Source organism: Thalassophryne amazonica, chromosome 10 (genome assembly GCF_902500255.1).
Source record: "Thalassophryne amazonica chromosome 10, fThaAma1.1, whole genome shotgun sequence".
NCBI classification, from domain to species: domain Eukaryota; kingdom Metazoa; phylum Chordata; class Actinopteri; order Batrachoidiformes; family Batrachoididae; genus Thalassophryne; species Thalassophryne amazonica.
In genome coordinates this window covers 78,692-222,081 of record NC_047112.1, presented here as the reverse complement: position 1 = coordinate 222,081, position 143,390 = coordinate 78,692, and the positions used below count along the sequence as shown (strand labels likewise).

Sequence of the window (143,390 nt, the reverse complement as noted above, 5' to 3'; positions counted from 1 at the left end):
AACAGTCTATTCTGTGGAGCAGCCTGTCCAGTTCTAACTCCTTCTTCAGCTTCTGTATGCTGATCAGGTTCAGTCGTCCGTCAAAGTCATGTTTATTTATCCAGGTCTCCAATTTCTTTGTTGCTTTTGGATTTTTTGCTTCCATAAATTTCCAGTCGTCAGTTGATAAATTTCCCTTATTTATAGACGTCTTACCCCCCATTTTTATTATCCCTTGTTATAATTTGGACTTCAGACGGGGGCACACCTAGGGTGTTCTAAATCTGAAGTTTTCACACTTTCTTTGGACGTGACAATTAATTTGCCGTCGTGTGGTTGATTCCTTTCACCTCCCCGTAGGAAGCGGAATCACTTGCCTGCTGCTTCCACACACACGGTTGTCGCTAACGTTGTCCAAAGTATTACACTTTCACACAGTTATTTACACTTACACAAAACACTATTTACACATAGAAACACTTTTTAATAATCGTACGCGTATTCTTATGCCAGGGGAGCTCGCCCTTCCGTGAAATTTAACTAATGTCCTGCATTAGGGGACTCCGCCGTCCCTGCCAAATTTAACTGCTTTTTTACAGTGCACGTATTTCTACCCGGGATTTCCTTTACGTATTAAAACAGAGGAGTCCGTATCCTCCTTCCGGAATTTAACTACGGGCGTCCCTCGCAACCGTAGAGGAGTCTGCCCTCCTTACAGAGTTTAACTGCTTTGCATTAACAGACGATTCTGTATCATCGCTTACGGAGTTTAACTGTTTTATGTGATCACTTTTATCCCCTACCGGTACGCGTATATAAACAGAGGAGTCCGCACCCTCCTTACAGAGTTTAACTGCTTTGCATTAACAGACGATTCTGTATCATCGCTTGCGGAATTTAACTGTTTATGTGATCTGATCACCACTTACTCAGTACTATTTACAAAGAAATTTTACTCACTGACTCGACTTCCTGTCTGTCTTCTTCGGGAAAATCTCGTCAACCAGACGATGCCAACGGTGGTCGACAATTGCAGACACGATCAATCGATCGGACCTTGGCCAAGGATTTACGTCTGGACTTGACGACCTCCGCTGGACACCTCCGGTATTGTTGAGATCCCGGACGAGCCCCCAGTCAATGTTGGGTATTTTCTCCTCCAAACATTTTTAAAACCTTTAACAAGACAAACAGAGTCAAGAAACACCAGTGAGACAGAAAGTCAAATTTTACGCGCGGAGTGCGGCCAGGCTGTACACCAAGGCTACACTAAAGTCTGGCCTGCTTTTCCGCTCTTTTTATTAAGAGACGCCCTCATCACATAAACAAGAAACTTGTCCTAAGGGTGGGGGTGATGACGCAAGACAAGTTTCTTCCCATAACATAAACGCATACGTCAATAAGTGCAGCTGTAAGGAAGAACACTTTCAGGTCAGCACATCTCGTTCGTCTGTTGCAGGTATCAGCTGTTCTGCATCTGCCTGAAGTGTCCTGTCTTTCACACTCCTTCACACTAAACACCACATCACAATAGTCAAAACGTTCTCTTACTCCCAGTCGTTAGAGGCTGCGAAAACAAAGTTATATTATAATAATAAGTACATCCAGCCCTTCATTCCCAGCTCAGATTGACCCCAGAGTGCTAAAACAAAATTGAATTCTCAGGATTGCATTAAGACAGGTGCAAAACAGCACATCTCCGTTCTCATGAGAAAGAAGACAAAGCTAAAACAAGGTTGAATAACACGTACATTCTCAGGGTGAAGTGCAAAACAGCACAACACCGTTCTCATGAGAAAGAAGACAAATGTACAAATGTTTAACAGTGATAACATATATACAAAATCCTTAACATTCTTACCCCTCCCCACAATCAAAAAGAAAGCCTTTTTTATGGTGTACACATAACCTCATACAAGATGGATTTTCTTTCTCCACGATGTTGGTTGACATGATTCCTGCCCTATTTATGAATGACCTGTGTTTTAGGTCCAGTTTATGCACTATATAGAGGCTGATCAGGACCAGCCAGTAGCTGGGAGTGATGAAAGATGAGAGGTGAGGACACTCCACCAAGTGAGTCCTGGGAATTGAACCCAGGACCTAGTGATTGACTGGCCAGCATCTTACCGCCGTACCACGAATGCTGACAGCATAGCATAAGTTTAATATCCTTTTTTCATGTAAAGTTCAGGTTAACAAATGAAATTCAGTCATCATCCTCTTCACTTGAGTCAATTCCTGTCAAACCTTCATGTTTCTCACAAGAGACACATCCGCATACATCTGTGCAAGAGCATCTGTTCCCTCTGCAGGAGTTCAATCAATCAATCAATTTTTTTATATAGCGCCAAATCACAACAAACAGTTGCCCCAAGGCGCTTTATATTGTAAGGCAAGGCCATACAATAATTATGTAAAACCCCAACGGTCAAAACGACCCCCTGTGAGCAAGCACTTGGCTACAGTGGGAAGGAAAAACTCCCTTTTAACAGGAAGAAACCTCCAGCAGAACCAGGCTCAGGGAGGGGCAGTCTTCTGCTGGGACTGGTTGGGGCTGAGGGAGAGAACCAAGAAAAAGACATGCTGTGGAGGGGAGCAGAGATCGATCACTAATGATTAAATGCAGAGTGGTGCATACAGAGCAAAAAGAGAAAGAAACAGTGCATCATGGGAACCCCCCAGCATTCTACGTCTATAGCAGCATAACTAAGGGATGGTTCAGGGTCACCTGATCCAGCCCTAACTATAAGCTTTAGCAAAAAGGAAAGTTTTAAGCCTAATCTTAAAAGTAGAGAGGGTGTCTGTCTCCCTGATCTGAATTGGGAGCTGGTTCCACAGGAGAGGAGCCTGAAAGCTGAAGGCTCTGCCTCCCATTCTACTCTTACAAACCCTAGGAACTACAAGTAAGCCTGCAGTCTGAGAGCGAAGCGCTCTATTGGGGTGATATGGTACTACGAGGTCCCTAAGATAAGATGGGACCTGATTATTCAAAACCTTATAAGTAAGAAGAAGAATTTTAAATTCTATTCTAGAATTAACAGGAAGCCAATGAAGAGAGGCCAATATGGGTGAGATATGCTCTCTCCTTCTAGTCCCCGTCAGTACTCTAGCTGCAGCATTTTGAATTAACTGAAGGCTTTTTAGGGAACTTTTAGGACAACCTGATAATAATGAATTACAATAGTCCAGCCTAGAGGAAATAAATGCATGAATTAGTTTTTCAGCATCACTCTGAGACAAGACCTTTCTGATTTTAGAGATATTGCGTAAATGCAAAAAAGCAGTCCTACATATTTGTTTAATATGCGCTTTGAATGACATATCCTGATCAAAAATGACTCCAAGATTTCTCACAGTATTACTAGAGGTCAGGGTAATGCCATCCAGAGTAAGGATCTGGTTAGACACCATGTTTCTAAGATTTGTGGGGCCAAGTACAATAACTTCAGTTTTATCTGAGTTTAAAAGCAGGAAATTAGAGGTCATCCATGTCTTTATGTCTGTAAGACAATCCTGCAGTTTAGCTAATTGGTGTGTGTCCTCTGGCTTCATGGATAGATAAAGCTGGGTATCATCTGCGTAACAATGAAAATTTAAGCAATACCGTCTAATAATACTGCCTAAGGGAAGCATGTATAAAGTAAATAAAATTGGTCCTAGCACAGAACCTTGTGGAACTCCATAATTAACTTTAGTCTGTGAAGAAGATTCCCCATTTACATGAACAAATTGTAATCTATTAGACAAATATGATTCAAACCACCGCAGCGCAGTGCCTTTAATACCTATGGCATGCTCTAATCTCTGTAATAAAATTTTATGGTCAACAGTATCAAAAGCAGCACTGAGGTCTAACAGAACAAGCACAGAGATGAGTCCACTGTCCGAGGCCATAAGAAGATCATTTGTAACCTTCACTAATGCTGTTTCTGTACTATGATGAATTCTAAAACCTGACTGAAACTCTTCAAATAGACCATTCCTCTGCAGGTGATCAGTTAGCTGTTTTACAACTACCCTTTCAAGAATTTTGAGAGAAAAGGAAGGTTGGAGATTGGCCTATAATTAGCTAAGATAGCTGGGTCAAGTGATGGCTTTTTAAGTAATGGTTTAATTACTGCCACCTTAAAAGCCTGTGGTACATAGCCAACTAACAAAGATAGATTGATCATATTTAAGATCGAAGCATTAAATAATGGTAGGGCTTCCTTGAGCAGCCTGGTAGGAATGGGGTCTAATAAACATGTTGATGGTTTGGATGAAGTAACTAATGAGAATAACTCAGACAGAACAATCGGAGAGAAAGAGTCTAACCAAATACCGGCATCACTGAAAGCAGCCAAAGATAACGATACGTCTTTGGGATGGTTATGAGTAATTTTTTCTCTAATAGTTAAAATTTTGTTAGCAAAGAAAGTCATGAAGTCATTACTAGTTAAAGTTAATGGAATACTCAGCTCAATAGAGCTCTGACTCTTTGTCAGCCTGGCTACAGTGCTGAAAAGAAACCTGGGGTTGTTCTTATTTTCTTCAATTAGTGATGAGTAGAAAGATGTCCTAGCTTTACGGAGGGCTTTTTTATAGAGCAACAGACTCTTTTTCCAGGCTAAGTGAAGATCTTCTAAATTAGTGAGACGCCATTTCCTCTCCAACTTACGGGTTATCTGCTTTAAGCTACGAGTTTGTGAGTTATACCACGGAGTCAGACACTTCTGATTTAAAGCTCTCTTTTTCAGAGGAGCTACAGCATCCAAAGTTGTCTTCAATGAGGATGTAAAACTATTGACGAGATACTCTATCTCCCTTACAGAGTTTAGGTAGCTACTCTGCACTGTGTTGGTATATGGCATTAGAGAACATAAAGAAGGAATCATATCCTTAAACCTAGTTACAGCGCTTTCTGAAAGACTTCTAGTGTAATGAAACTTATTCCCCACTGCTGGGTAGTCCATCAGAGTAAATGTAAATGTTATTAAGAAATGATCAGACAGAAGGGAGTTTTCAGGGAATACTGTTAAGTCTTCTATTTCCATACCATAAGTCAGAACAAGATCTAAGATATGATTAAAGTGGTGGGTGGACTCATTTACTTTTTGAGCAAAGCCAATAGAGTCTAATAATAGATTAAATGCAGTGTTGAGGCTGTCATTCTCAGCATCTGTGTGGATGTTAAAATCGCCCACTATAATTATCTTATCTGAGCTAAGCACTAAGTCAGACAAAAGGTCTGAAAATTCACAGAGAAACTCACAGTAACGACCAGGTGGACGATAGATAATAACAAATAAAACTGGTTTTTGGGACTTCCAATTTGGATGGACAAGAATAAGAGACAAGCTTTCAAATGAATTAAAGCTCTGTCTGGGTTTTGGATTAATTAATAAGCTGGAATGGAAGATTGCTGCTAATCCTCCACCCCGGCCCGTGCTACGAGCATTCTGACAGTTAGTGTGACTCGGGGGTGTTGACTCATTTAAACTAACATATTCATCCTGCTGTAACCAGGTTTCTGTTAGGCAGAATAAATCAATATGTTGATCAATTATTATATCATTTACCAACAGGGACTTAGAAGAAAGAGACCTAATGTTTAATAGACCACATTTAACTGTTTTAGTCTGTGGTGCAGTTGAAGGTGCTATATTATTTTTTCTTTTTGAATTTTTATGCTTAAATAGATTTTTGCTGGTTATTGGTAGTCTGGGAGCAGGCACCGTCTCTACGGGGATGGGGTAATGAGGGGATGGCAGGGGGAGAGAAGCTGCAGAGAGGTGTGCAAGACTACAACTCTGCTTCCTGGTCCCAACCCTGGATAGTCACGGTTTGGAGGATTTAAGAAAATTGGCCAGATTTCTAGAAATGAGAGCTGCTCCATCCAAAGTGGGATGGATGCCGTCTCTCCTAACAAGACCAGGTTTTCCCCAGAAACTTTGCCAATTATCTATGAAGCCCACCTCATTTTTTGGACACCACTCAGACAGCCAGCAATTCAAGGAGAACATGCGGCTAAACATGTCACTCCCGGTCCGATTGGGGAGGGGCCCAGAGAAAACTACAGAGTCCGACATTGTTTTTGCAAAGTTACACACCGATTTAATGTTAATTTTAGTGACCTCCGATTGGCGTAACCGGGTGTCATTACTGCCGACGTGAATTACAATCTTACCAAATTTACGCTTAGCCTTAGCCAGCAGTTTCAAATTTCCTTCAATGTCGCCTGCTCTGGCCCCCGGAAGACAATTGACTATGGTTGCTGGTGTCGCTAACTTCACATTTCTCAAAACAGAGTCGCCAATAACCAGAGTTTGATCCTCGGCGGGTGTGTCGTCGAGTGGGAAAAAACGGTTAGAGATGTGAACGGGTTGGCGGTGTACACGGGGCTTCTGTTTAGGGCTACGCTTCCTCCTCACAGTCACCCAGTCGGCCTGCTTTCCCGGCTGCTCGGGATCTGCCAGGGGGTAACTAACGGCGGCTAAGCTACCTTGGTCCGCACCGACTACAGGGGCCTTGCTAGCTGTAGAATTTTCCACGGTGCGGAGCCGAGTCTCCAATTCGCCCAGCCTGGCCTCCAAAGCTACGAATAAGCTACACTTATTACAAGTACCATTACTGCTAAAGGAGGCCGAGGAATAACTAAACATTTCACACCCAGAGCAGAAAAGTGCGGGAGAGACAGGAGAAGCCGCCATGCTAAATCGGCTAAGAGCTAGTAGCTACGCTAAGCTAGCGGATTCCTAAAAACACGCAAAGTGAATAATGTGTAAATAATTTAGAGGTGATTCAGCAGAAGGAGTGCTTTAGTTAAGGCACGTAAAGATTACACTGGGAAACAAATCGTAATCTAGATAACTAGATCAATCTAACTGCGCAGATTAAACAGCTAACAGATACAGAAAAACACCGCTGTGCTCCGGAACAGGAAGTGATACAATACCGCAGTGAGAGCCAACCACCAGTAGAGGCAAGCAAGAGTTCTTTGAACACGTACAACTGATCAGCTCCAGGATTGCTTTTGGGGCGGACTGCTGGTCCATCCAGTGGATTGAGATCTTGCCATCTGTCAGATCCCACCCATGCTCATTTGGATTTGGTGGCTGTGCCTCAGCCTCTAAGTAATGACGCCAAATCCAAGCCTGAGAATTTGATCATGCAATGTGATTGCGAAGGGCATTTGTGGTTGGAGGGAAATCACCTGACTGAGTGTCTATGCTGCAGAACATTCTGTACCTGGCATTGTCAGTGTCACTTTCATCATGACTATACAGTTTACAGACAAACCGAGTAAATGCTAAAGTGCATTCATCTGTGACATTCAGAGATTTTCCCATGAGCTGCATTGCAAAGCAAATGTCAACTTCTGATAGGACTAGCTGAAATGACTTCTTCTTGCCCTTACCCACAAAGGCACTTGTACTATCGTATCCTGTGAAGGCATGCATTCCAGGTAATGCTTGGCATACATTCTCACCTAAGCTTTGTTCAATCTTGGTAAGATCTAAACATCTGCGTCTCTCCTTTGTACCAGTACTGAATAAGACCCTTGCATGAATTCCATGACTCAAGGCAGCGTCAAGCACTGCAACATCTGTATCCGGGGATTGGATTATGATACACTCATGGCTATGAACTGAGGCATGCTTTGCATGTAAGAGTATCCTGGTGTCAGCCTCCTCTTGGTAAGTGCAAAGTGAGTCAACTCTAGTACAGGCTATGCAATTTTCTGCAGCAGCTAACATGTGACATTCTGGGCCATGTGTGACAAAGAGTGTGCCAAAGTTCTCAAACAAGGGAACATACTCTTCCTTCTGCCATTCCTCAACGAAGAAGGTTGCAAGGTTTGTCTTGTTACTGCCATCTCCAAAGAACTTCTTCCACTGGGTTGGGCATTTCTGTTTGCCATCCTTGACTTGGATCTGAATGGTACCCTGAGCACACCTTGCCTCTCTCTCAAGGTTCTTAATTTAGACTTCTGGGTACTGATCCAGAATGAAGTCAGTTTGTGTAGACTCTTGGGATACACAAATTGATTTCAACAACAGGAAGACATACCTGCAAACATACATGTACAACAAAATAGTTCTGATATAAAGAAATATATTGAACTGTTATATATTGTATTGTTTAATATTCAAATTACATTACATTATTAACACACTGAAACAAAGAATAAAACATTTAGAAAATTTTGATACCTGGCAAGATCATTGAACGTCTTTGGAACCATTTTCAGGGACTGCAACAATGCCATGCCATCTACAACAAAGGCTGCAGAAGCTGGCACTTCTTCAACAGGGTCAGCCTGTCCCTGAAGAAGGTGAAGTAGTGTGTCACACAAAGTGAATAATGTGTAAATAATTTAGAGGTGATTCAGCAGAGGGAGTGCTTTAGTTAAGGCACGTGAAGATTACACTGTGAAACAAATCGTTATCTAGTTAACTAGATCAATCTAACTGCGCAGATTAAACAGCTAACAGATACAGCAAAACACCGCTGTGCTCCGGAACAGGAAGGGATACAATACCGCAGTGAGAGCCAACCACCAGTAGAGGCAAGCAAGCAAGCCAATTGTTAAGAGCTTAACAATTGGCACAGGAACTTTTGTCTGCCATTACAGGGGTCAGACATTTCCTGTAGTTCTTGACCAAGTTTTCACACACTGCAACAGGGATTTTGGTCCACTCCTCCATACAGATCTTCTCCAAATCTTTCAGGTTTGGAGTTTCAGCTCCCTCCAAAGATTTTCTATTGAGTTTAGGTCTGGAGACTGGCCAGGCCACTCCAGGACCTTTAAATGCTTCTTACGGAGCCCCTCCTTAGTTGCCCTGGCTGTGTGTTTGGGGTCATTGTCTTGCTGGAAGACCCAGCCATGACCCATCTTCAATGCTCTTACTGAGGGAAGGAGGTTGTTTGCCAAAATCTCACAATACATGACCCCATCCATCCTCCCTTCAATGCGGTGCAGTCATCCTGTCCCCTTTGCAGAAGAGCACCCCCAGAGTATTATGTTTCCACCCCCATGCTTCACGGTTGGGATGGTTTTCTTGGGGTTGTTCTCATCCTCTAAACATGATAAGTGGAGCTGATTCCAAAAAGCTTTATTTTGGTCTCATCTGACCACATGACGTTCTCCCATGCCTCCTCTGGATCATCCAGATGGTCACTGGTGAACTTCAAACAGGCCTGGACATGTGCTGGCTTGAGCAGGGGGACCTTGCTGCCCTGCAGGATTTTAAACCACGACAGCATCATGTGTTACTAATGTAATCTTTGTGACTGTGGTCCCAGCTCTCTTCAGGTCATTGACCAGGTCCTCCTGTGTAGTTCTGAGCTTTCTCAGAATCATCCTTACCCTAAAAAGTGAGGTCTTGCATGGAATCCCAGACCGAGGGAGATTGACAGTCATCTTGTGTTTCTTCCACTTTGTAATAAATAATCATAACAGTTGTTGTCTTCTACCAAGCTGCTTGCCTGTTGTCCTGTAGTCCATCCCAGCCTTGTGCAGGTCTACAGTTTTGTCCCTGGTGTCCTCAGACAGCTCTTTGGGCTTGGCTATGGTGGACAGGTTGGAGTGTGATTGATTGAGAGTGTGAACAGGTGTCTTTTATAAAGGTAACAAGTTCAAACAGGTGCAATTAATACAGGTAAAGAGTGCAGAATAAGAGGGTTTCTTAAAGAAAAATTAACAGGTCTGTGAGAGCCAAAATTCTTGCTGGTTGGTAGGGGATCAAATACTTATTTCATGCAATAAAATGCAAATTAATTATTTAAAAATCATACAATGTGATTTTCTGGATTTTTTTTTTTTTTTAGATTCTCACAGTTGAAGTGTACCTATGATAAAAATTACAGACCTCAACATTCTTTGTAGGTGGGAAAACCTGCAAAACTGACAAGGGGTCAAATACTTATTTTCTCCACTGTATATGGCTTCAATCATGCAAAAACTGGGGAGAGTTGACAGTTACTGTTTGGCAGTGGTGGGTACAGTTCCGCTAATCCACTAATTATCAAAGATAATGTTTTCATTATTGGGTTAGCTTTTCAGATAACTTTGAAAACCATCATCGGACCAATTATCTTCCGGCATGTTTTGGTCCGATAATTTTTAGACTGCTAAGACTTTTGCAGATGTAGCTTTTTGTAGTAGATGCACAGTTCTATCCTCTACAAACAGAGGAGAGCTCGTTTTAGAAGAAACCACTCCTCTAGGCGAAGGAGAACTGGTCATATAAAAGAAAAAAAAAATTCTCTCGATCCCATACTAATATGCTGGCAATAGCACCCAAGTCAGCCAGACGCATACAGTTTTAACGTAAGGTTAAAATTTTAACCAAACTAATTTCGGACAAGTTATTTAAATTAAGGTCACATTTGAATTTTTATAAAGTGAAAATATCAGATATATGTTTTAGATTTAAAGTAATGCACTAATTTTGAAGGTTTTAGTGTGGACATGGTGTGTGTGCAGTGCATTATGGGTAAAAGTTCACGACAGGAGAAATGCATTTGAGAAGCTCTGATCAGGCTCCACAGACAACAGCATTAAACTCTTTGTATATTGTGCCTAAAACTCTCATGAATATATTCTCTGGGTTTAAAGATGTTGTTATTGTGTTTGTTTTATGTAAAAATACCAGAAGAAGCCCAGGTTGATTTTCCAAAAGTCAAAAATGACCGGTTATATCACAGTGTTGTCGACCGCAGGATTTTAAAATTATCTGTAGGTTTCCAAAACCTGAGACCACACATGTGGAGATAAAAACAAAAATCATAGATTTGACAGGTTTAGTTCTACAGTGTGTGGTGTCAGCCACATGGTAAAAACAACACACACAAACAGATTCCACATACGAACATTCCCAGGTCAAACACCTTGCTTTCTGATTGGCTGCATGTCACATTTAGCTCCTCACATCCTTCTTAACACGTCAAAATGTCTATTAGACCCCATTCCTACCAGGCTGCTCAAGGAAGCCCTACCATTAATTAATGCTTCGATCTTAAATATGATCAATCTATCTTTGTTAGTTGGTTATGTACCACAGGCTTTTAAGGTGGCAGTAATTAAACCATTACTTAAAAAGCCATCATTTGACCCAGCTATCTTAGCTAATTATAGGCCAATCTCCAACCTTCCTTTTCTCTCAAAAATTCTTGAAAGGGTAGTTGTAAAACAGCTAACTGATCATCTGCAGAGAAATGGTCTATTTGAAGAGTTTCAGTCAGGTTTTAGAATTCATCATAGTACAGAAACAGCATTAGTGAAGGTTACAAATGATCTTCTTATGGCCTCAGACAGGACTTATCTCTGTGCTTGTTCTGTTAGACCTCAGTGCTGCTTTTGATACTGTTGACCATAAAATTTTATTACAGAGATTAGAGCATGCCGTAGGTATTAAAGGCACTGCGCTGCGGTGGTTTGGATCATATTTATCTAATAGATTACAATTTGTTCATGTAAATGGGGAATCTTCTTCACAGACTAAGGTTAATTATGGCGTTCCACAAGGTTCTGTGCTAGGACCTATTTTATTCACTTATTCACTGCAGCTAGAGTACTGACGGGGACTAGAAGGAGAGAGCATATTTCACCCATATTGGCTTCTCATCATTGGCTTCCTGTTAATTCTAGAATAGAATTTAAAATTCTTCTTCTTACTTATAAGGTTTTGAATAATCAGGTCCCATCTTATCTTAGGGACCTGTTGAGGCTGTCATTCTCAGCATCTATGTGGATGTTAAAATCACCCACTATAATTATCTTATCTGAGCTAAGCACTAAGTCAGGTGGACAATAGATAATAACAAATAAAACTGGTTTTTGAGACTTCCAGTTTGGATGGACAAGACTAAGAGTCAAGCTTTCAAATGGATTAAAGCTCTGTCTGGGTCTTTGATTAATTAATAAGCTGGAGTGGAAGATTGCTGCTAATCCTCCACCTCGGCCCGTGCTACGAGCGTTCTGGCAGTTAGTGTGACTCGGCGGTGTTGACTCATTTAAACTAACATATTCATCCTGCTGTAACCAGGTTTCTGTAAGGCAGAATAAATCAATATGTTGATCAATTATTATATCATTTACTAACAGGGACTTAGAAGAGAGAGACCTAATGTTTAATAGACCACATTTAACTGTTTTAGTCTGTGGTGCAGTTGAAGGTGCTATATTATTTTTTCTTTTTGAATTTTTATGCTTAAATAGATTTTTACTGGTTCTTAGTGGTCTGGGAGCAGGCACCGTCTCTACGGGGATGGGGTAATGAGGGGATGGCAGGGGGAGAGAAGCTGCAGAGAGGTGTGTAAGACTACAACTCTGCTTCCTGGTTCCAAGCCTGGATAGTCACGGTTTGGAGGGTTTAATAAAATTGGCCAGATTTCTAGAGATCAATCAATCAATCAACTTTTTTCTTATATAGCGCCAAATCACAACAAACAGTTGCCCCAAGGCGCTCCATATTGCAAGGCAAGGCCATACAATAATTATGAAAAACCCCAACGGTCAAAACGACCCCCTATGAGCAAGCACTTGGCAACAGTGGGAAGGAAAAACTCCCTTTTAACAGGAAGAAACCTCCAGCAGAACCAGGCTCAGGGAGGGGCAGTCTTCTGCTGAGACTGGTTGGGGCTGAGGGAAAAAACCAGGAAAAAGACATGCCGTGAAGGGGGGCAGAGATCGATCACTAATGATTAAATGCAGAGTGATGCATACGGAGCAAAAAGAGAAAGAAACAGTGCATCATGGGAACCCCCCCACAATCTACGTCTATAGCAGCATAACCAAGGGATGGTCCAGGGTCACCCGATCCAGCCCTAACTATAAGCCTTAGCGAAAAGGAAAGTTTTAAGCCTAATCTTAAAAGTAGAGAGGGTATCTGTCTCCCTGATCTGAACTGGGAGCTGGTTCCACAGGAGAGGAGCCTGAAAGCTGAAGGCTCTGCCTCCCATTCTACTCTTACAAAGCCTAGGAACTACAAGTAAGCCCGCAGTCTGAGAACGAAGCGCTCTAATGGGGTAATATGGTACTACGAGGTCCCTAAGATAAGATGGGACCTGATTATTCAAAACCTTATAAGTAAGAAGAAGAATTTTAAATTCTATTCTAGAATTAACAGGAAGCCAATGAAGAGAGGCCAACACGGGTGAGATATGCTCTCTCCTGCTAGTCCCCGTCAGTACTCTAGCTGCAGCATTCTGAACCAACTGAAGGCTTTTTAGGGAACTTTTAGGACAACCTGATAATAATGAATTACAATAGTCCAGCCTAGAGGAAATAAATGCATGAATTAGTTTTTCAGCGTCACTCTGAGACAAGACCTTTCTGATTTTAGAGATATTGCGTAAATGCAAAAAGGCAGTCCTACATATTTGTTTAATATGCGCTTTGAATGACATATCCTGATCAAAAATGACTCCAAGATTTCTCACAGTATTACTAGAGATCAGGGAAATGCCATCCAGAGTAACGATCTGGTTAGACACCATGCTTCTAAGATTTGTGGGGCCAAGTACAATAACTTCAGTTTTATCTGAGTTTAAAAGCAGGAAATTAGAGGTCATCCATGTCTTTATGTCTGTAAGACAATCCTGCAGTTTAGCTAATTGGTGCGTATCCTCTGGCTTCATGGATAGATAAAGCTGGGTATCATCTGCGTAACAATGAAAATTTAAGCAATACCGTCTAATAATACTGCCTAAGGGAAGCATGTATAAAGTGAATAAAATTGGTCCTAGCACAGAACCTTGTGGAACTCCATAATTAACTTTAGTCTGTGAAGAAGATTCCCCATTTACATGAACAAACTGTAATCTATTAGACAAATATGATTCAAACCACCGCAGCGCAGTGCCTTTAATACCTATGGCATGCTCTAATCTCTGTAATAAAATTTTATGGTCAACAGTATCAAAAGCAGCACTGAGGTCCAACAGAACAAGCACAGAGATAAGTCCACTGTCCGAAGCCATAAGAAGATCATTTGTAACCTTCACTAATGCTGTTTCTGTACTATGATGAATTCTAAAACCTGACTGAAACTCTTCAAATAGACCATTCCTCTGCAGGTGATCAGTTAGCTGTTTTACAACTACCCTCTCAAGAATCTTTGAGAGAAAAGGAAGGTTGGAGATTGGCCTATAATTAGCTAAGATAGCTGGGTCAAGTGATGGCTTTTTAAGTAATGGTTTAATTACTGCCACCTTAAAGGCCTGTGGTACATAACCAACTAACAAAGATAGATTGATCATATTTAAGATTGAAGCATTAAATAATGGTAGGACTTCCTTGAGCAGCCTGGCAGGAATGGGGTCCAATAAACATGCCGATGGTTTGGACGAAGCAACCAATGAAAATAACTCAGACAGAACAACCGGAGAGAAAGAGTCTAACCAAATACCGGCATCACTGAAAGCAGCCAAAGATAACGATACATCTTTGGGATGGTTATGAGTAATTTTTTCTCTAATAGTCAAAATTTTGTTAGCAAAGAAAGTCATGAAGTCATTACTAGTTAAAGTTAATGGAATACTCAGCTCAATAGAGCTCTGACTCTTTGTCAGCCTAGCTACAGTGCTGAAAAGAAACCTGAGGTTATTCTTATTTTCTTCAATTAGTGATGAGTAGAAAGATGTCCTAGCTTTACGGAGGGCTTTTTTATAGAGCAACAAACTCTTTTTCCAGGCTAAGTGAAGATCTTCTAAATTAGTGAGACGCCATTTCCTCTCCAACTTACGGGTTATCTGCTTTAAGCTACGAGTTTGTGAGTTATACCACGGAGTCAGACACTTCTGATTTAAAGCTCTCTTTTTCAGAGGAGCTACAGCATCCAAAGTTGTCTTCAAAGAGGATGTAAAACTATTGACGAGATACTCTAACTCCCTTACAGAGTTTAGGTAGCTACTCTGCTCTGTGTTGGTATATGACATTAGAGAACATAACGAAGGAATCATATCCTTAAACCTAGTTACAGCGCTTTCTGAAAGACTTCTAGTGTAATGAAACTTATTCCCCACTGCAGGGTAGTCCATCAGGGTAAATGTAAATGTTATTAAAAAATGATCAGACAGAAGGGAGTTTTCAGGGAATACTGTTAAGTCTTCTATTTCCATACCATAAGTCAGAACAAGATCTAAGATATGATTAAAGTGGTGGGTGGACTCATTTACTTTTTGAGCAAAGCCGATAGAGTCTAATAATAGATTAAATGCAGTGTTGAGGCTGTCATTCTCAGCATCTGTGTGGATATTAAAATCGCCCACTATAATTATCTTATCTGAGCTAAGCACTAAGTCAGACAAAAGGTCTGAAAATTCACAGAGAAACTCACAGTAACGACCAGGTGGACGATAGATAATAACAAATAAAACTGGTTTTTGGGACTTCCAATTTGGATGGACAAGACTAAGAGTCAAGCTTTCAAATGAATTAAAGCTCTGTCTAGGTTTTTGATTAATTAATAAGCTGGAATGGAAGATTGCTGCTAATCCTCCGCCACGGCCCGTGCTACGAGCATTCTGACAGTTAGTGTGACTCGGGGGTGTTGACTCATTTAAACTAACATATTCATCCTGCTGTAACCAGGTTTCTGTTAGGCAGAATAAATCAATACGTTGATCAATTATTATATCATTTACCAACAGGGACTTAGAAGAGAGAGACCTAATGTTTAATAGACCACATTTAACTGTTTTAGTCTGTGGTGCAATTGAAGGTGCTATATTATTTTTTCTTTTTGAATTTTTATGCTTAAATAGATTTTTGCTGGTTATTGGTGGTCTGGGAGCAGGCACCGTCTCTACGGGGATGGGGCAACGAGGGGATGGCAGGGGGAGAGAAGCTGCAGAGAGGTGTATAAGACCACAGCTCTGCCTCCTGGTCCCAACGCTGGACAGTCACAGTTTGGAGGATCCAAGAAAATTGGCCAGATTTCTAGAAATGAGAGCTGCTCCATCTAAAGTGGGATGGATGCCGTCTCTCCTAACAAGACCAGGTTTTCCCCAGAAGCTTTGCCAATTATCAATGAAGCCCACCTCATTTTTTGGACACCACACAGACAGCCAGCAATTCAAGGAGAACATGCGGCTAAACATGTCACTCCCGGTCTGATTGGGGAGGGGCCCAGAGAAAACAACAGAGTCCGACATTGTTTTTGCAAAGTTACACACCGATTTGATGTTAATTTTAGTGACCTCCGATTGGCGTAACCGAGTGTCATTACTGCCGACGTGAATTACAATCTTACCAAATTTACGCTTAGCCTTAGCCAGCAGAGAGACAGCTAAAGGCTAGAGAGACAGCTAACAGCGGCTAAGCTACCTTGGTCTGTACCAACTACAGGGGCCTGGCTAGCTGTAGGATTTTCCAAGGTGCGGAGCCGAGTCTCCAATTCGCCCAGCCTGGCCTCCAAAGCTACGAACAAGCTACACGCATTACAAGTACTGTTACTGCTAAAGGAGGCCGAGGAATAACTAAACATTACACACCCAGCGCAGAAAAGTGCGGGAAAGACAGGAGAAGCCGCCATGCTAAACCGGCTGAGCTAATAGCTGCGCTAAGCTAGCGGATTCTTTAAAACACACAAAGTGAAGAATGTGAAAATAATTTTCACATTCTGTTATATCTGTTATATTGATCTGTTATAACAATGCACTGAACACATTTTCACTATTATTTGATTTCTTTGTGTGACTTACATCGTTATTTAAGCATTGACTGTTATGTGTCGACGCGGGTTGAGGAGCAGACCTGCATCTGACGGAACCCAGCGCTAAAATAACCAGAAAGCGGTTCCAATAACAAAACAATTTATTCTTTCCACCCTCTGGTGCATAACAAAGTGAATGAACAAAAAATGCATCAGTCTGGTGGAGTGAAGGCCGGCACGCTCTCCAGCGCCTAAAAGGATCGAAGCCTGGCGCTTCTGGACTCACTTTTACCGCCAAACACCCCCCAGGTGGACACGACAAACCGACTCTCTGCGAAGGATAGAAGAGGTGAGGTAAGTCAGCAGTTACAAGCAATATCCTTCAAAAGGCACACACTATCAGCAACACATATGTAAATGAGCAGCTTCTCACAACAGGTGGAGGATCAGTTGTCCGCACGCCACGGCAGTGAGAAGCGAGCTGCACAATTCTCATCACAATTCAAATATACTGCGTAACAAAATACCAAGTTACTATCAACAATTAGTCAAACAATTAATCACCTCTGATGTGTGCTGACAGCATGTGTCTCTCACCCTTCTTCCTTCACAGGCACGATGTGTCAAACCCAGGCGCGGTCCTCAGCGTCTCACAAACGAACATCACAAGGTCGAGTTCCCGGCAATTCTGCTTGAATCACACATGGCTTAAATGCAGAACGCCATCTCATTATCTGCTTCAGCTGAAAGTCTTTAAGGTTGCACGTGAGCACCATCCACAGGTGCTGCACATAACATTGATGAGGGTGAAGGACTCTTCTGCCAGCACCTTCTCCACAGACAATAAATCAGTTTGCATACCACCTGGAGAGCAAAGAAAAGAAAACAACACCAAAATATCCAGCCACACCCCCAACACACAACATTGACAAGGCGATTCCTATCGCCACACAACTCCAACCACACACGAGAACACAGTTTTTGTTATTGAAAGAAACCTCGTCTCCCTAACCGGATAGAGTTGTGATGTCATCACGCGTGCGCTTAGGCACTGTCTAACGGGATCTAGAAATTTTCTTTCTTTTTTTTTGTACAAATGAAAAAAATGACATATTTTACAAAAGTACATTTATTTGTAAACACCAACACATTACATTGATTCACTTGTGTTGGTTTTTACATAGAATGAATGAATCAACCAATCAGTATGAGCGGAGGCTTAGTTACCCATAATCCCCTTTGGGCATCTGTGTGTTAATGTTTAAATCTTCAGAATTAGTGCATTATTTTAAAATTAACAGATATGTGGTATATATCACTTTGTACATTTTAAGATCAATCAATCAATCAACATTTATTTATAAAGTGCTTTACAGCACCGACTGGTGTCCAAAGTGCTTAACATTAAAAACACAAATTCACAAAAATAAAACACATATAGAATAAAATTTTAAAACAACACATAAAAAAGAACATAAAAATATCAGAACATGTCACCTCCCCACTAAGTGTTAAGAGCCAGTTTAAATAAATAAGTGTTTAACTTAGATTTAAAAAGTGTTCAGTCAGGAATAGTACGTAACTCAAGAGGTAGCTCATTCCACAGTCTGGGACCAGCTACCGTGAAAGCATGATCACCCCAGCATGTATATCTTGACCTTGGAACATCTAAGTAAAGCTGGCCAGATGCCCTTAATGTTGGGAAAGTGTAGTTACACGGACCCACAACAGGGTGTGTAAATGAACGGACAATGGATAAGCCAAAATATAACAATTTAATGTTGTGAATTGTGCACAACGGAATACAGACAAATGCAGTTTGATAATGACATTCAATTATACGAAAAGCGACGTGTGGGTAGGCTCGAGGATAGAAGACGTCTGTCCAGAGAAGAGCCGGGTCCCCACACGGCTTCCACCGCCAACGGATCTGAAGAACACCGGAGCCGCCAAGTCCTGGGTCCCCAGGTGGCCACCGTCTCCAGCTGTCAGACCTGGTACTGCTGGCAGGAAGCAGAGACAGTTAATGGTGGGTGTGTGGATACACACCCAGTAAATCCTCAGACACTGATACAGTTCCTCCGGGAGGGAGCACCTCCACCTCCGAAGTAGGAACACACTAGCAGCTCCTGTTACCACTTATCTGGATGGAGTGAGAGGCAAAGACGTCGCTTCTCTCACTAAATGCCAACCCAGCAGAGTGCACCACAGGAAAAACGGCTGCAAAACAGATCAGATGTAAGTCACAGTAGGGATACAGCAGAGAATATTACCTAAGTGGTAGATGATATCCCAGCAGCGAGGTGGAGTTGCTGCCCGGCTTTTAAGGTGATGGTGAAGATGAGTGACAGCTGGTGCTTGTTGATGAGTAACAGCTGTCACTCCCGGTTGCTCCAGCGCCCTCTAGTGCCTGAAGCCCACACTTCAGGCAGGGCGCCCTCTGGTGGTGGGCCAGCAGTACCTCCTCTTCAGCGGCCCACACAACACTTAATGTCCTACTGTCGGTGCACAAAGTTAAAATTTCAGACAAGTAGGGAGGTGCAAGGCCATAAATAGCTTTAAAAACAAACATTAAAATTTTAAAATCAATTCTAAAATGAACTGGAAGCCAGTGGAGTGAGTACAGGATGGGTGTAATATGCTCACGTCTAAAAGTGTTTTTTAAAAGACGAGCAGCAGCATTCTGCACCTATTGGAGACGTGCAAGAGACGACTGATTAATGCCCGAATAAAGTGCATTACAATAATCAAGTCTAAGAGTTTACATTAATATAGTTATTCTATCTGGAATAATTTTATTTATAAAGCAAAACCATAATTCAAACATGCTTTCCATTTCAAGACCCCTGCCTCATTGCAGGACCACTGTATCCTGTCAGGATAAATGATGCTTTCCTACAGCAGGGGACAGTGCGCACAAAGATATAAGCATTGGCTCATTGGCTGTTTAGGTTTGTGATCGCCACTGGATCTTTCAGAATTTTTGGCGGTGTTTAAAATCACAATCAACTTCTTAGTAGTTAAGAGCATATGGGAGGTAAAATTTAAAGTTATCGGTTATTTGTAGCTTCTGATAAGTTTTTAGGCGGTTTAGCGTTAAAAAGAACTTTTCAGTTAGCTGATTACCAGTTATCGAAGCTAACTTTTTGGTTAGGTGTGCCCACCACTGCTGTTTGGCATGCTTATGTATTTTGTGTCAAGGACAAACACTATGGAAACAGAAAGTTGATCGGACAAATATTTCTGGAGAAATTAGCAATTTTATCTAACCAGTGAACAACGGACATTGTGCTACAATGCACCATTGGAGTTCGCGGTTTTGAGGTTTTAAATGTTATTATTGTGGTTCATGTTAGTTTAACAGTGTTGTTAGTGTTATTGATTCATTGTGTTTTTGTAGTTCAACAGGTTTAAACAGTTTAGTTAAGTCTCATATTGCTGTTACCATGAGTGAGTTGTGTCGTGTTGCCGCTACCATAAGTAAGAAGTGTATTGTGTTCGATGCCTTCCTCCACGTTTCTGTTAATGCATTTCTAAAATTAGAACCATCTGCTTTTGGCAGAATGCGGAAAAGACAAAAACCTCTCCGTGCGTGCGTGTGTAACTTCGATCAGGGAGAAACCAGGGACAGCTGACATTTGCTATTTGATGTGCTTATGTCTTTTGGGTAAAGGATGAACACCACCAAAAAATAATGTTGATTAGTGAAGTACATTCTGGACTCACACACCATTCTAGCAGGGGGCGGTAAATAATCTTTATATTAAAAGCATCAGTGTGTGTGTACGTGCATGTGTGATTTTATTCAGCAAGTTCAATGTAAGTACATAATGTAATTGTAAATACATTAAAAATACACGGATGACCCAAGAAAGTGAAGACACTTATTTCTGTTGTGGTGCAATTAAAAAATAAATGGCAAAACAGAAATAAAATCAAATCAAATAATAAGAATAATAATAATAATAATAGTGTTTATATGATAACAAGAACCCAAACAATTTATAAATACACTGAGACAGTAAATTAACATTAAAAAATGTCATAATTAACAGGAAATAAAAGGGCTGAGTTCCTCTTCTAAAAACTGTTGGGGTCTAAGGTTATAAAACCTTATAAAACCTTCTGCACTCACACTGCATTCCAACTCTTTATGGAAACTTTGGATAAGTTATTAGCAGCCATAAAAAAATGTCAGCTACCTATTTAAAAAAACACTACCAAATCTAGAGCCTGAGGATCCCCACAGGCAACACACTAGATTGTTAATATTAACTCATCAAACTGGTGTCTCATCAGACTAGTGACCATCTTAGTCTTGTTCAAACTTCAAAGCAAGAAATGACAGGCCATTCAGTGTTTCATTGAATCCTCTGAACATGGAGCTGTATATGAGATGAGCTGTCTCCTAACCGGGCAAAATATTGATGAAGTACCCAGATGTTAATGCATTTTCAATTGAGATTCACGACTGAACACACTCAGAAAAATGCTTGCAAAATACGTGTTAAAATGCCATTTTGACCTGGAGACCGAGCCAGTAAAATTAAATTATATTAAATTATGTCAGGAAAATATTAAACTTACTCTGACACTCACACATTCCCAAATATTAGTGTTTAAAGTTACACGGATGTGTGCTGTTCAAGCTGCTGAGCTGAGACGTCCTGCTGCAGCAGCTGCTGTTCAACACAGTGCGGCTCCTAAAATCATTACAATACATTTATATATTATATTTTTACTCAATTTTCCTTTATTGACCGAGTTTCATTCATGAAGTCAGTAGTGTGTGTACACATCTCTATGTGTGGGTGTGACTGTGAGCGGCACAGCGTGGGTCATTATAATCTCATTATTTTAAGGTGCAAATTGAAAAAAAAAATTTCCCAGTCTTGTCGAATAATTTTAATCACTAACGACAAGTATTTTAACTAGACATTGGTGTAGCAGTGGAAAATATCAACTAGACATAAGTTAAGAGTTAATGGTCCGTGTCATCGGGCGACACAGGTACGGCAGGAGACATACAGCTGTTTATCATCCAAATATCACAGACAAAGTGACAAGAAGAACCAAAACCACTTACTTATGGAAGGAAATATTGTCTCCCTTGTTCCTCCGTTTGTGGCTTTGCCAACATGCGCAGCTTTCCAGCATATTCCACCTGTTTCTTGAACTTCTATGCACGCAAATCACTAACTTGCCTGGAATTAAAATGCCAACCACACTTCCATGTCGACACACGGCTCAGTGCAAGTGCGCTCTCTAGTTGTTATATACAGCTCCATGATTCTGAACAAGATAACACTGGTCAACACGATTTTTCTTGCATGGAGTTTTTCAATGGATTTTGGATAATTTGGAGGTGCTAAATCCGAATCTGGCATTGGTTTTTCCAATGACATCATGTTTTTGAGATATGAAACCAATTTTTTTTTTAAGGACCCATATATGGAATAATGTTTGCAATGGATGGCAGTTACTCACTTAAGAATACATTTCCAAAACCACTTTTATGCTTGCACCCTTTCTGAGTATTATTGACCACAGTATATAAACACTAAATAAGGAAAATATATTGAAAAACTACAATCTGGAGCATTATGCTCATCACAATTCATCCATCCATCCATCCATCCATTTTCTTCCGCTTTATCCAGAGTCGGGTCGCGGGGGCAGCAGCTCAAGCAATGCCGCCCAGACCTCCCGATCCACACACACCTCCCCCAGCTCCTCCGGGGGAACCCCAAGGTGTTCATCAGTATAACTGAAAAGTAATTCAGTAATTTGTCAGTATGTGTCCAAGAGGTGTTTCTATTCCAATAACATGTCAATTAAAAAAAAAATTAAACATTAAAAACCTTCATCTGCTGCATTTCTCCTTTACCGCTCCTTCTCTGCCTCCTCTTTCTCCTGTGCCTCCTTCCATAGCTCCTTATCCCCTCCTCCTCCTCTCCTCCTGGGCTAATCTCAGAGGATTACATTCTGCTGTGCCCTGTCCATTTTATTGCTTATGTCCTCTCCCTGTTATTTGAAGACAACAATTTAAGGGCACCATGAGTGTGTTAAACATGTTCTCCTCCATCAGAGAACGTGCAGAGAAGTTTCTCAGCGAGAAGAATATGCTGACAGACTTTCTGGGGAAGGTGGAGGAGAAAACTGGGATCAAGAAGAGGATCCTGGCAGCAGGTGAGTCTTTGTTGATTTTGTTTGTTTTGCTCATCTGCTGCAAACACAATGTTCCTGTGAATTTCAGTCTTCTGGGTGTATTTGATGACAGGGGAAAATCTCCAGATGATATTGTCTGAACCCTTCAGGCTAATCCTCCACAGATGAACGCAGGCTGTTCCCACTGAAATCGAGTCAGAGTCCACCTGCGTCCTACTGAAAACTAAAATAAGCTAAACTATATTAAAAACTAACAATAAAATAGTTCAGATCACAATACCAAAAGATCAGTAAGTGGCATGATTAAAAAACTTACCTGTGCAAATTTTATGAGTTATTTATCAGTGCAATGACTGCTGGAACAAAACAATTTTTATATAATGTTGTTCAACAGTTTGGGAATGCAACTCTGACGGAAAGGGGAGAATTGCAGTGTGGGTATTCCCACTTAAAACTGATATTCAGTTTTACTGTCTGCGTTTTTCTTCTTGAAGGAAAGGTTTCTGAAGCACCACGCCCGAGAAAAGGATAAAACTAATTCAATAAAAGCTTGACATAAGAAGCTCAACATTGATTTTTCAGTGTAGAAGCGGCTGTTTCCTGAGTTTTCCCCATTTCTTTACAGCTTCACATTTCATTTCAAAAGGATGTTTCAAGTCACGTCCCCAGGGAGGCCTGGAGTTTGACAAAAGGCACCTGAAGGACTCTGACACCAGGAGAAACAAAATTCTCTGGTCTGATGAGACAAAGATTGAACTCTTTGGTGTCATGTTTGGAGGAAACCAGGCACCATCCCTACAGTGCAGCAAGGTGGTGGCAGCATCATGCTGTGGGGATGTTTTTCAGCAGCAGGAACTGGGAGACTAGTCAGGATTGAGGGAAAGATGAATGCAGCAATCATGGAGCTGTACATAAGAACTGGAGAGCGCAGTAGCGCTGAGCCGTGTGCCAACAGGGAGGCTTGATCGCCATTTTAATTCCGGGCAAGTTAGTGATTTGCGTGCATAGAAGTTCAAGAAACAGGTGGAATATGCCGGAAAGCTGCACATGTTGGCAAAGCCACAAACGGAGGAACAAGAGACAATATTTCCTTCCATAAGTAAGTGGTTTTGGTTCTTCTTGTCACTTTGTCTGTGATATTTGGATGATAAACAGCTGTATGTCTCCTGCCGTACCTGTGTCGCCCGATGACACGGACCATTAACTCTTCACTTATGACTAGTTGATATTTTCCACTGCTAGACCAATGTCTAGTTAAAATACTTGTCGTTAGTGATTAAAATTGTTCGACAAGACTGGGAATTTTTTATTTTTAATTTGCACTTTAAAATAATGAGATTATAATGACCCGCGCTGTGCCGCTCACAGTCACACCCACACACAGAGATGTGTAGACACACCACTGACTTCATGAATGAAACTCGGTCAATAAAGGATAATTATGTAAAAATATAATAGATATAAATGTATTGTAACGGTTTTAGGAGCCGCGCTGCGTTGAACACAGCAACAGCTCAGCCAAGCAGCGTAGGTTAACAGCACAGATCCGTGTAACTTTCAACACTAATATTTGGGAATGTGTGTGTGTCCGAGTAAGTTTAATACTTTCCTGACATAATTTAATGTCATTTAATTTTACTGACTCGATATCCAGGTCAAAATGGCATTTTAACACGTATTTTGCAAGCATTTTTCTGAGGGTGTTCAGTCGCGAATCTCAATTGAAAATGCATTAACATCCGGGAACTTCATCAATATTTTGCCCGGTTAGGAGACGTCATGACGCTGTCCATGAAGGGACGTTTTCGTTTAGTGTGCAGCAATGGGACTGCGCTCTCTAGTTGTTATATACAGCTCCATGGCAGCAATGTACAGAGACATCCTGGATGAAAACCTGCTCCAGAGCGCTCTTGACCTTTCATTTAATTTCATTTATTTATTTAAAAGGGACAACACATATTAATGAACACATGAAGTGTAAATATGTCAGATTATAGCCATGGGCTAATTTCCATCTGTAGTCTCTGACAGACTATAAAAATTAAACAATTTACAGTAAAAACACACAAACATCACAGGAGCTTACAATACAACAGACTACATTACATAGGGGTCACCAACTACTACAACAAGACACAGACTAGACAAAAGACAGGAAACAAAAGGACACTGACATGATCTGAGCATGAAGGTTAGCTTACACAGACTCAGTCAAATGAGGGCACACAGTTTTAAAAAAAACTATATGTGCAATTCAATTGGAATAAGTTAATTAAAATTGCAAGTCTAATTTCATACATTTCTATATTTTAAAAACCATAGCTTTAAGAACAATAACTTATAAAGTGCTGTGCTGTACTGCATTGCACATTTCCTACAGTTCTTCTTAGTTTCTACAATTCAGTTCATAATGCTCACATTTTTTATTTGATTTGAGCCACTCCTTTAAGTGACTTTTGAAAGCTTTAAAGCTTGGGGCCTCCCTCACTGTAGTTGGCAAAGCGTTCCATTGGACACTGTCTTTGTAGGACAGGACATTTTTTGCAAAAGCTGTTTTTCACACAGAGACTTCACAGTCCCCTCTACTCATAGCCCTGGTGACCCTCGGACCAACTGTTCTATATTTAAAATAATTTGCAAGAGGTGGAGGAGCCAACCCATGTAAAGTTTTATACACTCAACAAAAATATAAACGCAACACTTTTGGTTTTGCTCCTATTTTGTATGAGATCAATCAATCAATCAATTTTTTTATATAGCGCCAAATCACAACAAACAGTTGCCCCAAGGCGCTTTATATTGTAAGGCAAGGCCATACAATAATTATGTAAAACCCCAACGGTCAAAACGACCCCCTGTGAGCAAGCACTTGGCTACAGTGGGAAGGAAAAACTCCCTTTTAACAGGAAGAAACCTCCAGCAGAACCAGGCTCAGGGAGGGGCAGTCTTCTGCTGGGACTGGTTGGGGCTGAGGGAGAGAACCAGGAAAAAGACATGCTGTGGAGGGGAGCAGAGATCGATCACTAATGATTAAATGCAGAGTGGTGCATACAGAGCAAAAAGAGAAAGAAACAGTGCATCATGGGAACCCCCCAGCAGTCTACGTCTATAGCAGCATAACTAAGGGATGGTTCAGGGTCACCTGATCCAGCCCTAACTATAAGCTTTAGCAAAAAGGAAAGTTTTAAGCCTAATCTTAAAAGTAGAGAGGGTGTCTGTCTCCCTGATCTGAATTGGGAGCTGGTTCCACAGGAGAGGAGCCTGAAAGCTGAAGGCTCTGCCTCCCATTCTACTCTTACAAACCCTAGGAACTACAAGTAAGCCTGCAGTCTGAGAGCGAAGTGCTCTATTGGGGTGATATGGTACTACGAGGTCCCTAAGATAAGATGGGACCTGATTATTCAAAACCTTATAAGTAAGAAGAAGAATTTTAAATTCTATTCTAGAATTAACAGGAAGCCAATGAAGAGAGGCCAATATGGGTGAGATATGCTCTCTCCTTCCAGTCCCCGTCAGTACTCTAGCTGCAGCATTTTGAATTAACTGAAGGCTTTTTAGGGAACTTTTAGGACAACCTGATAATAATGAATTACAATAGTCCAGCCTAGAGGAAATAAATGCATGAATTAGTTTTTCAGCATCACTCTGAGACAAGACCTTTCTAATTTTAGAGATATATTCAGAGTGGCTTTTTATTGTGAACAGTCTAAGGCACACCTGTGCACTAATCATGGTGTCTAATCAGCATCTTGATATGGCACACCTGTGAGGTGGGATGGATTATCTCAACAAAGGAGAAGTGCTCACTATTGCAGATTTAGACTGGTTTGTGAACAATATTTGAGGGAAATGGTGATATTGTGTATGTGGAAAAAGTTTTAGATCTTTGAGTTAATCTCATACAAAATGGGAGCAAAACCAAAAGTGTTGCGTTTATATTTTTGTTGAGTGTATATTAGACAAGCATTTTTAAATTTGCGAAAATTTTCAAAACTAAATAAGTTATACTTTGTTAAAATTTTACAGTGATGATACGAAAATGGTCTTTTATCTAAAATTTTCAGTGCTGTTTTATAAAGCCTTTCAATCGATTTTAAAATTATCACACCTGTGAGAGACCAACTGGTTATACAGTAACCTACATGAGAAAAAAATCATACAGTGCAAGAACATCCTAGCTGCTTGATCTGTCATTGACCTCCTTATTTGGTTGAAGTTAAACACATTGTATTTGATTATTTTAGTAAGGACAGTGTCGAGTCCAGCAACACTCCCAAATATTTGGATTCTTTAACTAACTGCAGTTCATCATCTCCAATGTACACACTGGAGCGCTCAATATCGGAAGCCTTTTTTGAAAAATACATACAGTTTTCTCTATGTTTAATTTCAGACATGATCCGTTAAGCCAATTTAAAATATACTTTAGGGCTAACGTAAGAGTTTGAGCTGCTGCCTCAGGTGATTTTGCACTTGTGTAGATTACCGCATCATCAGCGTAAAGTTGTATGTCCACATCCTCACAAACATTTGGTAGGTCATTAATGAATAATGAAAATAAAATGGGCCCCAAGATAGATCCTTTGGACTCCTAGTGCAAAATCTAAATAGGGAGATTTAATACCATTAACCATGGTGGCTTGTTTTCTATTTGATAAATAAGATGCCATCCATTTTATGGCATGCTCAGAAAAATTAAAAAATTGCAACTTTAATAAGGTTCATTTACAAGTACCTAGAGGCGTTTGGTTTAGAGGGGATGGTTCTCAAGATGGCGCCGTTGCATGTGGCCTGCCGTCGGCACTCGCTTCTTTTGTTGTTGTTTTTATTGTTTTTGCACTTTGTTGCATGGAATGTGTCACCGCTCCTGGTGTATGATCGCCAGACTCTTATCAGCGTTCTGGCTTCGCTGGAGAATCTAGCTGTTTCTGGCTCGGGCAGACGGCCAGGGATGCAGCTGCCCCCGCCGCCTGTCTTAGCGTCTGTACCGGACTTTCTACGCCGGCCGCTTGGCGTGTTGCCTCGGCATCTGCGCCGCAGAGGACGCGGGAAGAGAGGAGGAGTCCGTGTTCGGCTCAGAGTGTGCCTGACTGCTTCCTGCAAACATGCTCCATGACAATTCATGGCCAGATTCTTCACACCATATGACAGCTACGACGTGCGGCGTTCCCTGACTTTTCGCTATTGGTGGCTCCGGCCGGTTGGGAGGGGTGCCGGGTCTCCACTTCCGCGTCGCCGTCCTGTGAGGAGCTGCAGTCGTGGCTGCATGCAGGAGAACCTGCGCCCACTCAGTCGTGTCTCGCAGCAGACTGACGTGCGCTCAGTCCGTGTGGCACTCATCAACAGAAGGTCACTCGCAAGTAAGACTTTCATTTTGAATTACTTTTTCTCAGTTTTGCTCTGGACTTTCTCCTGTTAACGGAGACCTGGTTGAAACCAGGTGAAAATAGCGCCTTTTCTGAGCTCCTCCCCCCCGGCTGCTTGTTTTTCAGCTACCCGCGAGCATCAGGTCGTGGCGGTGGTGTGGCCACAGTTTTTAAAGACAGCTTTAAATGCCGATTTTTATCTTCTAATGCCTACTCCACTTTTGAACTTCAGTTGTTTGTGATGGAGTTCAACTGTCCTGTGCTCTGTGCTGTTGTTTATCGTCCACCAAAATTTAATAAGGATTTTATTCAGGAGTTTTCTGAGTTTCTGGCAGATTTTATGCCAAAATATGATAAATTTTTGGTCTGTGGTGATTTTAATATTCATATCTGTTGTCCTTCTAATCAGCTGGCTGATGATTTTAAAAGCCTCCTGAACTCTTTTGGTCTAACACAAGTTGTGGATGGACCAACACATAATCTTGGACACACCTTGGACCTGGTTATTTCTTTTGGGCTCCCCGTTTCACTTAAGGACATATCAGATATTGCTATTTCAGATCACTTTCATGTTATTTTTTAATTTATTGCTCCTCCATCTGCTAGTAAGCCACTTGTTCCTGTCTCTCGCCACCGTTTGATCACCTCCTCGACAGCGGGGGACTTTGCTGCTGCCTTCATGGACTCTCAGTTTTATGCCATGAATGGACTGGTTTCTCCATTACTCCCAGATAACATCCTCTCTAACAGATAACATCCTAATCAGCTTGGGACTCCGACGAGGGCGGTCGCATCTCCTCCACTCTCCCTTATCTCTCTGCTTTTAACCTTCAAGTCCCTACTTCACCAGACTTGTGAATTCCTCAAAACTATATTGGATTCTGAATCTATTGGACTACTATTGGATTAACCATGGAATTGATCAGCTGGTCTCTGAACGCTATTGACACCATTTTTTCTACAAGAAGGTCAGGACCGGGGGATCCTGCCTGCCCAGATGGAACGTATCCTGCGGGCTATGTCCTCGACTCCTGGAGTTCCTGGCATGTGGCATGCTTGGCGCCTTTCTCTGTGGAGGACGTCAAGGATTTATTCATTTTTGGTCTTAAGGTAGCAGGGCTGGTACTTTTTGGCTTATGTGCTGCCCTGATCTACCGTAAATTGGCAAGACGGCGGCATCAAGAACCACGGCCCCTCGCTTGTCCGTCATGATTAACGAAGCTGAAGGTTTCGGAGGCCGGTGAATATTCTTAATTAAAGTTAGGAATATTCTTAATTTATAATTGGGATTTGGCTGAGTGAGTGGATCTTTAAAAAAAGTGTTTTTCACTGCTCGGCTGCAACATTACATTACAGGCATCAAGGTCAATTGCCCTCTGTTTACCTCCAGAGGAATTTATCCAGGCTCTGGTGAGACTATTTGGCTCCATTCTTATCTCAACCCACAAGGACAATAAACTGATAGACTTACACATGGACCAAAGCATGCTCCCACCTCTCCTCTTACCACTCTCTGCCCCTCCCTCCCTGCGGCAGGCCTTGTCCCCTCTCAAGCTTGTCTGGCGGCGCGACTTAAAGTTGCAGCGGCCTTCACCCAAATTGCCTCAATTCGGATTACGGACTGCTTCTAGTTTAGTGCACATAAACAATGTCAAATGTATATGTGTTGTCTTTAATTTTGATGTGTGCCATTATTACGGTAAACAAGTAATAATTGTGGATTAATTGCTGTATCTTGTGTCTGAGGTAATTGAAGTGTAAACATAATTGCCCTTTTTTGGGATCAATAAAGTTGTCTGAAGTCTGAAGTCTCTTCTTTCCGCTCTACATGCACAGTCATTTTGGACTCTGTTGCACCGATGTGCTGCAAATCCAAGAAATCAAAATCCGACCCCTGGTTAAATGCCACGACCCGTGCCCTCAGGCAACGCTGCAGACAGGCAGAGAGAAAATGGAAAAAGGACAAACTACAGGTGTCTCTGGGTTTTCTGAGGGACAGTCTGACTGACTATCAGAAGGCTGTGAAGGAGGCAAAAGCACAATATCTGTCTCATATTATTTCAGCAGTTGTCATCGTCCCAGTGTGTTATTTCAGACTATAAACTCAGTTGTAAATCCACACACCTCTGTTTTGATGGACGCTACAACCACAACCTGTGAGGAGTTTCTTCAGTTTTTTATTGATAAGGTTTCATCAGTCAGACAGAACGCTGATCAGAGCTGTAATGTTGAGTTGTCTGCTCCTCATGCACATTCTGCTGTGCTCGAACAGTTTGAGCCCATTTCTTTTGCATCTCTCGCTGATGTTATAAAACACATAAAACCTGCAAGTTGTCCTTTTGATGTTGTTCCAGCTAAGGTGCTGAAGGAGGTTTTTAATACTGTTGGGGCGGGTCTCCTAACTTTTATTAATGCTTGTCTTAGATCAGGGTCTGTTCCAGCTGCTTTTAAACATGCTGTGGTTCAACCTCTTCTTAAAAAACCTCACCTGGACTCATCAGTTTTATCCAATTTTAGACCTGTGTCTCATCTGCCATTTCTATCTAAGGTTTTAGAAAAGGTTGTCTTTTTACAGTTACAATCATTTTTAGAAGACAATCTCATCCTTGAAAAATTCCAGTCTGGGTTTAGATCGCGACACAGCACTGAGTCAGCACTTTTAAAACTTCATAATGACATCACTTTGTCGGTGGATGCAGGGAATCCTGCTGTGCTGGTTCTGTTGGACCTCACAGCAGCCTTTGATACTGTGGATCACACAGTACTTGTTTCCCGGTTAGAACATTTTATTGGCATTCATGGTACTGCACTTAAGTGGTTTAGATCATATTTGGCTGAAAGGAGCTTTTCTGTCATGATTGGGGACCTTTCCTCATCAACTGCTCCTCTGTGCTGTGGAGTGCCACAGGGTTCTGTCCTTGGGCAGATTCTATTTTCTTTGTACATTCTGCCATTCAATTATAACCCAGCACAATCTGTCCTTTCATTGTTATGCAGATAATCTGCAAATCTATGTGCCTGTGAGGACTAATGGGAGTGATGCTTTGTCATCATTATTTAATTGTATTCGTGATGTAAAGCAGTGGCTGTCCCAAAACTTCCTTTACCTGAATGATGGTAAAACTGAGATCATGGTGTTTGAGCCCTCAGCCCCAACCAGTCCCAGCAGAAGACTGCCCCTCCCTGAGCCTGGTTCTGCTGGAGGTTTCTTCCTGTTAAAAGGGAGTTTTTCCTTCCCACTGTCGCCAAGTGCTTGCTCATAGGGGGTCGTTTTGACCGTTGGGGTTTTTCTGTGATTATTGTATGGCTTTTGCCTTGCAATATGAAGCGCCTTGGGGCAACTGTTTGTTGTGATTTGGCGCTATATAAATTCAATTGATTTGATTTTGATTTGAGCGCTCTGTCATACCAAATGTGGTAACACCAAATTTTGGTGCTTTGGCTAACTATGTAAAACCAGCTGTCAAGAATTTGGGAGTGATATTTGACAGCTGTTTGAGGTTCAATCAACAGATAAACTCTGTTGTCAAAGCTTGTTTTTTTCAACTTCACCTTTTGGCTAAAATAAAGCACTTTCTCAGTAGACGTGATCTTGAGAGGACCATTCATGCTTTCATCAGCTCCAGACTTGATTATTGTAATGCACTTTATTCGGGCATTAATCAGTCGTCTCTTGCACATCTCCAGTTGGTGCAGAATGCTGCTGCTCGTCTTTTAACAAACACTTTTAGAGCATATTACGCCCGTCCTGTACTCACTCCACTGGCTTCCAGTTCATTTTAGAATTGATTTTAAAATTTTAATGTTTGTTTTTAAAGCTATTTATGGCCTTGCACCTCCCTACTTGTCTGAAATTTTAACTTTGCGCACCTACAGTACGACATTAAGGGCATCTGGCCAGCTTTACTTAGATGTTCCGAGGTCAAGATATAAACACTGGGGTGATCATGCTTTTGCGGTAGTTGGCCCCAGACTGTGGAATGAACTACCTCTTGAGTTATGTACTATTCCTGACTGAGCACTTTTTAAATCTAAGTTAAAGACTTATTTATTTAAACTGGCTTTTAACACTTAGTGGGGAGGTGACATGTTCTGTTATTTTTATGTTCTTTTTTATGTGTTGCTTTAAATTTTATTTTATATGTTTTTTATTTTTGTAAATTTGTGTTTTTACTGTTAAGCACTTTGGACACCAGTCGGTGCTGTAAAGCTCTTTATAAATAAATGTTGATTGATTGATTGATAATAGAATATTATGATTCAGATCAAATGCTTTACGCAAATCTAAGAAAACTGCTCCTACACAATTGTTTTTATCAAATGACTTTTCACTTTTTCATTGAACATTGTTATGGCAGTCTCAGTTGAATGATATAAGTACGAAAACCAAATTGCATAGGATGCAGAGTCATTTCGCCACTTTGTAGATGTTGAATCAATTGCTTGGCGACCCACTTTTCAGGAACTTTAGAAAAGACTGACAGTATGCTAATTGGTCTGTAGTTATTATTAATATTATTTTTGTCACCCGCCTTAAAAATCGGGGTAACTGTGGCCATCTTTCATTTCTGTGGTACAATGAAATGCTCAACTGACAAATTTATTAAATGCGTAACTGGATGTGCTAGAGCCATTTTATGTGTTTTTAGGAATCCAACATCAAAGCCATGATGGTCTTTAGCTTTGGACTCCTTCATGGCATTTATAATCTTTAGAGTTTCAACCTCTGATACTGGTTCTATATTAAACATTTGACTGTGCCCTGGATTGTTGTAGGTTATTTCAGGCGATTTGAGACATGCTGCCATCTCTTCAACAGAGCGTAGAAATGATAAATTCAGCTCTTTTGCTAAAATCATACAATCATTCACAAGCTGGTTATTAATTTTCAATTCCAAATCATTTGCATCTTTCTTTTTCTGCCTCACTAAAAGTTTAATATTCTGTCATATTTGTTTTCCATTTCCGTTTGCGTTTTGCATTACTGTGATAAAAAAAAAATTGCTTTTGCTCTTCACATTTCTGATATTACTCTATTTCACACTGAAGTATATTTCTGTCTGTCTGTTGTCAACCTGGATTTAAATGAGTTTTTCAATAACTGGTCTCTTTTTTTCATTAAATTCATACAATTTTAATCTACCCATGAGACAGAGTAAGATTTTATTTTCCTATAATTCATGTTTTTTGTAAAAGAACTACATACGTTTGAATTTTGTTAAGAAATATATCAGAGCATATTTCAATATTGTCACATGAGGTTACACTTTCCCAAGTGAGATCTTTTAATGCTTTTCCCAAGTTTTGTTGTTGATTCTCTGGTATAACTTTAGACATTTGTTTCCTAAAATGTTGACTAAGACATTTCCTAAAACTTATTAACTAAGCACGTTTTGAACGTTGCTTAGTTAATACATTTTAGGAAAAGGTGAAGATGGTGGTCATGCCCTGGGACAGCGGGAGGCCCGTGACGAAGTCCAGGCCGATGTGGGACCAGGGGCAGTGAGGCACAGGTAACGGCTAGAGGAGTCCCTGTGCCCGTTGGTGGTCGGCTTTTCCCCTGGCGCAGGTGGTGCAGGCCTGGACATACTCCCGGACGTCGGCTGTCAGACCACTGCCACGGTTCTTCGCACCCCTGGGTGACAGGAGAGCTTGGAACCGTGACAGAAGTCCAAGACCGCAGCTCTGGCCTCTGGTGGGACGTATAACTTTTCCTTTGGGCCAGTTCCCGGGTCTGGGTTCCGTGCCAGGGCCTCGCAGACGGTCTTCTCCACGTCCCAGGTGAGGGTGGCCACGACAGTGGACTCTGGGATGATGATTTCCGTGGGATCTGACAGCTCGGTTTTGACCTCCTCTTCGTAAACCCGGGACAAGGCATCAGATCTTTGGTTCTTGGTCCCGGGGTGGTAGGTGATTTGGAAGTCAAAACGCCCGAAGAACAATGACCAGCGGGCTTGCCTGGGGTTCAGACGCTTGGCGGTCCGGATGTACTCCAGGTTCCGATGGTGCGTGAAAACCGTGAATGGAACCGCAGCTCCCTCCAACAGGTGACTCCACTCCTCAAGAGCCTCTTTCACCGCAAGGAGTTCTCGATTGCCAACGTCATAGTTTCGCTCAGCCGGGGTCAACCTGCGGGAAAAATAGGCACAGGGGTGGAGGACCTTATCGGACTCCCTGCTCTGGGATAGCACGGCTCCAATTCCAGAGGCATCCACTTCAACTATAAACTGGCGGTTAGGATCGGGCTGCACCAGAACTGGCGCAGTAGAGAACCGGCGTTTTAACTCCCTAAACGCGGCTTCGCACCGATCTGACCAGGTGAAGGGGACTTTGGAGGAGGTCAGGGCTGTCAAGGGACTAACCACCTGACTGTAATCCTTAATGAACCTCCTGTAGAAATTTGCAAAGCCGAGGAACTGTTGCAGCTTCCTACAGCTTGTTGGTTGGGGCCAGTCTCTCACCGCCGCAACCTTGGCCGGATCAGGGGCGACGGAGTTGGAGGAGATTATGAACCCCAGGAAGGACAAAGAAGTGCGGTGGAACTCGCACTACTCGCCCTTTACAAACAGCCAGTTCTCCAGCAACTGCTGCAGGACCTGACGTACATGCTGGACATGGGTCTCAGGATCCGGGGAGAAGATGAGTATATCGTCTAGATATACGAAGACAAACCGATGCAGGAAGTCCCGCAAGACATCATTAACCAAAGCTTGGAATGTCGCGGGCGCATTGGTGAGGCCGAACGGCATGACCAGGTACTCAAAGTGACCTAAGGGGGTGTTAAATGCCGTCTTCCACTCTTCTCCCTTCCGGATCCGAACCAGGTGGTACGCATTCCTAAGATCCAATTTAGAGAATATTTGGGCTCCATGCAGGGGCGTGAACACCGAATCCAACAGAGGTAACGGGTATCGGTTGCGAACCGTAATTTCATTCAGCCCTCTGTAATTGATGAACGGACGGAGTCCACCGTCCTTCTTGCCCACAAAAAAGAAACCTGCACCCATCGGGGAGGTGGAGTTCCAGCATCAACCTGGCAGCTAACGAGTCCCGGATGTAGGTCTCCATTGATTCGCGTTCTGGACGTGAGAGGTTGTAGAGCCTGCTGGACGGGTACTCAACACCCGGGATCAAATCAATGGCGCAATCGTATGGACGGTGCGGGGGGAGAGTGAGTGCCAGATCTTTGCTGAAGACGTCAGCAAGATCGTGGTACTCCTCAGGCACCGCCGTCAGATTGGGGGGAACTTTGACCTCCTCATTAGCTGTCAAACTGGGGGGAACTGAGGATCCTAAACATTCCCAGTGGCAGGTTTCGCTCCACTGCGTCACACCCCTAGATGGCCAATCTATCCGGGGATTGTGCTTTACCATCCATGGAAATCCCAAAATCACTCGGGAGGTAGAAGGTGTTACAAAAAACACAATCTCCTCCCTGTGATTCCCAGACACAACCAATGTGACAGGCTGTGTCTGGTGTGTGATTAATGGGAGAAGGGTGCCATCTAGTGCCCGTATCTTCAATGGTGAAGGTAGGGCCACTAGAGGGAGCCCAACTTCCTTTGCCCATCTGCTATCCAGCAGATTCCCTTCCGACCCCGTGTCCACCAGTGCTGGGGTGTGAAGGGTTAGATCCCCACTCAGGATCGTGACTGGGATGCGTGTGGATTTATGGGGTTTCCCCACGTGAGTGTTATGACCCACCCTTAGCCCAGTCTCTAAGGGCTGGGACTGGTTGGGGCTGAGGGAGAGAACCAGGAAAAAGACATGCTGTGGAGGGGAGCAGACATCAATCACTAATGCCATCCAGAGTAAGGATCTGGTTAGACACCATGTTTCTAAGATTTGTGGGGCCAAGTACAATAACTTCAGTTTTATCTGAGTTTAAAAGCAGGAAATTAGAGGTCATCCATGTCTTTATGTCTGTAAGACAATCCTGCAGTTTAGCTAATTGGTGTGTGTCCTCTGGCTTCATGGATAGATAAAGCTGGGTATCATCTGCGTAACAATGAACATTTAAGCAATGCCGTCTAATAATACTGCCTAACGGAAACAAGTATAAAGTGAATAAAATTGGTCCTAGCACAGAACCTTGTGGAACTCCATAATTAACCTTAGTCTGTGAAGAAGACTCCCAATTTATATGAACAAATTGTAATCTATTAGATAAATATGATTCAAACCACCGCAGCGCAGTGCCTTTAATACCTATGGCATGCTCTAATCTCTGTAATAAAATTTTATGGTCAACAGTATCAAAAGCAGCACTGAGGTCTAACAGAACAAGCACAGAGATGAGTCCACTGTCTGAGGCCATAAGAAGATCATTTGTAACCTTCACTAATGCTGTTTCTGTACTATGATGTATTCTAAAGCCTGACTGAAACTCTTCAAATAGACCATTCCTCTGCAGATGATCAGTTAGCTGTTTTACAACTACCCTTTCAAGAATTTTTGAGAGAAAAGGAAGGTTGGAGATTGGCCTATAATTAGCTAAGATAGCTGGGTCAAGTGATGGTTTTTTAAGTAATGGTTTAATTACTGCTACCTTAAAAGCCTGTGGTACATAGCCAACTAATAAAGATAGATTGATCATATTTAAGATCGAAGCATTAATTAATGGTAGGGCTTCCTTGAGCAGCCTGGTAGGAATGGGGTCTAATAGACATGTTGATGGTTTGGAGGAAGTAACTAATGAAAATAACTCAGACAGAACAATCGGAGAGAAAGAGTCTAACCAAATACCGGCATCACTGAAAGCAGCCAAAGATAACGATATGTCTTTGGGATGGTTATGAGTAATTTTTTCTCTAATAGTTAAAATTTTATTAGCATAGAAAGTCATGAAGTCATTACTAGTTAAAGTTAAAGGAATACTCGGCTCAATAGAGCTCTGACTCTTTGTCAGCCTGGCTACAGTGCTGAAAAGAAACCTGGGGTTGTTCTTATTTTCTTCAATTAGTGATGAGTAGTAAGATGTCCTAGCTTTACGGAGGGCTTTTTTATAAAGCAACAGACTCTTTTTCCAGGCTAAGTGAAGATCTTCTAAATTAGTGAGACGCCATTCCTCTCCAACTTGCGGGTTATCTGCTTTAAGCTGCGAGTTTGTGAGTTATACCACGGAGTCAGGCACTTCTGATTTAAAGCTCTCTTTTTCAGAGGAGCTACAGCATCCAAAGTTGTCTTCAATGAGGATGTAAAACTATTGACGAGATACTCTATCTCACTTACAGAGTTTAGGTAGCTACTCTGCACTGTGTTGGTATATGGCATTAGAGAACATAAAGAAGGAATCATATCCTTAAACCTAGTTAAAGCGCTTTCTGAAAGACTTCTAGTGTAATGAAACTTATTCCCCACTGCTGGGTAGTCCATCAGAGTAAATGTAATCTAAGATATGATTAAAGTGGTGGGTGGACTCATTTACATTTTGAGCAAAGCCAATTGAGTCTAATAATAGATTAAATGCAGTGTTGAGGCTGTCATTCTCAGCATCTGTGTGGATGTTAAAATCGCCCACTATAATTATCTTATCTGAGCTAAGCACTAAGTCAGACAAAAGGTCTGAAAATTCACAGAGAAACTCACAGTAACGACCAGTAAGTAGTAGATGATATCTCGGCAGCGAGGTGGAGTTGCTGCACGGCTTTTATGGTGATGTGGTGATGATGAGTGACAGCTGTCACTCCCGGTTGCTCCGATGCCCTCTCGTGCCTGAAGCCCACACGTCTGGCAGGGCGCCCTCTGGTGGTGGGTCAGCAGTACCTCCTCTTCAGTGGCCCACATAACAGTCTCTGTCTTTTTTAAAAATATTATAGCCTGGTATCAGTACCGCTGAATCTGGTGAGGCACTAGTAAGCCATATTTCTGATAAACCATAAAAAATCAAGATTTGAATCACACATTAAATATTCTAATTGTTCACGTTCTGATAATCCGGGCGTGGTTCAGAGTAGTAAACAATTTTGAATGCCTATGCTTCTTGAACACTGGATTTCTGCACGTAGATGTTTTGGGATCTGGTTGAGGTCCAGCAATTGTTGTTATATTAGTGCAGTTCGAAAGACTATGCACTTGTCCGAGGTCCATCTTCATTGAGAGCACTGTTGCTGCTTGTGTGTAGCTCTCTGGAACGGACTCCACAAGACTCACATCCACTGTGCTGCCATTCGAATTGACAAGCAAGACCTGTCCCGCCGGTGAAGGTCCCTGCACAGGCAATGCGGGACATGCATACTTTGCACACAAAGGAGCAACACCACTCCTTAGTAAAGCAGAGGGGTGGACTCCCAGCATAGGCCCTCCGGAACACACTGTCCCCGCTGACACAGGGAGAGCCGGGGAATAGATAATCTCCCCCTGACCCAGCAAAGCTCCCAACACCGGTCCTGGTAACCACACGCGCTGTAAAACTGGCACACACCCGATCTGCGAAAACAAAGCGAATCATAACAGGCCTGGCAGTTCCGGCAGCAGTCTCTGCACCCACAGAACAGTCAGTGGGAACTGCACTGCTGGAAAGTGTAATGTTTGAAATGGCTGTAAATTTCTGGCTAACTACACACCAAGATCAAGCCTAGACAGCTGTGACTCCGGTCCAGGGTTGACTGGAGTGACGGATCATCTTTCAGCAGGACAATGACCCTCAACACACAGCCAAGATATCAAAGGAGTGGCTTCAGGACAACTCTGTGAATGTCCTTGAGTGGCCCAGCCAGAGCCCAGACCTGAATCTGATTGAACATCTCTGGAGAGATCTGAAAATGTCTGAGCACTGTCGCTCCCCATCCAACCTGATGGAGCTTGAGAGGTCCTGCAAAGAGGAATGGACCAAACTGCCCAAAGATAGGTGCAGCAAGCTTGTGGCATCATATTCAAGAAGACTTGAGGCTGGAATTGCTGCCAAAGGTGCATCAACAAAGTACTGACAAAAGGCTGTGAATACTTATGGGCATGGGATTTCTGAGTTTTTTTTATTTATTTATTTATTTTAATTTGCAAAAAATACCAAAAAAAAAAAAAAAAAAAAAAGAAGTTTTTTCATATTATCATTATGGGATGTTGTGAGTAAAATGTTGAGGGAAAAAAATGAATTTACTCCATATTGGAATAAAGATGGAAAATAAAATGTAGAAAAAGTGAATCTCTGTGAATATTTTCTGGATCCACTGCATAGTAAAGAATAAAAGGATAACACAAAGTAAAAACACATATTTCCACTGTGGTCCAGACATAAATAAACAAATATCTAAAAGCATACAAATAACAATGAAAAGAAATGCAGCATAATGAACAGTTAAAACTTAAAAAGTTAACTAGTACACATAACTAATTACAACATTTGGCTGATTGTTGTGCACTAAAGTCAGCTGTATGTTTGAGAGGGCTAATGTGTGTCCTTGACATGTGTTCTTCCATTCAATTTGATGGATTTAATTCATACGGTGCCAAATCTCAATAAAGCTGCCTCAAGGCGGTTCACATGAATGAGGTTTTAACCTTACCAAACATTAGAGCAAGCACAATAAATCAATCAATCAAGCAAACAACTTTGTTAATCCCACAGGGGGCAATTAAATTTTAGCGGTCCGTTTAAAAAAAAACACAATAACATAACAATAAAACTTATAAAAACAGACTTAAGGAGTTAAAATAGGTCGCCAGAATAAATAAAAACATGGCAGACCTACAGAGCATTTAAAAGTCGAATCACCGAAGGGATAAAGGACTTAAAAAAAATGATTGGTTCTACATACGTGAAGCATAACGGCATCCTGAAGATAGCAGAGAAAACTCCCCTGAAAGAACACGACCTGACAAAGACAAGATACCTTCCAGACGGCCTGTTGTTTACAGAAAAGGTTGAAATCTCTTTGTTTCGCTCCGATAATCTTTGAACAGATTTTAACAATGTTGTTCAGGCTGTTTGTGTCTTTCACTGAGAGGCTGTGAAACCAGCAGAAAAATGAAAAACACAGAAGACTCTCAATAAAAGACTGAAAAAAATGACAAAGGATGGCAGGTCTGACAGAAAAAGAATTCATTTTACAGAGAAGAAAATTCTCTGCTGTCCAAGCTTCGCAATGGTGTCCATGTTTACATCAAACTTCAGTTTGTCATCAAAAATAGTCCCCAAATACATATATGATGTGACAAGTTCCACTTCTTCATTGTGTATGATGCTCTCCTGTTACGTCTGAAGTCAATTATCATTTCTTTAGTTTGGACACATTTAAATCCAAAAAGTTGTGATCAGACCAACAAATGAAATCTGATAAAACAGCTCCGTGGTCTGATTTGGAACCGTGGAGACGGGACAGCGGTACAGTGTCATCAGAGCATGAGACCAGGTAGCTGCAGTCCTGAGAACTCCTACAGCTGTCTCCATACATGATTAAAAGGAAGAGCAAAAGATCGCCCCCGTGTGGTGAGCCTGTGGACAACACGACAGAGTCCAAGAGGCAGCCATTCACAGAGACCCTCTGCTCTCAGTCAGATAAAAAATTAAAAATCCATAAAACAAGCTGGTGAGGCAGGTGGAAATCATCACGCAGCCTTTGTACTAAAACATACGGCTGCATCTTATTAAATGCCGACGAGAAGTCTGCAAACAAGAGTCTGCCATGTGCCTGTGGCTTCTCCAAATGTTTATACAGGGAGTTGAGAATAAAAAGCTTTGCATCCTCCACTCCCCTCCCTGCCAGGTCAGCAAACTGAAGTGTGTCCAGGACTCCATCCACCATTTCCAGAATAAGATTCTTCACGATTCTCTCAAAGCTTTTCATTATTAATGACGTTAAAGCAACAGGTCTAAAATCGCCGAGTTGCTTCGGTTTAGTCGTCTTTGGAACTGGGATCACTGGAGATGATTTCCAACTGACCGGAAATTGGTCAGAATCGAGAGACATTTGAAAATATGCTGGAGTGCACCACTAAGCTGGTCCGCACAATATCGTAATGTGTACCCACAAACATTATCTGGACGAGGGGCCTTTCTAATGTTTATACCATTCAGAATCTTTCTGACACATTCCTGGTCAATCACAACATCAGATTCAGGACTGAGACTCTCTAAACAGGGAGATGTTTCTGGAAAAGTCATGCTTTTCAAATTGAGAATAAAAAACAATCATATTAGGGAGATCACAATCCTTGATTCCCTCAATTTTGAGAAGTTCCCTGTCAGTACAACTATCCCTCTGAGTGGCTGAGGACATGGATTTTATTCTCCTCCAAGCTGCCCGTAGATCACCACTACTGTACTTCTGTTCCACTTTAACCTTATACTTTAGTTTAGCTTTCCTTATCTCATACCTTACCTCCCTTGTGATTTCTTTCTTTTCCTGGCTATTCCCTGTATAAAAAATACATTTCTTTTTATTTAGAACATTTTTCAATTCCTTAGTAACCCATGGTTTGTTGTTCGGGAATACAGTAATGACCTTCTGGGGAATATTAGAGTCCACGCAAAAGGATATATACAATGAAAGGCCAGATCATGTATATCACTTGACTTGACTTGACCTATCCACAGTCATTGATGACTTCCTGTTCCGGAGCACAGCGGTGTTCTGCTGTATCTGTTAGCTGTTTGAACTGAGCTGTTTGAGTTCTTTGAATTAACAGTCTTTTTCAAGACTTTTTTACTTTTTTACTTTTTTTTACTTTTTCACCGTGCTCCAACGCCTAAAGAAGACCTCTAACGGTCGAAACATCGCGACGGAGCACTTTTATCAGCTAACTTTCATCAGCGTTGGCAAGCTAACTAGCTTGCTAACGCTTTCGTTTTTATTTTTATTTTATTTTTTAGCACTGTTGTCGTGCTGCTCCACAGCCTGTCTAGTGGATTTTTATTTTATTTTTTAGCACTGTTGTCGTGCGTTACCTGTGCTGCTCCACAGCCTGTCTAGTGGATTTTTATTTTTATTTTATTTTTTTAGCACTGTTGTCGTGCATTACCTGTGCTGCTCCACAGCCTGTCTAGTGGATTTTTATTTTTATTTTATTTTTTTAGCACTGTTGTCGTGCGTTACCTGTGCTGCTCCACAGCCTGTCTAGTGGATTTTTATTTTATTTTTTACCACTGTTGTCGTGTGTTACCTGTGCTGCTCCACAGCCTGTCCAGTGGATTTTGATTTTGATTTTATTTTTTTAGCACTGTTGTCGTGCGTTACCTGTGCTGCTCCACAGCCTGTCTAGTGGATTTTTATTTTATTTTTTACCACTGTTGTCGTGTGTTACCTGTGCTGCTCCACAGCCTGTCTAGTGGATTTTTATTTTATTTTTTACCACTGTTGTCGTGTGTTACCTGTGCTGCTCCACAGCCTGTCCAGTGGATTTTTATTTTTATTTTATTTTTTTAGCACTGTTGTCGTGTGTTACCTGTGCTGCTCCACAGCCTGTCTAGTGGATTTTTATTTTATTTTTTACCACTGTTGTCGTGTGTTACCTGTGCTGCTCCACAGCCTGTCCAGTGGATTTTTATTTTTATTTTATTTTTTTAGCACTGTTGTCGTGTGTTACCTGTGCTGCTCCACAGCCTGTCTAGTGGATTTTTATTTTATTTTTTACCACTGTTGTCGTGTGTTACCTGTGCTGCTCCACAGCCTGTCCAGTGGATTTTTATTTTATTTTTTTTAGCACTGTTGTCGTGCGTTACCTGTGCTGCTCCACAGCCTGTCCAGTGGATTTTTATTTTATTTTTTTTACCACAGTTGTCGTGTGTTACCTGTGCTGCTCCACAGCCTGTCCAGTGGATTTTTATTTTATTTTTTTTAGCACTGTTGTCGTGCGTTACCTGTGCTGCTCCACAGCCTGTCCAGTGGATTTTTATTTTATTTTTTTTAGCACTGTTGTCGTGCGTTACCTGTGCTGCTCCACAGCCTGTCCAGTGGATTTTTATTTTATTTTTTTTAGCACTGTTGTCGTGCGTTACCTGTGCTGCTCCACAGCCTGTCCAGTGGATTTTTATTTTATTTTTTTAGCACTGTTGTCGTGTGTTACCTGTGCTGCTCCACAGCCTGTCTAGTGAATTTTTATTTTATTTTTGCACCGTTGTCGTGCGTTCGCTGTTGCCGTGCGTTACTTGTGCTGCTTCATGGCCTGTCTGGTGCCTTAACTAAAGCACTCCTTCTGCTGAATCACCTCTAAATTATTTATACATTATTCACTTTGCGTGTTTTTAGGAATCCGCTAGGTTGCGTAGCTACTAGCTCTTAGCCAATTTAGCATGGCGGCTTCTCCTGTCTCTCCCGCACTTTTCTGCTCTGGTTGTGAAATGTTTAGTTATTCCTCGGCCTCCTTTAGCAGTAATGGTACTTGTAATAAGTGCAGCTTATTCGTAGCTTTGGAGGCCAGGCTGGGCGAATTGGAGACTCGGCTCCGCACCGTGGAAAATTCTACAGTTAGCCAGGCCCCTGTAGTCGGTGCGGACCAAGGTAGCTTAGCCGCCGTTAGTTCCCCCCTGGCAGATCCCGGGCAGTCGGGAAAGCAGGCTGACTGGGTGACTGTGAGGAGGAAGCGTAGCCCTAAACAGAAGCCCCGTGTACACCGTCAACCCGTTCACATCTCTAACCGTTTTTCCCCACTCGACGATACACTCGCCGAGGATCAAACTCTGGTTATTGGCGACTCTGTTTTGAGAAATGTGAAGTTAGCGACACCAGCAACCATTGTCAATTGTCTTCCGGGGGCCAGAGCAGGCGACATTGAAGGAAATTTGAAACTGCTGGCTAAGGCTAAGCGTAAATTTGGCAAGATTGTAATTCACGTCGGCAGTAATGACACTCGGTTACGCCAATCGGAGGTCACTAAAATTAACATTAAATCGGTGTGTAACTTTGCAAAAACAATGTCGGACTCTGTTGTGTTCTCTGGGCCCCTCCCCAATCGGACCGGGAGTGACATGTTTAGCCGCATGTTCTCCTTGAATTGCTGGCTGTCTGAGTGGTGTCCAAAAAATGAGGTGGGCTTCATAGATAATTGGCAAAGCTTCTGGGGAAAACCTGGTCTTGTTAGGAGAGACGGCATCCATCCCACTTTGGATGGAGCAGCTCTCATTTCTAGAAATCTGGCCAATTTTCTTGGATCCTCTAAACTGTGACTGTCTAGCGTTGGGACCAGGAGGCAGAGCTGTGGTCTTGTACGCCTCTCTGCAGCTTCTCTCCCCCTGCCGTCCCCTCGTTGCCCCATCCCCGTGGAGACGGTGCCTGCTCCCAGACCACCAATAACCAGCAAAAATCTATTTAAGCAAAAAAATTCAAAAAGAAAAAATAATATAGCACCTTCAACTGCACCACAGACTAAAACAGTTAAATGTGGTCTATTAAACATTAGGTCTCTCTCTTCTAAGTCCCTGTTGGTAAATGATATAATAATTGATCAACGTATAGATTTATTCTGCCTTACAGAAACCTGGTTACAGCAGGATGAATATGTTAGTTTAAATGAGTCAACACCCCCGAGTCACACTAACTGTCAGAATGCTCGTAGCACGGGCCGGGGCGGAGGATTAGCAGCAATCTTCCATTCCAGCTTATTAATTAATCAAAAACCTAGACAGAGCTTTAATTCATTTGAAAGCTTGTCTCTTAGTCTTTTCCATCCAAATTGGAAGTCCCAAAAACCAGTTTTATTTGTTATTATCTATCGTCCACCTGGTCGTTACTGTGAGTTTCTCTGTGAATTTTCAGACCTTCTGTCTGACTTAGTGCTTAGCTCAGATAAGATACTTATAGTGGGCGATTTTAACATCCACACAGATGCTGAGAATGACAGCCTCAACACTGCATTTAATCTATTATTAGACTCTATTGGCTTTGCTCAAAAAGTAAATGAGTCCACCCACCACTTTAATCATATCTTAGATCTTGTTTTGACTTATGGTATGGAAATAGAAGACTTAACAGTATTCCCTGAAAACTCCCTTCTGTCTGATCATTTTTTAATAACATTTACATTTACCCTGATGGACTACCCTGCAGTGGGGAATAAGTTTCATTACACTAGAAGTCTTTCAGAAAGCGCTGTAACTAGGTTTAAGGATATGATTCCTTCTTTATGTTCTCTAATGTCATATACCAACACAGAGCAGAGTAGCTACCTAAACTCTGTAAGGGAGTTAGAGTATCTCGTCAATAGTTTTACATCCTCATTGAAGACAACTTTGGATGCTGTAGCTCCTCTGAAAAAGAGAGCTTTAAATCAGAAGTGTCTGACTCCGTGGTATAACTCACAAACTCGTAGCTTAAAGCAGATAACCCGTAAGTTGGAGAGGAAATGGCGTCTCACTAATTTAGAAGATCTTCATTTAGAGTAGAATGGGAGGCAGAGCCTTCAGCTTTCAGGCTCCTCTCCTGTGGAACCAGCTCCCAATTCAGATCAGGGAGACAGATACCCTCTCTACTTTTAAGATTAGGCTTAAAACTTTCCTTTTCGCTAAGGCTTATAGTTAGGGCTGGATCAGGTGACCCTGGACTATCCCTTGGTTATGCTGCTTTAGACGTAGACTGTGGGGGGGTTCCCATGATGCACTGTTTCTTTCTCTTTTTGCTCTGTATGCATCACTCCGCATTTAATCATTAGTGATCGATCTCTGCCCCCTTCCACAGCATGTCTTTTTCCTGGTTCTTTCCCTCGGCCCCAGCCAGTCTCAGCAGAAGACTGCCCCTCCCTGAGCCTGGTTCTGCTGGAGGTTTCTTCCTGTTAAAAGGGAGTTTTTCCTTCCCACTGTAGCCAGGTGCTTGCTCACAGGGGGTCGTTTTGACCGTTGGGGTTTTTCATAATTATTGTGTGGCCTTGCCTTACAATATAAAGCGCCTTGGGGCAACTGTTTGTTGTGATTTGGCGCTATATAAAAAAAGGTTGATTGATTGATATCAGGACATGAGTTATAAAAAAACGCCCCAGTCAGTATAGTCCAAACAAGCCTGTAAGTTGGCAAAGCTGCTTTCTGTCAAGCATTTCACTGTTTTATCGGTTTGCTCACAACGCTTACAAATAGGCTTTTAGGTTGGTAAGAAAAGAATATTGTTGTGATGGGATACTCCAAAAGAAGGCAGAGGTAACGCCCTGAAGGCACCAGGTACTGAACCATAGCATAAGTCAATGGTGGAATTCCTTTTAGTAGTTGTACAAGTAACATATTTTTCATATGGTCAAAATTTTATGAACCTGGCAATGATTAAAATCACCTCAAATGAATTGTGGAGCATCAGATGAAAGGGTGTCTAGTCTGTTTGTTACCTCCTCGATCAGCTGGGTGGCTGACATCACGTTAGCACATGGATGAATGTAAACAAGAGTGAAAAAGAGCAAAGGATGTTAGGGTTTGAGTTTTGTTAGTTTTGTATTATTGGGGTTTTGGTTTGTTTATTCTCTTGTTGGGATTTTTCTGCTTGGGTCTGTGTGTCTCCCTTTCTCTTGTCCGTCTCTTGGTTCTTGGTGATGGGTGTTTCTATCTCTCTCTGGCCACACCCGGCTTCTGGTGCTTTCCATGCGCACCTGTTCCTGATTTACTGATTACCACCTGGGGTTTATAAGCTCAATGAGTGGTTTTGTTCCTCGTCAGTTTGTCATGCATTGTGCCTTCATTCCAGCTCTGTATCTGCGTTCTTGTTCCTGCCTGCTTCATAGTGTATACCTGACCTCCTGCCTGTTGCCTTGACCATGCCATATTGCCTAATGATTTCTGTACTGCTGTTTTTGTTGGACTGCCTACTCGTGTACTGACCACTGCTATCCACTTCAGTAAAGCCTTCTAAAAATCAGAGCTGTGTTCAAGCAATGCATTTGTCTCCTACCATTCCTGACCATTCCGCCTGATAGAGGGAACTCCCTTGACAATTAAAAGGAGCGGAGTGAAATAAACAACAGCTCCATGTCGGGGTACATATTCTTTCCCGAACGACAACCGTATTGCAGGTTTTTGTTGATGTAAAAGCACACACCACCTCCGCACGATTTGTTTGCAATGACAGGTGAGTGATCCGTACGAACAGGTTGCCCAAAGCCGCTGATGTAAAGATCCTTATTGAGATCCGCATCTCCCAGCCAGGTCTCAGTAAAAACCAACAGACATGTGTCTCTGAAGTCGTGTTTACATCTTGTATGAACCTCTAATTCATCCATCTTATTCTAAATGGACTGTACATTTGAAAGGAGGATGGATGGAAGCGGAGGGAGCCAGTGTCTGTCACTGAGCCCGTATTTCCTCATTCTGCGCTGAACACCTCCTCTCCTCTCTTGCTTCCTTCAGTGCTTTTTTGACAATATACTGCCTGCAGCAGACTTTAAGTCACCTTGTTGACTTAGTCTCTTGGCTGCTAGTGCAGCCTCCCCAACATCATTGTAAAGTCCCAGGAGGAATTGTCCTAAAAAGGACCAAGGTGCAAAAAACTCTGGGTAAGGTCCCCTCATGGTCAGAAGCACTTCCACATTAACTCCAAAACAGGAAAGATAAAATAACACACAAGCAAACAATGACTAAAAGACAAATAAACGAACAAACAGACTCTGCTCTCCGGTCGCACAGGTACTGTGAGCAACAGTGGTAAAGAAAAACTCCCTCTGATGAGGTTGAGAAAGAAACCTCAAGCAGACCAGACTCAGAGGAGTGACCTACTGCTTGGACCATTCTAACAGTTACAAGATTTTTACAAAGTTTTACCAAGCCGAAGAAACAGGAAAGAAAGAAAGAAACAAACAAAAAAAACAAAAAAACAGAAGAGCATCAAAAGCAAAGCGCATTATTGAGGTGAGCATGTAGTTATTGGTGCCACAGACAGGGCATCATGAGATAAGTCCAGCGCCCTGGGGTTCCTGGTCAGCACACATCCAGCTTCTTATCAGTTTCACTTAGTAAAAGCTGTCTTCATGGAAGACTGTATTCCCAATGCAGACTGCAGTGGCTCAGAGAGGTTACCCTCAGTAAGGTGGTCCACGGCCACTGTGTTAGCTTCAGCCAAGGCATCAGGTCAGTCCAGCACCATGTGGTGTAAGGCCATCAACCTCACACGGTATCTTCAGTGCCACAGACAGAGAGAAAAAGAGCAGAATCTGTGGGCCAGAAATAACTGCACCTCAGGTGTGAGTTCATCGGCAGTAAATTGACAGGGAAGCAGAGAGAATACTAAGGTGATCGCCAGCACCTGGAACTGTGCTTCATAAACACACCCAGAATTTAGAGGAAGTGAAGCTGAGACCTATTCCACTGTTAATAAGATGAATTAAAAGGATAGGAAGCATAATTCTGTACTTGACCGGTATGCTAGTCATACAAGAGGGAGAATCAATCAATCAATCAATTTTTTTATATAGCGCCAAATCACAACAAACAGTTGCCCCAAGGTGCTTTATATTGTAAGGCAAGGCCATACAATAATTATGTAAAACCCCAACGGTCAAAACGACCCCCTGTGAGCAAGCACTTGGCTACAGTGGGAAGGAAAAACTCCCTTTTAACAGGAAGAACCTCCAGCAGAACCAGGCTCAGGGAGGGGCAGTCTTCTGCTGGGACTGGTTGGGGCTGAGGGAGAGAACCAGGAAAAAGACATGCTGTGGAGGGGAGCAGAGATCGTTCACTAATGATTAAATGCAGAGTGGTGCATACAGAGCAAAAAGAGAAAGAAACAGTGCATCATGGGAACCCCCCAGCAGTCTACGTCTATAGCAGCATAACTAAGGGATGGTTCAGGGTCACCTGATCCAGCCCTAACTATAAGCTTTAGCAAAAAGGAAAGTTTTAAGCCTAATCTTAAAAGTAGAGAGGGTGTCTGTCTCCCTGATCTGAATTGGGAGCTGGTTCCACAGGAGAGGAGCCTGAAAGCTGAAGGCTCTGCCTCCCATTCTACTCTTACAAACCCTAGGAACTACAAGTAAGCCTGCAGTCTGAGAGCGAAGCGCTCTATTGGGGTGATATGGTACTACGCGGTCCCTAAGATAAGATGGGACCTGATTATTCAAAACCTTATAAGTAAGAAGAAGAATTTTAAATTCTATTCTAGAATTAACAGGAAGCCAATGAAGAGAGGCCAATATGGGTGAGATATGCTCTCTCCTTCTAGTCCCCGTCAGTACTCTAGCTGCAGCATTTTGAATTAACTGAAGGCTTTTTAGGGAACTTTTAGGACAACCTGATAATAATGAATTACAATAGTCCAGCCTAGAGGAAATAAATGCATGAATTAGTTTTTCAGCATCACTCTGAGACAAGACCTTTCTGATTTTAGAGATATTACGTAAATGCAAAAAAGCAGTCCTACATATTTGTTTAATATGCGCTTTGAATGACATATCCTGATCAAAAATGACTCCAAGATTTCTCACAGTATTACTAGAGGTCAGGGTAATGCCATCCAGAGTAAGGATCTGATTAGACACCATGTTTCTAAGATTTGTGGGGCCAAGTACAATAACTTCAGTTTTATCTGAGTTTAAAAGCAGGAAATTAGAGGTCATCCATGTCTTTATGTCTGTAAAACAATCCTGCAGTTTAGCTAATTGGTGTGTGTCCTCTGGCTTCATGGATAGATAAAGCTGGGTATCATCTGCGTAACAATGAAAATTTAAGCAATACCGTCTAATAATACTGCCTAAGGGAAGCATGTATAAAGTGAATAAAATTGGTCCTAGCACAGAACCTTGTGGAACTCCATAATTAACTTTAGTCTGTGAAGAAGATTCCCCATTTACATGAACAAATTGTAATCTATTAGACAAATATGATTCAAACCACCGCAGCGCAGTGCCTTTAATACCTATGGCATGCTCTAATCTCTGTAATAAAATTTTATGGTCAACAGTATCAAAAGCAGCACTGAGGTCTAACAGAACAAGCACAGAGATGAGTCCACTGTCCGAGGCCATAAGAAGATCATTTGTAACCTTCACTAATGCTGTTTCTGTACTATGATGAATTCTAAAACCTGACTGAACCTCTTCAAATAGACCATTCCTAGATTGATCATATTTAAGATCGAAGCATTAAATAATGGTAGGGCTTCCTTGAGCAGCCTGGTAGGAATGGGGTCTAATAAACATGTTGATGGTTTGGATGAAGTAACTAATGAAAATAACTCAGACAGAACAATCGGAGAGAAAGAGTCTAACCAAATACCGGCATCACTGAAAGCAGCCAAAGATAACGATACGTCTTTGGGATGGTTATGAGTAATTTTTTCTCTAATAGTTAAAATTTTGTTAGCAAAGAAAGTCATGAAGTCATTACTAGTTAAAGGTAATGGAATACTCAGCTCAATAGAGCTCTGACTCTTTGTCAGCCTGGCTACAGTGCTGAAAAGAAACCTGGGGTTGTTCTTATTTTCTTCAATTAGTGATGAGTAGAAAGATGTCCTAGCTTTACGGAGGGCTTTTTTATAGAGCAACAGACTCTTTTTCCAGGCTAAGTGAAGATCTTCTAAGTTAGTGAGACGCCATTTCCTCTCCAACTTACGGGTTATCTGCTTTAAGCTACGAGTTTGTGAGTTATACCACGGAGTCAGGCACTTCTGATTTAAAGCTCTCTTTTTTAGAGGAGCTACAGCATCCAAAGTTGTCTTCAATGAGGATGTAAAACTATTGACGAGATACTCTATCTCACTTACAGAGTTTAGGTAGCTACTCTGCACTGTGTTGGTATATGGCATTAGAGAACATAAAGAAGGAATCATATCCTTAAACCTAGTTACAGCGCTTTCTGAAAGACTTCTAGTGTAATGACACTTATTCCCCACTGCTGGGTAGTCCATCAGAGTAAATGTAAATGTTATTAAGAAATGATCAGACAGAAGGGAGTTTTCAGGGAATACTGTTAAGTCTTCTATTTCCATACCATAAGTCAGAACAAGATCTAAGATATGATTAAAGTGGTGGGTGGACTCATTTACTTTTTGAGCAAAGCCAATAGAGTCTAATAATAGATTAAATGCAGTGTTGAGGCTGTCATTCTCAGCATCTGTGTGGATGTTAAAATCGCCCACTATAATTATCTTATCTGAGCTAAGCACTAAGTCAGACAAAAGGTCTGAAAATTCACAGAGAAACTCACAGTAACGACCAGGTGGACGATAGATAATAACAAATAAAACTGTTTTTTGGGACTTCCAATTTGGATGGACAAGACTAAGAGTCAAGCTTTCAAATGAATTAAAGCTCTGTCTGGGTTTTTGATTAATTAATAAGCTGGAATGGAAGATTGCTGCTAATCCTCCGCCCCGGCCCGTGCTATGAGCATTCTGACAGTTAGTGTGACTCGGGGGTGTTGACTCATTTAAACTAACATATTCATCCTGCTGTAACCAGGTTTCTGTAAGGCAGAATAAATCAATATGTTGATCAATTATTATATCATTTACCAACAGGGACTTAGAAGAGAGAGACCTAATGTTTAATAGACCACATTTAACTGTTTTAGTCTGTGGTGCAGTTGAAGGTGCTATATTATTTTTTCTTTTTGAATTTTTATGCTTAAATAAATTTTTGCTGGTTATTGGTAGTCTGGGAGCAGGCACCGTCTCTACGGGGATGGGGTAATGAGGGGATGGCAGGGGGAGAGAAGCTGCAGAGAGGTGTGTAAGACTACAACTCTGCTTCCTGGTCCCAACCCTGGATAGTCACGGTTTGGAGGATTTAAGAAAATTGGCCAGATTTCTAGAAATGAGAGCTGCTCCATCCAAAGTGGGATGGATGCCGTCTCTCCTAACAAGACCAGGTTTTCCCCAGAAGCTTTGCCAATTATCTATGAAGCCCACCTAATTTTTTGGACACCACTCAGACAGCCAGCAATTCAAGGAGAACATGCAGCTAAACATGTCACTCCCGGTCTGATTGGGGAGGGGCCCAGAGAAAACTACAGAGTCCGACATTGTTTTTGCAAAGTTACACACCGATTTAATGTTAATTTTAGTGACCTCCGATTGGCGTAACCGGGTGTCATTACTGCCGACGTGAATTACAATCTTACCAAATTTATGCTTAGCCTTAGCCAGCAGTTTCAAATTTCCTTCAATGTCGCCTGCTCTGGCCCCCGGAAGACAATTGACTATGGTTGCTGGTGTCGCTAACTTCACATTTCTCAAAACAGAGTCGCCAATAACCAGAGTTTGATCCTCGGCGGGTGTGTCATCGAGTGGGGAAAAATGGTTAGAGATGTGAACGGGTTGGCGGTGTACACGGGGCTTCTGTTTAGGGCTACGCTTCCTCCTCACAGTCACCCAGTCGGCCTGCTTTCCCGGCTGCTCGGGATCTGCCAGGGGGTAACTAACGGCGGCTAAGCTACCTTGGTCTGCACCGACTACAGGGGCCTGGCTAGCTGTAGAATTTTCCACAGTGCGGAGCCGAGTCTCCAATTCGCCCAGCCTGGCCTCCAAAGCTACGAATAAGCTACACTTATTACAAGTACTGTTACTGCTAAAGGAGGCCGAGGAATAACTAAACATTTCACACCCAGAGCAGAAAAGTGCGGGAGAGACAGGAGAAGCCGCCATGCTAAATCGGCTAAGAGCTAGTAGCTACGCTAAGCTAGCGGATTCCTAAAAAAATGCAAAGTGAATAATGTGTAAATAATTTAGAGATGATCCAGCAGAAGGAGTGCTTTAGTTAAGGCACGTAAAGATTACACTGGGAAACAAATCGTAATCTAGATAACTAGATCAATCTAACTGCGCAGATTAAACAATTCAATCAATTTTTTTTTTTATATAGCGCCAAATCACAACAAACAGTTGCCCCAAGGCGCTTTATATTGTAAGGCAAGGCCATACAATAATGATGTAAAACCCCAACGGTCAAAACGACCCCCTGTGAGCAAGCACTTGGCTACAGTGGGAAGGAAAAACTCCCTTTTAACAGGAAGAAACCTCCAGCAGAACCAGGCTCAGGGAGGGGCAGTCTTCTGCTGGGACTGGTTGGGGCTGAGGGAGAGAACCAGGAAAAAGACATGCTGTGGAGGGGAGCAGAGATCGATCACTAATGATTAAATGCAGAGTGGTGCATACAGAGCAAAAAGAGAAAGAAACAGTGCATCATGGGAACCCCCCAGCAGTCTACGTCTATAGCAGCATAACTAAGGGATGGTTCAGGGTCACCTGATCCAGCCCTAACTATAAGCTTTAGCGAAAAGGAAAGTTTTAAGCCTAATCTTAAAAGTAGAGAGGGTGTCTGTCTCCCTGATCTGAATTGGGAGCTGGTTCCACAGGAGAGGAGCCTGAAAGCTGAAGGCTCTGCCTCCCATTCTACTCTTACAAACCCTAGGAACTACAAGTAAGCCTGCAGTCTGAGAGCGAAGCGCTCTATTGGGGTGATATGGTACTACGAGGTCCCTAAGATAAGATGGGACCTGATTATTCAAAACCTTATAAGTAAGAAGAAGAATTTTAAATTCTATTCTAGAATTAACAGGAAGCCAATGAAGAGAGGCCAATATGGGTGAGATATGCTCTCTCCTTCTAGTCCCCGTCAGCACTCTAGCTGCAGCATTTTGAATTAACTGAAGGCTTTTTAGGGAACTTTTAGGACAACCTGATAATAATGAATTACAATAGTCCAGCCTAGAGGAAATAAATGCATGAATTAGTTTTTCAGCATCACTCTGAGACAAGACCTTTCTGATTTTAGAGATATTGCGTAAATGCAAAAAAGCAGTCCTACATATTTGTTTAATATGCGCTTTGAATGACATATCCTGATCAAAAATGACTCCAAGATTTCTCACAGTATTACTAGAGGTCAGGGTAATGCCATCCAGAGTAAGGATCTGGTTAGACACCATGTTTCTAAGATTTGTGGGGCCAAGTACAATAACTTCAGTTTTATCTGAGTTTAAAAGCAGGAAATTAGAGGTCATCCATGTCTTTATGTCTGTAAGACAATCCTGCAGTTTAGCTAATTGGTGTGTGTCCTCTGGCTTCATGGATAGATAAAGCTGGGTATCATCTGCGTAACAATGAAAATTTAAGCAATACCGTCTAATAATACTGCCTAAGGGAAGCATATATAAAGTGAATAAAATTGGTCCTAGCACAGAACCTTGTGGAACTCCATAATTAACTTTAGTCTGTGAAGAAGATTCCCCATTTACATGAACAAACTGTAATCTATTAGACAAATATGATTCAAACCACTGCAGCGCAGTGCCTTTAATACCTATGGCATGCTCTAATCTCTAATAAAATTTTATGGTCAACAGTATCAAAAGCAGCACTGAGGTCTAACAGAACAAGCACAGAGATGAGTCCACTGTCCGAGGCCATAAGAAGATCATTTGTAACCTTCACTAATGCTGTTTCTGTACTATGATGAATTCTAAAACCTGACTGAAACTCTTCAAATAGACCATTCCTCTGCAGATGATCAGTTAGCTGTTTTACAACTACCCTTTCAAGAATTTTTGAGAGAAAAGGAAGGTTGGAGATTGGCCTATAATTAGCTAAGATAGCTGGGTCAAGTGATGGCTTTTTAAGTAATGGTTTAATTACTGCCACCTTAAAAGCCTGTGGTACATAGCCAACTAACAAAGATAGATTGATCATATTTAAGATCGAAGCATTAAATAATGGTAGGGCTTCCTTGAGCAGCCTGGTAGGAATGGGGTCTAATAAACATGTTGATGGTTTGGATGAAGTAACTAATGAAAATAACTCAGACAGAACAATCAGAGAGAAAGAGTCTAACCAAATACCGGCATCACTGAAAGTAGCCAAAGATAACGATACGTCTTTGGGATGGTTATGAGTAATTTTTTCTCTAATAGTTAAAATTTTGTTAGCATAGAAAGTCATGAAGTCATTACTAGTTAAAGTTAATGGAATACTCAGCTCAATAGAGCTCTGACTCTTTGTCAGCCTGGCTACAGTGCTGAAAAGAAACCTGGGGTTGTTCTTATTTTCTTCAATTAGTGATGAGTAGAAAGATGTCCTAGCTTTACGGAGGGCTTTTTTATAGAGCAACAGACTCTTTTTCCAGGCTAAGTGAAGATCTTCTAAATTAGTGAGACGCCATTTCCTCTCCAACTTACGGGTTATCTGCTTTAAGCTACGAGTTTGAGAGTTATACCATGGAGTCAGACACTTCTGATTTAAAGCTCTCTTTTTCAGAGGAGCTACAGCATCCAAAGTTGTCTTCAATGAGGATGTAAAACTATTGACGAGATACTCTATCTCCCTTACAGAGTTTAGGTAGCTACTCTGCACTGTGTTGTTATATGGCATTAGAGAACATAAAGAAGGAATCATATCCTTAAACCTAGTTACAGCGCTTTCTGAAAGACTTCTAGTGTAATGAAACTTATTCCCTACTGCTGGGTAGTCATCAGAGTAAATGTAAATGTTATTAAAAAATGATCAGACAGAAGGGAGTTTTCAGGGAATACTGTTAAGTCTTCTATTTCCATACCATAAGTCAGAACAAGATCTAAGATATGATTAAAGTGGTGGGTGGACTCATTTACTTTTTGAGCAAAGCCAATAGAGTCTAATAATAGATTAAATGCAGTGTTGAGGCTGTCATTCTCAGCATCTGTGTGGATGTTAAAATCGCCCACTATAATTATCTTATCTGAGCTAAGCACTAAGTCAGACAAAAGGTCTGAAAATTCACAGAGAAACTCACAGTAACGACCAGGTGGACGATAGATAATAACAAATAAAACTGGTTTTTGGGACTTCCAATTTGGATGGACAAGACTAAGAGACAAGCTTTCAAATGAATTAAAGCTCTGTCTGGGTTTTTGATTAATTAATAAGCTGGAATGGAAGATTGCTGCTAATCCTCCGCCCCGGCCCGTGCTACGAGCGTTCTGACAGTTAGTGTGACTCGGGGGTGTTGACTCATTTAAACTAACATATTCATCCTGCTGTAACCAGGTTTCTGTTAGGCAGAATAAATCAATATGTTGATCAATTATTATATCATTTACCAACAGGGACTTAGAAGAGAGAGACCTAATGTTTAATAGACCACATTTAACTGTTTTAGTCTGTGGTGCAGTTGAAGGTGCTATATTATTTTTTCTTTTTGAATTTTTATGCTTAAATAGATTTTTGCTGGTTATTGGTAGTCTGGGAGCAGGCACCGTCTCTACGGGGATGGGGTAATGAGGGGATGGCAGGGGGAGAGAAGCTGCAGAGAGGTGTGTAAGACTACAACTCTGCTTCCTGGTCCCAACCCTGGATAGTCACAGTTTGGAGGATTTAAGAAAATTAGCCAGATTTCTAGAAATGAGAGCTGCTCCATCCAAAGTGGGATGGATGCCATCTCTCCTAACAAGACCAGGTTTTCCCCAGAAGCTTTGCCAATTATCTATTATCAAACTCTTAAAAGAGGGTAAATCATCACGCAATGTTGCAAAAGATGTTGGTTGTTCACAGTCAGCTGTGTCTAAACTGTGGACCAAATACAAACAACATGGGAAGGTTGTTAAAGGCAAACATACTGGTAGACCAAGGAAGACATCAAAGCGTCAAGACAGAAAACTTAAAGCAATATGTCTCAAAAATCAAAAATGCACAACAAAACAAATGAGGAATGAATGGGAGGAAACTGGAGTCAACGTCTGTGACTGAACTGTAAGAAACCGCCTAAAGGAAATGGGATTTACATACAGAAAAGCTAAACGAAAGCCATCATTAACACCTAAACAGAAAAAAACAAGGTTACAATGGGCTAAGGAAAAGCAATCGTGGACTGTGGATGACTGGATGAAAGTCATATTCAGTGATGAATCTCGAATCTGCATTGGGCAAGGTGATGACGCTGGAACTTTTGTTTGGTCCCGTTCCAATGAGATTTATAAAGATGACTGCCTGAAGAGAACATGTAAATTTCCACAGTCATTGATGATATGGGGCTGCATGTCAGGTAAAGGCACTGGGGAGATGGCTGTCATTACATCATCAATAAATGCACAAGTTTACGCTGATATTTTGGACACTTTTTGTTGTGTGTTGGGGGTGTGGCTGGACATTTTGGTGTTCTTTTCTTTTCTTTGCTCTCCAGGTGGTATGAAAACTGATTTGTCTGTGGAGAAGGTGCTGGCTGAAGAGTCCTCACCCTCATCAACATCATGTGCAGCACCTGTGGATGGTGCTCATACCCTCATCAACATCATGTGCAGCACCTGTGGATGGTGCTCACATGCAACCTTAAAGACTTTCAGCTGAAGCAGATAATTAGATGGCGTTCTGCATTTAAGCCATGTGTGATTCAAGCAGAATTGCCGGGAACTCGACCTTGTGATGTTCGTTGGTGAGACGCTGAGGACCGCGCCTGGGTTTGACACATCGTGCCTGTGAAGCAGGAGGGGTGAGGGACACATGCTGTCAGCACACATCAGAGGTGATTAATTGTTTGACTATTTGTTGATAGTAACTTGGTATTTTGTTATGCAGTAGATTTGAATTGTGATGAGAATTGTGCAGCTCGCTTCTCACTGCTGTGGCGTGCGGACAAGTGATCCTCCACCTGTTGTGAGAGGCTGCTCATTTGCATAAAGCTTAAAATACAGACCTGAATGTGTTGCTGATGGTGTGTGTCTTTTGAAGGATATTGGTTGTAACTGCTGACTTACCTCACCTCTTCTATCCTTCACAAAGAGTCGGTTTGTCGTGTCCACCTGGGGGGTGTTTGGCGGTAACAGTGAGTCCAGAGGCGCCGGGCTTCAATCCTTTTGGGCGCTGGAGAGCGTGCCAGAATGACGCTGTTTTAGTTTCTACACTTTGTTTAGCACCAGAGGGTGACTCAATAAATTGTTTTTGTTATTGGAACCGCTTTCTGGTTATTTTAGTGCTGGGTTCCGTCAGACGCAGGTCCGCTCCTCAACCCGCGTCGACACATAACACTTTTCTTATCCCATCAATTGAAAGGATGTTTGGGGATGATGAAATCATTTTTCAAGATGATAACGCATCTTGCCATAGAGCAAAAACTGTGAAAACATTCCTTGCAAAAAGACACATAGGGTCAATGTCATGGCCTACAAATAGTCCGGATCTTAATCCAATTGAAAATCTTTGGTGGAAGTTGAAGAAAATGGTCCATGACAAGGCTCCAACCTGCAAAGCTGATCTGGCAACAGCAATCAGAGAAAGTTGGAGCCAGATTGAGGAAGAGTACTGTTTGTCACTCATTAAGTCCATGCCTCAGAGACTGCAAGCTGTTATAAAAGCCAGAGGTGGTGCAACAAAATACTAGTGATGTGTTGGAGCATTCTTTTGTCTTTCATGATTCCATCATTTTTTCCTCAGAACTGAGTGATTCCATATTTTTTTTCCCTCTGCTTGGTCTAAAAAAGTAACCGTTACTGACTGCCACAAATTTTTTTTTTCCTGATTTCTTATACTGTTTCTTAAAGCCAGAAAGTTGCCATTTGAAATGACTTTAGTTTTGTGTCATGTCTGTGACCTGCTTTTTTTCTACAAAATTAAACAACTGAATGAACATCCTCCGAGGCCGGTGATTCCATAATTTTTGCCAGGGGTTGTAATACCAGGCAAGAGATTCAAAACACGGCATGGCAAAAAGAACTGTGGAAAAGGCTGGCAGCAAAGACACAAAGGTACAACAGGACATAAGGGACACAGGAGGCTTAAATGCAGTAGACAGGGAAGAGGGAAAATAAGGAACAGGGTTGCAGGAACATTCAGGAAATGAGGCAAAGCCAATAGAATAAAATAGGAAACACACCCAGAACCAAACCCCAGACACAAGACAAGAGAATGTAGTGAGCACAAACACAAACCAAAAGACAAGCAGTTCACAAAACAAAACATATACACTAGGGATGGGTATTGATAAGATTTTATTGATATCGATACCTCTTGTGAATTTTCTGTGTACTAAAAGTAGGCTTTACAGGTTTTCTATGTCAACAACATTTTATAGAGTCTTAAATAAATATAAAATTGGTCACTGTATCCTTGATCTCTGGACATAAATAAAAATAAACAAAATCTGTAGTTTTTGTCAAAAGCATTTCCTTTCAGATATTTTGGCATGAATGTCTCTCCGTACCTCTGAGCTGAGCTCAGCCGGCTGCTGCACGTCAGCGCAGGACTCATTTTCGGAGGAAAAAACATTTTGATTGATTGCAGTTTGTTTGTATTACAACATTTGGAAAGAGGTGTCAATTGATTTAAGCGGTGTTTCACTTTGAATTTATTAATTCCGACTGGACTCTATCATTCTAACTTGACTCGTCAGAGAGCCGCGCAGCGTTTGGAGCTGTGTGAACAGAACGGAGGACGATTCTCATTTCTTTCTCCAACAAGACAGGAGTCCTAGTTAGTGACTTTAATACGCACAAAAGTGACTCACGATTTCACATACGAGGTCTCTTAGATAATAAACCGACCCTTTTATTTTTTTTTTAACTATATGGATTTGAATGACATGCGATTACACCAATCATGCTTGAACCCTCGTGCGCATGCGTGAGTTTTTTCACGCGTGTCGGTGACGTCATTTCCCTGTGGGCAGGCCTTGAGTGAGATGTGGTCCCGCCCTCTCGGCTGAATTCCTTTGTTTCACACGCTGCTCGAGACGGCGCGCGTTGCTTTATCAAAATTTTTTCTGGACCTGTGAGGAATATCCGAGTGGACACTATTCGAGAAATTAAGCTGGTTTTCTGTGAAAAGTTTAACGGCTGATGAGAGATTATGGGGTGTTTCTGTCGCTTTAAGGACTTCCCACGGAGCGGGACGTCCTGCAGCGCTTCCAGGCGCTGTCGTCGGCCTGTTTCGAGCTGAAAACATCCTAATTTAAGGCTTAATTCACCCAGGACATCGTGAGAGAACAGAGAAGATTCAGAAGAGGCTGGCATGAGGAATTTATGCGGACATTCCACTGTTTAAGGACATTTTTTTAATGAAAGACGTACGCGCAAATTCGCCGAGTCATTTCCGTGACGACTCGGCAAATCTGTGTGCGCCGCGACAGGAAAAACACCTCCGTGTTGAAAACCATTTGTAGAATTCAGGCGGCTTTTAATGGCTTTCAACAAGTGAGTAACTGAGAAATTGTTTAACAGCTTGGGCATGTTCCAACTTGCCCGTTAAGATTTCCAACGGAGCTGTTTTTCCTGCCGTGACCCCCCGCGGTCGGGTCCAGCCCGACATGCGACTCTGCCCGCACGTTCTTTCATTACAAAATGACCGTTAACAATGGAATGTCCGAATAAACTCCTCATGCCGACTTCTTCTGAAAGTTCTCTGTTCTCTGACGACTTACTGCGTCAACAGAGCCTGAAATGTGGAAGTTTTCAACTTGAAACGGCGAGACGCTGCCGCCTTGAAACGCAGATCGCCGTCAGGCGCCGTGAACCATCCTTAAAGCGACACTACCAGACCAAAATCTCTCATCAGCCGTTAAAATTTTTACCGAAAACCAGCTGAATTTATTGAATGGTGTCCACTCAGTTGTGCCTTACAGTTTTGAAAAAATTTTTATCAAACAAAGCAACAGTCTCTGAGCCATTCCTAAACAATGAAAAAAATCGACGAGCGGGTGGACGACTCCTCACTCAAAGACTGCCCACAGGCGAATGACGTAACCGACAGGCGTGAAAAAACTCTCGCATGCCCACGAGGGTTCAAACATGTCTGATGTAATCACACGTGATTCAAATCCATATGGTTTTTGAAAAAAATAATAAGGTCGGATACTTTTCTAATAGACCTCGTATTCAGGGATGAAAGTGGTGAAAAACAAAAAAAAGCTGAGACCTAAAACTACCCCCAACACGAAAATGTTTGAATTCTAGAATTTCTGAAATGCAGTCTGGGACTATTCCAGACAATAAACTGCAGTGAGTGCAGCATCCAGAAAAACCCAACTTTCCTTATTCACATTCATTCCAGTAGTATTCTGCTCTTACTACGATGCAGCAGTTTTCTAGTTTGGCAGATAGTTCTGGAGGAAATCACTGAAGAAATTAACAAATTGAAAATATGGTTTGACCGAAACAAACTGTCATTAAACTTCAATAAAACAGGGATGAAGTGGAGGTGTAAGAGTCACTCTGTGTTCACAGGAAACATTTATTTATTTCTATATTTATTTATTTATGTTAGTTGGTTTTATATTTCTGTTGTGTTTTTAATCAGGTTCTTTTTGTCTCTTTCTCTAAAATTGTATCGTAGCATTATTAGTTATTATTACTATTGTTGTTGTTGCTATTATTATCATTATTAATATATAAAAAATAAATTTAAAAATATTACAATTTGCAATACATTTTACTCTTTTATGACAACAAACGCTGAGCCATACAGAAAACAAATGCACACAAATGTGCGATATGCAAACAGCTTAATGGTAACTTTATCATTGAAAATGACAGACATGCTAACGTGTTAACAAAAATACACCTATCAACGGTTTCAGAAGACCATAACAGGTTTGTTTAACATACAAAAGGTAAATATTACTCACAGACATGTGCTGTTTGGGGTTTTTAGTGGGGAAAAAATTAAGATAAAGCGAAATTAAATAAAGAACCAGCAGGTCGGATCAATGCTTCATTGCTTCAAGATTCAAAGAAGAGCCGCGCTGCAGAAACGGTTGATTACAGACCCTGTGGGGGTTGTGTAATCAACATAGAGACATGATCGTTTTCCCGACAAACACCCCCAAAAACAACGGTTTCTCTGAAGGACCGATAAGGGAATCATTAAGCAAAAAGGCTACTGATGTTGGTGGATCAAATCATTTCTTATCAATACCTGAAAACAACCGGTTCTCGATACACAACCCTAATATACACAGTCCCTGATAACAGACTGGTAAACCAGAGACCAGAACATTCATGATTTTTCTGATCAAATCAATTTTATTTATATAGCGCCAAATCACAACAAACAGTTGCCCCAAGGCAATTTATATTCAGAATCAGAATCGGAAGAAGTTTATTGCTGTTGCCAATGAACAGGATTCACAGACTAGGAATGTGCTTCGATATAATGGTGCAACATTAAACAGAAAGCAATATAAAATGCTAAGATAAAATATGCAATATGTGCCAAAATAAGACAAAATATAAGATAAAAAAAATGACATATGAAATATGAAAGGCTGTGTGCAACAGAAAAACAGAAAGAAAGAGGAACAGAAAAAACAGTGCAGTGGGAGGAGTGCAATTAAAACCAAAGTACATTGTCTAAAGTGACCCGTGATAAAATGATAAAGTGACAGAGTTAAGGTTAAGGTGACTGAGTTATGAGATGTTCATGAGTCTAACGGCAGAGGGGAAGAAACTGTTCTTATGGCGGGAGGTTCTGGTCCGGATGGACCGTAGCCTCCTGCCTGAGGGGAGTGGTTTGAATAGACTGTGTGCAGGGTGAGAAGGGTCAGCTGTGATCCGACCTGCTCGGCCCAGAGTCCTGGAGATGTGCAAGTTGTGGAGAGATGGAAGGCTACAGCCGATCACCTTCTCAGCAGAGGCCACAATGCGCTGCAGTCTGTGTCTGTCCCTGGCTGTGGCCCAGGCATACCACACCGTTATGGAGGAGCAGAGGGTGGACTCGATGATGGCCGTGTAGAACTGCACCATCAGCTGGACAGGCAGCTTGGCCTTCTTCAGCTGCCGCAGGAAGTACATCCTCTGCTGGGCCTTCTTGATGAGGGAGCTGATGGTTGACTCCCACTTGAGGTCCTGGGTGATGGTGGTGACAAGGAAGCGGTGACAGTCCACAGTGGTGATGGGGCTGTTGGTGAGGGCAAGGGAGGGCGGGGGGGCTGTGGCTTTCCTGAAGTCCACGATCATCTCCACTGTTTTCTGGGCGTTGAGCTCCAAGTTGTTGCTGCTGCACCAGGTCACCAGCCGGTCCACCTCCCTCCTGTAGGCAGACTCATCCCCATCCAAAATGAGTCCGATGAGGGTGATGTCATCTGCAAACTTAATGAGCTTTACGGAGTCGTGGCTGGAGGTGCAGCAGTTAGTGTAGAGGGAGAAGAGCAAAGGGGAAAGGACACAGCCCTGTGGAGATCCTGTGCTGAGAGCCCGAGTGTTCGAGACATTCTTTCCCAGCCTCACATGCTGACTCCGGTCCGTCAGGAAGTCTGTGATCCACCTGCAGGTGGAGTCGGGCATGTGGAGCAGAGAAAGCTTGTCCTGGAGCAAAGCCGGAAGGATGGTGTTGAATGCAGAGCTGAAGTCCACAAACAGGATCCTAGCGTAGGTTCCTGGGGAGTCCAGGTGCTGCAGGATGGAGTGCAGGGCCAGGTTTATGGCGTTGTCTACAGACCTGTTGGCTCTGTAGGCAAACTGCAGGGGGTCCAGGAGGGGGTCGGTGATGGACTTCAGGTGGGATAAAACCAGCCGTTCAAAGGTCTTCATGGCTACAGACGTGAGAGCCACAGGCCTGTAGTCATTAAGTCCAGTGATGCGTGGTTTCTTGGGGAAACCATTGTAAGGCAAAAGCCATACAATAATTACAGAAAAACCCCAACAGTCAAAACGACCCCCTGTGAGCAAGCACTTGGCGACAGTGGGAAGGAAAAACTCCCTTTTAACAGGAAGAAACCTCCAGCAGAACCAGGCTCAGGGAGGGGCAGTCTTCTGCTGGGACTGGTTGGGGCTGAGGGAGAGAATCAGGAAAAAGACATGCTGTGGAAGAGAGCAGAAATCATTCACTAATGATTAAATGCAGAGTGGTGCATACAGAGCAAAACGAGAAAGAAACACTCAGTGCATCATGGGAACCCCCCAGCAGTCTAAGTCTATAGCAGCATAACTAAGGGATGGTTCAGGGTCACCTGATCCAGCCCTAACTATAAGCATATCTGATGTGGGACAACATGGGATCAAAAATCTTCATCATGTCATTAATTCTTGGTTCAGTAGCCAGCAGAAACACAACTCCATTTGACAGAAAAGCAGTCTTGAAATGCATTCCTTGAGTCTTTCCTTCAGTCTGTGCTGTGTGTTCTCTCCAGGTGCCGTCTCCCTGACAGGACTCTACCTGGTGTACGGATATGGTGCCGCCCTCCTATGTAACGTGATTGGTTTTGTATATCCAGCGTATTATTCGTGAGTATTCTATATTTTGTCACGTATAAGGAGTGTGTTATATATTCTCATGCATTTTTGTTCAACTGCATATATAACATCAATAAGGAGGACTAGTTCGTTGTGCTGCTGTCACCATTTATTCCAGAACCGAATGACGCAGTGTACTGTATCACCCTACTATTTATATCTCTGACCACTAGAGGCAGCATCGGATTCAAACACACATATGTACAACAAATGTTCTAGCACCTTAATACACCACATACTCCTCCTCCCCACTAAACTCAGAAGCTCTAACATACGAGGGCTGTCCGTAAAGTATAGGTCCTTTTTATTTTTTTCTAAAACTATATGGATTTCATTCATATGTTTTTACGTCAGACATGCTTGAACCCTCGTGCGCATGCGTGAGTTTTTCCACGCCTGTCGGTGACGTCATTCGCCTGTGAGCACTCCTTGTGGGAGGAGTCGTCCAGCCCCTCGTCGGAATTCCTTTGTCTGAGAAGTTGCTGAGAGACTGGCGCTTTGTTTGATCAAAATTTTTTCTAAACCTGTGAGACACATCGAAGTGGACACGGTTCGAAAAATTAAGCTGGTCTTCAGTGAAAATTTTAACAGCTGATGAGAGATTTTGACGTGATTCTGTCGCTTTAAGGACTTTTCACGGTGCGAGACGTCGCGCAGCGCTCTCAGGCGGCGTCATCAGCCTGTTTCAAGCTTAAAACCTCCATATTTCCGGCTTTATTGATCCAGGACGTCGTGAGAGAACAGAGAAGTTTCAGAAGAAGTCGGTTTCAGCATTTTATCCGGATATTCCACTGTTAAAGGAGATTTTTTTAATGAAAGACGTGCAGGCGGATTGCAGCGTCGGCTCGCAGCCGCCGCAACGCTCCGCCACAGGAAAAACACCTCTGTTGGAAGCCTTGAGGACAAGTTGGAACATCTCCAGCTGATAAACAATTTCTCATATACTCACTCCACTGAAAGCCATCAAAAGCCGCCTGGATTTTACAAATGGTTATCAACACGGAGGTGTTTTTCCTGTGCCGCCGCGCCGCGTCGGCTGCGTCCAACGCGCGGACCCGTCCGCACGTCTTACATTAAAAAAAATCTCCTTTAACAGTGGAATATCCGGATTAAATGCTGAAACCGACTTCTTCTGAAACTTCTCTGTTCTCTCACGACGTCCTGGATCAATAGAGCCTGAAATGTGGAGGTTTTAAGCTTGAAACAGGCTGATGACGCTGCCTGAGGGCGCAGCGCGACGTCTCGCACCGTGAAAAGTCCTTAAAGCGACAGAATCACCTCAAAATCTCTCATCAGCTGTTAAAATTTTCACTGAAAACCAGCTTAATTTTTCGAACCATGTCCACTTCGATGTGTCTCACAGGTTTAGAAAAACTTTTGATCAAACAAAGCGCCAGTCTCTCAGCAACTTCTCAGACAAAGGAATTCCGACGAGGGGCTGGACGACTCCTCCCACAAGGAGTGCTCACAGGCGAATGACGTCACCGACAGGCGTGGAAAAACTCACGCATGCGCACGAGGGTGCAAGCATGTCTGACGTAAAAACATATGAATGAAATCCATATAGTTTTTGAAAAAAATAAAAAGGACCGTTACTTTACGGACAGCCCTCGTAAATAACTCAAACATTTCAGTCGTTTTGATCTTTCTCTCTCTAAGGGCATGAGGTGGACTACTCATCCCTAACATTACCCTGGGGATTATATTGCCACATTTTTCTGGGTATGTTGCTAAGATATAAATGCTAAATGGACTGCATTTATATCGCGCTTTTCCATCTGTATCAGACACTCAAAGTGCTTTACAATAATGCCTCACATTCATCCCAATGTGAGGCTGCTGCCATGCAAGGGCCCCACTACACACCGGGAGCAACTAGAGATTTAAGGACCTTGCCCAAGGGCCCTTAGTGATTTTACAGTGAGGCTGGGATTTGAACAGATAGATAGAGAATGGATAGTTTTTCAAAGTGGGTAATGTGTAGATTGAACTGGGCTTCTGCACCGGCCGTAATCATGTTCCTGGTGTTATCTGTGATGATGGCAGGATTCTTGTCAGAGATTTTCCACCCTGTGCAGGCTTCACGCAGTAACGAGCCAGTAGTTTTACCAGTATAGGCTTCATTTAAAACTCTGGTTTGCAGAACAAAGGTCTTCATTTTCCACTTTGGATCCATTTGAGCATGATGTCCAGCCATCTGTCATTACTCGTTCAGCATTCTGTGAAATCTCATGGTAGGTGGTTGGAGAGATTTGTCTTCCTGTGGTACTTGACAAACAGCGAGCAATTTATTTAGAACTTCTCCGTCTTTGCAAAAGCCAGTGTTTCCACACACTGGACCGCAATAGTGGCTTGATAATTTCTCACTCATCGGCTTCTCCTCTGACATCCACCATGCGATGTTTTGTTGTCTGCTGGTGTGTGGTGATGATGTCAAAGACAGGCAGACTGAATCGAGTAACGTTTAACATTTTTATCATTAATAGTGCTAACAAAACACATCCATATAAAATTTGCCATGCTTAAATCCGATGCGTTATTTCTTAGTATCAATGATGATCATCATTATCACTTCAGCTGCCCTTGTGAATCCAGGTGTGATTAATCAGTTCAATCCTTGCTTGGAAACCCAGCCGCAGACATTGCACTTAAGACCGGGTGGTGGCTGTGTAGGTGGATCTAACTTCCTCACCTTATGTGCATCCTGCTTTCTGACAGCCAGGGTGCTTCTGCAACACTCAGCAAGACCGGCACCCTGGTAGATGAGTCGGCACCACTGGAGTCTGTCAGAGGCGGCATCTTCCCAGCTGTCCTCAGAAATACTGAGGTTCTTTAGTGTTACCTTAAGATTTCAATTTCAATTTATATTCATTTATATAGCGCCAAATCACAAAAGAATTGCCTTAAAGCGCTTCACACAGGTAAGGTCTAACCTTACAAACCCCCAGAGCAACATTGGTAAGGAAAAACTCCTTCTGAGGAAGAAACCTCAAGCAGACCAGACTCAAAGGGGTGACCCTCTGCTTGGGCCATGCTACAAAACATAAATTACAGAACAATTCACGGACGAATATACAAGAAATGCAATTGGCGCACAGGACAGGAGGATCGCCAACATGAACACAACTCCCATCTCTGGATGGAGCTGCACCTTAAACAGAGAGAAAAAACAGAATCAGGCATCAGAAAGACAAGAAATACTGTATAATTTGTCAGCATTAAACAACAAGAAAAACAGAGAAATACTAAGGTGATCGCCGGCTGCTAGCACTAAACTTCACTAAAAGACCCAGAATTTAGGGAAAGTTGAGGCCGCATCCCACTCCAGTTACTAATAAAATGAATGAAAAGAGTAAAAAGCGTAAAACAAAACTGTACCAGTATGCTAGCCATATGAAAGGGAAAATAAGTGCATCTTAAGTCTGGACTTGAAAGTCTCCACAGAATCTGACTGTTTTATTGATGCAGGGAGATCATTCCACAGAACAGGGGCACGATAAGAGAAAGCTCTGTGACCCGCAGACTTCTTATTCACCCTAGGGACACAGAGTAGTCCTGCACCCTGAGAACGTAAAGCCCGGGCCGGTACGTAAGGTTTAATTAGGTCAACTAGGTAGGACGGTGCCAGTCCATGAATAATTTTATAGGTTAGTAGCATAACCTTAAAATCTGATCTCACTGGGACAGGAAGCCAGTGAAGGGATGCCAAAATGGGTGTAATGTGGTCAAACTTTCTGCTTTGTGTCAAAAGTCTGGCTGCAGCATTTTGAACCAATTGGAGACCCCTAATGCTAGACCGGTAAACCAGTAAATAGAACATTGCAGTAGTCCAATCTAGAAGAGATAAATGCATGGATCAGGGTCTCAGCATCAGCCATAGACAGGATGGGACAAATCTTGGCTATATTTCGCAGGTGGAAGAAAGCAGTCCTAGTAATATTTCTAATGTGGAGGCCAAAGGACAACGAAGGATCAAAAATTACCCCAAGGTTCCTCACTTTGTCAGTGTAATGTATGACACACGAGCCGAGAATGAGTGCTAACTCATTAAAATTGATGCCGATGTTGGGAAAGTGTAAGTACACGGACCCACAACAGGGGGCGCAAATGAACGGACAATGGAATAGGTCAAATAACAACACTTTACTGTTGCGAACGTGCACAACAAACACAACAGATTACACAATAGATCAGAGGTCAAATTACAAGGTGTCGTGTGGGCAGGCTTGAAGATAGGAGACGCCTATCCAAAACAGAAGCGGAACCACACGATTTCCTCCGCCACCAGACCCCGGGAATACTGGAGCCGCCAAGTCCCGAACTCCCAGGTGGCCACTGCCTCCGCGTGTCGGACCTGGTACTGCTGGCGAGGAACAAAAACACAATTAAACGTGGGTGCGTCTGCACCCAGCAATCTGCACAGCAGGGAAGCTACCTCCACCTCTCGTTGGAGAAAAAGTCTGTTATCACTCACAAAAATCACAAAAAGGGCTTTCTATCAAGCAGTCAGGCTGAGGATATTACCTTTCAGGTAGAACGATATCTCGGCAAAGAGGTGGAGATGACGTCTTGCTGATATACCGATGCAGATCAGATGAGTGGTGACAGCTGTCACAGGTGATGAGTGTCAGCTGTCACCCCGGCTGCTCCTGTGAGGCGGCAGCGCCCTCTGGTGCCTGGAGCCCGCACTCCAGGCAGGGTGCCCTCTGGTGGTGGTGGGCCAGCAGTACCTCCTCTTCAGCGGCCCACACAACAGCCGATGTCTCACTGGACCAAGAACCATCATTTCAGTCTTATCAGAGTTTAAAAGTAGGAAGTTTCTAGACATCCAACTTCTCACTGCTGCAAGGCAATATTCTAAGGATTTTATGTGAACGAGATTACCAGCAGTTATTGGCATGTATAACTGAGTATCATCTGCATAGCAGTGAAAGGTAATCCCAAAACGCCACAATATGTGCCCAAGGGGTGCTATATAAAGGGAGAAAAGCAGGGGGCCTAAGACAGACCTCTGTGGAACCCCAAATTTCATGTCACTAAGGTTAGAGGTAGTGTTACTGTACAAAACACAGTGAGAACGACTGGTCAAGTATGACGTCAGCCATGCAAGGGCACTCCCAGTAATCCCAAAATGATTTTCCAGCCTATCAAGTAGAATATGATGATCCACTGTATCAAATGCAGCACTGAGATCTAACAGCAACAGAACCGTAGTGGTGTCTGAATCCATTGTAAGCAGAAGATCATTCACCACTTTAGTGAGAGCCGTCTCTGTGGAATGATATTTTCTAAAAGCAGACTGCAGTGGCTCAAAGAGATTATTCTCAGTAAGATAGTCTATGAGCTGCCATGACACCACTTTTTCCAGAATTTTAGAGAAAAATGGATAGATTTGATATCGGCCGATAGTTTGTCAATACACTAGGGTCAAGATTAGGTTTCTTAAGTAATGGTTTAATCACTGCAGATTTGAAACATTTAGGAACAGATCCAGAAGTTAAAGAAAGATTAATCATTTCCAGCACAATCGGTCCAAGAGTGGGCCACGGGTCCTTAAACAGTTTTGTTAGTATAGGATCAAATAAACAGGTTGTGCTTTTTGTTGACATTATGAGTTTTGTCAGCATGCCTAGTGAGATAATGTCAAATTCTGTAAATCTAGGTAATACCTCAGTAGTGGCGCCAATATCAATAGGGTGTAGTGGCTGGATTAAGGCATGCCGGGATATGTTTAAGATGATGTCTTCTATTTTCTTCCCAAAGTAATCCAGGAAATCTTGTGCTGTAAAAGGAGAGTGAACTACAGGTGGTTGTCCATGCAAAAGTGTTGCCACCGTGTCGAACAAGAACTTTGAGTTATGCTTGTTTTTGTTGATCAAATCAAAGTAGTAAGTCTGCTTTGTAGTCAATAATGCATGCTTATAGTCTAAGATAGCATCACGCCATGCAAGGTGAAATACTTCTAATTTTGAACGACGCCATTTCCGTTCTAGACCTCTTGCTTTATGCTTGAGGTCATGCAGATAATCACTGAACCAAGGTGACTGTGATTTGGAGGAGCGTGGTTTTAACACAGGTGGTGCAATCATGTCGAGTGTAGTTTTGAGCACTGAGTTTAACTATCCACAAGACTGTCTACTGACTGGGTATTTGTCAAATGTGAAGCTAAGACATCAGGCAGTCTAGCTTCGAGTTCAGTCTTAGTTGAGGAGTTGATGCATCGCCATAAAGCTATACAAGGTTGTTGTTCCACTAAACACGACAGCGAAACTATAAACTTAATAAGTGAGCGATCAGACACCACTGATGTAAGAGGCATGATGTCAATATTCGTGACAGCAATACCACGTGCGAGAACCAGATCCAGGGTATTTTCACTAATGTGCGTCGAATCAGGAATGCACTGCCAAAATCCTAATGCATCCACAATTTCCATAAATGATTTGCAGAGGGGATCAGAAGGCTTATTTATATGAATGTTAAAGTCACCCATGATCAGAATGTTATCTACACTAATTGACAAGTTAGAGATGAACGCACCAAATTCATTTAAGAATTCAGAATATGGGCCAGGAGGCCTATATACAGTGACAAAGTAATACAACTTATTTTTATTCTTCTGACCTTGGCAATGTGTAATATCCTGAGCAGAGCAGAAAATCAGATGCTCAAATGAGTGATATTTGTAACCCCCAACAGCTAATAAGCTCAAACTAGATTTATAAATAAGAGCAACACCCCCGCCTTGCTTCACATCACGAGGGACGTGACTAAATGTATATGCTGTTTGGCAGGCCTCATTTAAGGGGAGGACAGCTGTAGGTTTAAGCCAGGTTTCACATAGCCCAATCATAGCTAAGTGATGATCAATAATTAGATCATTGATCAACGATGATTTTGAGGACAGTGATCTTATGTTAATGAGATCCAGTCTAAGGACCTCAGTGGGGTTGACAGCTGAACTGTTTGGGTTTAGGGGTGGTTCCAGAGTAGCATATATAAGATGCCCTAGAAGTAGCTTTGGGTTTAAGACATTCCATGCGCGTTGTAGGTAGCAGACACGAAATCTTTGCTATTGCTGGAACAACCACTGGGCCATCCTCAATTTCAACATCATCCAATATAGCAATGGGTATTAAGTTTGGAAAGCATATCCCTCTATGATTTTTATGGACACGACTACGGAAGCAGGCCACAGTCTCAACTTGTTGAAATTCCCTCCAATGGCAAATAAACTGTACTATCACCATAGTGGATTTTCTGCACTAAATTCCCTACTAAGTTAATGGATTCCACACCCACATTTGTCATAAGCCTTGCAGGGTCTCTAATCACCTGCTCTGTGGCCTGCTGTAAATTCCTAATGTTACCCTCCTTGTAGAGCTCTATCTATGTTCGCAGACAAGATGGCAGCGCCCTCCCCAGTAGGGTGGAGGCCGTCTGGAATCAGCAAGCCACGGTTGCCCCAGAACGAAGGCCAGTTATCAATAAAGCTAAAGGCTTGCTGTCTACAAAACTGCGCCAGCCATCTATTTAATGATGTCAGCCTGCTAAACGCCTCATCAGTACCCCGGGAGGGGAGGGGACCACAGACTATTAATCGATGCCGACACATCTTTCTGGCAAGGTCACAAGTCCTCTCTATGTCCATTTTTGTGACCTCTGAGTGCTTCATCCTGATATCATTGGTGCCAACGTGAATAACTATGTGACTATATCTCATGTCATGTTCCTTTGTCTGTCTTCCCTTCTGCAGCGTCAGCACCCTAAGATGAGATGCAATGTCGGCGTTTGTAACCTGACTTTGCGGGTGATAGAATCCCCTATCACTAAAGTCCGGTGTTTCGGCCTGGAGACATTAGTGGAAGTCACTCGTGGGCTCAGAGAATTCACATCTGGCAAATTCAAGGGGTAGAACCGATTCACAGTTCGCACTGGCGAGTGTGATCGGGGTGCCACAACCGGGCACCAAGCCCTACGGGGCTTCCTCCACCTAGCCACAATCCGAAAGCCATCCTCCACAGCCGGCGTTTCTAAGCTGATGCTAATGGGCTCGCTAGCCGGCCCAACACTAACCTCATCTGGAGTGCCCGTAACATCTAACTCCACTGCGCTAAGAAGCTGCTCTAACTTACGGACACGGCTCCCTAAGAGAGCCACCCTATCTTCCAACATCACGCAGGATTTACGGAGGGTGTAAAGTATAATAAGTAGTGTACTTTGTGCACTAAGAAATTCAAAAATGTAGCCAAGCAAACACGAGCTAACCAATAATGGATAAGCTAACCACTCCTAAGGCTCACACAGATTCAGATAAATTAATTAAAATTCACAGCAGTTGCACTGAAAAACTAACAGAAGTATTAAACAGGTAAAAAAAAACAAAAAACCAGCAGCTATAAAATACACTGAACAGTTAATTAACTAACAGGAGTGTAAAAAATGAAATGGAAAAAAAATGATGAGAAGGGTCAGAAATAGCTAACGCAAGCTAACCGCTAGCGAAAATGCTAGCGGCTCCTAAGATTTTACACAGGACTAAAAATTACTTAAAATTCACAGCAGTTCAACTGGAAAAACGAACAGAAGTATTAAACGGGTAGAAAAGAAACAGCTATAAAATGTAACTATGGAGAGGGGAGGTGTCGACCTAGCTAGCAAAAGCTAACCGCTAGCGAATGCTAACCGCTAGTGAATGCTAACCGCTAGCGAATGCTAACTGCTAGCAATTCACAACAGGACTGTTGTTAAATAACATTCAGAGTAGATACAATTAATAACCAGAAGAGTGCTAAACAGAAATAAAAGAAGCGTATACAACCGTGTGAAGTTCAGAGTGTCACAGCAACAAACAATCCGTCAGAAGCAAGTTGCCAGATCTGTGAAAATCAGATGATGAATGATGATGAATGATGAAAACTGTTTATTTCGAACATTTGATACAACAACAATTACAAGATAGATCAGTAAAGACAACAACAAAAAAGTTCCTACTGTGTACCCAACATGTCCAAAAAGGGGTAGGGTGAAGCATCAGCTTATTTATCCCTACCCCTTCTTCCCCACAACCAGTAATACTCTTTGCCAGATATACACATAGATTCCTACACACCTAAACCGATATATATATATATATATATATATATATATATATATATATATATATATATATATATATACTCAACAAAAATATAAACGCAACACTTTTGGTTTTGCTCCCATTTTGTATGAGATGAACTCAAAGATCTAAAACTTTTTCCACATACACAATATCACCATTTCCCTCAAATATTGTTCACAAACCAGTCTACATCTGTGATAGTGAGCACTTCTCCTTTGCTGAGATAATCAATCAATCAATCAATCAATCAATCAATTTTTTTATATAGCGCCAAATCACAACAAACAGTTGCCCCAAGGCGCTTTATATTGTAAGGCAAGGCCATACAATAATTATGTAAAACCCCAACGGTCAAAACGACCCCCTGTGAGCAAGCACTTGGCTACAGTGGGAAGGAAAAACTCCCTTTTAACAGGAAGAAACCTCCAGCAGAACCAGGCTCAGGGAGGGGCAGTCTTCTGCTGGGACTGGTTGGGGCTGAGGGAGAGAACCAGGAAAAAGACATGCTGTGGAGGGGAGCAGAGATCGATCACTAATGATTAAATGCAGAGTGGTGCATACAGAGCAAAAAGAGAAAGAAACAGTGCATCATGGGAACCCCCCAGCAGTCTACGTCTATAGCAGCATAACTAAGGGATGGTTCAGGGTCACCTGATCCAGCCCTAACTATAAGCTTTAGCAAAAAGGAAAGTTTTAAGCCTAATCTTAAAAGTAGAGAGGGTGTCTGTCTCCCTGATCTGAATTGGGAGCTGGTTCCACAGGAGAGGAGCCTGAAAGCTGAAGGCTCTGCCTCCCATTCTACTCTTACAAACCCTAGGAACTACAAGTAAGCCTGCAGTCTGAGAGCGAAGCGCTCTATTGGGGTGATATGGTACTACGAGGTCCCTAAGATAAGATGGGACCTGATTATTCAAAACCTTATAAGTAAGAAGAAGAATTTTAAATTCTATTCTAGAATTAACAGGAAGCCAATGAAGAGAGGCCAATATGGGTGAGATATGCTCTCTCCTTCCAGTCCCCGTCAGTACTCTAGCTGCAGCATTTTGAATTAACTGAAGGCTTTTTAGGGAACTTTTAAGACAACCTGATAATAATGAATTACAATAGTCCAGCCTAGAGGAAATAAATGCATGAATTAGTTTTTCAGCATCACTCTGAGACAAGACCTTTCTAATTTTAGAGATATTGCGTAAATGCAAAAAAGCAGTCCTACATATTTGTTTAATATGCGCTTTGAATGACATATCCTGATCAAAAATGACTCCAAGATTTCTCACAGTATTACTAGAGGTCAGGGTAATGCCATCCAGAGTAAGGATCTGGTTAGACACCATGTTTCTAAGATTTGTGGGGCCAAGTACAATAACTTCAGTTTTATCTGAGTTTAAAAGCAGGAAATTAGAGGTCATCCATGTCTTTATATCTGTAAGACAATCCTGCAGTTTAGCTAATTGGTGTGTGTCCTCTGGCTTCATGGATAGATAAAGCTGGGTATCATCTGCGTAACAATGAAAATTTAAGCAATACCGTCTAATAATACTGCCTAAGGGAAGCATATATAAAGTGAATAAAATTGGTCCTAGCACAGAACCTTGTGGAACTCCATAATTAACTTTAGTCTGTGAAGAAGATTCCCCATTTACATGAACAAATTGTAATCTATTAGACAAATATGATTCAAACCACCGCAGCGCAGTGCCTTTAATACCTATGGCATGCTCTAATCTCTGTAATAAAATTTTATGGTCAACAGTATCAAAAGCAGCACTGAGGTCTAACAGAACAAGCACAGAGATGAGTCCACTGTCCGAGGCCATAAGAAGATCATTTGTAACCTTCACTAATGCTGTTTCTGTACTATGATGAATTCTAAAACCTGACTGAAACTCTTCAAATAGACCATTCCTCTGCAGATGATCAGTTAGCTGTTTTACAACTACCCTTTCAAGAATTTTTGAGCGAAAAGGAAGGTTGGAGATTGGCCTATAATTAGCTAAGATAGCTGGGTCAAGTGATGGCTTTTTAAGTAATGGTTTAATTACTGCCACCTTAAAAGCCTGTGGTACATAGCCAACTAACAAAGATAGATTGATCATATTTAAGATCGAAGCATTAAATAATGGTAGGGCTTCCTTGAGCAGCCTGGTAGGAATGGGGTCTAATAAACATGTTGATGGTTTGGAGGAAGTAACTAATGAAAATAACTCAGACAGAACAATCGGAGAGAAAGAGTCTAACCAAATACCGGCATCACTGAAAGCAGCCAAAGATAACGATACGTCTTTGGGATGGTTATGAGTAATTTTTTCTCTAATAGTTAAAATTTTGTTAGCAAAGAAAGTCATGAAGTCATTACTAGTTAAAGTTAATGGAATACTCAGCTCAATAGAGCTCTGACTCTTTGTCAGCCTGGCTACAGTGCTGAAAAGAAACCTGGGGTTGTTCTTATTTTCTTCAATTAGTGATGAGTAGAAAGATGTCCTAGCTTTACGGAGGGCTTTTTTATAGAGCAACAGACTCTTTTTCCAGGCTAAGTGAAGATCTTCTAAATTAGTGAGACGCCATTTCCTCTCCAACTTACGGGTTATCTGCTTTAAGCTACGAGTTTGTGAGTTATACCACGGAGTCAGACACTTCTGATTTAAAGCTCTCTTTTTCAGAGGAGCTACAGCATCCAAAGTTGTCTTCAATGAGGATGTAAAACTATTGACGAGATACTCTATCTCCCTTACAGAGTTTAGGTAGCTACTCTGCACTGTGTTGTTATATGGCATTAGAGAACATAAAGAAGGAATCATATCCTTAAACCTAGTTACAGCGCTTTCTGAAAGACTTCTAGTGTAATGAAACTTATTCCCTACTGCTGGGTAGTCCATCAGAGTAAATGTAAATGTTATTAAGAAATGATCAGACAGAAGGGAGTTTTAAGGGAATACTGTTAAGTCTTCTATTTCCATACCATAAGTCAGAACAAGATCTAAGATATGATTAAAGTGGTGGGTGGACTCATTTACTTTTTGAGCAAAGCCAATAGAGTCTAATAATAGATTAAATGCAGTGTTGAGGCTGTCATTCTCAGCATCTGTGTGGATGTTAAAATCGCCCACTATAATTATCTTATCTGAGCTAAGCACTAAGTCAGACAAAAGGTCTGAAAATTCACAGAGAAACTCACAGTAACGACCAGGTGGACGATAGATAATAACAAATAAAACTGTTTTTGGGACTTCCAATTTGGATGGACAAGACTAAGAGACAAGCTTTCAAATGAATTAAAGCTCTGTCTGGGTTTTTGATTCATTAATAAGCTGGAATGGAAGATTGCTGCTAATCCTCCGCCCCGGCCCGTGCTACGAGCATTCTGACAGTTAGTGTGACTCGGGGGTGTTGACTCATTTAAACTAACATATTCATCCTGCTGTAACCAGGTTTCTGTTAGGCAGAATAAATCAATATGTTGATCAATTATTATATCATTTACCAACAGGGACTTAGAAGAGAGAGACCTAATGTTTAATAGACCACATTTAACTGTTTTAGTCTGTGGTGCAGTTGAAGGTGCTATATTATTTTTTCTTTTTGAATTTTTATGCTTAAATAGATTTTTGCTGGTTATTGGTAGTCTGGGAGCAGGCACCGTCTCTACGGGGATGGGGTAATGAGGGGATGGCAGGGGGAGAGAAGCTGCAGAGAGGTGTGTAAGACTACAACTCTGCTTCCTGGTCCCAACCCTGGATAGTCACGGTTTGGAGGATTTAAGAAAATTGGCCAGATTTCTAGAAATGAGAGCTGCTCCATCCAAAGTGGGATGGATGCTGTCTCTCCTAACAAGACCAGGTTTTCCCCAGAAGCTTTGCCAATTATCTATGAAGCCCACCTCATTTTTTGGACACCACTCAGACAGCCAGCAATTCAAGGAGAACATGCGGCTAAACATGTCACTCCCGGTCTGATTGGGGAGGGGCCCAGAGAAAACTACAGAGTCCGACATTGTTTTTGCAAAGTTACACACCGATTCAATGTTAATTTTAGTGACCTCCGATTGGCGTAACCGGGTGTCATTACTGCCGACGTGAATTACAATCTTACCAAATTTACGCTTAGCCTTAGCCAGCAGTTTCAAATTTCCTTCAATGTCGCCTGCTCTGGCCCCCGGAAGACAATTGACTATGGTTGCTGGTGTCGCTAACTTTACATTTCTCAAAACAGAGTCGCCAATAAACAGAGTTTGATCCTCGGCGGGTGTGTCGTCGAGTGGGGAAAAACAGTTAGAGATGTGAACGGGTTGGCGGTGTACATGGGGCTTCTGTTTAGGGCTACGCTTCCTCCTCACAGTCACCCAGTCGGCCTGCTTTCCCGGCTGCTCGGGATCTGCCAGGGGGGAACTAACGGCGGCTAAACTACCTTGGTCCGCACCGACTACAGGGGCCTGGCTAGCTGTAGAATTTTCCACGGTGCGGAGCCGAGTCTCCAATTCGCCCAGCCTGGCCTCCAAAGCTACGAATAAGCTACACTTATTACAAGTACCGTTACTGCTAAAGGAGGCCGAGGAATAACTAAACATTTCACACCCAGAGCAGAAAAGTGCGGGAGAGACAGGAGAAGCCGCCATGCTAAATCGGCTAAGAGCTAGTAGCTACGCTAAGCTAGCGGATTCCTAAAAACACGCAAAGTGAATAATGTGTAAATAATTTAGAGGTGATTCAGCAGAAGGAGTGCTTTAGTTAAGGCACGTAAAGATTACACTGGGAAACAAATCGTAATCTAGATAACTAGATCAATCTAACTGCGCAGATTAAACAGCTAACAGATACAGAAAAACACCGCTGTGCTCCGGAACAGGAAGTGATACAATACCGCAGTGAGAGCCAACCACCAGTAGAGGCAAGCAAGAGCAAGAAGTGGCCAAGGACACTCGAGCATCCATCCCACCTCACAGGTGTGCCATACCAAGATGCTGATTAGACACCATGATTAGTGCACAGGTGTGCCTTAGACTGCCCACAATAAAAGGCCACTCTGAAAGGTGCAGTTTTCTCACACAGCACAATGCCACAGATGTCGCAAGATTTGAGGGAGCGTGCAATTGGCATGCAGACAGTAGGAATGTCAACCAGAGCTGTTGCTCGTGTATTGAATGTTCATTTCTCTACCATAAGCCGTCTCCAAAGGCGTTTCAGAGAATTTGGCAGTACATCCAACCAGCCTCACAACCGCAGACCACGTGTAACCATACCAGCCCAGGACCTCCACATCCAGCATGTTCACCTCTAAGATCGTCTGAGACCAGCCACTCGGACAGCTGCTGGAACAATTGGTTTGCATAACCAAAGAATTTCTGCACAAACTGTCAGAAACCGTCTCAGGGAAGCTCATCTGCATGTTCGTCGTCCTCATCGGGGTCTCGACCTGACTCCAGTTCGTCGTCGTAACCGACTTGAGTGGGCAAATGCTCACATTCGCTGGTGTTTGGCACGTTGGAAAGGTGTTCTCTTCAACTCTATGCGAAGGAGATGTGTTGCAGTGCATGAGGCAAATGGTGGTCACACCAGATACTGACTGGTATCCCCCCCCCCCAATAAAACAAAACTGCACCTTTCAGAGTGGCCTTTTATTGTGGGCAGTCTAAGGCACACCTGTGCACTAATCATGGTGTCTAATCAGCATCTTGATATGGCACACCTGTGAGGTGGGATGGATTATCTCAGCAAAGGAGAAGTGCTCACTATCACAGATTTAGACTGGTTTGTGAACAATATTTGAGGGAAATGGTGATATTGTGTATGTGGAAAAAGTTTTAGATCTTTGAGTTCATCTCATACAAAATGGGAGCAAAACCAAAAGTGTTGCGTTTATATTTTTGTTGAGTACACACATATACATATATATACATACACATATATACATATACACATATACACACATATATACACAAACATAAATATACACCTACACATACCTACTTACATACAAAATACTATATATTTACAAGCTGAAGCAAAAAACAAAAACACCCTAACCCTCATTACCCTTCCTCCTCCCTATACCTAGAAAAAAACATATTTTTGTACCGCTGTTTGAACTGGTTCATGCTTGGACATTGCTTGAGCCCCACTCCCAATCTGTTCCACATCCTCACCCCACAGACAGAAATACAGAAACCTTTTAATGTTGTTCGTGCCCACTGATGCTTTAAATTAAATTTCCCCCTCAGACTGCAATCCCCTGATCTGTTAAAAAACATATTTTTAATATTTGCTGGAAGTAAATTGTTTATTGCTTTATACACGATTTGTACTGTTTGAAAATGAACCAAGTCCTGTGAATTTTAAGAATTTGGATTGTAAAAATAGTGGATTTGTATGATCTCTATAGCCAGTATTATGAATAATTCTTATAGCTCTTTTCTGCATTACTGATAGTGATTGTGTTGTACCTTTATAAGTATTACCCCATACCTCTGCACAGTACTGTAAATATGGTAAAACCAGTGAGCAGTAAAGAATGCGGAGTGAGTTGTGGTCCAGAATATGTTTCGCTTTGTTTAGAACTGAAATGCTTCTTGACAGTTTACTTTGTATATGTTTTATATGAGTCTTCCAGTTTATCTTATCATCTATTATCACCCCCAGAAACTTATTTTCATGTACCCTTTCAATATCTACCCCCTCGACTTGTAACTGAACCTATATGTCTGTATTGTAATAGCCAAATAACATGTATTTTGTTTTACTTAAGTTTAATGATAATTTGTTTCTGTCAAACCATATTTTTAATTTTCCCATTTCTATACTGATCCTCCTCAGTAACTCCTGCAAATCCCCCCCTGAACAAAAAATGCTTTGTGTCATCTGCAATAATACTAATTTAATATTTTGAAGCCTGCAGTCTGAGAGCGAAGCGCTCTATTGGGGTGATATGGTACTATGAGGTCCCTAGATAAGATGGGACCTGATTATTCAAAACCTTATAAGTGAGAAGAAGAATTTTAAATTCTATTCTAGAATTAACAGGAAGCCAATGAAGAAAGGCCAATATGGGTGATATATGCCTCTCCTTCTAGTCCCTGTCATACTCTAGCTGCAGCATTTTGAATTAACTGAAGGCTTTTCAGGGAACTTTTAGGACAACCTGATAATAATGAATTACAATAGTCCAGACTAGAGGAAATACATGCATGAATTAGTTTTTCAGCATCACTCTGAGACAAGACCTTTCTAATTTTAGAGATATTGCGCAAATGCAAAAAAGCAGTCCTACATTTGTTTAATATGCGCTTTGAATGACATATCCTGATCAAAATGACTCCAAGATTTCTCACAGTATACTAGAGGTCAGGGTAATGCCATCCAGAGTGGACCAACATTCCACAGGCCACAATTGAACCTGATCAACTTTATGCGAAGGAGATGTGTTGCACTGCATGAGACAAATGGTGGTCACACCCATAGACTGGTATCCCCCCCCAATAAAACAAACTGCACCTTTCAGAGTGGCCTTTTATTGTGGGCAGTCTAAGGCACACCTGTGCACTAATCATGGTGTCTAATCAGCATCTTGATATGGCCACCTGTGAGGTGGGATGGATTATCTCAGCAAAGGAGAAGTGCTCACTATCACAGATTTAGACTGGTTTGTGAACAATATTTGAGGGAAATGGTGATATTGTGTATGTGGAAAAAGTTTTAGATCTTTGAGTTCATCTCATACAAAATGGGAGCAAAACCAAAAGTGTTGCGTTTATATTTTTGTTGAGTGTAGTTACAGTGCTTTCTGAAAGACTTCTAGTGTAATGAAACTTATTCCCCACTGCTGGGTAGTCCATCAGAGTAAATGTAAATGTTATTAAGAAATGATCAGACAGAAGGGAGTTTTCAGGGAATACTGTTAAGTCTTCAATTTCCATACCATAAGTCAGAACAAGATCTAAGATGATTAAAGTGGTGGGTGGACTCATTTACATTTTGAGCAAAGCCAATTGAGTCTAATAATAGATTAAATGCAGTGTTGAGGCTGTCATTCTCAGCATCTGTGTGGATGTTAAAATCGCCCACTATAATTATTTTATCTGATCTAAGCACTAAGTCAGACAAAAGGTCTGAAAATTCACAGAGAAACTCACAGTAACGACCAGGTGGACGATAGATAATAACAAATAAAACTGGTTTTTGGGACTTCCAATTTGGATGGACAAGACTAAGAGTCATGCTTTCAAATGAATTAAAGCTCTGTCTGGGTTTTGGATTAATTAATAAGCTGGAATGGAAGATTGCTGCTAATCCTCCGCCTCGGCCCGTGCTATGAGCGTTCTGGCAGTTAGTGTGACTCGGGGGTGTTGACTCATTTAAACTAACATATTCATCCTGCTGTAACCAGGTTTCTGTAAGGCAGAATAAATCAATATGTTGATCAATTATTATATCATTTACTAACAGGGACTTAGAAGAGAGAGACCTAATGTTTAATAAACCACATTTAACTGTTTTAGTCTGTGGTGCAGTTGAAGTTGCTATATTATTTTTCTTTTTGAATTTTTATGCTTAAATAGATTTTTACTGGTTATTGGTGGTCTGGGAGCAGGCACCGTCTCTACGGGGATGGGGTAATGAGGGGATGGCACGGGGAGAAGCTGCAGAGAGGTGTGTAAAACTACAACTCTGCTTCCTGGTCCCAACCCTGGGTAGTCACGGTTTGGAGGATTTAAGAAAATTGGCCAGATTTCTAGAAATGAGAGCTGCTCCATCCAAAGTGGGATGGATGCCATCTCTCCTAACAAGACCAGGTTTTCCCCAGAAGCTTTGCCAATTATCTATGAAGCCCACCTCATTTTTTGGACACCACTCAGACAGCCAGCAATTCAAGGAGAACATGCGGCTAAACATGTCATCCCGGTCCATTGAGGAGGGGCCCAGAGAAAACTACAAAGTCCGATATTGTTTTTGCAAAGTTACACACCAATTCAATGTTAATTTTAGTGACCTCCGATTGGCGTAACCGGGTGTCATTACTGCCGACGTGAATTACAATCTTACCAAATTTACGCTTAGCCTTAGCCAGCAGTTTCAAATTTCCTTCAATGTCGCCTGCTCTGGCCCCCGGAAGACAATTGACTATGGTTGCTGGTGTTGCTAACTTCACATTTCTCAAAACAGAGTCGTCAATAACCAGAGTTTGATCCTCGGCGAGTGTGTCACCGAGTGGGGAAAAACGGTTAGAAATGTGAATGGGTTGGCGGTGTACACGGGGCTTCTGTTTAGGGCTACGCTTCCTCCTCACAGTCACCCAGTCGGCCTGCTTTCCCGGCTACTCGAGATCTGCGGGAAGGGAACTAACGGCGGCTAAGCTACCTTGGTCCGCACCGACTACAGGGGCCTGGCTAGCTGTAGAATTTTCCACGGTGCGGAGCCGAGTCTCCAATTCGCCCAGCCTGGCCTCCAAAGCTACGAATAAGCTACACTTATTACAAGTACCATTACTGCTAAAGGAGGCTGAGGAATAACTAAACATTTCACACCCAGAGCAGAAAAGTGCGGGAGAGACAGGAGAAGCTGTCATGCTAAATCGGCTAAGAGCTAGTAGCTGCGCTAAGCTAGCGGATTCCTAAAAACACACAAAGTGAATAATGTGTAAATAATTTAGAGGTGATTCAGCAGAGGGAGTGCTTTAGTTAAGGCACGTGAAGATTACACTGTGAAACAAATCGTTATCTAGTTAACTAGATCAGATTAAACAGCTAACAGATACAGCAAAACACCGCTGTGCTCCGGAACAGGAAGTGATACAATACCGCAGTGAGAGCCAACCACCAGTAGAGGCAAGCCATAGTCAGTATACAAATAATTAATGTTTATGAGTTCAAGGGTATGAATATTTCATGAGGTGAAAGTTGGAACATACCATTCAATGAGGTGAAGCCGAGTTGAATGGTTTGTTCATTGTTGGTCTTCATTATTTGTTTTATAATGGCTAAAATAGATCCTTGTCATTTGATATTTATTATATAACAACAGAAAAGGGACTTACATTTTGGTGTTCCACTGCTGCTAAAGTCCAAATTGTGACGTGTAGTCCAGTGATGCTGTGCACTGACTTTGGACTTCCATAAAAAAAAAAGACTTTGTGTAGTTCCTCAGTCCAGCCAAAAATCATGTCAGCTTCTCATCTGAACAGCTCTTCATGCATCCAGAGGGCTTACAGCAGAGTGGATTGTGTGGTGTGTGTGTGTGTGTGTGTGTGTTGTGTGTGTGTGTGTGGTGGTGTGGTGTGTGTTAAAAGAATTGGCAGCATCAGTTAGCTCAATCAAATCATCGTGTCGTTGTCTCCCGCGCGCACACACACGCAACCGAGTGGGTGCTTGTGAGCGCGTGTACTACCAAAAAAGACTGTGTACATCGTCAGTGGAGTGGAAAGAAAAAAATCACATCAGAAATTAGTCCAGCTTTTCATTCTTTCTTCCTGCTAACAGCCTCCAACCAGCACAGTGGATTTGTTTGGTGTGTGCGTTGTGTGTGTGTGCGTGTGTGCACGAGCATGTGTGGCGCGCGTGGATTGGTGTGCATGAGCACGTGTGCATGTGCGTGCGTGTGTATGTGTGTACGTGTGCAGAGTGCAATTCTACCAAACGTATGAAACCAAATTTGCACTCTAAATGGAACCAAACTACACCCTAAATGCAATGCAACACAAATGGGATGAATTAATCCATGTCATGTGACATACAAAGCACCAATCAAATGATCGGATCCACTCAGCCGTTATATAAAGTAGGATAAAAAACGTGGGGGAATGATCACTGAATACATTATCAACCTTTTAATATTGTTTGGTAAATTCCATATTCATAAATGCAGAGTGTTGAAAAACAATTTTGAACAATATATAAGCAGTATTACGCTTGTAGATTCTCCAAAATGTCATAAAATTGTCACACTCTATAATGAATTTTTTTTAAAGAGAATTAATGTTAACGAATCCCTTTATTTTTGTTATTGTACAATTTATTTATTTATTTTTATCTTCTCTTTATAATGATAATAATGTGAATGTTATTGTGGCCTTGTCCTTTGTTCGTTTACTGTTAATGTATTTGTTAAAATTTTTAAAGTTTTGTGGGAGAGACAAAAAAGTGAGGAAAACACCTTAATAATATTTAGTACTACAAATAAGCCTGATTGTTGGTTTGTTTATTTATTTGCCATTAAAATTGGCCATCATTCTCAAATAAAATAACTTCTCAAGGCCAGGGCTTCTCTATGGCCTCTCTATTTTTTTTTTTTTTTTTGGACTTCGAGAATAAAGTCGTAATATTACGAGAAAAAAGTCGTAATATTACGAGAATAAAGATGTAATTTTATGAGAAAAAAATTGTAAATTACAAGAAAAAAGTTGAAATATTATATTATGACTTTATTCTTGTAATATTATGACTTTATTCTCGTAATATTACGAATTTATTCTCGTAATATTACGACTTTATTCTCGTAAAATTACGGCTTTATGCTCATAATATTACAACTTTATTCTCATAATATTATGACTTTTATCTCATAAAATTACGACTTTATTCTCGAAGTCTTAAAATTACGACTTTATTCTCATAATATTACAACTTTATTCTCGAAGTCTTAAATTACGATTTTTTCTCATAATATTACGACTTTTTTCTTGTAAAATTACTTTATTCTCAAAGTCTTAAAATTATGACTTTTTTCTCGTAAAATTACGACTTTATTCTCAAAGTCTTAAAATTACGACTTTATTCTCATAATATTACGACTTTATTCTCGTAATATTACAACTTTATTCTCGAAGTCTAAAAAAAAAAAATTTTATGTGGCCGTAAAAGCCATCGTACTTCTCAAAGTCTGGAGACTAATTAGTCACGATGCAGCAAATGAGGTAAGTAGGCTGAGCGAGTCCGAGTCAGGTTTGATATTCAATGCGGGAACAGCCATGGAGGCATCGCGCATGCGTGTTTGAATGCGGAGGATTGTAGATATCCCTCTGCTCAGTGCTTTGCAGCTACGTGCTTTCACTTTTGAGTTGCCAAACGCTAAAAAAGTCTCCAGTGATGCCAGAAAAAGTAGCTAGCTTTGTCGTTAGTTACTTTTGAGAAAATAAGTCATTAAGAGGTTTGGAAAGTCACCAGATTTAGCGAGAAAGTCACCAAATTGGCAACACTGCACATTGCGTGGGTCAAAGTGTCTTCGACTAAGAAGTTATAAAAAAAAAAAAATCCCCCCCCCCATACAATTATCAAAGAGGGGGAAAGTAACTACAGAGATCAAAACTGTTTTTTGAACCAGGCTGAGAAACATTTTTTTGATTCTGTTCTAAAGTTGGATATTTTAATATGGGTTGCTATGAGAACCTGCTCCTTTCTGGAGCCAACCTCAAACGGCCAGTCAAGGAACTACAATTTTTTTTCTTGTTCCAGTTGTGCCTTATTTTTGACCGTCGAAGCTTACCGCTTGCTTTTGAGAAACTTTGAAAAGGAGACGTAACTAATTGTCACAATCTATGTTTTTTCTATAAATATAGCTGTAAATCATCAAATTAATTGATTACCATTGTGCTGTCCTCTTTAACCATGTGTTCTTGTAGATTTGAAAAAAATCAGTACACAGAATTGCAGGAGTTTAAAATGTACTATGACATATACCAGTTGTCTGATTCTTTTTCTTTATCTCTCTTTTTGTAGCTTCAGCCTCCAATGTTGTTCCAACAGTTTGCAACGGACGAGAAGTGGTGGACTCCACAACGTCGTCCTTGTGAAGATCAGCTGCACTGCAGAGTTATGTAACCACTACTAGTTCTGAATCAGGTGTCTCAGATTTTAAAGAGGTCACAGATGATCGTCTTGACTTTGTTGTCCTCATAGTGCTGAGTACAATGTCCCAATTATTTATTTTGTTCATTGACTTAATAAAGTTGCATATAGCCCAAGTTTTTATTAAACATCATACTTGCAGTAAATGATACTTTATATGTTAAATGTATATACAAGATGTTTTTAATGTAGATTTTGGTGAACCAGTTTGTGCTTTCTTGTAATTTATGTAAATAAAACGTGTTTTGTATTTATACCAGACTAACTAGATGTCAGACTGTTTATTTGCACATCATTACTAGACACAAAATGCAATCACAAACTATGACATAATGCAGTGATATATTAGCGTAGTTTGCTGCAAATACAGAGAAAACAGATTACGCATGTAGAAACCTGCAGAAATAAAACACTTCATAACACTATCTTTTCCTTAAGTACTCTTTAGTTTTGTTCTTTGCATAATATGCAAACAAATTCATAACAAATATAGATAAATATCTACAAATTATGCAAATATCACAAGAAAGAATTGCACAAGCATAAGTGTCCCATGCAATTTAGATGCTTGACTTGCTAAAATGCACAATGCTGTTGATGGAAATTTGATGTAGTTTACTTGCATTAAAAGTGCTTTGAAATTTGAGCAGTTTAAGAGTTTTGTCTTCACATCTACACCACTGTTAAGACCAACCAGGCTAAAAAATAAAAGTGTAAAGAGGACAACACTGCTGTGACTGAACACTGCCATCTTGTGCCAAGAATGTTTGATTTAATGTTTTATGCTGCTACATATAAGGAACCCTACGGCCTGATGGGATTTCTGCATATGGAGGAGGTGAATTGATCATCAGAACACTGTCGCTTTGATCTGCTCATTGGCCACCTTCAGATTACAGTAGTTTATATACCAGGTACTGTGGACAATCTCCCCACTGCAATAATAAGGTCGTTATCAATTGATCTGTGCATATTAATGAAACAATTCAGTCAGCCCAACAGTAAGTGTAATGCTGTGTTTCTGACCAGGGCCTGTTTGTGCAAACACTTGATCTGTTAAGTGGGAGGACGTCACAACTCTGGTGACTCCTTTGTTATAAGTCCACGTTGTATCTAATTAACTAATTAGATGTTAATTCATGTGATACAGATAGCATTTTTCTTATTACCTGTGGACACACATCTCCACAGCTCTTCATTCATTCTATGCAAAGTTGTTTCTGAGTTTTTTGTGTAAAACACCCCACAGAAATATTTGTAACTGAAGCTTGTTTTGTACAGAAGCAGAACATTTTGTGATGAACACTCAACAAAAATATAAATGCAACACTTTTGGTTTTGCTCCCATTTTGTATGAGAGATGAACTCAAAGATCTAAAACTTTTTCCACATACACAATATCACCATTTCCCTCAAATATTGTTCACAAACCAGTCTAAATCTGTGATAGTGAGCACTTCTCCTTTGCTGAGATAATCCATCCCACCTCACAGGTGTGCCATATCAAGATGCTGATTAGACACCATGATTAGTGCACAGTGTGTTAGACTGCCACAATAAAAGGCCACTCTGAAAGGTGCAGTTTTATCACACAGCACAATGCCACAGATGTCGCAAGATTTGAGGGAGCATGCAATTGGCATGCTGACAGCAGGAATGTCAACCAGAGCTGTTGCTCGTGTATTGAATGTTCATTCTCTACCATAAGCCGTCTCCAAAGGCGTTTCAGAGAATTTGGCAGTACATCCAACCAGCCTCACAACCGCAGACCACGTGTAACCACACCAGCCCAGGACCTCCACATCCAGCATGTTCACCTCCAAGATCGTCTGAGACCAGCCACTCGGACAGCTGCTGAAACAATCGGTTTGCATAACCAAAGACTTTCTGCACAAACTGTCAGAAACCGTCTCAGGGAAGCTCATCTGCATGCTCGTCGTCCTCATCGGGGTCTCGACCTGAATCCAGTTCGTCGTCGTAACCGACTTGAGTGGGCAAATGCTCACATTCGCTGGCGTTTGGCACGTTGGAGAGGTGTTCTCTTCACGGATGATGCAAAGGAGATGTGTTGCACTGCATGAGGCAAATGGTGGTCACACCAGATACTGACTGGTATCCCCCCCCCCCAATAAAACAAAACTGCACCTTTCAGAGTGGCCTTTTATTGTGGGCAGTCTAAGGCACACCTGTGCACTAATCATGGTGTCTAATCAGCATCTTGGTATGGCACACCTGTGAGGTGGGATGGATTATCTCAGTGAAGGAGAAGTGCTCACTATCACAGATTTAGACTGGTTTGTGAACAATATTTGAGGGAAATGGTGATATTGTGTATGTGGAAAAAGTTTTAGATCTTTGAGTTCGTCTCATACAAAATGGGAGCAAAACCAAAAGTGTTGCGTTTATATTTTTGTTGAGTATAGGAAGGAACAATATTCTATGTTATACTTTTACAAAAAAAAAAAAAATTTAAACTTCCGTAAGTATGCTGTGTGTCATCTTTATAACCACAATCACTTCAAATCTGAGACTTTATAATTAGAAGGAACCATTATATTTTTGGAGGTAATCCTGGAGTTCATGATCACTCTGTGGGAGTTAAAGCCTATATGTGCCATTATCAATAACTCAAAAAAGAAGTGCAAGTTATTCTTTCTCAATTATTCAATAGCATTAAAGCTATAGTGTGTAGGATGCAGGGCTGTTATTAGCAGAAATGGAACATACCATAAATAACTATATATTCATTAAGGGCCCTGTCCCACTGGCTTTTAGGAGGATTTGCGTATGGATTGCTCACAAAATTGGCTCATATTCGCTTAACATCCGCAATATGCGTGAAACATGCTTGTATGAGTCGTCCGACACCTGCACACGTCCGCAATTATCCACAGAGGCACATTTTTCCGTTTCCAGGATTTTGAGCTGCACAAAATTTTGGCTGCGGATGACATCCACCTTACATACTCCATACATACTCAATACATACACAAATATACTCAATCTATGCACTGTATATTCGCCGTCATCTGCTGATATCCGCAACTGACAGGGATTTGCGGCATGGCAGCGGACTGGGACAGTGTGTAAAATGGATATTTTGGGTGCCCATCATGTCCACATCACGAACTAAAATAAGTTGTAGTGACTGCATACAGATTGGCCACACATAAAGCATTTTTATTACATCTGCTTTGCATCTGATTTTCAGCGGATGCAAATCAGATGCGCTGTGTTCACAGCTGGATGCCGTTCTTTGTTCTACCGGCTGCCATGCGCTCTGCGCTGGATGCTGCCTATATAAAATAATTATTTCGTGGCAGATTAATCATTTTATTCTGCAAATTGCCTGTTGAAAACGGCTCTAATCACCTCCTGCATCACAGAGGAAGCTGCAGCTGGAGCCGTTCGCACACGCGTGCACGCGCGAACGGCTGCAGCTGCAGAAACCATTTGGAGCCGTCTAAAAAGGTAATTATTTGACGTGTTTACATTGTCAAGGCTTGATAAAACAGTTGCATGTTTTTCCTTCTTGTCTGTAGCTGTTACACTATTTATTTCTATGTTTATAACAGATTTAACTTCTTGTTATAATCGTTGAGACAAGCTGCGCTCTGGTGCGATCCGCTGACGTCACCACTCACCCTGTTCACTGCTTCTTTACTCCAATCAACTTGTCCAAGTCCATCAAATGCTCCAGAGACTGTATTTTTGGTGTGAATAGTGATGCCGACGGCCCGGGTGTGCTTCATGTATAACCACAATGCAGATGCTGCGCGCGATGCATCATAATACACCCGTAATACTGCCGTGATAATCGCAATGCGTCTGATCCGTTTCCTCACTACATGCGTTATACAACCACGATTGTTCATCATATATTCGCTATATATTATTAATATATCCGTAATTCATACTGGGACATTTGTCATTTTGGCCATTTTTGTTGCAGACGACAACAAACGCCCGTAATTTGTATACTCAATTCATGCGCAATTAATCCTCTCCCCAGTGGGACAGGGCCCTAACATTTATATAATGGCTGAGTGGATCTTTGTCATTTGATTGGTGCTTTATATGTCACGTGACATGGATTATTTGTGCCATTTGTGTTGTGTTGCATTTAGCGTGCAATTTGGTTCCATTTGCCGTGCAAATTTGGTTCCATGTTTGGTATCATTGCACGCTGTGAACCCTGCCCATGCACCCACTAGGGATGGTGTTTAGCTAAACATAGCAGAGTTTGCTGACAGATGATGATTTGAAGGAGTTAACTGGCAGTGTTAATTCTTCTAACACAACAACAACAACAACAACAACAAATCCACCATGCTGTAAGTCATCTGGAGGCATGAAGAGCTGTTAGGATTAAGAGTCGAACTAATTTCTGACGTGATTTTTCACTGGACTGAAGTTTTTTTTAAGTACACGAAGTCAGCGCATCACAGACTACATCGTCAGCATTATTTTATAACTCTGTTTTTCCAAGTTGACTAGAAACAATTTTGAACTCCTATTTAAAGTTCGTGTTGGACTGTTAATGCCAAAGCACCAGTGACAAACACCAAAATGTAAGTCCCTTTTCTGTTGTTTATAAATTAATAAAATTAAATGACAAAGATCTATTTTAGCCGTTATATAAAACAACAAATGTTTTTACATTTGCCTCATTGAATGGAACAGTCCAGCTTTCACTTCATGAAATATCTGTACCATTGAACTCATAAACATTCATATTTGTATAATAATTACCTGCATTTTCACATAACCTGACAATGAACCCTTCCTACTGTATCTAGAAGGGGGCAGGCCCCCTCATGGAGACCCCCATATTGCACCATGTTGATACAGCAGCCCCAAAGGGACATACTACCTTCATCTTTCGCATTTTGTAGCATGGCTGGAAAACTAAAGAAAAAAGAAGAGGAATCAGTGGTTGCTCCCTTATACACTGTTTACTGGTTGGTAGTGTAGGTAAATAAGTCTGAGAACTCACATCTTGCTTATCAAAAGACTAGGAAATTGAGCATCAGTGTGAAAGAAAACAAAATTGTGACTGGTGGTGACAGTATGCAATATGAAATCTCACCACCAGATGACACTAAATATGACACTGTAGGTTTAATGATCATTCTCCTGCCCCATCCTACCCCACCCACCACCACAATAAAACAAACTGATTTCCTCATATAAATTATGATACCTCTGAAATACCAACGAGCATAATGTTAAAGTAACTTAAATAATAGCTCTGATGCATCAGGTGTGTTAATATGTGAACCATGATTCACCAACTTAGAATGAATATAACGTGCACTTTCGGATTGCACATGCAAAAGGAAGAAGTTATGTGATAAAAGGACTTTAGACAGCAGAGTTTTTGCAGATTTTTGTGACGTCATAATTAGGGAATAACCCCCTTGTGTCTGATGATTTGCGGACATTAATACTGGATTTTAAGGTCGCAAATAGCTGTTTTACTGGCGACGCAAGCTTTGTCTCATCAGACCAGAGAATTCGTTTCTCATGGTCTGAGAGTCCTTCAGGTCCCTTTTGCCAAACTCCGGGTGGATTGCAAATTGCCTTTTTTGCTAAGGAGTGGCTTTTGTTTGGCCACTCTACCATAGAGGCCTGTTTCTTGGATTGCTGCAGAGATGACTGTCCATCTGGAAGGTTGTTCTTTCTCCACAAAGAAATGCTGGAGCTCTGACAGAGTGACCTTTGGGTTCTTGATCACCTCCTTTATTAAGGTCCTTCTCCACTGATCACTCAGTTTAGATGGCCGGCCAGGAAGAGTCCTGGTGGAGCCAAACTTCTTCCATTTATGGATGATGGAGGCCACTGTGCTCATTAGGACCTTCAAAGCAGCAGAAATGTTTCTGTACCCTTTCCAAGATTTGTGCTTTGAGACAATCCTGTCTCACAGGTCAACAGACAATTCCTTTGACTTTGTGCTTGGTTTGTGCTCTGACATGCACCATCAACTGTGGGACCTTATATGTAGATAGGTGTGTGCCTTTCCAAATCATATCAAATCAACTGAATTTACCCCAGGTGGACTCTAGTTAAACTGTAGAAACATCTCAAGTATCATCAGTGGAAACAGGATGCACCTGAGCTCAATTTTGAGCTTCATGGCAAAGGCTGTAAATACAGATGTACATGTGATTTTATACTTTTTTATTTTTAATAAATTTGCAAAATCTAAAATAAACCTTTTTTCCACATTGTCATTATGGGGTATTGTGTGCAGAATTTTGAAAAATGTATTTCATCCATTTTGAAATGAGGCTTTAGCATAACAAAATGTGGAAAAAGTGAAGCACTGTAAATACTTTCCAATGTGTATCTGCCGCTGCAGCTGCCAATATATTCTATCTCTGCCATGGCAGATGCCAGTATATTCTGTATCTGCCGCAACAGATGCCAGTATATTCTGAATCTGCAGCAGCAGATGCCAGGATGTTGCCACTTGCAGTGTTGCCACAGTTACTTTGAAAAAGTAATCCAATTACTGATTGCGCTTTGAAAAACTAACTTAGTTACTTTATATTGACTATCTGTTGTGTGGGCCGCTGAAGAGGAGGTACTGCTGGCCCACCACCACCAGAGGGCGCCCTGCCTGGAGTGCGGGCTCCAGGCACCAGAGGGCGCTGCCACCTTATGGGAGCAGCCTGGGTGACAGCTGTCACCCATCACTGGACACAGCTGTTCCACTCAGCACGGAGGTATATCAGTAGGACGGCGTCTCCACCTCAGTGCCGAGATATCGCCTTAAGATAAAGGTAACGTTCTCTGCTGTACTTTGTACATTATTATATTGTCTTTCTTGTTGAGCATTGCAGGACAGCTATTTACAAGAAGCCGTAGCTTCAGATAAGTACTCACCTTCCTGCAGCATTGTGACGTGAGGTGGAGGCGACTTCTCCCCTCCTCTGTGTTACTGGGTGCAGCCGCACCCACACCTGTGTGTCTACTGTTTTCTTGCCAGCAGTACCGGATCCGACGAGCGGAGGCAGTGGCCACCTGGGACTTCGGGACTTGGCGGTTCCAGTACTTCCAGGGTTCGGTGGCAGAGGAAACCCGGGTGGTTCCGGTTCGACTTGGACGGACGTCTCCTACCTTCGAGCCTGCCCACACGACACCAGTGGAATTCGGCTTACCCCCACATTGTCAATTGTTGTATTAGTTGTGCACGTTTCACAACAGTAAAACCTTGTTAGTCACCTTCTCCATTGTCCGTTCATTTGCGCCCCCTGTTGTGGGTCCGTGTTCCTACACTTTCACAACAGGATATCTCGGCCAGCGTCATGGATCCCGAGGGGCGTCAACCGGCTGTTGAACGGCCAATGGAAGAACAGGGCGCGTCGGCGTCTTCGGGAGGGGTAATCGGTGAGTTGCAGCGGATCCTCACCGCTTTCACCACTCAGATCGATTTAATGACCGAGCAGCACGTTCTCCTAAACCGCAGGGTGGAGGCTCTCGCCGCACAAGTGGAAGCGCGCCCTCCGGGCGCCGCTGCGACTCTCCCTCCCGAGGACCCTGCGCGTGATAGTGACGTCCCACTGGTCGTTCAACGGTCCCTTCCTCCGTCCCCAGAAGCTTACATAAGCCCTCCAGAACCGTACGGAGGCTGTGTGGAGACGTGCGCGGATTTTCTGATGCAGTGTTCGCTCGTCTTCGCACAGCGTCCCGTGATGTACGCGACTGACGCTAGCAAAGTAGCTTATGTAATAAACCTGCTTCGCGGGGAGGCACGCGCTTGGGCTACAGCGCTCTGGGAGCAGAACTCACGGCTCCTTCATACATACGATGGGTTTGTGCGGGAGCTCAGAACAGTGTTCGACCACCCCAATAGAGGAGAGACCGCTTCAACCGCGCTACTGTCAATGAGACAGGGGCGTCGGAGCGCAGCTGCCTATGCAGTCGCCTTCCGCATCGCGGCGGCGAGATCCGGCTGGAATAGCACTGCCCTCCGCGCCGCCTTTGTAAACGGACTGTCACTGGTCCTAAAAGAGCATCTGGTGGCGAAGGACGAACCGCGGGACTTAGATGGGCTCATCGATCTGGTCATACGACTCGACAACCGGTTAGAAGAACGCCGTCGGGAATGAGGCGAAGGGCGTGGCCAGGCACGCGTTGTCCCTCTCCCTTCCGGTTCCGACCGAGCTCCGCCCTCCCCACGCTCCTCTGTTCCTGCGCTCCGTGCGCCTACGGCTCCCCCTGCTGACGAAGCTATGGACACGAGCAGGGCAACATTTAGGGCACCTGGAGCACAAAGGAGGCGGGCCTATGGAGCTTGTTTTGTTTGTGGCTCAAGTGAGCATCTTGCAAACGACTGCCCCGAGCGGTTAAACTCCAACGCCCGCCCCTAGAGACTGGGCCAGGGGTGGGCCAAAACATTCACGTGGGACACACCCACATTGCCACACGACTCCCAGTCACAATCCTGTATGAGGATTCAACCCTGAAGGCCCCAGCACTGGTGGACACGGGCTCTGAAGGGAATCTGCTAGACAGCAGATGGGCCAGGGAGATAGGGCTCCCTCTGGTGGCTCTTACCTCGCCTGTACAGGTTCGGGCACTAGATGGCTCCCTACTCCCACCGATCACACATAAGACACCTCCAGTAACTCTGGTGGTGTCAGGTAACCACCGGGAGGTGATCGAGTTCTTTGTGACTCAGGCCACCTCCCGTGTGGTTCTGGGTTTTCCCTGTATGCTAAAGCACAATCCCCGGATCGATTGGCCGTCCGGGGTAGTGGTACAGTGGAGCGAGACCTGCCATCGGGAGTGTCTAGGTTCCTCGGTTCCTCCCGGCTCCCACGCTAAGGAGGAGGTCCGAGTCCCGCCCAATCTGAAGGCGGTGCCGGCGGAGTACCATGACCTCGCTGACGTGTTCAGCAAGGATCTGGTTCTCACGCTTCCTCCCCACCGCCCGTATGATTGTGCCATTGATTTGGTTCCAGGCAGTGAGTTCCCGTCCAGTAGGCTGTACAACCTCTCACGGCCGGAACGCGAATCAATGGAGACCTACATCCGGGACTCATTAGCGGCCGGGTTGATCCGGAATTCCACCTCTCCGATGGGTGCGGGTTTCTTTTTTGTGGGTAAAAAAGATGGCGGGCTTCGTCCATGCATTGATTACAGGGGGTTGAACGAAATCACGGTTCGCAACCGATACCCGTTGCCCTTGTTGGATTCAGTGTTCACCCCCTTGCATGGAGCCAAAATCTTCACCAAGCTTGATCTTAGGAATGCGTATCATTTGGTTCGGATCCGGAAGGGAGACGAATGGAAGACGGCATTTAACACCCCGTTAGGTCATTTCGAGTACCTGGTCATGCCGTTCGGTCTCACTAATGCTCCCGCGACTTTCCAAGCATTGGTAAACGATGTCTTGCGGGACTTCCTGCACCGGTTCGTCTTCGTGTATCTAGACGATATACTCATCTTTTCCCCGGATCCTGAGACTCATGTCCGGCATGTCCGTCAGGTCCTACAGCGGTTGTTGGAGAACCGCCTGTTTGTGAAGGGCGAGAAGTGTGAGTTCCACCGCACTTCTTTGTCCTTCTTGGGGTTTATCATCTCCTCTAACTCCGTCGCCCCTGATCCGGCCAAGGTTGCGGCGGTGAGAGATTGGCCCCAACCCACAAGCCGTAGGAAGCTGCAACAGTTCCTCGGCTTTGCTAATTTCTACAGGAGGTTCATTAAGGGATACAGTCAGGTAGTTAGCCCCCTGACAGCCCTGACCTCACCAAAAATCCCCTTCACCTGGTCGGATCGGTGCGAAGCCGCGTTCAAGGAGTTGAAACGGCGCTTTTCGTCTGCACCAGTTCTGGTGCAGCCCGATCCTAGCCGCCAGTTAGTGGTTGAAGTGGATGCCTCGGACTCAGGGATAGGAGCGGTGCTCTCCCAGAGCGGGAAGACCGATAAGGTCCTTCACCCGTGTGCCTATTTTTCCCGCAGGTTGACCCCCGCTGAACGGAACTATGACGTCGGCAATCGGGAACTCCTTGCGGTGAAAGAGGCCCTCGAAGAGTGGAGACATCTGTTGGAGGGAACAGCCGTGCCATTCACGGTTTTCACTGACCATCGGAACCTGGAGTACATCAGGACCGCCAAGCGGCTGAACCCCAGGCAAGCCCGCTGGTCACTGTTCTTTGGCCGTTTTGACTTCCGGATTACCTACCGTCCCGGGACCAAGAATCAAAGATCGGATGCATTGTCCCGGGTACACGAAGACGAAGTCAAAACGGAACCGTCGGATCCCCCGGATCCCATCATCCCGGAGTCCGCTATCGTGGCCGCCCTCACCTGGGACGTGGAGTAGACCGTCCGGGAGGCCCTGACCCGTGACCCGGACCCCGGAACCGGACCAAAGAACAGACTCTACGTCCCACCGGAAGCCAGAGCTGCAGTACTGGACTTCTGTCACGGTTCTAAGCTCTCCTGTCACCCTGGGGTGCAAAGGACCGTGGCAGTCGTCCGGCAGCGCTTCTGGTGGGCGTCCTTGGAGGCCGACGTCCGGGACTACGTCCAGGCCTGTACCACCTGCGCCAGGGGCAAGGCCAACCACCAAAAGACCTCAGGGTTGCTACAGCCGCTGCCCGTCCCACATCGCCCCTGGTCCCACATTGGCCTGGACTTTGTCACGGGCCTCCCGCCGTCCCAGGGAAACACCGTCGTCTTCACGGTAGTGGACCGTTTCTCCAAGGCGGCCCACTTCGTGGCCCTCCCGAAGCTACCAATGGCCCAGGAGACCGCGGACCTCTTGGTCCACCACGTCGTCCGTCTGCATGGGATACCATCAGACATCGTCTCCGATCGCGGTCCCCAGTTCACCTCGCACGTCTGGAGGAGCTTCTGCCGGGAACTGGGGGCCACGGTCAGCCTCTCGTCCGGGTACCACCCCCAGACCAACGGGCAGGCAGAACGGGCCAATCAGGAACTGGAGCAGACACTACGCTGTGTGACAGCCGCGCACCCGACGGCCTGGAGTACCCACCTGGCCTGGATCGAGTACGCCCACAACAGTCAAGTGTCGTCAGCCACCGGCCTCTCCCCTTTTGAGGTGTGCTTGGGGTATCAGCCCCCCCTGTTTCCGGTGGTTGAGGGAGAGGTCGGTGTGCCCTCGGTCCAGGCCCACCTACGGAGGTGCCGTCGGGTGTGGCGTGCCGCCCGCTCTGCTTTATTGAAGGCCCGGACGAGGGTGAAGAAACATGCAGACCGGCGGCGGGCCCCGGCCCCCAAGTATCGTCCTGGGCAGGAGGTATGGTTGTCCACCAAGGACATTCCTCTGCAGGTGGACTCCCCAAAACTCCAGGAAGGATACATCGGACCTTTCAAAATCCTCAAAGTCATCAACCCCGCCGCAGTGAGGCTCCAGCTTCCGGCCTCGCTGCGGATCCATCCAGTATTTCATGTTTCCCGGATAAAACCCCATCACACCTCACCCCTCTGCACCCCGGGTCCGGCACCACCTCCTGCCCGGATCATCGACGAGGAACCGGCTTGGACTGTGCGCCGGCTCCTCGACGTCCGTCGGATGGGCCGGGGTTTTCAGTACCTGGTGGACTGGGAGGGGTACGGTCCCGAGGAGTGCTCCTGGGTGAAGAAGGGCTTCATCCTGGACCCGGCCCTCCTGGCCGACTTCTATCGTCGCCATCCGGACAAGCCCGGTCGTGCGCCAGGAGGCGCCCGTTGAGGGGGGGGTCCTGTTGTGTGGGCCGCTGAAGAGGAGGTACTGCTGGCCCACCACCACCAGAGGGCGCCCTGCCTGGAGTGCGGGCTCCAGGCACCAGAGGGCGCTGCCACCTTATGGGAGCAGCCTGGGTGACAGCTGTCACCCATCACTGGACACAGCTGTTCCACTCAGCACGGAGGTATATCAGTAGGACGGCGTCTCCACCTCAGTGCCGAGATATCGCCTTAAGATAAAGGTAACGTTCTCTGCTGTACTTCGTACATTATTATATTGTCTTTCTTGTTGAGCATTGCAGGACAGCTATTTACAAGAAGCCGTAGCTTCAGATAAGTACTCACCTTCCTGCAGCATTGTGACGTGAGGTGGAGGCGACTTCTCCCCTCCTCTGTGTTACTGGGTGCAGCCGCACCCACACCTGTGTGTCTACTGTTTTCTTGCCAGCAGTACCGGATCCGACGAGCGGAGGCAGTGGCCACCTGGGACTTCGGGACTTGGCGGTTCCAGTACTTCCAGGGTTCGGTGGCAGAGGAAACCCGGGTGGTTCCGGTTCGACTTGGACGGACGTCTCCTACCTTCGAGCATGCCCACACGACACCAGTGGAATTCGGCTTACCCCCACATTGTCAATTGTTGTATTAGTTGTGCACGTTTCACAACAGTAAAACCTTGTTAGTCACCTTCTCCATTGTCCGTTCATTTGCGCCCCCTGTTGTGGGTCCGTGTTCCTACACTTTCACAACACTATCAGTAAGTAATTTATGTTTATTTATGAATTTGTCTAATCTATTATTGAATAACTTTTCTAATAATTTGGAAAATTGTGGAAGCAAAGAAACAGGTCTATAATTTGTGAAGTGGTGTCTATCCCCAGTCTTATACAGCGGCACAACCTTAGCTATTTTCATTTGATTGAGAAATTTACCGGTTTGAAATGATAAGTTACAGATGTATGTTAATGGTTCTACAATCCATTCAATGACCTGTTTTACCACCACCATATCAATTTCATTTAAATCGGTAGATGTTTTATATTTACAATTATTCACAATGTCTATAATTTCTTTTCCATCCACTGCTGTGGGGAACATTGAACAGGGATTTCTTTCTATGAGATTATTATCCCAATCCTCAGGTTGGGAATTGGGAATTTTTTCTGCCAAGCTTGGTCCAATATTTACAAAAAAATTATTAAAACCGTTGACTACCTCATCCTTATTTTCCTTCTTGATATTATTATCAATGAGATACTGAGGGTAACTCTGTTTTTTATTACCATTTTTGATAATGCTATTTAATATATCCCATATTCCTTTAATATTGTTTTTGTTATTATGTAATATGTTACTATAATATTCCTTCCTACGTACCCGTATAATATTAGTTAATCTATTTTTGTATTTCTTATATCTATTTTCTGCCTCTTTAGTCTTTAGTTTTATGAATTCTCTATACAGTGTATTTTTCTTATTACATGCATTTCGTAACCCTTTCGTCATCCATGGTCGAGCTTGGATTTTTTGTTTTCTGTAGTCTTGTTTAATTGGACAATTTTTATCATATAATGATGTAAATATTTGTAAAAAAAAAAAGTTTCATATGCACTATCAACATCACTTTCACTGTATACCTTTTCCCAGTTTTGCTCCTGTAAATCCTTCTTTAGTGTGTTCATGTTTTCCTCTGTCCGCACTCGCCTGTATTTTATTTTCTCCTCTGGCTGATTCCGCTGATGGTTTCTATTATAAACGATGAAAACTGGTAGATGATCACTAATGTCATTGATTAATAATCCACTCACAGTGTTATTCTCAATATCATTGCTGAATATATTATCAATTAAGGTGGCACTATGGGATGTAATTCTGCTTGGCCTGGTGATTTTTGGATATAAACTCATACTGTACATTATACTGATAAATTCATCTGTTATTTTATGCTTATTTGGATTGATCAGATCAATATTTAAGTCACCACAAATGAACACAGTTTTTTGATTAGTTTTTGAGAACATTTTTCCCATACAGTCAGTGAATGTTTCAATACTAGATCCTGGTGCTCTATATATACAGCTGACTAATACATTTTTGCTTTTTTCTTCACATATTTCAATAGTTATACATTCTAATAAGTTATCAATCACAGTTGTCATATTGTCTACTATTTTATAATCCATGTTCTTATCCACATACACAGCCACTCCTCCTCCACTCTTATTCTTTCTGTTTACACAATTAAATTCATATCCATCCAGTTCAAAATCCATTCCTTTATCTTCATTGATCCATGTTTCTGATATAGCAATTATGTTAAATATTTTTTTTAATTGACTTAAATATTTAATGTTGTCAAAGTTTGCATATAGACTTCTGCTGTTGAAATGGATTATCGATAATTTGTTATCCGTTTTAATGATCCGATTAAACTGTTCATCTGTATAATAGCAACAACTGTCATTGATATTTGAGAAGAAATTATTGTCCGGGTCTATATCGTGCTCCAAGTCCAGTACATTGTGGTCTGTATATTTAAATGTTCTCAGTTCTACTTTTCCATGATCAGCAATCCTTTGAGTTATATCCTTCTTGTCTCCAGATGTAGATGATGTAGTAGACGAATAGGTTCCTCTGGTCTGTGTCATGGTGTTGTGATGTGTTTGTGTCCTCATAACTTATTGGTCATATTTGTCCAGTTCCTCTATGTTCCTGATTACCATAACCTTCGCTTGTTCTGGTGTTCCATTCAATTTGATAAATGTTTTGCACTTGGATGTCCATGTCTGTTGAATTTTTCCCTGCTTTTTTAAGAAACGAGCTTTCCTGGCGATGTCTGCGTTTCTTTTGGTCAGATGTTCATTGATGAATACGTTTGTTCCTTTAAGTTTCCGTCCCTGTTTTAACAATGCCATTTTATGTTTTCTGTTGACAAACCTCATTATAACTGCTCACTTGTCTCCATCCTCTCTCCTGGGCGGGGGGTGGCACGCTTCAATGTTATTACAGTCCATTTGAATACCTTTAGATTGCAGGAAGTCAGCCACCTGTTGTTCCACTGAGCTGGCCTCCTGCTCACTGGCCTCCCCTCCGCTGTCTTCTGACACCGCCCGTGCGTAGGATCGAGGTTTAATATGAATTCCTGTAATAATAACGTCGTTCATCCTTGTGTACTGTTCCAACTCCGCAACACGGTTCTCCAGGTACACCAGACGCCGGTCTTTCTCGGCATTCTGGATCCGGAGAGCCTTCACTTCTTCCACCAGCTCCATAATGGATTTCTGCTGCATTTTAACAAAAGAGATTTCCTCAGACAAAAAGTCCAGGGACTTTTTGATATCGTCTCCCTCCTCCGCCGTCAGTGCCTTCTTCGGACCCATGGTCAGATAACTCCGCGCTGGCGCCTCGGGCCTCGGTAAAGCTGCGCCGGTGGAACTGCGCTGACGCCTCGGGCTTCAGGTGTAGCCGCACCGGTGGATGTGCACTGACGCCTCGGGCTTCAGGTGGAGCCACGCCGGTGGATGTGCGCTGACGCCTCGGGCCTCGGTAAAGCTGCGCCGGTGGAACTGTGCTGACGCCTCGGGCCTCGGTAAAGCCGCGCCGGTGGAACTGCGCTGACGCCTCGGGCCTGGGTAAAGCCGCGCCGGTGGAACTGCGCTGACGCCTCGGGCTTCAGGTGGAGCCGCGCCGGTCGATGTGCGCTGGCGCCTCGGGCCTCAGTGGAGCCACGCCGGTGGAAAATAATCCTGCTGTAGGTGGTTTTACGATGATAAAAACATGTATTTTTCATCAAGAGTAAACGCCACACACTCTATGGTAAACACAGATGGACCCTTGTAGTGAAGACTGTCCTTATAACGGAGGTTGGGACATCCAACTTGTCTTTTACTCTCTGCTAATTCCCCATACAGTAAGATCTTGGTTATATGTTGGTCATGCATATGTCGGACGTGTCCTGCCCATCTTGCTTGGACCTTCTCCAGGAGAGTGTATATGCTGGGTATATTTGTCGGGAGTGTAATCCTGCCATCGGATTCTCATCAGTCTGCGCAGACATGTTGTGTGGAAGTGATTCAGCTGTTTGGCGTGTCTGCTGTACACTGTCCAGTTCTCACGGGTGTGAGAACTGCACAGTGTAAAACTGGACAGTGTGTTGAGAACAACTGCATGGTAGACCTTGAGCTTGTGCTGAGACTGATGCCCCTATGCTCCCAGACAGTCCGTCGGAGTCTCCCAAAGGTGCTGCTGGCCTTGGCAATTCTACAGTTCACTTCCTTGTCTATATTGGCCTGACTCAATATAGTGCTACCCAAGTATGTAAACTATTCTACAGTGTTTAGGACTTGGCCATGTACTGTGATGCTGGGCTTCTTGCAGGGCTTGCCAGGATGTGGCTGGAACATAACTTTAGTCTTCTTGGTACTGACGGTGAGGCCAAAGTTATTGCAGGACCTGGAGAACCTGGCAGTTGATGACTGCATCTCCTGTTCCTTTGTGGCATTGAGAGTGCAGTCATCAGCAAAGAGGAAGTCTCTGATGACTGTCTGCTTCACTTTGGTTAACGCTAGCAGCTGACATTGGTTGAACAGTTTTCCATCTGTCCTGTACCTGATGCCTATTCCTTCCTCACTGTCTCAGAAGGCGTCGGTGAGCTTGGCTGTGAAGACGATGCTGAAGAGTGTTGGGGTCAAGACACACCCTTGTTTAACTCCATTGGTCACTTGGAAGGCTGAGGATATTTCTCCATCATCCTGAACATGGGCTGTCATGCCTTCATGAAACTGGCTTACCATAGAGATGAAGTGTTCTGGACATCCAAACTTGGCCATGATTCTCCATAGTCCATCTGTGCTGACTGTATCGAAAGCCTTTGTTAAGTTGATAAATGTGACATAGAGATCCTTGTGTTGTTCTTGACATTTCTCTTGTAGTTGTCTTGCAGCGAAGACCATGTCCACTGTCCCTCAACCAGCATGGAAGCCGCACTGGCTCTAGGGGAGATGTCCTTGTTCGAGGTGCTTGGTGAGTCGATTAAGAAGAATTCTTATAATATAATAATAATAATAATAATAATAATTTATTAATTTATATAGCGCCAAATCACGAGTAATCGCCTCAAGGCGCTTCACAAGCATTTAAAAGCAAAATAAAATGAAATAAGATTAAAATGCAATAAAAATTTAACCATAAAAAATTAAAAGAAGTAAAATAAATAAAACGTATACAAAAAAAAAGACACACAATAAAATACTAATGATAAAACAGGGAGAAGAGATGTGTCTTCAACCTGGCTTTAAAAGTCTCCACAGAGTCCGACTGTCATATTTGTGCAGGCAGATCATTCCACAGAGCTGGAGCACGGTGATAAAAAGCTCTGTAACCCGCTGACCTTTTCTACACCCTCAGGATACACAATAGTCCTGCACCCTGTGAACACAGAGCCCTTGCCGGCACATAGGACTCAACCAGGCCGGCCAGATAGGGGGTTGCCAGTCCATGAACAATTTTATAGGCCAATAGTAATACCTTAAAATCCAATCTCAAGGAGACCGGAGCCAGTGAAGGGATTCCAGAACCGGCGTAATATGATCAAACCTTCTGCTTCACGTCAGAAATCTGGCAGCAGCATTTTGAACCAGCTGAAGACCCCTGATGCTGGACTGTGGTAAACCAGAAAACAAAGCATTACAATAGTCCAATCTAGAAGAGACAGATGCATGAACCAGAGTCTCAGCATCAGCCATAGACAGGATGGGACGAATCTTTGCTATATTTCTTAAATGAAAGAAAGCAGTCCTCGTAATGTCCCTAATGTGGTCAAAGGACAACGTAGGATCAAAAATTACCCCAAGGTTCCTCACTTTGTCAGTATGATGTATAACACATGAACCCAGGCTAAGCACCAGCTGATCAAATTGATGCCGATGTCTTGCTGGACCAAGAACCATCATTTCAGTCTTATCAGAGTTCAAAAGTAGAAAGTTGCTTGACATCCAACTTCTCACTACTGCGAGACAGTCCTGTAAAGATTTTATGTGGACAGGATTTCCAGCAGCTATCGGCATATACAACTGAGTATCATCAGCATAGCAATTAAAAGCAACCCCAAAACGCCGCAAAATGTTCCCAAGGGGTGCCATATACAGGGAAAAAAGCAGGGGACCCAGAACGGATCCCTGCGGAACCCCAAACTTCATGCCCTTAAAGTCAGAGGTAGTGTCATTGCACAAAACACAGTGGGAACGACCAGACAAATAAGACGTCAGCCACGCAAGAGCAGTTCCAGTAATCCCGAAACAGTTTTCTAGCCTATCAAGTAGAATATGATGATCAACTGTGTCAAACGCAGCACTGAGATCCAACAACACAAATATTGTAGTAGTATCCGAGTCCATTGCTCGCAGAAGATCATTAACTACTTTAATAAGTGCTGTTTCTGTGAAGTGATGTCTTCTAAAAGCAGACTGCAGTGGCTCAAAAAGGTCATTCTCAGTAAGATAGTCCACAAGCTGCCGTGAAACCACCTTTTCCAGAATTTTAGAGCAGAATGATAGATTTGATATCGGCCTATAATTTTTCAATACACCAGGATCAAGATTAGATATCTTGAGTAGTGGTTTAACCACGGCAGATTTAAAACAATTTGGAACAGATCCAGAGTTTAGAGAAAGGTTAACAATTTCCAGCACAGTCGGCCCAAGAATGGGCCAAAGATCCTTAAACAATTTTGTTGGTATAGGATCAAATAAACAGGTTGTGCTTCTAGTAGACATCACGAGTTTCGTCAGCACACCTTGTGTGATACTGTTAAATTCTGTGAGTTTTGGTAGCACCTCAGTAGTAGTCCCCAGCTCAGTAGCTGGATACAATGACTGGACCAAAGTATGCTGAGATGTGCTCAACCTAATATCTTCTATTTTCTTTTCGAAATAGTCCAGAAAGTCCTGTGCTGAAAAAGGAGAACGGCCAACAGGTGGCTGTCCATGAATAAGAAATGCCACTGTATCAAACAAAAACTTTGAATTATGCTTGTTTTTGTTTATCAATTCAGAGTAATAGGCCTGCTTCGTAGCCAATAAAGCATGCTTATAATCTAAAATAGCTTCATGCCACGCAAGGTGGAACACCTCTAGTTTGGAACTACGCCATTTCCGTTCCAACCCTCTACCTTCTGCCTAAGGTCACGCAAATAACTGTTAAACCAAGGTGTCTGTGCCTTGAGAAGGCATGGCCTTAATAGAGGAGGTGCAATCTTATCAAGTGTGGTTTTTAGCACTAAATTCAGGCTATCCGCAAGACTGTCTACCGACTGAAAATTCATCAAGCTTGAAGTTAAGATTTCTGGTAGTCTCGCTTCGAGTTCAGTCAAAGTTGAAGGTTTAATTCGTCACCGCAACGATAGGCAATTCTTGCTAAGATCTTGCCAGCTATAGACAGGAGTGAAATGCCTCGGTGACTGCCACATGACTGGTGTTTCCCTTTCCTCTTATAGATGTGTATGATGGCGGCATCTTTAAAGTCTTGGGGGATGGCACCTTTCTCCTCCATAGACTGGAAGATGTCCGTTAGCTTCTGGGTGAGCGTATGTCGTCCAGACTTGCATACCTCAGCTGGTATGCCATCAAGGCCAGGTGCTTTCCCACTAGTCATTTGGCTGATGGCCTTCTGAGTCTCGCAAAGGGAAGGTGGTACGTCTAGCTCCTTGTTGACCGGGATCTGTGGGAGATGTTGAATTGCTTCATTGTTGATGGTGGATGGACAGTTCAAAACAGCTACAAAGTGTTCTGCCCAATGCTTCAGGATCTTAGCTCGGTCTGTGATGAGTGTAGTCCCATCAGCACTGAGAAGAGGAGAGGAGCTGGAGTGCTGAGGTCCATAGAGGGCTGTAATTGAGTCATAGAAACGCATAGAGTCTTTCTTGTCTGCAAGGGCTTGAATTTCATTCCCCTTCATGCTGAGCCAGTCATTCTGCATCTTCTTGAGCAAACTTTGTTTCCTTATGGATGCTGGCAAAGGCTGCTTTCTTAGCAGTAGATGTAGGGTCATTCACAGCAAGTTTATGAAGGCAGTGCTTTTCAGCCAGGAGAGATGAAATCTGAGGATCATTTTCATCAAACCAGTCCTGGCTTTTCCACTGCATTGGACCTAGGTGCTCAAGGGCTGTTGAGTAGATTATCTTCTTTAGGGTAGACCAGTCATCATCCACAGAAAAGTCGCCTATGTGAAAGTCTGTCAGTTTGCTATTTAAGTCACTGGCAAGGCTGGTTATAATCTCATCCTGCTTGAGTTTTATGGTGTCCAGCCTCTTGCAGGTCTTTTTCCCCTGAGGTCGTCTTTTGGGCTGGATCTGTAGCTTGACTTTAGACACAATCAGCCTATGATCAGTCCAGCACTCCGCTCCGCACATGGCGTTGGTGACCTTTATGTCCTGTTTGTCCCTTCTCCTGATGATGACTTAGTCAATCAGGTGCCAGGTGGAACATGGATGCATCTATGATGTTATTTTGCGCATAGGTAGGTGAAAGAGGGTGTTGGTGATGAGGAGATCATGCATGGAGCATAGCTTCAGGAGCAACAGTCCATTGCTGTTGCACCTCCCCACGCCGTGGTGCCCAATAGTGCCGTTCCATGTCTGATGGTCCTTTCCTGCTCTGGCCTTGAGGTTGCCAAGAATGATGATTTTCTCTGCCTTTGGGATAGCTGAGATAAGGCGATCAAGCTCCTCATAGAACTTGACTTTTGTCTCCTGTGGGTTGGTCATTGTGGGTGCATTTGCACTTATTATAGTTACATTCTTGTTTTGTCCAAGGGGAAGTTTGAGAATCATCAGGCAGTCATTGAGGCCCCTGGGTAAACTGGCAAGTTTGGAGACAAGGCCAGATTTTATTGCAAACCCAACTCCTGCCTCCCTACGTTACTTCTCACTGCAGTCACTCCAGTAGAATGTGTAGCATCTCCCTAGTTCTGATAGCTGTCCTTCACCGGGTAGGCATGTTTCACTGAGGGCTGCAATGTCGATGTTGTAGCGGGCAAGTTCTCTAGCCACAAGTGCTGTCCGCCAACTGGGTCTATCAGCTTTGGCATTGTCAAGCAGGGTTTGCACATTCCACCAGGCCTAAGACTAAGTGTGGTTTCTTTCTGTTTCTTTTCCTTTCTGTTTCAACCGCGTGGTGGGATTCCCTCCATCTGCGGCCTCCTGGTCGGGTTGGGGTTGAGGCAGGCTATGTTTGGGACACCTTTCCTAGTCCCATCTTCATGCTATGGAGGCGAGCAGAGCTGTCCTGAAGAGGGCTGCTCAGTCACTTAGGTTGCTGCTGGGTTCCACTTCTGCCTCAGGTCGGTGGAAGATGACCCAATGGCCCAAGTCTCCTGTGTGCAGGATTGCAGCTGCAGCCTGAGTGTAATCCGCAGTTGCTGGTTCACTGCTCCCCCATCGCCACAGGACTTCTGAAATCAAGACTCTCACTGCTGATATTGATTTAGGTGAGAAAGGGTAGCGCAGAATCGGCCAGCCTCACCCTCTCATCTCAGCACATCCGGATCCAGTGGCAAGATGTAGTCAGGACAATTGGGAAATGAGCAGAGATGCAGCTATTTGACCCATAGCTGGGACAAGTCCCCTCATGTGGTTTGGCCCACCTGCTGAAGCGGAGTACTGGGGTGTGCCCTTGGAGCCAGCACGTGAGAGTTAGAGGAAGGATGAGGGACAAGGTGTATGTCCACCCTACCAATGGTCGGTTCGGGTGCAGCAGACAGCCACCAGGTGACATCTCCTCTATCCAGAGCCTCCTACACCCCCTTAAATCTGATGCGTTATTTCATAGTATCAATACAATTGATTAATTACCTTTTAAAATGATTTTACATCAATATATGTTGTCTGAAAGGCCAACTTGCCGAGCACAGACCGATGTAGTTGGATCATAGGAATATAAAACGATACATCAATGTAGTAGATGAATTGTTACACCCCTACTCAACAGCATCCTCTAGTGGAGATTTCACAGAAACAACTGATCCATGAAGCAGCTGGTCTGTGTGTCTCTTCCAGATGATGTCCTCTGATGTTTTGACTCTGTAAGACACTGGGCCCATCTGCGCTATATCTGTGGCAGCTCCATTTTGGTCCATTGTTGTAGTTGCGTGCCAGCACAGGATTACCTGGGTGGAAAACATGTTCTTTGGTCATGTGTCTCCATCTGTTGTTTCTGCAGGACAGTTTGTTTGGTGGTTTCAGAAGATTAACATTTGTGCGGAGCTGTCTTGTTATGAGACGTTTTGCAGGGGTCGCTTTTGTACTTCAAATCAAATCAGTTTTATTTAAATAGCGCCAAATCACAACAGACAGTTGCCCCAAGGCGCTTTATATTGTAAGGCAAAAGCCATCCAATAATTACAGAAAAACCCCAACGGTCAAAACGACCCCCTGTGAGCAAGCACTTGGCAACAGTGGGAAGGAAAAACTCCCTTTTAACAGGAAGAAACCTCCAGCAGAACCAGGCTCAGGGAGGGGCAGTCTTCTGCTGGGACTGGTTGGGGCTGAGGGGAGAGAATCAGGAAAAAGACATGTTGTGGAAGAGAGCAGAGATCAAACACTAATGAATAAATGCAGAGTGGTGCATACAGGGCAAAAAGAGAAAGAAACACTCAGTGCATCATGGGAACCCCCCAGCAGTCTAAGTCTATAGCAGCATAACTAAGGGATGGTTCAGGGTCACCTGATCCAGCCCTAACTATAAGCTTTAGCAAAAAGGAAAGTTTTAAGCCTAATCTTAAAAGTAGAGAGGGTGTCTGTCTCCCTGATCCGAATTGGGAGCTGGTTCCAGAGGAGAGAAGCCTGAAAGCTGAAGGCTCTGCCTCCCATTCTACTCTTACAAACCCTAGGAGCTACAAGTAAGCCTGCAGTCTGAGAGCGAAGCGCTCTATTGGGGTGATATGGTACTATGAGGTCCCTAAGATAAGATGGGACCTGATTATTCAAAACCTTATAAGTAAGAAGAAGAATTTTAAATTCTATTCTAGAATAACAGGAAGCCAATGAAGAGAGGCCAATATGGGTGAAATATGCTCTCTCCTTCTAGTCCCCGTCAGTACTCTAGCTGCAGCATTTTGAATTAACTGAAGGCTTTTCAGGGAACTTTTAGGACAACCTGATAATAATGAATTACAATAGTCCAGCCTAGAGGAAATAAATGCATGAATTAGTTTTTCAGCATCACTCTGAGACAAGACCTTTCTAATTTTAGAGATATTGCGCAAATGCAAAAAAGCAGTCCTACATATTTGCTTAATATGTGCATTGAAGGACATATCCTGATCAAAAATGACTCCAAGATTTTTCACAGTATTACTGGAGGTCAGGGTAATGCCATCCAGAGTAAGGATCTGGTTAGACACCATGTTTCTAAGATTTGTGGGGCCAAGTACAATAACTTCAGTTTTATCTGAGTTTAAAAGCAGGAAATTAGAGGTCATCCATGTCTTTATGTCTGTAAGACAATCCTGCAGTTTAGCTAATTGGTGTGTGTCCTCTGGCTTCATGGATAGATAAAGCTGGGTATCATCTGCGTAACAATGAAAATTTAAGCAATGCTGTCTAATAATACTGCCTAAGGGAAACATGTATAAAGTGAATAAAATTGGTCCTAGCACAGAACCTTGTGGAACTCCATAATTAACCTTAGTCTGTGAAGAAGATTCCCCATTTACAAGAACACATTGTCATCTATTAGATAAATATGATTCAAACCACTGCAGCGCAGTGCCTTTAATACCTATGGCATGCTCTAATCTCTGTAATAAACTTTTATGGTCAACAGTATCAAAAGCAGCAGTGAGGTCTAACAGAACAAGCACAGAGATGAGTCCACTGTCTGAGGCCATAAGAAGATCATTTGTAACCTTCACTAATGCTGTTTCTGTACTATGATGGATTCTAAAACCTGACTGAAACTCTTCAAATAGACCATTCCTCTGCAGATGATCAGTTAGCTGTTTTACAACTACCCTTTCAAGAATTTTTGAGAGAAAAGGAAGGTCAGAGATTGGCCTATAATTAGCTAAGATAGCTGGGTCAAGTGATGGCTTTTTAAGTAATGGTTTAATTACTGCCACCTTAAAAGCCTGTGGTACATAGCCAACTAATAAAGATAGATTGATCATATTTAAGATCGAAGCATTAATTAATGGTAGGGCTTCCTTGAGCAGCCTGGTAGGAATGGGGTCTAATAGACATGTTGATGGTTTGGAGGAAGTAACTAATGAAAATAACAATAGGAGAGAAAGAGTCTAACCAAATACCAGCATCACTGAAAGCAGCCAAAGATAACGATATGTTTTTGGGATGGTTATGAGTAATTTTTCTCTAATAGTTAGAATTTTATTAGCAAAGAAAGTCATGAAGTCATTACTAGTTAAAGTTAAAGGAATACTCAGCTCAATAGAGCTCTGACTCTTTGTCAGCCTGGCTACAGTGCTGAAAAGAAACCTGGGGTTGTTCTTATTTTCTTCAATTAGTGATGAGTAGTAAGATGTCCTAGCTTTACGGAGGGCTTTTTTATAGAGCAACAGACTCTTTTTCCAGGCTAAGTGAAGATCTTCTAAATTAGTGAGACGCCATTTCCTCTCCAACTTACGGGTTATCTGCTTTAAGCTGCGAGTTTGTGAGTTATACCACGGAGTCAGGCACTTCTGATTTAAGGCTCTCTTTTTCAGAGGAGCTACAGCATCCAAAGTTGTCTTCAATGAGGATGTAAAACTATTGATGAGATACTATCAGAGTTTAGGTAGCTACTCTGCACTGTGTTGGTATATGGCATTAGAGAACATAAAGAAGGAATCATATCCTTAAACCTAGTGACAGCGCTTTCTGAAAGCCTTCTACTGTAATGAAACTTATTCCCCACTGCTAGGTAGTCCATTAAAGTAAATGTAAATGTTATTAACAAATGATCAGACAGAAGGGGGTTTTCAGGGAATACTGTTAAGTCTTCATTTTCCATACCATAAGTCAGAACAAGATCTAAAGTATGGTTAAAGTGGTGGGTGGACTCATTTACATTTTGAGCGAAGCCAGTTGAGTCTAATAATAGATTAAATGCAGTGTTGAGGCTATAATTCTCAGCATCTGTGTGGATGTTAAAACCGCCCACTATAATTATCTTATCTAACACATGCATGTGTAGTTTCAGTTACAGATGTTATAGTAACCATTTGAAGCAAACTGTCTGCATTAATGCTGACCTGTTTGGATGTTTACAACTATACTTGTGTTTGATGATACTGCAGTTTCCAAGTGCCATGGTTCTACAAAGAAAATTATATATGTGATTATGTATATACATTTAATAATTTTGAATTTGTAATAAAATATAGTGTTGAATTTGTAATAAAGTTGTTAAACTTTTTTATTCTTTGCCTTTTATATCTGCTTATGTATAAGTGTGATGTGTGTATATACACGCTTCTCAAATATATTATGGTTACAGGTGAACAAAAAGTAATGTCTCCTTGCTAGTACAGTGGCAACATTATCTTGCATAAAAATATGCAGACAAAATAAAAATAATCTGTTTTTTTTTTTTCATCCAAATTCCGGATTTTTTTCTATCAGATCATTTATCGGCTAAATTTGAGTAAAATGCCAGAATTGATTAATATGGTGTTTCAACATACTGCCACATTTATAGAAACTTATAGGTGAATCTATATGTCTATAGATCTCTATAGACCAAGGCCCCTATGGGTTGCATGTCTATCTGCGTTCTATAGAAACCTATAGGCAGATTTTAAATGCCTGTCCATTCATGTGCTGGTACTTCAAGGATCTCTGTTTTCGCCATTGGAGGACTTTTTTGACTTGGCATCTGTTGTGTCTTTTCTTGATTTCACTGCTTTCCCTAGTTGCCACCTCACCAAACTTCTCAAGAGATACCTCATGTACAATTTCACAGAATGGGTTTAGCTGCTTGGCAGTTGGGCCTTTTAGATGACAGAGGAGTGAACTTGGTCAAGTTCGGACGAGGATGCCTGTTAGTTACCTTTGAGTCATTGGATTCTAACTTTGCTCTGGATGGTTCCTGGTTGCTGACATTCACTAGCGATGGGTTCCTGAGCACCATGGTTTGAGTCCTGGCTCTGGATCCCATCATTTGTCTTACTGGCTCCTGGGAGGGGCGTGCGTTGCCTGTGCTCATTGCTTAGTGCATGGATTGGTGCTTGTTCTACAAGTCAGATATAATGGGCATGGGAGACTAACCCATGTCTAAGGTGGTTGTCATCTTTCCAGACTCTCATTCCTTTGAGTTGGAAGTACTCTCCTGTCTTTCCAGGAAGGCAGCTTACTTTCCAGGGAGTCTTGGTGCTTGAGAAGTTCATACAACCTGCGCTGCAAGACACCCTCCTCATCAGCCGCCAAGTAGGGATGATTGGACAGTTTTGGTGGCTACTGGCAGTACTGCCATACCCGACGCTACCAGCAGCATGAAGCTACCGGAGGGTGTCTGTAGAATATGTCAGCAGATCTGCAGGTTGCAGAGATATAATTGCTAAGTTCAACAGGTGGGAGTAGTGGGTTTATTTTGTGATATTCCGAGATTTAGGTCATATCCAGTTTGAAGCGCGTTCAGTGGTGGACTGTAGACATCTGATTGTCACTCACATGTTGCATGTTGATGAGGCCCAGCTGAGATAGAAAAGAGATTATGGACCGCCCTATAAAGTTGTGTCAGCCAATTTCAATTGGTAGGATGCAACATGTCCAGCCTTTGTCTTCACAGTCAGCCTGTAGTGATTCATAACGGTACCAAATGCTATTTGGTTCTTACCAGTTGCTTTGGTAATGTGGTGGACACCCCTGCCTCCACCATACAGTGTTAGTATTTTCTCATTAATTTCATTCTTATATATATATATATATATATATATATATATTTATAAATTTTATTTATTTTTTTTGACACATTTTATGTTGGGTGCACACTTTAGTTAATATTTGTCTGAATGTTACTCTTGTTTCCTCTGAGGAGCTGGTTGGGGAAAAATGGATGGCTGAAGGGGCTGGCAGCCATTTTATAACTTCGGAGACTTACCAAGTCAAAACGGACTGAGGAGGGGAACTTCAGTTTAATTTTGGTTCATTTAGATATTGGGTTGGTTTGACACTATGCACAGATGTTAGAAATATTAGTCACGTGAAAGAGAAAACAGGTGAGTCTTTAATCTGGACTTGACTGTGTAGCACGATGGCCTCAATTAGACCTGATTAAATAAAATATATTAATCCTCTCTCAACCACAAAAACCCACTGGATGTGGAGACTGCATTTCCACCTCAGTGGAGAAATTCCTAAGTCATCTGGAGATCTTCAGATAAGTTTTGGAGACATCACCCCATGGTCTAACACTGCCTTCCAGAGAAAAACAAGGTTGTAATTCGTAAACTACATGACATAATAATAATAATAATAATTTATTAATTTATACAGCGCCAAATCATGAGTAATCACCTCAAGGCGCTTCACAAGCATTTAAAAGCAGAATAAAATGAAATAAGATTAAAATATAATAAAAAATTTAACCATAAAAAATTAAAAGTAAAATAAATAAAACGTACGAGGTCTATTAGAAAAGTATCCAACCTTTTTATTTTAATGCAAAAAATATATGGATTTGATTCATATGTTTGTATGTCAGCCAAGCTTGAACCTTCGTGCATATGCGTGAGTTTTTTCATGCCTGTTAGTTGCGTCATTCGCCTGTGAGCAGGCTTTGAGTGAGGTGTGGTCCACCCCTCTCATCTATTTTTTATTGCGAATAAATGTCTGGACATGCCCAAACATGTCCAGGAAGCTTCATCACGGCGTTTCTTTGCGCCATGCAGCTCTGCCGCGACGCGTGGTGGAGCCGCTTCTCTTTCCATGACAAAAACTCCTGTAACAGTGAAATGTGCCGTTCATTTTTAAACTGGACGCTGTCTTGATCCAGTATGTCATCTGACTAGCACAGGAATTGTGAAAAGACGCGGACATCAGCACTTTTTCGGCACATTAAGACAGACGTGCGGAGGAGTTCCATGCGTCGCAGCAGAGCTGCATTGCGCAAAGAAACGCCGTGATGAAGCCTTCCAGGACATGTTCTGGCATGTCCAGCTCATGCACAATCACAATCAGATATTCACACGACTGGAAAGCAACCGGAATCCGTCTGAAATCCACCTGAAAGCCGTCCTGTGAGACCAACACAGAGGTGGTTTTGTGCAGCGCAATGAACGGCTCCGTGGCGTGTCCCTCTGCTTCTTTTTCCATGAAAAAAACTCCTGTAACGGTGGAATGTGCCAAAAAAGTGCTGATGTCCACATCTTCTGCCTTTTTGTGAAAGTCAGACGAGGTCCCGGATCAACAAAGCTTTCACGTTGGAAATGATCTGGTTGTTCCAGCGGGGTGTCAGCCTGTCGATGGGGGCTGGGAGCGCACCGCGCTCTCAAGAGTTGTGAGCCGTCCTTAAAGCGGCAGTAACACTCCGTAATCTGTTTAATCCCCATAAAATCGTCCCTGAAAGCCATATTAATTTTTTGAACGGTGTCCACCTGGAGGTCTCTCACAGTTTCTGGAAAAAAAATTGATGCAGCAAAGCTCCAAATCGTTCAGACATTTATTCGCAATAAAAAATAGATGAGAGGGGTGGACCACACCTCACTCAAAGCCTGCTCACAGGCGAATGATGCAACTGACAGGCATGAAAAAACTCACGCATGTGCACGAAGGTTCAAGCTTGGCTGACATACAAACATATGAATCAAATCCATATATTTTTTGCATTAAAATAAAAAGGTTGGATACTTTTCTAATAGACCTCGTATAAAAAAAAAGACACACAATAAAATACTAATGATAAAACAGGGAGAAGAGATGTGTCTTCAACCTGGCTTTAAACTCTGACTGTCGTATTTGTGCAGGCAGATCATTCCACAGAGCTGGAGCGCGGTGATAAAAAGGTCTGTAACCCGCTGACAGTAACACATGGCCATAAATCGTTGATTCTTCACAACTAACTTTTATCTTGAGTAAAACAAAGAGAAGACATTTGGTTTGAAATAAGAATTTACATCAGTATGTCTTTCATTTATATCTAAAGACTTATCATGTTGCCTTTATTATTCAAATGAAATGCTTTGCATGTAGTCATTCCATTTATTGATGTGCTCATGTTCCATTTGAGTGTCTTAGAACAAACAGTATTTCAAATTAATGTGTTTAAATAGTTTAATCATTTCTGCCTGCTCTAAGACATGAAGCGTCTGTGAGATCACACACCCTAAATGGGCGGAGTTTGGTGACGTAACTCCCCCTTTAAAAGTTAGAACAGAGTCTTCTCTACGCTCTCTGCTCAGCTTTTCCTCTGCACCCGCTCTCTCTTCCTCTTCTCTCTTCTTTGCAAATGCTTAATTCTATTTTGGGCCAAGAGCCATTGCTAAGCTAAGCTACCACGTGGCATTTATTCATTCTTTCATTCTTTATCTTTGGGACAAACTCAAAGTTTAACCTGACGCTTTTAAGGTGCGTCAAGCTTTTGAATTTTTAAGAGAATTTCCGAGCTGAGCTTTTCAAATTAAGAGCAAATTTACAGAAAAAGTGACTTTTCCTTTTTCATTCAATTTTCAATGCTCTTATTAAAGTTTTACTTTTTCTAAAGTCACAAAGACTTTAATTTGGCTCCAACCATTTTTGAAAGCTACTAAGAACCATTTTCAACAAACACTTTCCACCTCTGGGTCACTGCACGCAATTGACACTATTTTTTCTACTTGGGAGCGGAGGACCCGACCTGTCCTGCCGGGACACATGTGGCAGGTTACGTGATGGACAGCTGGCAGAGGTGGCAAGTCATGTGCCTGTACACGTTGTCTGTGGAGGACGTTGAAGATGTTTACTTATTTGGAGATGTGGTGACCGGGTTTCTGCTGTGTGGAGTGGCCATAGCACTGGTTTACCGGAAAATTAAGAAGGTGGAGGCGGCATTAATTGGCCCATCCAGGCTGCCCCACATGATTGATTCGATTGGAAGGGCAGTGTCAGCTCAGTCGGTGGGTGTTAACCGCATGTTGGCATGTTGAAATCCATCTCGGGGAGAATGGCTGCACTGGAAAACCGCTTTGATCGTCAGTAATGACCACATCTCCTCTCCTCTATTCAGATGTATTTGGGAGCCACTCCGAAGTTTCAGACAGTGGACTCTTTCAGGCGTCTGTTAATCTAGATATGTATTTGGTTTCCAAACACCAGCTGCCCTTCAAGGCCGCTGGGATAAAACCCTCCCCCCGAGGAACACTTCTGATGCCTTGCTCCTTGTCTCTCCCCCGCCTCTTTGTCTTCTCCCTCCTCCCAGTCCTGAGATGTTGACTATGGGACCTTGAGATGCTGGTGGATTGATTCAGGACTGGGATCACCCCCCCAGGATGGACAGATAAGGCCTGTCGATGGCGCCAAGGGCGGCCTTCCGGGCTGTCTGTCTGAACACTGGACACATTCAATTCTCGGCTGTCGTCTGTTGTCTGCTGTGATTTGTTTACTGTTTTCCTGTGCTATGGGTTTTTTTTCTCCAGTGCTGCTGCGTGAGTTCAGCACAACAGCAATGGAGGTTTTTCTTTTTCCAATTCTTTCCTTGTGTGTGCTTTTGAATCCGAATCAGAATCAGAATCAGAAGAAGTTTATTGCCATTGCCAGTGAACAGGATTCACAGACTAGGAATTTGCTTCGGTACAATGGTGCAACATTAAGAAGAGATAAAATGCTAAGATAAAATATAACATATGCGTCAAAATAAGATAAAATATAAGATAAAAAAAGAAATATGAAATATGAAAGGCTGTGTGCAACAGAAAAAACAGAGAAACAGAAAAGAAAAAACAGTGCAGTGGGAGGAGTGCAATTAAAACCAAAGTACATTGTCTAAAGTGACCCGTGATAAAATGATAAAGTGACAGAGTTAAGCTTAAGGTGACTGAGTTATGAGGTGTTCATGAGTCTAACGGCAGAGGGGAAGAAACTGTTCTTATGGCGGGAGGTTCAGGTCCGGATGGACCGTAGCCTCCTGCCCGATGGGAGTGGTTTGAATAGACCGTGTGCAGGGTGAGAAGGGTCAGCTGTGATCCGACCTGCTCGGCCCAGAGTCCTGGAGACATGCAGGTCGTGGAGAGATGGAAGGCTACAGCCGATCACCTTCTCAGCAGAGGCCACAATGCGCTGCAGTCTGTGTCTGTCCCTGGATGTGGCCCCGGTGTACCACACCATGATGGAGGAGCAGAGGATGGACTTGATGATGGCCGTGTAGAGCTGCACCATCAGCTAGACAGGCAGCTTGGCCTTCTTCAGCTGCCATAGGAAGTACATCCTCTGCTGGGCCTTCTTGATGAGGGAGCTGATGGTTGACTCCCACTTGAGGTCCTGGGTGATGGTGGTGCAGAGGAAGCGGTGACAGACTACAGTGGTGATGGGGCTGTTGGTGAGGGCGAGGGAGGGCGGGGGGGCTGTGGCTTTCCTGAAGTCCACGATCATCTCCACTGTTTTCTGGGCGTTGAGCTCCAAGTTGTTGCTGCTGCACCAGGTCACCAGCTGGTCCACCTCCCTCCTGTAGGCAGACTCATCCCCATCCGATGAGTCCGATGAGGGTGCTGCCGTCCGCAAACTTGATGAACTTTACAGAGTCATGGCTGGAGGTGCAGCAGTTAGTATAGAGGGAGAAGAGCAGAGGGGAAAGGACACAGCCCTGTGGAGATCCTGTTCTGAGAGCCCGAGTGTTCAAGACATTTTTTCCCAGCCTCACACGCTGACTCCGGTCCGTCAGGAAGTCTGTGATCCACCTGCAGGTGGAGTTGGGCACATGGAGCAGAGAAAGCTTGTCCTGGGGCAAAGCTGGAAGGATGGTGTTGAATGCAGAGCTGAAGTCCACAAACAGGATCCTAGCGTAGGTTCCTGGGGAGTCCAGGTGGCAGGATGGAGTGCAGGGCCAGGTTTATGGCGTCATCTACTGTCGTCTGTAGGCAAACTGCAGGGGGTCCAGGAGGGGGTCAGTGATGGACTTCAGGTGGGATAAAACCAGGCGTTTGAAGGTCTTCATGACTACAGACGTGAGAGCCACAGGCCTGTAGTCATTAAGTGCAGTGACGCGTGGTTTCTTGGGGACTGGAACTATGATTGAGGACTTGAAACAGACTGGAACATGGCATGACTCCAGGGAGGTGTTGAAGATCCCCGTGAAGACTGGGGCCAGTTCATCAGCGCAGTGTCTCAGGGTGGCAGGAGAGACACAGTCTGGGCCCGGGGCCTTACTAAGATTCAGCCTTTTGAAATGTCTCCTCATGTCCTCCTCTTGGACCGAGAGGACAACAGGGGGAGTGGGGAGGGCAGCAGTGAGAGGGGGGAGGTCCAGAGTGTTTGAATATCCAGTTGTGTGGGGGGTGGGGAGGTGTGAGTCCTTGTCTTCAAAGCGTGAATAGAAGACGTTCAGGTCATTGGCCAGCTTGAGGTCGTCAATAGAACGAGGTGCTTTGGGCTTGTAGTTGGTGATCTCTTTCAACCCCCTCCACACAGAGGCCGAGTCGTTGGCAGAGAATCTTTGCTGCAGACGTGAACTGTACATGGATTTAGCCTTTGCCACCTCCTTGCTAAATCTGTACTTTGCACCTCTATAGCTGTCTCTGTCTCCTTCTCTGAAAGCCACCTCTTTCTGCTGACAGAGCTGCTGGAGTATAGGTGTGAACCAGGGCTTGTCATTGTTATATCTCACCCTGGTACGCTGTGGGATGATGCTGTCTTCACAGAAATGAATATATGATGTCACAGTGTCCGTGTAGTCATCTAGACTGTCTGTTGAAGCCTCAAACATATCCCAATCCGTGGTGGCCATGCACGCGCGTAGCTCCTCTACAGCTTCATTGCTCCACATTTTAGACGTCCTCACAACAGGTTTAGAGAGTTTAAGTCTCTGTCTGTACGTGGGGATCAAGTGGACCATCACGTGATCTGAGAGTCCCAAAGCTGCACGGGCCACCGCGCGGTAGGCGCCGCTCACTGTCGTGTAACAATGATCTAACATGCTCCCTTCTCTGGTCGGGCATTTAACAAACTGTTTGTATTTTGGTAATTCCTGACTGAGATTCCCTTTGTTAAAATCACCGAGAATTATAACGAGAGAGTCCGGAAAGTCTCTCTCCACGCTCATAATCTGATCCGCGTGCGCGCGCTCGGCCTCATGCACGTCCGCGCTCGGTGGAATATACACAGAGCAAAGTATGAAAGAGTTAAACTCACGTGGAGAGTAGAACGGTCTGCAGTTTATGAGGAGATATTCGAGAGAGCTCCAGAAAATTGTGTTTTTTGTAACACCGTCCACCTCCCGTGTGATTTTGGGTTATCCTTGGATGATAAAGCACAATCCACGGATTGATTGGCCGTCTGGGGTTGTGGCTCAGTGGAGCGAAACCTGCCACCGGGAATGTCTAGGATCCTTGGTTCCGTCTGGTGTGACAGCTAATGAGGAGGTCAAAGTCCCTCCCAATCTGACGGTGGTACCTGACGAGTACCATGATCTTGCTGACGTCTTCAGCAAAGATCTGGCACTCACTCTTCCCCCGCACCGACCCTACGATTGTGCCATTGAATTGATCCCGGGCGTTGAGTACCCGTCCAGCAGGCTGTACAACCTCTCACGTCCGGTATGCGAATCAATGGAGACCTACATTGCTCTTGCTTGCCTCTACTGGTGGTTGGCTCTCACTGCGGTATTGTATCACTTCCTGTTCCGGAGCACAGCGGTGTTTTGCTGTATCTGTTAGCTGTTTAATCTGTGCAGTTAGATTGATCTAGTTATCTAGATTACGATTTGTTTCCCAGTGTAATCTTTACGTGCCTTAACTAAAGCACTCCTTCTGCTGAATCACCTCTAAATTATTTACACATTATTCACTTTGTGTGTTTTTAGGAATCCGCTAGCTTAGCGTAGCTACTAGCTCTTAGCCGATTTAGCATGGCGGCTTCTCCTGTCTCTCCCGCACTTTTCTGCTCTGGGTGTGAAATGTTTAGTTATTCCTCGGCCTCCTTTAGCAGTAACGGTACTTGTAATAAGTGTAGCTTATTTGTAGCTTTGGAGGCCAGGCTGGGCAAATTGGAGACTCGGCTCCGCACCGTGGAAAATTCTACAGCTAGCCAGGCCCCTGTAGTCGGTGCGGACCAAGGTAGCTTAGCCGCCGTTAGTTACCCCCTGGCAGATCCCGAGCAGCCGGGAAAGCAGGCCGACTGGGTGACTGTGAGGAGGAAGCGTAGTCCTAAACAGAAGCCCCGTGTACACCGCCAACCCGTTCACATCTCTAACCGTTTTTCCCCACTCGACGACACACCCGCCGAGGATCAAACTCTGGTTATTGGCGACTCTGTTTTGAGAAATGTAAAGGTAGCTACACCAGCAACCATAGTCAATTGTCTTCCGGGGGCCAGAGCAGGCGACATTGAAGGAATTTGAAACTGCTGGCTAAGGCTAAGCGTAAACCCTAACCCTTCACGTCGGCAGTAATGACACCCGGTTACGCCAATCGGAGGTCACTAAAATTAACATTAAATCGGTGTGTAACTTTGCAAAAACAATGTCGGACTCTGTGGTTTTCTCTGGGCCCCTCCCCAATCGGACTGGGAGTGATATGTTTAGCCGCATGTTCTCCTTGAATTGCTGGCTGTCTGAGTGGTGTCCAAAAAATGAGGTGGGCTTCATAGATAATTGGCAAAGCTTCTGGGGAAAACCTGGTCTTGTTAGGAGAGACGGCATCCATCCCACTTTGGATGGAGCAGCTCTCATTTCTAGAAATCTGGCCAATTTTCTTAAATCCTCCAAACCGTGACTATCCAGGGTTGGGACCAGGAAGCAGAGTTGTACTCTTACACACCTCTCTGCAGCTTCTCTCCCCCTGCCATCTCCTCATTACCCCATCCCCGTAGAGACGGCGCCTGCTCCCAGACTACCAATAACCAGCAAAAATCTATTTAAGCATAAAAATTCAAAAAGAAAAAATAATATAGCACCTTCAACTGCACCACAGACTAAAACAGTTAAATGTGGTCTATTAAACATTAGGTCTCTCTCTTCTAAGTCCCTGTTGGTAAATGATATAATAATTGATCAACATATTGATTTATTCTGCCTTACAGAAACCTGGTTACAGCAGGATGAATATGTTAGTTTAAATGAGTCAACACCCCCAAGTCACACTAACTGTCAGAATGCTCGTAGCACGGGCCGGGGCGGAGGATTAGCAGCAATCTTCCATTCCAGCTTATTAATTAATCAAAAACCCAGACAGAGCTTTAATTCATTTGAAAGCTTGACTCTTAGTCTTGTCCATCCAAATTGGAAGTCCCAAAAACCAGTTTTATTTGTTATTATCTATTGTCCACCTGGTCGTTACTGTGAGTTTCTCTGTGAATTTTCAGACCTTTTGTCTGACTTAGTGCTTAGCTCAGATAAGATAATTATAGTGGGCGATTTTAACATCCACACAGATGCTGAGAATGACAGCCTCAACACTGCTTTTAATCTATTATTAGACTCTATTGGCTTTGCTCAAAAAGTAAATGAGTCCACCCACCACTTTAATCATGCCTTAGATCTTGTTCTGACTTATGGTATGGAAATAGAAGACTTAACAGTATTCCCTGAAAACTCCCTTCTGTCTGATCATTTCTTAATAACATTTACATTTACTCTGATGGACTACCCAGCAGTGGGGAATAAGTTTCATTACACTAGAAGTCTTTCAGAAAGCGCTGTAACTAGGTTTAAGAATATGATTCCTTCTTTATGTTCTCTAATGCCATATACCAACACAGTGCAGAGTAGCTACCTAAACTCTGTAAGTGAGATAGAGTATCTCGTCAATAGTTTTACATCCTCATTGAAGACAACTTTGGATGCTGTAGCTCCTCTGAAAAAGAGAGCTTTAAATCAGAAGTGCCTGACTCCGTGGTATAACTCACAAACTCGTAGCTTAAAGCAGATAACCCGTAAGTTGGAGAGGAAATGGCGTCTCACTAATTTAGAAGATCTTCACTTAGCCTGGAAAAAGAGTCTGTTGCTCTATAAAAAATCCCTCCGTAAAGCTAGGACATCTTTCTACTCATCACTAATTGAAGAAAATAAGAACAACCCCAGGTTTCTTTTTAGCACTGTAGCCAGGCTGGCAAAGAGTCAGAGCTCTATTGAGCTGAGTGTTCCATTAATTTTAACTAGTAATGACTTCATGACTTTCTTTGCTAACAAAATTTTAACTATTAGAGAAAAAATTACTCATAACCATCCCAAAGACGTATCGTTATCTTTGGCTGCTTTCAGTGATGCCGGTATTTGGTTAGACTCTTTCTCTCCGATTGTTCTGTCTGAGTTATTTTCATTAGTTACTTCATCCAAACCATCAACATGTTTATTAGACCCCATTCCTACCAGGCTGCTCAAGGAAGCCCTACCATTATTTAATGCTTCGATCTTAAATATGATCAATCTATCTTTGTTAGTTGGCTATGTACCACAGGCTTTTAAGGTGGCAGTAATTAAACCATTACTTAAAAAGCCATCACTTGACCCAGCTATCTTAGCTAATTATAGGCCAATCTCCAACCTTCCTTTTCTCTCAAAAATTCTTGAAAGGGTAGTTGTAAAACAGCTAACTGATCATCTGCAGAGGAATGGTCTATTTGAAGAGTTTCAGTCAGGTTTTAGAATTCATCATAGTACAGAAACAGCATTAGTGAAGGTTACAAATGATCTTCTTATGGCCTCGGACAGTGGACTCATCTCTGTGCTTGTTCTGTTAGACCTCAGTGCTGCTTTTGATACTGTTGACCATAAAATTTTATTACAGAGATTAGAGCATGCCATAGGTATTAAAGGCACTGCGCTGCGGTGGTTTGAATCATATTTGTCTAATAGATTACAATTTGTTCATGTAAATGGGGAATCTTCTTCACAGACTAAAGTTAATTATGGAGTTCCACAAGGTTCTGTGCTAGGACCAATTTTATTCACTTTATACATGCTTCCCTTAGGCAGTATTATTAGACGGTATTGCTTACATTTTCATTGTTACGCAGATGATACCCAGCTTTATCTATCCATGAAGCCAGAGGACACACACCAATTAGCTAAACTGCAGGATTGTCTTACAGACATAAAGACATGGTTGACCTCTAATTTCCTGCTTTTAAACTCAGATAAAACTGAAGTTATTGTACTTGGCCCCACAAATCTTAGAAACATGGTGTCTAACCAGATCCTTACTCTGGATGGCATTACCCTGACCTCTAGTAATACTGTGAGAAATCTTGGAGTCATTTTTGATCAGGATATGTCATTCAAAGCGCATATTAAACAAATATGTAGGACTGCTTTTTTGCATTTACGCAATATCTCTAAAATCAGAAAGGTCTTGTCTCAGAGTGATGCTGAAAAACTAATTCATGCATTTATTTCCTCTAGGCTGGACTATTGTAATTCATTATTATGAGGTTGTCCTAAAAGTTCCCTAAAAAGCCTTCAGTTAATTCAAAATGCTGCAGCTAGAGTACTGACAGGGACTAGAAGGAGAGAGCATATCTCACCCATATTGGCCTCTCTTCATTGGCTTCCTGTTAATTCTAGAATAGAATTTAAAATTCTTCTTCTTACTTATAAGGTTTTGAATAATCAGGTCCCATCTTATCTTAGGGACCTCGTAGTACCATATCACCCCAATAGAGCGCTTCGCTCTCAGACTGCAGGCTTACTTGTAGTTCCTAGGGTTTGTAAGAGTAGAATGGGAGGCAGAGCCTTCAGCTTTCAGGCTCCTCTCCTGTGGAACCAGCTCCCAATTCAGATCAGGGAGACAGACACCCTCTCTACTTTTAAGATTAGGCTTAAAACCTTCGTTTTTGCTAAAGCTTATACTTAGGGCTGGATCAGGTGACCCTGAACCATCCCTTAGTTATGCTGCTATAGACTTAGACTGCTGGGGGGTTCCCATGATGCACTGAGTGTTTCTTTCTCTTTTTGCTCTGTATGCACCACTCTGCATTTAATCATTAGTGATTGATCTCTGCTCCCCTCCACAGCATGTCTTTTTTCTGGTTCTCTCCCCTCAGCCCCAACCAGTCCCAGCAGAAGACTGCCCCTCCCTGAGCCTGGTTCTGCTGGAGGTTTCTTCCTGTTAAAAGGGAGTTTTTCCTTCCCACTGTCACCAAGTGCTTGCTCACAGGGGGTCGTTTTGACCGTTGGGGTTTTCCGTAATTATTGTATGGCCTTGCCTTACAATATAAACCGCCTTGGGGCAACTGTTTGTTGTGATTTGGTGCTATATAAATAAAATTGATTTGATTTTTCAACGGGTAACTAGTAACTGTATCGGAATACATTTTTAAAGTAACCCTCCCAACCCTGATCACTAAATCCACCACTAAAACATTAGATTTTTCCTTTTTCACTGTTTTTTGTTGATGAACCTTTTCTGCATGTTTTGCATAATTCACATAATTCAATTTCAATTCAATTTTATTTATATAGCGCAAAATCACAACAGTTGCCCCAAGGCACTTTATATTGCAAGGCAAAAGCCTTACAATAATTACAGAAAAACCCCCTGTGAGCAAGCACTTGGTGACAGTGGGAAGGAAAAACTCCCTTTTAACAGGAAGAAAACATCATGGGAAACCCCTAGCAGTCTAAGTCTACAGCAGCATAACTAAGGGATGGTTCAGGGTCACCTGATCCAGCCCTAGTCCATTAAAGTAAATGTAAATGTTATTAAGAAATGATCAGACAGAAGGGGGTTTTCAGGGAATACTGTTAAGTCTTCAACTTCCATACCATAAGTCAGAACAAGATCTAAAGTATGGTTAAAGTGGTGGGTGGACTCATTTACATTTTGAGCGAAGCCAATTGAGTCTAATAATAGATTAAATGCAGCGTTGAGGCTGTCATTCTCAGCATCTATGTGGATGTTAAAATCTTATGAGTTTTATGACGTAAAACGTGCACACATTCTCTCCGCATGCAAAACATTTTGCGATGACACTTCCAGGGCTCCGTAAAAATGCCTGTTTTTACAAATAAAAAAATGGAATATTTTACAAAAGCACATTTATCTGTAAACACCAACACACGACAGACGTCACATTAGCGTGTTGGTTTACATAATGAATGACTGAACCAATCAGTGTTTAGCAGAGGCACTTTTACCCAGAATCCTTTGCCTGTATTTGTTACAAAACCTCAGAATTAGTGCATTATTCAACATTAAAAGATATATGCTGTATTTTAACTTTGTACAAATGACAGAATTGACATTAATGGAGTTATTCTGTCGGTATTAATGTTATTTATAAATCAAAACCATAAGTCAGTATGACTATTTTTCAAGACCTCCGCCTGACCGGAGCATTAAGATTGATAGAGAGATGGCTTTATGGCTGCCCTCAGAGTGCCTCTGTGCTGGGAGCTCTGTAGTAAACATGAGCTTCCAGCAGGGGCAGAATGTTCAAAGAAAAAAGTGTGGTCTCATTGGTTGGGTCAATTGTGTTACTTTTAATATTAGTAGAAGCTATTGTGGTATTAAAACTTAAATTGGTTTTATTAGTAATTGTAAATGTACCAGAGACAATATTGGAAATTATCGGTTATCTGTAACTTCCGATACATTTTTGGATGGTTTATTGTTTTATCTTTACCGAAGATAACTTTTCAGTTATCTGATTATGTTATCGAAGTTAATTTTTTAGTTATCTGTGCCCACCACTGACCGTAACACACTCACACACACTCATCTTCAATTGCTTAGTCTATTCAAGGGTCACGGGGGGCTGGAGCCAATCCCAGCAGTCAGAGCGTGAGGCAGGGTACACCCAGGACAGAACGCCAGTCTGTCGCAGGGCCACAAACAGACAAACACATTCACACCCACCCGCACACCCATGGACAATTTAAAGATTCCAATCCACCTAACCTGCACATCTTTGGATGTGGGAGGAAACCAGAGCACCCGGAGGAAACCCACGCACACACGGGGAGAACATGCAAACTCCACACAGAAAGGTCACAGGCGGAATTGAACCCATGACCTTCTCGCTGTGAGGCAACAGTGCTAACCACCAAGCCACCATGCTGCCCCTAACCATCACAACTAAACCATAATGACCTTGATTTTCATCTTTTTAAAAAATGTGTTTTGTAATTGGTTTTGTTTAATCAAAATTTAAGAAAATACATGTCACTGTTTTTTTCAGTCAGGGATATAGTTTGTCAAATACCAAAAACTTACTTGGTGACCTCATTTGTGTCCCACATTGAAAGTGTGCTCTTTAACAACTACAACTCCATGAATCTAAAGTCAGACTTGTTTGCTCAGATTTACAATAGCTTTTCTTTCCATGATCTCGCTATCAAAGATCTGATTGTCACTGAAAGATAATGTGTTTTCTGTGCTTTTGTGTTGTATGAAATAGTCTTTTTTTGGTTTTCATATTTTCAGAATCAAAGCTATCGAAAGTCCGAGCAAAGAAGATGACACGAAATGGCTCACGTACTGGGTGGTGTACGGTGTCTTCAGCTTGGGTGAATTCTTCTCAGACATCTTTCTCTACTGGTTCCCATTCTATTATGCCTTCAAGGTCAGGATTGTTACATTTTCCAAAATGACTGTCATTTTCCTTTCTCTCACCAGTGTAAGTGGTTATACATCATAGACAGACATTCTTTCTTTTCAATTTCAAATACAATTTATTTTCATTTATATAGCACCAAATCACAACAAAGTTGCCTCAAGGCGCTTCACACAAGTAAGGTCTAACCTTACTAACCCCCAGAGCAAGAACACAGGCGACAGTGGTAAGGAAAAAATTCCTCTGATGATTGAGGAAGAAACCTCAAGCAGACCAGACTCAGAGGGGCCACCCCTCTGAGTCTGGTCTGCTTGAGGTTTGGTCTGCTTGGGCCATGATATAGACACAATTGACAATACAGGAAATTATACAGGAAATTTTGGGAGATTTTGTGAGTCTATACTGGTGCATGAGACGGGAGACTTGCAGAAGAAGATGCCTACTCCCATCTCTGAATGGAGCTGAATCAGGAATCAGAAAGACAACAAATACAGTATAATTCGTCAGCATTAAGCAACAAGAAAAACAAGAAATACGAAGGTGATCGCCAGCCACTAGCCCTAAGCATCAATAAAAGACCCATAGCAGCAAATCACAACAGAGTTGCCTCAAGGCGCTTCACACAAGTAAGGTCTAACCTTACCAACCCCCAAAGCAACAATGGCAAGGAAAAACTCCCTCTGAGGAAGAAACCTCAAGCAGACCAGTCTCAAAGGGGTGACCCTCTGCTTGGGCCATGATACAGACATAAATTACAGAACAATTCACAGAAACAATTCACAAAACGAATATACAAGAAATGCTGTTGGTGCACAGGACAGGAGGGTCTTCCGCACAATTACCACACCCATCTCTGGATGGAGCTGCACCTTAAACAGAGAGAAAAAACAGAATCAGGCATCAGAAAGACAAGAAATACTGTATAATTTGTCAGCATTAAACAACAAGAAAAACAGAATACTAAGGTGATCAATGAGCGCCAAATCACAACAAACAGTTGCCCCAAGGCGCTTTATATTGTAAGGCAAGGCCATACAATAATTATGTAAAACCCCAATGGTCAAAACGACCCCCTGTGAGCAAGCACTTGGCTACAGTGGGAAGGAAAAACTCCCTTTTAACAGGAAGAAACCTCCAGCAGAACCAGTGCTCATCAGCACTGAGATCTAACAGCACCAGAACCGTAGTGGTGTCTGAATCCATTGTAAGCAGAAGATCATTCTGCCACTTTAGTGAGAGCCATCTCTGTGGAATGATATTTTCTAAAAGCAGACTGCAGTGGCTGAAAGAGATTGTTCTCAGTAAGATAGTCCATGAGCTGCTATGAAACCACTTTTTCCAGAATTTTAGAGCAAAATGATAGATTTGATATCGGCCGATAGTTTTTCAATAAACTAGGGTCAGGATTAGGTTTCTTAAGTAATGGTTTAATCACTGCAGATTTGAAACATTTAGGAACAAATCCAGAAGTTAAAGAATCAATAATTTCCAGCAGAGTTGGCCCAAGAGTGGGTCACAGGTCCTTAAACAGTTTTGCTGGTATAGGATCAAATAAACAGGTTGTGCTTTTTGTAGACCTTACAAGTTTTGTCAGCGTGCCTAGACAGATACTGTCAAATTCTGTAAATCTAGGTAATACCTCAGTAATGGTGCCGACCTCAATGGCAGGGTGTAGTGGCTGGGTTAAGGCATGCTGGGATATTTTTAACCTGATGTCTTCTATTTTCTTCTCAAAGTAATCCAGGAAATCTTGTGCTGTCCATGTAGTGCCACCGTGTCAAACAAGAACTTTGAGTTATGCTTGTTTTTGTTGATCAAATCAGAGTAATAGGCCCACTTTGTAGCCAGTAGTGCATCTTTTACTTTTGCATGGCAAATAATGTTGTTAAAATTTACTTTTCAAAATATTATGTTCCATTTCTTATCCATGAAGCAGTTGAATATGTAATCTGATTCCAGCAGTTGTCTGTCCTTCCTTTGTATTCCAGTGTCTCTTCCTCTTGTGGTGCATGGCACCCATATCATGGAATGGCTCACAGGTCATCTACAACCGGGTGGTCCGGCCCACCTTCCTCCGCCATGAAGCCACGGTGGACAACATGGTCAGTGACCTCAGTGGGAAGGCCATGAGTGCTGCCGAATCCCTCACCAGAGAAGGTACTGACCTGTTCAACATCAGCACAGGGTAGTTGTGTTTCAGAATACGTGTGAACAAAGCAAACAAGGTTGTGTAGCCACTTCTGACCTTCTCTATACTTCTCCATCAGTGGTCTAAGGCCAAAATTGGCCTGCAGGAGCTTGGTTTTGAGAGTTTTCCCTGCTTTCTCATTTCATGGCCTTTGTGATCTCACTAACATTTGGTGGGTTGCAGTCAGCTGGAGAATCAGCCACAAGAACCCTCGCATTGAAGATGTCTGACATCCCAGAAGGATTAACAGCAGTAAACAGTCGCTCAAAGTAGTTATCTGTCCCATCTGAACCATCTTCCACTATTTCTGCAATGGGACAAGGTGTAGGGTTTGGAGTGGATTCCTCTGTAAGCCACTTGAGATTCACTAAACCACAAATGATGAGTCATCAAATCACAGAATCCACAAACAAATGCTTCCTTGTCTATACTAAGATATATCATAGCTCTATGGAATATGGAACCAGGATGGTTCTGTGATGTGGGGAAGACTGAGTTACAATAAATCTAAAGCAGAATTTCTGCTTTTTTAATATAAAAATATTTTTGCTGAGTCCTTGCACTGTTAATTTGTGTTGGGATATCATCAGTCTTCCTGATGCGACTGCTTCCGGGTCACTGCTCATGTGGATGACCGGTTTTGGTGCGGAGAGTAGCTTCAAATCAAATCAAAATCAAATCAATTTTATTTATATAGCACCAAATCACAACAAACAGTCGCCCCAAGGCGCTTTATATTGTAAGACAACGCCATACAATAATTACAGAAAAACCCCAACGGTCAAAACGACCCCCTATGAGCAAGCACTTGGCGACAGTGGGAAGGAAAAACTCCCTTTTAACAGGAAGAAACCTCCAGCAGAACCAGGCTCATCGAGGGGCAGTCCTCTGCTGGGACTGGTTGGGGCTGAGGGAGAGAACCAGGAAAAAGACATGCTGTGGAAGAGAGCAGAGATCAATCACTAATGATTAAATGCAGACTGGTGCATACAGAGCAAAAAGAGAAAGAAACACTCAGTGCATCATGGGAACCCCCCAGCAGTCTAAGTCTATAGCAGCATAACTAAGGGATGGTTCAGGGTCACCTGATCCAGCCCTAACTATAAGCTTTTTCAAAAAGGAAAGTTTTAAGCTTAATCTTAAAAGTAGAGAGGGTGTCTGTCTCCCTGATCCAAATTGGGAGCTGGTTCCACAGGAGAGGAGCCTGAAAGCTGAAGGCTCTGCCTCCCATTCTACTCTTACAAACCCTAGGAATTACAAGTATGCCTGCAGTCTGAGAGTGAAGCGCTCTATTGGGGTGATATGGTACTATGAGGTCCCTAAGATAAGATGGAACCTGATTATTCAAAACCTTATAAGTAAGAAGAAGAATTTTAAATTCTATTCTAGAATTAACAGGAAGCCAATGAAGAGAGGCCAATATGGGTGAAATATGCTCTCTCCTTCTAGTCCCCGTCAGTACTCCAGCTGCAGCATTTTGAATTAACTGAAGGCTTTTCAGGGAACTTTTAGGACAACCTGATAATAATGAATTACAATAGTCCAGCCTAGAGGAAATAAATGCATGAATTAGCTTTTCAGCATCACTCTGAGACAAGACCTTTCTAATTTTAGAGATATTGCGCAAATGCAAAAAAAGCAGTCCTACATACACTCAACAAAAATATAAACGCAACACTTTTGTTTTTGCTCCCATTTTGTATGAGATGAACTCAAAGATCTAAAACTTTTTCCACATACACAATATCACCATTTCCCTCAAATATTGTTCACAAACTAGTCTAAATCTGTGATAGTGAGCACTTCTCCTTTGCTGAGATAATCCATCCCACCTCACAGGTGTGCCATATCAAGATGCTGATTAGACACCATGATTAGTGCACAGGTGTGCCTTAGACTGCCCACAATAAAAGGCCACTCCGAAAGGTGCAGTTTTATCACACAGCACAATGCCACAGATGTCGCAAGATTTGAGGGAGCGTGCAATTGGCATGCTGACAGCAGGAATGTCAACCAGAGCTGTTGCTCGTGTATTGAATGTTCATTTCTCTACCATAAGCCGTCTCCAAAGGCGTTTCAGAGAATTTGGCAGTTCATCCAACCAGCCTCACAACCGCAGACCACGTGTAACCACACCAGCCCAGGACCTCCACATCCAGCATGTGCACCTCCAAGATCGTCTGAGACCAGCCACTCGGACAGCTGCTGAAACAATCGGTTTGCATAACCAAAGAATTTCTGCACAAACTGTCAGAAACTGTCTCAGGGAAGCTCATCTGCATGCTCATCGTCCTCATCGGAGTCTCGACCTGACTCCAGTTTGTCGTCGTAACCAACTTGAGTGGGCAAATGCTCACATTCACTGGCATTTGGCACGTTGGAGAGGTGTTCTCTTCACGGATGAATCCCGGTTCACACTGTTCAGGGCAGATGGCAGACAGTGTGTGTGGCGTTGTGTGGGTGAGCGGTTTTCTGATGTCAGTGTTGTGGATCGAGTGGCCCATGGTGGCAGTGGGGTTATGGTATGGGCAGGCGTCTGTTATGGATGAAGAACACAGGTGCATTTTATTGATGGCATTTTGAATGCACAGAGATACCGTGATGAGATCCTGAGGCTCATTGGTGTGCCATACATCCAAGAACATCACCTCATGTTGCAGCAGGATAATGCACGGCCCCATGTTGCAAGGATCTGTACACAATTCTTGGAAGCTGAAAATGTCCCAGTTCTTGCATGGCTGGCATACTCACCAGACATGTCACCCATTGAGCATGTTTGGGATGCTCTAGACTGGCGTATACGACAGTATGTACCAGTTCCTGCCATTATCCAGCAACTTCGCACAACCATTGAAGAGGAGTGGACCAACATTCCACAACTGACAACCTGATCAACTCTATGCGAAGGAGATGTGTTGCACTGCATGAGGCAAATGATGGTCACACCAGATACTGACTGGTATCCCCCCCCCCCCCCCCAATAAAACAAAACTGCACCTTTCAGAGGGGCCTTTTATTGTGGGCAGTCTAAGGCACACCTGTGCACTAATCATGGTGTCTAATCAGCATCTTGATATGGCACACCTGTGAGGTGGGATGGATTATCTCAGCAAAGGAGAAGTGCTCACTATCGCAGATTTAGACTGGTTTGTGAACAATATTTGAGGGGAATATTGTGTATGTGGAAAAAGTTTTAGATCTTTGAGTTCATCTCATACAAAATGGGAGCATATTTTTGTTGAGTGTATTTGCTTAATATGCACATTGAAGGACATATCCTGATCAAAAATGACTCCAAGATTTCTCACAGTATTACTGGAGGTCAGGGTAATGCCATCCAGAGTAAGGATCTGGTTAGACACCATGTTTCTAAGATTTGTGGGGCCAAGTACAATAACTTCAGTTTTATCTGAGTTTAAAAGCAGGAAATTAGTGGTCATCCATGTCTTTATGTCTGAAAGACATTCCTGCAGTTTAGCTAATTGGTGTGTGTCCTCTGGCTTCATGGATAGATAAAGCTGGGTATCATCTGCGTAACAATGAAAATTTAAGCAATGCTTTCTAATAATACTGCCTAAGGGAAGCATTGTATAAAGTGAATAAAATCGGTCCTAGCACAGAACCTTGTGGAACTCCATAATTAACCTTAGTCTGTGAAGAAGACTACCCATTTACATAAACAAATTGTAATCTATTAGATAAATATGATTCAAACCACTGCAGCGCAGTGCCTTTAATACCTATGGCATGCTCTAATCTCTGTAATAAAATTTTATGGTCAGCAGTATCAAAAGCTGCAGTGAGGTCTAACAGAACAAGCACAGAGATGAGTCCACTGTCTGAGGCCATAAGAAGATTATTTGTAACCTTCACTAATGCTGTTTCTGTACTATGATGAATTCTGAAACCTGACTGAAACTCTTCAAATAGACCATTCCTCTGCAGATGATCAGTTAGCTGTTTTACAACTACCCTTTCAAGAATTTTTGAGAGAAAAGGAAGGTTGGAGATTGGCCTATAATTAGCTAAGATAGCTGGGTCAAGTGATGGCTTTTTAAGTAATGGTTTAATTACTGCCACCTTAAAAGCCTGTGGTACATAGCCAACTAATAAAGATAGATTGATCATATTTAAGATCGAAGCATTAATTTACAGTAGGGCTTCCTTGAGCAGCCTGATAGGAATGGGGTCTAATAGACATGTTGATAGTTTGGAGGAAGTGACTAATGAAAGTAACTCAGACAGAACAATCAGAGAGAAAGAGCCTAACCAAATACCAGTATTACTGAAAGCAGTCGAACATAAAGATATGTCTTTGGGATGGATATGAATAATTTTTTCTCTAATAGTTAAAATTTTATTAGCAAAGAAAGTCATGAAGTCATTACTAGTTAAAGTTAAAGGAATACTCAGCTCAATAGAGCTCTGACTCTTTGTCAGCCTGGCTACAGTGCTGAAAAGAAACCTGGGGTTGTTCTTATTTTCTTCAATTAGTGATGAATAGTAAGATGTCCTAGCTTTACGGAGGGCTTTTTTATAGAGCAACAGACTCTTTTTCCAGGCTAAATGAAGATCTTCTAAATTAGTGAGACGCCATTTCCTCTCCAGCTTACGGGTTATCTGCTTTAAACTGCGAGTTTGTGAGTTATACCACGGAGTCAGGCACTTCTGATTTAAGGCTCTCTTTTTCAGAGGAGCTACAGCATCCAAAGTTGTGCTCAATGAGGATGTAAAACTATTGACGAGATAATCTATCTCACTCACAGAGTTTAGGTAGCTACTCTGCACTGTGTTGGTATATGGCATTGGAGAACATACCAAAGAAGGAATCATATCCTTAAACCTAGTTACAGCACTTTCCGAAAGACTTCTACTGTAATGAAACTTGGACCACTCCTCACTCAAAGCCTGCTCACAGGCGAATGACGCAACCGACAGGCGTGGAAAAACTCACGCATGCGCACGAGGGTTCAAGCTTGTCTGACGCAATCACACGTGATTCAAATCCATATGGTTTTTGAAAAAAATAATAATGTCAGATACTTTTCTAATAGACCTCGTATGTCAGAACAAGATCTTTGAGCTTGAGTACAAGCTACAAGAGCTTGTACTCTTGTAGCTTGTAGGTTTGTTTTTAGTTGCATTCATGGCTTAAGGGCTACGAGAACTTTATTATATAGTGGAGCAACTCACTGTCCGCTGCTGCAGTGTTGTTCAGCACTGCTGTCGCGTGTTTTCTGTGAGCCTCGTCACCTCACACCAGTGGACTTGCGAGCTAACACTAATTAGCCAGCTTGTTTTTAGTGTCTATCACTCTGAAGAATGGACTTAATAAGGACCTTGTGGATTATCACGCTTCTCATCCTCATCTTGGACCACCTGCCTTCATCAACAAATGGCTGCAGCCTCCCAGACAGCCTGTGGATTACGTACTCCAGGGACTTTTTGCTGGCGTTATGACTGCAGCACCGCTCGGACTGAGCTACCATCACAGCTAAGCTGCCAGAGGAGTTACATCACAGACACCCTCCCCTCCGGACGGACGTCTCGCACAAGAAGGCAATGAGGCGGGGGTGATAAAAGAGTGAAGTCAAAGTGAGACTTAAGCCAGGAGAAGGCAAGCACCGTGCACTCCTCTCATCGATTCTTGCAAATGTGCGCTCACTGCGCAACAAGACTGATGAACTGCAAGCAAACGTTTTTCACGTGTATGAATATCGGACTGCTTCTGTTTTTGCTTTCATTGAAACATGGCTGAGTGAGAGTGATGACAGCGTGCACATTGATGGCTTCGGGTCGCCTGTGAGGTTACACCGAGACACTGCACAGACTGTGGCATCTACATTAATCCACGCTGGTGCAAAACAGTACTTGTCAGAGAGAGACTATGTAATCCTGACATTGAATCCTGGCTGTCTCACTGCATCCCTTTTACCTTCCTAGGGAATTCCTTCAACTATTTTTCATTGTGGTTTATATTCACCCTAAAGCAAGTGTATCTTCAGCTGTAGAATACATTAAAAACACGCTGGATAAATTAGATATGATATCACCTGATGCTCCTAAATTCATCATGGGAGATTTTATTCACTGTTCAATTGATAACTCAATTAAAGGATTTCATTAGTATGTTCACTGCACCACCCGCTTGGGAAAAACACTGGATAAATGTTATGATTCAATCCCAGATGCCTACAGAGCAGACGCCCTCGGCCCACTCGGCTCTGCTGACCACAGCAGCATCCTACTTGCTCTTGCCTACACACCTGTTATAAAAAGGACGGAAAAGGTCATCAGAGAGATTAAGCAGTGGACACCAGACAGCACTGGCAGGTTACAAGGGTGTTTTTAAATCACAGACTGGGACACCCTCACATCCTCCTGCACCAGCATCAGTCAGTAGGTTGATACAGTCTCAGCATCCAGCTGTTTCTGTGTAGACAATATTATCCCTTCCCAAAAAAATCTACATTTTCCCTAACAACAAACCCTGGGTGACCAAAGATCTTAAAAACATTCTGAATAAGAAAAAAGAATCTTCTTTACTGGCTCTGAAGATGAGAAAAAGGAGGTCACCAGAGAGGTCAAACAAGCCATAAAATTTGCTAAACAGAAATATAAAAACAAAGTGGAGCAAGGCTTCGTAAAAGGGAACCTCCACACAGCCTGGAGGGCCTCAACAATATGACTGCAGTGAACTCTGTCTCTATGAGCCGCAAGCCCATCCAGGTGGAAGGTCATAGTTTCACTTCCGTCACAAATGACCTTGACTCTTTCTTCACCAGATTTGAAAGGGATAACTGCACCCAGGTGGAATCTATTGTCTCCAGTCTCAGAGCTGGCGATCCTGTCATCACCATCAGCATATCAGAGGTGGTGAAAGCACTGAAAAAGACCAAGAAAAACACTGCTCCAGGGCCAGACAACATCTGTGGGCGGACCCTATGGCACTGTGCTGAGCACCTGGGAGGTGTGTTCCAGCACCTGTTCCAGGGCTCCCTGACCAGCAGCACAGTCCCCGTGATGTGGAAACACTCAACAGTGATTCCTATTCCGAAGAAGGGCACCGCCAAGGTTCTAAATGATCTCAGACCTGTGGCTCTTACCTCTCTGGTCATGAAAGCTTTGGAGAGGATCATCAAAGATCACATCACCAAAGCAACTAACTCAATAATGGACCCTCTGCAATTTGCATATCAGACTGGCAGAGGTGTCGACGACGCAAAAATATTTATACTCAACACTATTCACAAGCATCTGGAGACCCCCCTGCTCCTCTGCCAGAGTTCTGTTTGCAGATTTCTCATCAGCATTCAGTTCCATGCAGCCTCATATTCTAGCTGAAAAGCTCATCTCACATTTCCATCTGAACCATAAACTCGTCCGATGGATTTTAGACTTTCTCACTAACAGGACTCAGAGGGTGTTGGTGAATCACATCCTGTCCGACACCCTCTTCACTTCCACTGGTTCTCCACAGGGTTGTGTCCTCTCCCCACTTCTCTTCATTCTCTACACTGATGAGTGCAGATCCACCCAGACAAACTGTCATTTTGTGAAATTTGCTGATGACCCAGTCGTCCTGTCTCTGCTCTCCAGGAACACTCAGCAGCACAGCTCAGCTCCACAGGACTTTGTCCTGTGGTGTGAAAACTCCTGTCTTGAGCTGAACATTAATAAGACCAAGGAGATGATTATAACTTTTTCATCCAAACAGAGACAGCTGGCTGAAGCTGCCACCACAATCATCCATCAGGAGCCTGTGGAGATAGTGGAGGAATATAAATATCTCAGGACACTCTTTGACAACTCATTGAGGTTCTCCCCTAACATGGATGAATTGCTCAAGAAATGTCACCTGAGACAGTACCTTCTTAGAAAGCTGAAATCATTCAATGTAAACAAGGTCATTCTCACTACATTTTATTCTGCATTCATTGAAAATGCAATCACCTTCTCTTTCACTTGCTGGTTCCACTCCATCACCCTGCAAAACAGAAATCATCTGCTGTATGTGGCCAAGGTTTGCTCTAAAATCATTGGGCAACCTGTTTGGTCTCTCACCTCTTTATGTGATCAACTGACAGTAAAAACTGCTCACAAAATATTACACGACTCCACCCATGTGCTTTCTTCAGAGTATGAGTGGCTCCCTTCAGGACACAGACTTCTTTGTTCAGGCTGTCGGACTCAGAGGAGAAAGACAACCTTTATCCCCAGGGCTGTCCAGCTCCTAAACACTGAACTTTAACCCCATCATAGCTTGGAATCTGATGTTTGAAGCACATTTTAATAGCACCTTATTTAAAAGCACTTTACAATCCAGCACGTATAACCTTTTTAGCTGTTGAATGTGGTTGCAGGTCTGTGTATTGTTGATGGTTGTGTACTGTGTGTATGTTATTTATTTATTTTTTAAAGTCTTCCAAGCTACTGTCGTGCCTTTTTAAAATTGCACCTCGGGGATAAATAAAGTGATTTGATTGATTGATTGATTGATTGATTGATTGATTGATTGATTGATTGATTGATTGATTGATTGATTTGTCTTTTCTTCTGTCCTTTGTGCCCATTGTTGTCCTCAGTCCTGTCCACTCTAGTGAAGAACAAGGCCCTTGCCAATCCTGGGCCTCCAGTCGCTCAGCCTGAATCTAAAAGTTTACCGAGTGCCACAAAAGAGACATCATTGTCTGAAATACCACCAGGAAAAGAGCAAATGGTGCGTGAATCTCTTCCCACATTCTGGTTATATTCTTCAAATATTAAATTTTTTTCTTAAATGCTATGACCTTCATCTCATAGAAAAGCAATTTTCTTATCACGTTTTGATTGTTTCATGCATCTAATTTCAGCCACATGAATATTAGCAGTAGATTTCAGGACTTTCATGATGGTAGAATCTCTGTGTGATCAGTTTTTTTGTTGCCTGTTCTAGCCTTTCCTGGGCTAACCTTTGAGGTAAGTCAACACCAGGATTCTTCTCTCTGAGTCACAGAAAAATTATGCAGATACTAAACAGTTGGTGAAACTTATATATGTATCTGGATTCATGTGTTCACACATCATGTGTCACAAACATTCAAAATAAATTTGTTGTTTATTTGGTTCACATCATGTAGAAATTTTTAATTCTATTTGAAAGACCACCTGCACATTTTCATCACCTTCATCATATTTCCTTCAGTTTTCATAAGCAACCTTCCAAAACAAGCATTTTAGTAACTCAAACCAGAACACAAGCTCAGTGATGTGATTATCACTGTATCTTGTCTGGAGGAGCATGAGTGAAACCTGCATGCTGTCCTGCAGTGCCTGACTGAGGGTCCTGTCTCAGCATGACTATTGAAGAGCAGTTAGAGGCACAAAGTAATGACCAAACACACGAAGGACCAACAGTGTCGCAGTCAGTGTCTCATTGAAGTGTCCAATCACAGCTGAACATGAATAGCATGTTTGCAAACAAAGTGTTCAACTCTTATTATCTTGCTATTATCCATGTTAATGGAATGTGGAAATTCCCCCAAATTAAAATAATAATAATAATAGTAATAATAATAATAGCTAGGACTGCAAGCAGTCATATACGGGCCCTTGTTCCGCGCGACCTCCTACCCAGGCCAGTGTGTCCCCTTGTGACCAGATGTGGGCAGGTGTGTACAGGGGCAACCGTGATCACACATGTGAAGTTTCAGTTCAATCAGGTAATGCATGAAGGAGTTATGACATGTTGATTGTTCATCCACTAGGGGGCACTCAGTGTACAAACAGAGGGGCCATGTGTGTTCAGGGGCCAACTGTCATCACACATGTGAAGTTTCAAGTCAATCAGGCAAAGCATGAAGGCGTTATCATGACTTGATGTTCCATGGCGAAGGGTCAAAATGGCGGTGCCATCGCAGCCACACCCTTCGAAAAGCTTTCAGTAACTTTTGATCTTTTGATTGATGTGGGTACCCACGATGGTCCCTGGACAAAGTGCAGAAGTCCCAGAGAACAAAGAGACCAGATAGACAGGAGACGGAGACAAGAAGAAGAGGAGTGTCTCTCCCTTATTTAGCAGGAGTAGGGGAAAAACTACAGAGGATCTTCAGACAGCACAAAATCCCAGTTTACTTTAAACCGGTTAACACCTTGAGACAGCAATTAGTTCACCCTAAGGACATGATCCCTAGTTACAAACAGAGCAATGTAGTGTATTCTATCAGATGTCAGGAAAACTGTAACGAACACTACATAGGTGAAACGAAGCAACCTTTACACAAAAGGCTATACCAGCACCGCAGAGAGGGCGCCAGTGGACCTCAGTCTGCGGTTCACCTCCACCTTAAAGACACTAACCACACGTTTGAGGACAAGGAAGTTAAAATATTAGCCAGAGAGAAGAAATGGTTTGAGAGAGGGGTCAAAGAGGCATTCTTTGTGAAACGTTTACCCAGCCTTAACCGGGGAGGGGGTCTGAGACACACTTTATCCCCTGTTTACAATGGGGTACTCAGGTCAAAGCAGTTTCAGTCTTTTGTTCATGGTAATGAGTCATTCACGTCATCAAGGGAGCCATCAGAAAGGCATCCATCCCATCATTAGAGGGACAGCTGTCCTGTCATTAGGTGTGCTAACTACAGCACAATAGTTGCTAATTAGAGCTATTGTTTAGTCACTAGCCTATAGCAGTCTGCCTCTCAGTAGGAGGGGTCTGGTTAGGTTTAAAACTCCAGCTTTTGTTGGCTTCTGTTTTATTCTTCTCTACAAGAGTCAGACAGAAGTCAGACTTCCAGAGCAAGAATTTTAGCTGAGGAAGCTGTTAAGGATTTTATATATATATATATGTTATCACTGTTAAACATTTGTACCTTTTGTCTTCTTTCTGATGAGAACGGTGTTGTGCTGTTTGCACTTAAACCCGAGAATGTACGTGTTATTCAACCTTGTTGGAGCTGGATGTACTTATTATTATTATTACACAACTTGTTTTCGTAGCCGCTAACGACTGGGAGTAAAAGAACTGAAGGTTGAATTTTGACTGATTGTGATGTGATGCTTAGTGTTCCAGGCAGATGCAGAACAGCTGATAACTGCAACAGACGAACGAGATGTGCTGACCTCCGACGATAAGAGTAAAGAAAGAAACTGTTTTTCCTTACAGCTGCGCTTATTGACGTATGTGTTTATGTTACGGGAAGAAACTTGTCTCGCGTTGTCCCCCCCCCCCCCCCTTAGGACAAGTTTTATGATGTGATGAGGGATTCACTAATAAAAAGAGCGAAGCGCAGGCCAGACTTTAGTGTAGCTTTGGTGTACAGCCTGGCCGCACTCCGCGCGTAAAATTTGACTTTCTGTCTCACTGGTGTTTCTTGACTCTGTTTGTCTTATCAAAGGTTTTAAGAATGTTTGGAGGAGAAAATACCCAACATTGACTGGGGGCTCAGTCCGGGATCTCAACAATACCGGAGGTGTCCAGCGGAGGTCGTCAAGTCCAGACGTAAATCCTTGGCCAAGGTCCGATCGATTGATCGTGTCTGCAATTGTCGACCACCGTTGGCATCGTCTGGTTGACGAGATTTTCCCGAAGAAGACAGACAGGAAGTCGAGTCAGTGAGTAAAATTTCTTTGTAAACAGTACTGAGTGAGTGGTGATCAGATCACATAAACAGTTAAATTCCGCAAGCGATGATACAGAATCGTCTGTTAATGCAAAGCAGTTAAACTCTGTAAGGAGGGTGCGGACTCCTCTGTTTATATACGCGTACCGGTAGGGGATAAAAGTGATCACATAAAACAGTTAAACTCCGTAAGCGATGATACAGAATCGTCTGTTAATGAAACACAGTTAAACTCTGTAAGGAGGGCGGACTCCTCTACGGTTGCGAGGGACGCACGTAGTTTAATTCCGGAAGGAGGATACGGACTCCTCTGTTTTAATACGTAAAGGAAATCCCGGGTAGAAATACGTGCACTGTAAAAAAGCAGTTAAATTTGGCAGGGACGGCGGAGTCCCCTAATGCAGGACATTAGTTAAATTTCACGGGAGGGCGAGCTCCCCTGGCATAAGAATACGCGTACGATTATTAAAAGTGTTTCTATGTGTAAATAGTGTTTTGTGTAAGTGTAAATAACTGTGTGAAAGTGTAATACTTTGGACAACGTTAGTGACAACCGTGCGTGTGGAAGCAGCAGGCAAGTGATTCCGCTTCCTACGGGGAGGTGAAAGGAATCAACCACACGACGGCAAATTAATTGTCACGTCCAAAGAAAGTGTGAAAACTTCAGATTTAGAACACCCTAGGTGTGCCCCCGTCTGAAGTCCAAATTATAACAAGGGATAATAAAAATGGGGGGTAAGACGTCTATAAATAAGGGAAATTTATCAACTGACGACTGGAAATTTATGGAAGCAAAAAATCCAAAAACAACAAAGAAATTGGAGACCTGGATAAATAAACATGACTTTGACGGACGACTGAACCTGATCAGTATACAGAAGCTAAAGAAGGAGTTAGAACAGCAACATAAAGGTGATGAGAAAAAGATGCAGAAAGTAGGGGCAGATTTAGTGGCATTTTGGGAGGAGGAAGCAGAGAACAGACGGAAGGGAGCAGAGAAGCGACGATTAGAGAAAGCAAGGAAAAAGAAAGCTGTAGGTAAGGCAGAAGAAGATGTGATAATTCAGCACAGAGAACCAGAACAGCCTCAGCAACCACCGCCGGCTGGATCGTCGGTGACAACAACACCTTTATCTCCTCTACCAGAGGATGACGATGTACCGCCACCACAGTATGATTTAGCAGTAAAACCTAAGGTAAAAAGTGAAAAACCAGAAAAACCACAAACACGCAGTCAAGCGAAAGTGCCTACAGCCCCTCCCATGGTGGAACACAGTGACCAGGGAGGTGCCTATCCTATGATAGAAGTACCAAATCCTCGTGCAGGAACAGCAGGATATCGATCAACCATGCTCGTATATCGAACATGGAATGCTGATGATATCAAAGCAGCAGTCGACATGATACCATCGCCACATGTCGACATTGAGGGATTTATGCAGGATATAGAAAACATTAGAAGTTCTTACCACCTTAGTGGACCTGAAGTCCAACAGGTGTGGATGAAAGCATGTGGCCCTAAATGGAGTCAGGTACGCGGAGACTGGAATCCTGCAGACCAGCAAGGCGTACCACGGACACATGATGATCTAGTCTTAGAAACAAGAGTGGAAGCTATGATTACACGGGCAAAAGGTGTGTTAGGACCAAAGATAAATTATACTGAAATGATCAGGACAACTCAGAAAGAAGGAGAACCATGGATAGAGTTTAGATGCAGATTTGAGAGTGTATTTAGAGTCCATAGTGGCATATTGCCAGGAACACCAGTGTATGAAAACAAATTGAAAAATATTTCACCTGTGAAGCTGACAATGACCGATTTGATTCATGATGGCAACTCAACAGCTGTCATAACAGTAACAGGCGCCACTGAAGATGTTTTAAAATTGAGATTCACAGGTATGCCATTACATGTGTCACTTTGTAAACCATATTTGACAGAATGGCAAGAATTGGGACTGACAGTCATAACAGCTTTGTCAGCCACTGATTGGAGCAGAGTTGGACCACGAACGGAGTTCAGTCCATCAACTAAATTGTATAAAGTGCCAGTTAATGTCTCATTGGTGCTGACAGCTGGAACACACATTGATGTGTCCACTTCACAATCCTGAGTGTTTCAGTTGAGTCCTGAAGAAGATGCTCTTCTCTCTTCAGTACCATCAGGATTGTGGACAACAGGTCCTTCAGACGTAGGACTGATAAAAAATGCACAACCTGTAGTTATAAGACCAAAAACAGAATACAGACCATGTGTAAGACAGTATCCATTGAAACCTGATGCAATTGACGGAATCAGGCCAGTAATAGAGGATTTATTAACAGCAGGAGTAATAGTGCCATGTCCAGATTCACCATGTAACACACCCATATTTCCTGTAAAAAAAAAGGCTCCGCCCTCAGTGGGGTGGAGAATGATTCAAGATCTGCAGGCAGTAAATGCTGCTGTGATTAAAAGAGCACCATGTGTACCAGATCCGCACACACTGTTAAGCTCATTGAGATTAAATTCTAGTTGTTTTTCTGTAATAGATATCAGTAATGCATTTTTTTTTTTTTTTTCTGTACCAGTACACCCAGATAGTCAATTCTGGTTTGCTTTGACCTTTAAAGGACAACGATATACATTCACCAGATTACCGCAGGGTTACGCAGAGAGTCCAACTATTTATTCTCAAGTCATCAATCAATCAATCAATCAACTTTTTTCTTGTATAGCGCCAAATCACAACAAACAGTTGCCCCAAGGCGCTCCACATTGCAAGGCAAGGCCATACAATAATTATGAAACACAGTCTACGTCTAAAGCAACATAACCAAGGGATGGTCCAGGGTCACCCGATCCAGCCCTAACTATAAGCCTTAGCGAAAAGGAAAGTTTTAAGCCTAATCTTAAAAGTAGAGAGGGTATCTGTCTCCCTGATCTGAATTGGGAGCTGGTTCCACAGGAGAGGAGCCTGAAAGCTGAAGGCTCTGCCTCCCATTCTACTCTTACAAACCCTAGGAACTACAAGTAAGCCCGCAGTCTGAGAGCGAAGCGCTCTAATGGGGTAATATGGTACTATGAGGTCCCTAAGATAAGATGGGACCTGATTATTCAAAACC

The 143,390-nt window shown here is 42.8% G+C and overlaps 1 protein-coding gene across 1 annotated transcript; it reads left to right on the top strand.

The window, feature by feature from the left end:
• The first annotated feature begins 22,628 nt into the window (after positions 1-22,628).
• On the top strand, positions 22,629-137,632 carry reep6 (receptor accessory protein 6). Its single transcript, XM_034180765.1, has 6 exons — positions 22,629-22,811; positions 64,079-64,172; positions 126,365-126,503; positions 128,483-128,651; positions 137,268-137,401; positions 137,618-137,632. The coding sequence occupies exons 1-6, from the start codon at positions 22,679-22,681 to the stop codon at positions 137,630-137,632; spliced, it is 684 nt and encodes a 227-aa protein (XP_034036656.1). The 5' UTR covers positions 22,629-22,678.
• The last annotated feature ends 5,758 nt before the right edge of the window (positions 137,633-143,390 follow it).

Coding starts and splice junctions, on each gene's coding strand:
- reep6 (XM_034180765.1), top strand. CDS start 22,679: ATGAGTGTGTTAAACATGTTCTCCTCCATCAGAGAACGTGCAGAGAAG. Junction 22,812..64,078: donor GAAGAGGATCCTGGCAGCAG/GTGAGTCTTTGT, acceptor TGTTCTCTCCAG/GTGCCGTCTCCCTGACAGGA. Junction 128,652..137,267: donor CGAATCCCTCACCAGAGAAG/GTACTGACCTGT, acceptor TGTTGTCCTCAG/TCCTGTCCACTCTAGTGAAG.